Source organism: Thunnus albacares, chromosome 4, assembly GCF_914725855.1.
Source record: "Thunnus albacares chromosome 4, fThuAlb1.1, whole genome shotgun sequence".
In the NCBI taxonomy this organism is placed as follows: Eukaryota; Metazoa; Chordata; class Actinopteri; order Scombriformes; family Scombridae; genus Thunnus; species Thunnus albacares.
Genome location: NC_058109.1, coordinates 26,330,378 through 26,452,273, shown reverse-complemented (window position 1 = coordinate 26,452,273; position 121,896 = coordinate 26,330,378). Strand labels below are relative to the sequence as shown.

Genomic DNA, 121,896 nt, shown 5'->3' with positions numbered 1-121,896 from the left:
ATCGGTTTATGTATATATTTATATATATATATATATTCAAACTTCTGCTCTGTTTCTTGTTGTTTTTGAACCACTATACTTTGCTTTACTTTTCTCATGTAAACTTGCAGCTTAAAGTTGGAGCGAATGAAGATGAGGTGCTTGGCATTCTAGTTCCTGTGGTCGTTCTGCTTCTCCCTCCGTTATTTCACTCGACATGGAAACATGGGCTGGGTGAAAGACGTGAGTGATTGCTCAAACAAACCATTAGAAAAGCACCGACCGTGTCAACACCTTTTTCAGTTTCCTCAGAGCAATGGGGGGAGCGGGCAGTCAAAGAGGGCACAGTGTGTGGCGATCAGGGATACCAGACATATGACATTTAGCTTTAGCTGTTACTGTTAGCTCAAGGACAGTTCAGGTGGATGTACAAGACGTTTTGTTCTAACCCGCCCTGGATACTGTCAGAGCAAAAAACTATCATGATGGTCATCGGGTCTGCACTGTATGCCATGCTCAGGGCATTGTCATGAGGTGCACACAAACAGAGACATCCTCCGATGTGGTGGCATCTTTTAGCCTCACTGGATTTGGAAGGTAAATGTAAATGTTAAATTATTCAATCAGCTAAAAAGGTTAGACACAGACACTGGGGAAATGGCATAATGAGCAGTTTATAGGAAAACTAGTAACAGCACCCAACAGGAAGCATTGTCTTCCAAAGTGTCATATAGCCTTATAAATATTCATATATATAAATATTCATCGAGTAATCTCCACCAGCTGAATAGTGTTGAATGCAGGGTCCAATAAATCCAAGTCTGTTGACCTTTTGCAGGTATATAGTAGCTGTTCATACCATTTTTGTAGACTATTATGAGAAACTGTACGCTAAAGCAATATGAAACCAGCCTCGGTGTTACAGCAATTGTGATGGACAAATGGCTTTTCACACTTATTGCTTCATTTTACAGTTTCATTATGCTTATATTTAATTGCACGAGGATATATAACATAAGGCAATATAACATCTTCTAAAGGATATGCTTCGTGTCAAGTATTACCAGCAGAGAGCCACACATTAACTGCTGGATGGGAAAGTACATAAAACCTTCTCCCTTATTCTGTTCAGTTGGAAGCCAGCTCTCTAATTATAACATATTCATCAATATTACATCACCTTCATAACCATTAAAACCTAACGCCAGGACGAATAAGCTCAATCACTTCTCATATCAAGACATGTCATGTCAATCGCAACCCTGAACTTTACCCTAATTTTTTTGACTCCAACCAGTGGAACGTAGTCACAGGTGCCCTGCACACAGCTTTGATAGTTAGTACCAACAGGTTACCTAATGCCCACTTTTATCTGAAGTATAATCGCATGAGTCTACATAGTTCTAAATGCTTTTTTTTTTTTTTCAAAGACATTGATGGACCATCAGTGGTCGGACGGTTTGTTAAAGTGGACATGCACTGAAGCTCTCTACACGGCTGAGACATGATATGGATCTGGCTGTAGTTTTGACATCATAATAGCGCACTGGCTGCTTGCAGTAGTGTGTATTTAGTTTTTTTTTTTTTTTTGAGAGCACAGTGTTTGATGGCAGATTCTGCAGGTGACAAGGCACACCTTGACATGGTGACGGCACATACGCTACATGCACTTTACTGAATGCAAAAGAGAGCAAGGGGTGAAAGACGTATTCATTTTGGTTCAAGTTTCAAAGAGAAGTTTGTGTGTGTGTGTGTGTGTGTGTGTCTGTGTGTGTGTGTGTGTGTGTGAAGCTCAAAAGATATGTTTGGAATAGAGTCGAAGATAATTGTCCTTTTCCTCTAAAATCGTTTAGCCTGATTCTCTTAAAGCCTGCTACTGAGATGTGGCTTTTTGCATTTTCAGATAATATTTACACCGTATGTGTCTTCTCACACATGTATCTTTTAGCAATATATTGTGTGTCAGCATATAGGTAATCAGAGATAGGAATGCCTGCAGTTTTGGGAGCTGCCAGATTTGCGATTCTTCCCAAGCAGAGCAATGTTTCAAACTCCAGCTAAAATCTACAAAAAATTACAGCTCAACATAGTCAGTAGCCGTTCTATATACAGACACACATATATAAAATATGTGCATATAAATACATATATTTGTTTGTGATTAATATCTATTTATCCATATATACTGTATATATGAATACATTTGCTTGAATGCTTGTTATACATATATATGTACTGCAAATATAAACAAGTTCATATATTTCAAACGTTTCTGATGTTATTCTATCTATGAGGTTAGGATGTCAAGTTAAAAAAGATAAGGCTGTGATACGGAGCAGCCCCTCCCATGCACTCTCCATCCCTCCCAAGACAAAATGAGAAAGAGAAAAAAATAAACATTTTGAGTAATTGTAAACTAGCGAAGTGAGAGACCCCATTTGGTCATCTGAAATAGTTTTGCCTGTATTCAAAAAGCATATCAGCAATATATATGTATATATATACATGTGTTGTATATATTCGAAATGTACACTTCTTTTAAGGGCAACTCCTCAACCAGTTAACACTGACTGAAAGAGATGCAGTGGTCCGAGTATATTAGAGCTACAAGTCCTCAGCAATAAAAATGTTTGGTCTTTTGGTCCCTAAAACAACTAAGGAATGACAGGTAAGACTCCCTGGAGACCGTTGCTATGGCTCTCCTTGGCAACGGTATCCCCTGGAAACGGACAGGCACTCCGAGCTAAAGATGGCCATCCCAAATCGAAGCCAATTTGTGTCCTGAAAATATCACATTCCCTACTTAAGTTCTTGCTTCGAGAATTTGTCCCTTCGTGTTTCAAGTCTTATAAATTGGTCTTCAAAAGTCAATTGCCCCCAAACTGAAACCATCTTACAGAAAGATCTCCTACGGCAATCCTCTATTCAGTTTTTAAAAAGTTTGTTTTGTTCTTGTTGGACTTTTGACATCCATATTCCCTTTAAGAGTTCAGTGGGGTTGGTCATTGAAAGTAGGTTTGATATAGTTTCTTTTACTTTTTTTTCCCTCCTCATTGTTCAAGTAAAAGTTTTTGTGGTCCAGAAAAAAGGTAGCTGTCATTCAAGCAGTGTTTTGTGGGGAAAGAGGTGTGTATATGTGTGCAGAAGAAAAGGTCCTGGGGCTAACCAGGCTGGTACAAATTCTCTCTGAGTGCCAAAGTTTTAGTACATCCAAAAGGAGGTGTCCTTGACTCGGGTCATCGCTCTCTCTCTCTCTCCTCTGTTTCTGAAGCAGCCTCAGTGGTCCAGATGTTGAGTTTGCACTCAGTGGCGGGTAGCAAGTAGTCAACATATGATTCAGCTCAACAAAACCTGGAAAGCACAGAGGAAATAAAAATAGTTTAGGTCAAATAATATGTAAGAAATAATAATAATAAAAAAAAAACGGGTTGGCGATCTGTCAGTCCTCCACTCTTTGTAGAGACTGAAATATCTCAACAACTATTGGATGGATTGCCATGGTCTTTTTTTTGTACAGACATTCATGGTACCCACTTGATGAATCCCATTGACTTTGGTGATCCCCTGACTTTCCTCTAGCAGCATCATGAAGATGACATTTGCATTTTTTTGTGAAATATCTCAACATCTATGGGATGGATACCAGATATCAGTGGTGTCCAGATGATGAATCCCATTGACATCGGTGATCCCCTGACTTCATCTGCCACCACCAGCAGTTTTCACGTATTCAGTGAGATATCTTATCATCTATGGGATGGATTAGGACAAAATTTTATACAGACATTCATGGTCCCCACGGGATGAAGCCTAATGACTTTGGTGATCCCCTGTTTTTTTTTCCTCTAGTGCCAATATGAAGTTGACATTTGTGGTTTGAAGTGACTTGTTTTGACAGCTATTGGATGAATTGCCACAACATATGGTACATACACTTATGTTCCCCTCATAATTAATTGTAATATATCATCAAGTGCCATCATCCGGTCACATTTTAAATTTGTCCAGTAGTTTAGATGATGACCAAATACCTGCTAAACTGACACTCCAGTCTTCCTCAGCTGTACTTTGTGTTTGTGCTAATTTAGTTAATCTAAAACAGAAAACATAGTAAACATTAAACCTGCTGAACATTAGCATGTTAGCATTGTCTTTGTGAGCATGCTAACATGCTGACATTTGCATTTAACTCAGCCTCACAGAGCTGCTAGTCTAGCTGTAGTCCTCTTAATTTGTAGTCTTTTGCTAAAACGACTATATATTGATATAGAGTCAGTGGGTGGTAGCTGTAAGTATCCAACACTTATTTGCTCAAGTTATATGTTTTTTGTGTGTTAATTCGTTTATTTATCTCTATAAGATGATTCAAAGAGAAACTTATCATTACTAATGATGCTTTTATGAATTTCTCAACACTTTTGCACTACCATAATATACAGTAATTCCCATTTTGTTCTTCTTTACTGTGGATATTAGTTGTATTTACATGCAGATGGAGCATAGCAGCATATTTACAGGACACCTGCCTCTCCAAAGCATCTTAGCCAGCACAAAGACTCTAAGTTCTGTTATGAATAAACAAAGATAATTTTGCTGAGAAAACAAATCAGCGCTCATCCTACAGCGAGTTAATTTATCTCTTGGCAGTGGCAGTGTTTTAAACAAACTTCTTTCTCAATTCTCTTTTGTAATAATGAAGGACTTTTAATCAAAACATCTTAACTCTCTTGTGTCATTAGAAGTTAGGTAGCAGTCCAGCCTGCTGTCTGAATATGAAGTCATCTGTACACTGATAGTGCATTATCTGGATATACTAATAGCAAAACTAAGAATGCAAATGCAAAAGTGACACTATGCTTGTTTATCAATTGAAATTCCAACTCTGTATCTCACATAAAAAGCAAACCAAAAAGAGGTTTTCTCTAATGTTCTGTATAAAAATGTTTTGATATATCAAAAGGAATGGAGCCACATATTTTTGTGACACATTCATATGAGATTGCGCTATTCTTCCTGCAGTGATTTGCCTCGAGACACTGTCTGGTATGGTTCAGTTAGTTTGTGAGTGGGTGATAAGTTGCCCTTGAATGAAGTCATCAGTGGTGAATGAACGACACAGCCTAAACTCTCCATCACACAGATGAAGGGAGGAGACAAAGAGGAACGGCACAATTACCCGCCTGAGGGGTAATAAATGCCTCTCCCTCGGAAGCAATTCCTTCCCTGTGCAACATGCTGAACCATTTACCAATTATCGTTTACCTATAGCGTAACATACAGGGTCACTTACTGTAAAGCTGTTCTACAAAACAGAGGAGGCTACATGTAAGTAAATACTGCACAGCTTTGTTTAAATTAAAATGATTACAAGGCAGGTATATTGTAGAACACACAGTAAAGTAACATTTTAATATCAGTTACATATTCAAACTTTTTTGTCCCAGTATATATCAGGTTTTTCACTTATACATGTGTACAGTAGCTGCCAGTGAGATAACTGATAACAAGTGGGTTGATAGGACATTACAATCTTAAACAGTAATGAGCCATAAGGACAATTGTGGAATTAATATCTACAAATGCCTCCTTGAACCATCAGCAAAGGGTTAAAACCTCATCACTATTCTTTGCAGGCAATTTTCAGATGATCAGCTAGTTATCAGGCATTTGTAAATGTTTTATAACATTTATAAAAGGTTACTGAAACCACATCAGGCACCTCCGTAAATGGACTTGCCATTTGAGCGTTTCTCAATATGATATGCATCGGCTGTGTATGCACAGGTTCAGGTAATCACCTATCACACTGAAGTGACAACAAATGTTTCCGGATGAATTAAGCTCGACGTCTGACCTGTCTTTCCCTGTGTGCGACGGCTGCCCCGGCCGCCAGGATGGCAGCGGCTGGCTGGGGCGGGGGCTAGTAGGGGCGGTTGGCGTCTTTTGGCCTCTTCAGCTGCACCTTGAGTCTTTTCATGCCGATCTGGAAGCCGTTCATTGACTGGATAGCAGCCTGGGCACTACCTGGGTTATCGAAGCTCACAAACCCTGGGGGAAGGGGCGAAGAGAGAGAGCGAGGGATGTGGTTAGATGAAGACGCGAGGAGAGTTTGGGGTCACAAAAGAATGGATAATGAGGATGAAGTTAATTAAGATGAAGCAGGGTTTTTTTTTTTTACGTGTGATTACAGTTATAAACCTTAATTGGAATTCAATCATTTCATTTATACATAAAACAAAGAACAATTAGCATCAAATACTTCTCCACATAATGCAATATATCATAAGCATTAATATAACTTATATAACATCCATGTATGTCTGTATATGACAACAACAACAATAGGATCACAATAATAACAGAGAGTGGCATGCAAGCAAAATCACAATATGAACTCGGTGATGGGATTTAAAAACCAAAACATCAGCACAGTTGTGCTATTTTTTTGCGTTTCACTTTTTAACTTCCACTTTTAAGTGAAAAAGCATCAAATCACAAATTAAATCCTGCATCTCAAAATTGCAACATGAATAATACAACATTAATTTTGTGTTGTATTAATGAGCAAACGCTACTACTGCAAATGGGTTGCACCTGACGGACTCTCCATTAAATATTCTTCACAATCCATTTATAATTTGCCACATAATTATACGTTCTGCTAAACTGTGCTGTCAGTGGCACAAAGTGAGACAGCAGTTCTCTATCTTTACATGCTGGAGCCCACTGTACTGCTTTTGCTTACAGTGAGTTATAGACAGAGGTAGAGACTAAGAGTCACCTGCCATAGACGATTACCAGCATTTGTATTTTATGTCACAAAAAGCACAATGGCAATGGAACCACAAATTATCTTCATCTGGATGACTTTGGCTTGTGATCTAAATGCTTTATCAATTATATGTCATTGAAATATTTATCAAAATTAGAACTTTGTCAGAGCTTCAAGAGAAAACAGCTTCAATGATTAAAAGAAAATCCAGACACACTCATTACCCATTCATTCTTTTTAGTGACAACCTGCTTTTGCACAACTGTAGACAAATCCTCACTGTTTTGTTTTCATTTGGTTTAAGGGAGGGGTGTTGAGAGGTTAGGGAGGGGTGTTGACTGCAGTAAAGAAGGTGATTAGTAAAAAAGAATAATCAATAAATAATCAATAATCTTTTGGTTTTGTTCATTTTTACCCACCAAAGCATTTACTTTGGTTTGTCGCCCGATCCACAAACACTTTGGAGGAGATGACATTACCGAAAGGCAGGAACATCTGCATCAGCTCTCCATCCCCAAACTCCTGAGGGAGGTGGTAGATGAACAGGTTGCAACCCTCTGGTCCTGCACACGGAAACAGAGAGAGAGACAGAGAGAGAGAGACAGACAGGGGGAGAGAAAAACAGAGATAAGGGGAAAAGGTCAGAGAAAGAGAGACAAGGAGAGAGAGGAAGGTGGGGGTAAGAATGAAAAAAGGTAGACCACGATAGGAGGGGACTCAGAGGTGACAGCAAGAAAATGCAAAACAGCAAGACACCTGAAGGTGTAGAGAAAAAAAGTAAGGAGGATACTAGATACTAGTATCTCAGTGAATACTTATTTTATCAAGCAGCTTCTTACTACAAATGAACATGAATACCCATTTTTTTGCTAAAGTTTCAGCTATTTCACATGAGAGATTTCTGTATTTGCGTTTTTTTTTCTGTTCTTCTCACTGATTTTGAATAGCTGGAAAAAACATGATGTCACATACTTTCATGCACCAAACAGCATTTAGCAACATTTGCATCTAAATGTGATGAAAGTTGTGAAGCAGTTTGATTGCATTTCCAGGCGACTGTCAATTAAATCTGATCAAACCACATCCACACAGTCCTGATGAACTTAGCTGAGTCAGTTTTTGAGTATTAAATTCTTAATAAATAATATCTAAGGATGTTTTTTTTCCCTCACTTTAAACTTGAGTGTTGCTTATTTAGTCATGACTTCTTAATACTGAAGAAAATTACTTAGGATTTGAAGCCAAGTTTTCAGAGACTTTAAAGGTGCAGTGTGTAGGATTCAGTGGCAACTAGCGATGAGGTTGATTACCCCCCCCCCCCCCCTCCCCTTCCAAGCATGTAGGAGAACCCACAGTGGCCGCGAAAAACGTGAAAGGCCCTGTGGGCTACTGTAGAAACATGGTGGTGCAACATGGTGGTCTCCATGGAAGGGGACCTGCTCCCTATGTAGATATAAAGAGCTCATTCTAATGTAAGGAAAACACAACAATTCTTATTTTCAGATGATTATACACTAATTAAAACATACTTATTAATATAAAATTAATATTATTATATTCCATTTCTGACAAGTCTGTCCCACTAGATGCCACTAAATTCTACACACTGCACCTTTAAAATATGTCCAAAATACATTTTCTGAATATTAGGCCAAGTGAAATCAAGTTTATGATCATCAGTTGCAAAAACAGACAAGTGCAGAGCAGTTTGTCTCATTAAATGAATGTAATTTTGGTTGATCGGATGGTTTGACAGCGTTCTGCTGTAATGGAGACGTCATAGGTTCAGTATTCACAGCAGTCATGTATCCTACAAATGACCACTAAATGTTAAATGGTAAACTGTGGGATGCCATGGCTGTTGAATGATTTGCACTATTTTGTTTGTTTTCCACAAGAGGGCAGTAAAGTCCCAAGCATGAATGTCCCAAGCCTGGAGGTCATTGGGTTCATGAGTAGGTTTACGGCTGTATAGTAGTGGTAGTAAAGTTAGTTACCCCACAGCCAGCTAGCCACTGCATCATAACCTGACACTCTAATTATCCTTTTTTAAGTCTTTGCTTCACAATCTGTCTTAAATAACTCTCTTTTAGACAGTTTTAAAAGATGAAAAATTAGAGTTCAAGCTAGTCAGACTTCTCTAATTAGTCCAGGATGATATATTATATTGTGTTAGTGTGAGTATACAGAATGTTTTGCTTTTAAAAGTGCTCACTGGCAAGAGGTTAAATCGCTCCTGAAAACAGAGTGAGGACTGTGAATGGATTGGATATTTTTATTCCAAGACTGCATTGGCAACTAGACAAAGGATGAACAGAGAAGATTTAAATGTTTGATTAATGTATGATTGTCTTTAGTAAGTGCCTGAAATGTGTAAAATGTGTGCTTTTGATTGGTGAACGGTGTGCTGCATGTGTATGTGTGAGTGTGTGTTACCTTCTCGTTGCTGCTGTGGGATGATGGGTGGAGGGTGGGGGAAGGCTTGGCTGATCTGGCCATATGCAGCGGGGTAGGCTGCTGAGACACACACACAAACACACACGGTGGATCAGATAACAGTCATCACTAGGGCCGCACAGACACGCACACACACACACACACACACACACACACACACACACAATGGATACATACAAACAATGTGATATATGCAGGGGCACAGCAGGCAATCGATCAGATAACAGACAATAGAGTCTACATGTTGCACACACAAAACAGCAGGGAGAATAAATTGATGTAGTACGACAGCAACACTTAATGTTACATGATCAAAATTCAAATTCAAACAAAGACAAATCTTTATCTTTCTCTCTCTCTGTCTCTGACACACACGCATGCATAATTCCTCACAGATGCACGAACGCACACACAGATCAGTGCTGCTGTGAGAGTGACAGACAGACCTGCATACTGCTGGACTCCTGTATAAGCCTGCTGGAGAGGATCAGCTGCAGTGGGACTTTGAGCTGCTCCAAAAGAGACACAAAAAGAAGAAGAAGGAGGTGGAGTGGAGCATGGATGGATGGAGGTGTGTGTGTGTGTGTGTGTGTTGGGGGGAGGGGGGGAGAGACAGAGAAATGAGACAGACAGAACAGGAGAGAGACGGAGAGAGAGTGTAGATGGAGGGGAGGAGAGGGCACGGAGGAAGATGAGAGTAATATATAACAAGGATGAGAGGGAGGAGGGAAGGAAATGAGAGGCGACGGAGAGAAGAACAGACAGGAGAAGAAAAGCAGAAAGGTTAGAGAGCCGAACAGTGCCGTGTCAACTCGCTTCGCTTTCATTGTGTGAGTAACTGAATTCTGAATCTCTCTCTCTTGCTGGGCTTTTTACTTAATGTTCCTTCCAAAGCATTTCAAAAGTAGCTCATTTTTCCCCCAGAAAAAGCAGAGAAGTAACTTTGAAAGACCACAGTTCAAACACAAATACAACACACGGCTCCACTGTCACCACAGGAATGGAAAACAGCTTGTACCTATTATACACACATCCTATGAAACATAATTATATAAAATAAGAAATACATTTATTTCCCTGACTATAGTTAAACATGTAAAACAGGACAATTACAATACACACTCACAAGACTGTACTGGATGCACCTGTTGCTGTCACTTCACATGTAGGAGATAATAAATTACTTTAAAATAACATGTAAAAAAATAATTCTTCCTGCACTTTAAACACACTAGTAACTACCACAGATGCCGCGCCACACTTTATAACCCATACCCTTCTGTACACATGCACATTAAGTACACTACTGAGAAAATACACACATACACACACATACACACACACACATACACACACACACACAGTGATAACCCCACTATCACTAAAAACCAAAAGAAATACTGAACACACCGGGGACTAACATCAACACTGAAAAATGGTTCAGCCAGCCAGAATAAAGGGGGAGAAGTGGGATGAGGGAGAGTGGGGGTGGGGGGGTGGGGGGGTGTGGGAGGGGGTTCGGGGAAGAGGATGGGAGTGCTACCTTCAGAAAGAGAAGAGAGGAAGCAGCCACCCTGAACCCCAAAACAACTCCGCGGAGCCACGCCCAAGCCGTTTTTCTCCGAGTCCTCCCTAAAAACCACCTCCTGCAACACTGGGGAGACAAGAGTATAAAAGGGGGAAAAAAAAGAAAAACATTTTTCTTCCACCTCTTCACAGACAAAAACCAATGAGGTACTAGCCACGGCTCATGACACAAGCGCATACTTAGGCTCCAGCAGCCCTTAAGCACCTTTGCCAAACACTCATCTCGTCGACATGCTCACTGTCTTTGGGCTACGTTTGTCTGGCCCCGGCCTCCTGAACATGCTTCAAGGCTATTCACGCCTGTAAGCCGGCAGCATGCACACTCTCCTGTTACAATGAATGTGTTTACTGCAGAGTGTGTCTTTAAGGATTCAAGCTTTATACTGATGGCTTAACATAACAGTGTATTTATAATGCATACTGCATATGTTGCTTGATATTTTTCTGTACCGCTGAGAGTTTGGTTGTGTGTGTGTTTGCATACGTGCCCCTGAATTTATCAGACTTACCAGGGTAATGGTGTATCCCGTTGGTGAAGACAGCCTCTGCAGGGGGCTGTCCGTTTGCCTGGGGGGGCGGCATGCCGGTAAAACCATTTACACTAATGGGGGAAGGGATGCTGGTCACTGTGGGGGCGCTGATGCCTGGAGGAGTGCTGCCACCTGCAGCCACAGGACAGGTGAGCAGGGAGGGAGGAAGGGGAGACAGAGAGAAACAGTGAGCAAAACACTGTAATTTTTACCCCCAAAGGCATTATGGAGAAGTTTTGCTTTGACTTGCCACCTAGTAACTCTGCAAATGTCAGAGAGGCCGGTGAAGACACTAAATGTCAAGGCTGATTTCTTGTCCCAGTATGGCCCTTGTTGTGACACAACAACCATTAGATGCTAATCTCAGACATATTGTGTGAGAATAATGAATACTCTGTTGATTATGTTTCATGTTTTCTCAGATGATTGCCACATTGTGTTATGTTCATTTGCACCCCTTCAACTTGTCTACGAAGAAACATCTAGTAGAGATTCTGTGTGAAAATATGTCCATTTAAATCCACTGCACTGTGTTCCTCGATTCTGCCTTGAAACACTGAGGTCGAAAAGGAAAATACTGTATTTTGTTTATTATATTTTACATTGCTACTACCACTATTTTTAAAAACATCTCAAAGTTTTTTTTAGATTAGATTTTTTTACAGGTTAGAGTTTAGAATTTTAGAAGCCATAGACATTTTAATCCAGTATGTAAAAAAAATATTTTCTTCAGGGACTATTTTCTGATGTAGATGCACATTATGTTATGTTGACATCTCTAAATTTGACAGAGAAATATCAGATAAAACGGACGGATAAAAAGCTTCTTGTAATTAATAGGACTGCTACTTTTTATTCAAAATTTGGACTACTGTTTAAACATATCAAAAACTAAATATTTTAATTTAAAACATTGATCTGTTCAAATTGAAAATTCTCAGTGCATAAGTGCAACAGGTTGCACCTTGTTCTGCATTAGGTGGAACTTATAAGTGTACTGTCTCTCTGACCTATATACCCTTTTGCCTTATCTGTAAACTAGGCTCATATTGTGAGATGAGCTCAACAGATAATGACACCAAATATTTTGAGAAGTAATGTGAGAAAACAGTTAGTGTTTGACACAGTAGATGGAAAAATAATGGATAAAAGTTTTGCTGATTTATAAAATGCAACTGCCTTACAGTAATGTTAGCTTGTCGTTCAAGTGAGGCAGTGAAGCAGCACAAATGAACAGAACAACGTCTGTTCTACAACATAGTTTAGGTTTAGGATGCATCGATTGAATTTAATTCATGTGCAGTGTAATAGTTGCCATTTCATTGGGAGAGTAAAACACATGAAAACCCACTATGGTACTTTAATCTTTGATCTTTTACCACTGTTACCTGACGTGGGAGTCAGTGGTGCTCCCGGGAGGCCATTGATGGTGGCCATGTGCTGCATCTGGGCAGCAGCAAAGGCTGCCATTGGACTGAGGTAGCCCCCCTGGCCTACGGACGCCATCAACGCCGCCTGCTGCTGCACCTACAGAGTAGAGGAGATTGCAATTATAAGGACGATGAAGATTAATAAAAGGAAACAGGAAAAAGAATTAGAGGTTATTAAGTTAAAGGACATGTTCACAATTTTTCAAGTGCCCAGATGTACATACGGTATTTACTCATACTGGCCATAAAGAGATCCCTTCCTAATGATGTGGGGCAAAAACCCACAGTCCTCATACTGTGCAAAAACACAGTCTGAAATGTAACTGAAGTTAAAATGAGGCTTCAGTAGTCTGAGTTCAACAAATCAAGTGAATATCTTCAAAGTTACAATCTTTTTAGTTATCAAATTCCATCTTTGTGTTATTATCCTTCCACTGCAGCACAGCATGGAAACACTGGGGAAGCACAAAAAGGGAAATCTTTACTCAAAAGACAAACACAAAGAAAATACCCACATGATTTGATTAACTCAGACTACTGAAGCCTTATATTTATTTCAGATAAACTTTGGAATGTATTTTTGAACAGAACAAACAAGGACTGTGGATTTTGTCCCCTAGTATTGTCATGATCCTGTGTCTCCCTGAGCGCCACAGAGTCTCTGCTGCCCAGCCTGTTCCCGAGCCGTCGGCCGCCCCACCGATGCTTGGCCTGTTCCTGTTCCTGAGCCGTCAGCCGCCCCTGCCAACACCCAGCTTGTTCCTGAGCTGCAGCAGTCCCCTGTTCTTGTTGAGCTAAAGCAGTCCCATGTTCCTGCCGAGATGCAGCAGTCTCCTGTCCCTGTGCTATACCGGCTTACCTGTCTGTCTCCCAGCCGCTGGACTCCAGTCCTGTACTCCAGTCGCCGGTCTCTTTTCCTGCACTCAAGCCGTCTGGTCGACATCCAGATCGACTCTGTCCATCTGTCCTACCTCCTGGTCGCCCTCCAGAGCGACTCCGCCCGTCTTTCCTGCATCCTGTTCTCCCTTCCGAGTGACTCCCAAGCCAAAGCCTCAGCCTCAGTTTCCCAGCTTCCAGCCCAAGCTTCCCCAGGTCTGCATTTCCTTTCCCCAGCCTTTACAATAAATACCTTATTTCTATCATATCTGTGTCTCCTCGCCATTGAGTGTCTGCACATGGGTTCACCTGCTCCATCCCTCGTAACAAGTATTTCCATTGGCACCATGTTAGGAAGAGATCTCTTTATGGCCAGTATGAACTGGTGCAATGTCTCCATGTTCATATGAACCTGACTATTGTTTTAGGACAAACTTAAAAAAATGTGAACCTATCGTATACTTATAGTATAAGTCAGTAAGTTCAGAGTATTGAATTGTACAAAATGTGCACCTCATTCGTACTAAATTATGTACAGTAAATTGTTTCACGTTAACATGAATACAGACATTTCACATCACATCTTTATCCAGTAGAGATTATTATTGGAGACTGATCATCTTTTTTGTTTTTCCAAATTCATGTGTGAGTTAGGCTTGAGCACTCCATTTAATCTCCGTGGTTCATTGAATAAATAACTGTGGATAAAAAAGACATTTTGCAGGGTGTCTTGCCTGAGCGTAGGCTCCATAGGCTCCAAACTGCAGGGCCATAGGGTTGAAGATGCCCATCTGACCAGCCATCTGCTGCATGCGGCGGATGGTGCGCTCCTTATCCGTGTCTGCGAACTTCACCACCAGACTGGATGAGGCACCCTGTGCACCCACCCATCCACCCACACACATATAAAAACACACAAGTGCCAGGCAATACATGTTAGTGTCTACCGATGGACACATGACATAAGCTTCTGTTTGGACTTGCACACACTTAAAATGATATAAACACTGCATTTGCCTAATTTCTCTGACCAAAAGAAGACAAAGACAAGACAAAGAAGAGGCTGAGTAGTTAGCACTGGCAACTTTTAGCAACAAGGTCCTGCATTTGAATCACACTAAGACTGACTAAAATCTCTGTGTAGAGTTTCCTACATGTGCTCTGATTTTCTCCCACCCCTCCCGTATATCCTGCAAAGCCAACAGCCTCAAAGCTGTAGTTTGCCCCTGATGGGTGAAAGGCAGAGGACAAATTTCCTCACTGGGATTAATAAAGTATAACTTTTTAGAAGGTAATTAAGTGCTATGTGACTCATCTCTCTATGTGACTCACCTCTCTCACATAAATCCACATGCTCACACACACAGTTACTCACAGGCATTGTCTGGCTGCCGTGTAGTGCACTGATGGCTGCCTGAGCTTCAGCATGAGAAGAGTATTTTACAAAAGCACAGCCTAAGAAGAGTAAGAGGAGAAAATGAGTAAGGGGGAAAAGAGACAGTGGAGAACTAAAAGGAGAAAGTTTTCTGCAACGAATATCACAGTATTACAGGAAATGATTGCCAGTCACAAGACAAGTAACATGTTTTTTTTTTTTCCACACAGGATAAACTTTGTACAGCATTACAGCCACAAACATGTAGTAAACAAAGCCCTCTTTGCTGAGGAAGGTTGGATCGGTGTTGATTGACGCTCAATAAGCGAGTTAAACATGCTACTCTGACACCATTAACAACTTTGGGATCCTCTGATGGGGCTTAAAATGCCACAGCATTCTGGTGTCGCTTACTATTGACAAGCCCCGTTGATGAATTTGAATGATCAAGTTCCCAGTAATTATTGAGCTAAAGCCCACTTAGCCGAGTAAGCTGGCTGATGAGGCCTTGTTAATGGAGCTTCACGGAGGAATCAGAATGATCAAGCCCACTGTAATCATCAGGCTTAGTTATCATCGGGCCACATTGATTGGCTGCTAAGCTCGCTGATGAACTTCATGCAGTGAACTTGTGTAGCACTCTGACTACATTTTGAAAGGACATTTTTCTGGCATGACATGAAGCCCAGTGGTTAATAAGGAGGTTGACTTAAGTTTTTTTCTCTTTATCAGAGTGATGTAGGTTGACTCATAAGGTTAATAGGGTTCATCTGTAAAGAGTCGGTGGTTTATATCTCTCATCCCTGTGGACAAAGCTTTACGATGGCATTTACTGTTGAAATTTACAGAATCTACAATATTCTTATGTAACCACTCATCTGATGATTGTGAAATAACCCCCTTTGACTCCACTCAACATGGAGTGGTTAAGGAGAACTTTGCAAAGTCACCAACTTTGAAAGGCCAAATCATTTTTGTGCAGTAGCCTGTGAAAAACTCTGCTGGCTCAAAGTCACAAACAGCTATAAACTCACCTTTGCTGTTTCCATCGGGACCTCTGAGGATGGTGCATTCCTCGATGCTGCCGAAGGACTCGAAAAGGCGCCGCACGTCATCTTCTGACTGTTGCTTGTTGAGCATGCCCACAAAAAGCTTTCTGTCTTCTAAAAGGAAAAGGAATAGGTCACCATCAGAGGATCAGAGATGCCTTTTGATATACACGCTTTGTTCCCTGAAATAGCAGTATTTATGTTCAGCAGTGAGAAGTTTTGTTATATCATGAAATGCAACAAATCTCTTAATGCAAATTATGCAAGATGACATGTTATTCACCCATTTATTCATGTTACAATCACATCTTTAGATCTCAGCAAAGCAGCACTCATCAGATTTTTTTTCCCTTTTTGGTCACTCACCAACAAACTGAACATCGCATACATATTTGACATATTATAACCTTATAAAGTTGATCCGGCTAGACATATAATGAATGCAAGTCCAACATTCACTCTCCTTTAAGCTCTGTTTTGGTCTCCTCAGAAAACTGTTTAGCTGCTAAATGCTTCATTATGTTCACATGCTAGTCACTCACTTCTTCTCTCTGCTGTTTGGTGCTGACCAGATAGTGTACAGTGGGACTGTTAACTGTTAACACATAGTCACTTGATCCCTATATAAAGTAATGATTGCATAGCAATTATAACAACAGAATAACCATAACAATACATGTACACCCATACATGTAAAATTTGTTAAATCTAGTGGCACTAATGATGCAGTCCTCGCTCATTTCATTATTAGATGGTGCTTGCTAAACAATGTCTGTAGTACAATGTGTAGTTTAAACTGAGTTACTGTATCCCAGAGGATGTTTTCACAAGTCTGCGTTAGAGAGCAGTTTTTGAATATTTGATTTGGAATTTCTTATCTAATGAGCTGTGTTTCCATTACAAATTTGTAGGGAATTTTTACCTAGGACTGAGAAAAACAAAATCATTTTCTGTGCAGTCTCTGTGCTTATAGGAACACACAAGTGGCATGATGCCTGCATGGGTCACAGATCATCATAGTACAGCATGGCAAAGTTGCCTGATGGTAACATCATGGTGCGCCTTCATATTGTATTTAATAGTGCTTGCTTGGCCTGTGTCTGCAATAAATGTGTGTTAGTGCATAGTTAGTGACAAAAATATTTTTACTGGCTAATTATTTACAATTAGCTTTCAACCCGTTTGTCTTAACATTTTTGATAAGAGGCTAATATGAAACTAGTCTTCTTGACAGTAGTGAGTCGGTGTTGTGATTGTGTGTAGCATCTTGCTCCATACTGTCTGAACTGTGCCTGTGATGATGCCAAAACCAATCAACGTGAAGCAATCTTCTTTCTGTTTTAGGCAACTCTTTCCTGCTGTACTGTTAACAAGTATAATGCTTTTTGTGCCAAAGTGCACACATGAACCAGAGAATGAATAGATGTTAATAGTCCTGCTCATTTGTTTATGGCAGCCAGACACACCTGTACTTTCACCAACCCACCAATCTTTGTGCACAGCGTTATGTGTTTTGTATTTCTCCCAATTTATACTAGCCAGAGCTCCCTGCACTGCTGTCTTTGTCACTGCTAACACCACTGTTGGCTTGGAAACGCTGTAGCTAGCCACATGGCTCCTCACATACACATGAAGTCACCAGCTGCTTCTATTTCTCCAACAGCAACAAGCTTATCAGTGGACATTAAGTTTACGCTATTCCAACCCAAATCTCGCTATACTCCACACAGATATCCTGACTAGCTAGTCGCTAGCGCAGTGTTAAGGACCTGATCCCTCACTGGATTACCCACTACGTGAACACTGCCGAATTAGTTAGGTGGAGTGCCGAGCCAAATTGGAAGTACCACCAGATGGGACTGAATGGTTTGTGTGGTGGCGGTGCTTTTTACCCCGTGCAAAATACACTTGAGTTGGTTGGATTTGAGAGTCTACAACATGTCATACTAGAAGTGTAGTATAGCTATAATTAAAGGTAGCGTCAATTATTCTGGAGAGAGATTGTTGATATTTGAACTAAACACCCAAACAAATACACCCCTCTCTTCGCGCCCCTTCAGAAGTTCCGCCCCCCCAAATTCATGGACGCGTATTGCCATGGCAACGTCCAAAAGAGAAATCAGCTGTAGAGTAATTTCTGTTCCTCTCACACGTTATCAAAAGCAGTAAAAAAAATTAGTCTCATGTGAGCACAAGAGTCCATCCACACTCTCCGCCTCTCTGCAGCCTCCCCACTTCTCACTCGACCTGCGTTCAGTGTCTCTGTCCATAGAAGCAGCCGTCTGTCAGCTGCAGCTCCTGGAGAGCTGAGAGGACAGCGGCTGGACAAACTGCCTTCACCAGGCTGACTGACAGCAGAAATTTACTGAACCAAAATAGTCTGCAAGTTGGCTCCACGGGAAGAAATCGACAGTGTTTGTATTTATTGATTTATTAATATGGTTAATAAGTTGAAAACACATAAACAGCAGGATATTTATATGTGGTTTAAACAGCTGCCTGCCTACCATTCAGTGGGTGCTGGAGATGGCAGACTGTCATGTCCTCACACAGACAGCTGCTCTGATGACTTTCCCCTGTCTTGTGCATGAGCATGAATGCCCCCTGTTGCTGATTGGCTGGTGTAGTGTCGTGTTGCTCGGTCTCAGCCACTTTTATTTGTTTCCCATTTATGAACACCAGATTTTTTTTCAGCTCACACACAGAACGGACAACTAGCAGACTGTGAGAAGATATTTGCTGAATTTGACAAAAAGTGTACTGAACAATCTTTCTCCAGAATCACTGACTCTACCTTTAAGTATTTCTAAACATGGAAGATGAACAAAATTATCTCTCCACTTAACTTTAGGCATTGTAAATGTTAAAGACACATTTATTTTCATAGAACATACTAAGTATGATATAAGATATAATGTGAGATATGATATCTAATGTAAACTAACATCAGCTTGTGTGCCAATCCATGGGTCTGGCTTGTCACACCATCAGCCAATTATTACACATCAATCATTTAAAACTCCTACCTGTATGTAAGGAATTGTGCCTGTCACAGGTATTAAATAAGACAGATGTGACAGTGTGCCTTTCCTCAGGTCAAGACATGATTAAACTGTAACTGAAGTCTCAGGTAAGGCCACAGAAAGTCTTTCCAGGGGGCTACATTTACATAAAGCCACACATTTTGTTAGTATGATTAAATGTGCATCACAGACAGGATGCCAGTGCCTGTTCCACAATAATGAGACAGCAAGTTGCACTGTGAAACGAATAAATATATTGCAAAAAAATAACAAGTAATACGCAAGGTTAAGGTTATGCTGAATCCAGTAAACAGCTACATAAATGTGAGGTTGGAGGAGAGGATAACCTGTTGTTACACTGAAGGCATGGTACACATTTTTGTGCAGCTTTCTGGACCGGGTTAAATCAGGAAAAACATCCAGACATATGGCACCAATTTATAATATTTGTTGGTTCTCATTTATAAACACATAGCAACCACTATTTTGCACATGGCAACGACTGTCTTTTTCTATCTTGGGGGAATAATTTAAGAACATTTACTGAAAAGTCTCTGAAAGCAGCACATAAGCCTAAACTAAATATCTTTTTCAAAAGTTTCTTCAAACAAACTTTTTTTTGCTCTCAAAATGAATCAGAGGATGATATAATCAGATAAAAATTATACATGTATTGGCATTAATAAAATATAGGCAGACTGAGGTCCAGGATTGGTTCATTAGTGTCAGCACATGACACTGTGATTGAGTCACAAAATAAGTGTTTGAGGGAAATCGTGAGGCAGACGGTGAAAGCGTGTTAGGGCACAACAGTAGCAGATGTGTCGGTGTGCAAGGCAGTCTGTTTTTACGTTACGCAGAATCGGAGCTTTGTGGAAATGGATGTATATGTTGGGAAATTAATGAGCCTCGGTGCAATTGCCTCTGAATACGCTCTGCAAATTAACGTGTGTGTAGGTGTGTGTGTGTGTGTGTGTGTGTGTGTGTGTGTGTGTGTGTGCCTGCGTGCTTAGGGTCCGTTCCCCACTGCCTGTGCCTGACAGGGTGTCCTTGCCGAGTCAACAAGACTAATCTGCGCTCTGGCCTTGCACCGGGGAGTGGGGGTGTGGGTGGAGGGGGGGTGTTTACAAGAGTGGAGCGCACATCAGGGGTAGAGGACACACACATACCCATACACACACGCACGCACGCACGAACGAACGCATTCACGCACAAATCTTGAAATGTTTGCCGCCCCACCTTCTCACACACACAGACAGTACACACCTCATTGGTGGCCAAAGCCTACAGTTCCCCAGGGAAGACACCAATAAACATTACATCTTTCTTTGGGAAAGGACTGTTAACAAACACTCACACACACATGCACACACACTTATATTCACACACTCATATTCAGCTAGAGAGCAAATCAATATACACCAAGAAGACTTAGAGTCTCAACAACGATGCAAAGCTCTCTAAAACACACAGACAGCATATGACAATGACTCTCCCTGATTTCACTCTAGGGCAGGAGTGTTACCAAGTATTACCAAGGAATCATAAAACGTATTTGTATCTCATCTCATTACTTATTTTTGCTGCACTTATAGTATGTTTGTTTTCTTTACGGCTTTATCAATTGCACCTTTTAACTGTTCCTTTGTCCTTAACATTATGAATCAGTCAGTGGTGGAAAGTAATGAAGTATATTTACTCAAGTGCTGTACTTAAGTACAAGTTTGGGGTCATTGTGTGTTACTTGAGTATTTCCATTGTATGCTACTTTATACAAATACTCTTCTGCATTTCATATGGAAATATTGTACTTTTGACTCCATTACATTTATTTGACATTAGTTACTAGTTGCTTTTCAGATCAAGAATTTACATTAAAAAAAACATATAAACTTATAAAAAAGATTAAACCAGTGGCTCCAACTCCTTACAAAAAGCAGTGCCTAGTTGGAGCCCCTTTTGTAATGTTTCAGATGTCTATGAGATGTTAGCAGTTACACCAAAGAGAGATTTCCTCCCTAAACTTATCAGATGGTTTTATTCAAATGAATGTTCAAGGCCCAAAGAGGTGAAATTATCCAAATTCACAGTAGAGCAAAACTGATATTTGATTGATTTTTTTCTTATTTCCAAATTCTTTAATCATTTCACGACCCGTCAGATTTATTTTGTGACCCACAGAAGGGAGCCAACTATTAATGTTGGAATCCACTGGACTTAAGTGCCTAACTGTATATAAAACATTTAAAAGTAGAGCGACCTCGGCCAGCTACGACAGTAAAATGCTGCTTTTATTGATGCATCAGTATTAGGAGTCTAATATATAATGAAATATCACTCACAGGGACATTTATCTGCAGAACAAGTACTTTTACTTTGATACTACATTTTGCTGATTAAAGGTCACCTATTATGCAAAATTCACTTTTTCATGCCTTTTCAGCATAAATATATATCCACGGTGTGTCTACAGACCCCCAAACTATGAGAAAAGAACATCCTCTCTTCTCCTGCTCCATCTTTCAGTAAATGTGTGTTTTGGCTCTCTTTATGACATCATAAAGGGATCTGTTTAACATAGACCTCCCCCCAGCAGGCTGACAGTCCCCAACCACTGAAACCTACTGAATCAAATTTTGAATTGAATCAAAGTTTTGTTGTTTGCTTCAAGAACCAACACAACAGTCTTTATGTCCTCCCATCATCTGAGGAAGTGAACACCTGTTGGACTTACTATATTTTTGATGGAAGTGTCCCTACAACGACTGGAAAACAGTACACAACAGTGTACTGTATGTGTTTGTGATAGATTGATACTGGCTGTCCGTGACCCGGCCTCAAACTTGGAAGCTGCAAGTTTTGCCATGTTTTACTGTTTATTTAGCAGGTTAGCCTGCTGAACTTGGTGTTAGCATGTTGCATGGCTAATATGGCTAGCAATGTTGGACTACTGTTGAGTGACAGTCAAGAGAAAGTGTGTGATCGTTAAGCCTCATTTGAAGCCAACTAGATAACAACAGTAGCAGGTTGGATAGTGGTAACTGTTTTGTCATGTTGCTTTTTGTGGAACTTTATACTCCAGTGCTAGCCCAGCTAGCTTTGTTGTTACACATTAGGTGTTATGTTTTGCTGCTGTAACGTTATGTAAATGTACAGATGATAGACATGCCATGAAGGTAATGATACACATGTGAAAAAGAAATGTTCAAACCACAGGAATTCCTTTGCTTGGCAACGTTGTGTAACTTGGATTAGCACCCAGCAGCTACTTGCTCAGTCCATAAAGCTGTAGTGGCCTGCTACAGTATGTAAAGTGTTTGTAATGTCAAGCCGAGGCTAATATGTCCATTCTGGTCCACAGATACACTTAGCATTACTGTAATACAAGTATTAGTGAAGCTACTGCAGCTCCGTTGCAGTTGCAGTATGAATATGAATACTGTTAACAGTGTTGCAGTCATATAATCTCACATTGTATCGCGGCTGGAAAGTCACACACAGTTCCTGAGTGGGGCGTGGGGAGCAGCGGCTCATTTGCATAGACGCAGAAACAGCCCATGGAGAACAGGACTGAAACAGAGGGGTATAGAGACATGCTAGAATGCATAATCTCAGCGGTATTTTCAGCAAAGAAACCTCAAAGACATGTTTTGGGGACCTCAGAGACCCATATTAACTTATTGAAAAGGAGTATAATATGTGACCTTTAAGTAAAGAATCTGAATACTTTTTCAACCACTGCTATTAGAAATGACAGTACAATGTCTAACGTTGAATTACAAAGAAAATCTAAGGGATAGAGACAGACAAAGAAATAGATACAAATAATCTTGCAAAAATAGGAGTGTGGAGAATAGATGAGGTGGGTAGAAGTGGGCTGAGGACAAACAGTATCTACAGAGGCAGACAGACCCAAAAACAGACAAAGGTATGGACGTCCTGCATTGCCCTCACTTTGCTTCCTCACGCTCAGTGCTCACCTCTCTTCCCTCCCACTCCATCAATCATACTCAGAGAGCCACCAAACTAAATAGAAGAGGATGTCGCACAATCTCTCTTCCTTTCCGTTTTCAGTTTTTTTTCTTTACGGGCTATAACCTCTTTCTCAGCCCTTCTGCTTCTGCTTATCAACCTTCAAGTCCTTGCATGCTCTTCTTTTTTTTTTGCCTCCTTCTCTCCCTCTGTCTTGTGGCTGAAGAAATGCTCTGGTGCCAATTATATTAAAAACTACAAACTTTGAAAGACTCCGGCCAAAAACGGTCAAACTGCATCAATCTTCTCTTGTACAGTCCATTGATTGATGTCAGGAGCAGGTCACTACATGTCTAGACATAGAAGATGTGCTTTAAGCTGTCGCAGCTGTCAATACAGCGCGACGCACACAAAATACCAGACTAGACATCTACTTTCATTTGTCGTTTGAATTGGCGGCATGTTCGGTTGGTACGAACTTATGACATTAGTCAAATAGGATTTGCTAAGTTGCGGAGAATGTTATTAAAGGTGTGTGACAAAAAGAAGTGACCTGTTTTCCCCCCAAGCATGACAAGACACGCGTGTTAGTGTGTATGTCCGTGCATGTGCATGCATCAGTGCATATGATGAAACTCCAAGAAAGGAGCTAGAGGCCATGCTGGCCAACGCTGGCGAGGAAGAACGCTGTTTACATAATGTGTTCTGAATACTGGAGGGTCCGGCCAGGCCGCACTGTCAGCCTGCGTCGGGGTACAGGGCATCGTGTAATGGGACAGATAATGGTGAGGCTGATACGCACAGGCAGTATGTTTGTAGGGCTAGAACAAAGGGAGAAAGAGGAAGGTAGCAAGGAAGAAGGGGGGGAGGAAAGGAAGGAAGAGAATACAGTACCTCCTCGACTCTCACTGTCTGCTGGCTTCACTTGGATAGGTCTGTTCATCTGTTACACAGAGAAAGAGAAGCGAAGAGAGGAAAGCCAGACAAATAATAGAGAAAGAAGAGAAAAAAAGAAGAAAACAAGAGACAAAGAAACCGGTTAGCATCATGTAACGGCACATGCTTTTACTCCTCCCTTCCCAAAAATAACTTTTTTTAGGTTCACTCAGCCAAATTGCTGGTAAAGTGTATTGAAAATCTCCAAAGCTGTAGCACTTACAGCCACTGGGGGGATAGCTGGTTGGGAATATTGGTTGGAAATATTGTTTGATCTGAGATGAAAGGGGAAAGAAGGGTTGGAAAGGGGGATAGGCAAAGGGGTGAAGGGAATGATAGAAAGAGGGATGGCAGGAGGATGGTAGAGAGGTAACTCAGCAGCAGAGCTACTGTGACTGTGTTTCATCTCTGTGTCTGCCTCTGGATGCTCATGTGCTATCATGATGTGATTTAAGTGGACTTTGTGTATATATTGTTGTGGATGTACACACACACACACACACACGCACACACACACACACACACACACAGACATACAGCAAACACATACCATGTACACATAGTAGGAATATAGTATGTATGGATTTTCAAACTCTTAAGCCTAACTACAAAATGTTCTTGCACAATTTCCTCTTAGCCTCACACACAAGCTTGTACATACAAGTGCAACCCCCCCCCCAAACACACACACACACACACACACACACACTGTCTGTCCCCCAGTGAGACCTTTCCACAGTGTGTCCGCTGAGGCCCTCCTTTCATTTCACTCCTGCCTGTCAAACCTTTCCTCTCCGCCTCGCCACCCTGCTAAACGCTCGCCGCCAATCAATTTTTAATAATGCCAATCGCCACGCTGCCAGGAGTAATGGAGGGAAGGAAGGGAGGTTCGAGAGGAGAGGAGAAGATGGAGAAAAAGGAGGATGAAAGGGGAGGAGGGAAAGGTCAAGGTTCTGTGTGATGCAGCATCAGTGTTTTGTTAAATGTCATTAAATCTTTTCTTTTGAGTTTGCTGATACAGTCATCATATTAATGAATCGGCCAGCATTCAGATGATTCACCAAAGGCAAAGCCTTTGAGCGAGAGGACACAATGTCATGATGCAAACGCAATTAATGCTCGGACCTTCACCCTTTCCTTCTCGTCTCCTCCCTCTCTTTGACAGCCAAGAGAACCCTACTAATGTTTTTAATGTACTGTGATGCATTATTTATCAGACTGGCTGTTGATATGGAAAAAGGGAGGCGAGGGGATAAAGAAAATGGGGAATGGATAGAAAAAAAGGAGGACTTAAAATGAGTAAAAGAGAGAAATAAGGATGTGAATAAAAAAAAGTGTTTGATAGGAAAGACTGTGATCATAAGAAGGGTGAAACCAAACAGGGTGAGAAGGAAGAGAAACTAATTGAAAACAGTAAAAAAAAAAAAGAAAAAAGAGGGGGTGTTTGAAAGGAGAGAAATGTGGTGATAAAAAAAGGAAGTGTGGGAGGAAAGAGGAGAGACAGAGGGAGGAATGAGGAGAGAGGACATAGGGGGAGATGAGGACATAGATCAGAGTATGGGACAAGGTCAGCCCAATGCTCCCACGGGGCCTATAAGCCTGCATACATATGAACGCTTTTACTGTGACCCATACAAATGGTCTGGCCTCAATCTGACCTAATTGTGTTCCACCTCCACTGGTTTTATATGCAAGCATTGGTCTTAACCTGCACAGTATATGCCAGCGCTGACCCTCTGAGGAATGTTTAATTTTCACAGTTTTCATTTCACTCTGCATTGAGATTTTACTGTAACGCTTTTTTTCGTTTATGAACTAAAACTTGAAGCTAATTTTTATTAAATCTGTAATTCTTGATTTTGTTTAAACATCTGTAATCCAATGAAGCGACTTCACAGGTTAATCAGTAAATTTCTTCATTCGTCATTGCTAGTTGAGCAGCAACACGCAGTGTGTCTGCTCATAAATTTTTACATTCACTTCAAAATAATGTTAAGTGGTTAAACTATTATTTTCTTTTGTCACTGAAAGCTGAGTGGAGTTTCATGGGCTTTCTATCAGTGGTTTCCATTATCCTGGCCCCATAAACTGCTTCAAGGTCAGTTTTATCATCCTGCTCATAATAGGGTGAGTTAGCACCAGCCCACTGGACAACTGATCCCAAAACAGTTGTTAAAACCAGACGCTGACTAGCACAGATAGCTCCCCTAGGATGTCTGTGGTGGTGCTGTGGCCAAAGCCAGATGGCAGCATTGAGCAGCAGAACCAATACAATACACAGACTAAACAACAAGCTCACTTTAGTCTAATGCCGGCATGAGGGGAAAAAAAAAAACATCTACATTTACACAAAAAGATACTGAGATGCAGATATACATGCACAAATATGTTCTCACACACATACACAAGTATGTAAGCTTACACGACTAGACACACATGCTTATACACATTAGCCTGGCACATACACAAACATGTAAAATCACAAATAGGCCTATGCATCCAATCATGCATGGAAGCCTACAACGGGATACATATGAACACACACACACACACACACACACACACACACAGAATAGACACTATGTAAATGTATCCTTGTGAGTCAACATGTGCAGTAAATTGGCTCATCTCTCAGTGTGCACACCTAATACCTTGCATGTAGTGTGCTTTTTTTTCTCCTCAGCCTTGTAAATGCGTCGGCCTATTCATCCACGCATATGCCTTTAAAAACACTAGCGAGTGCACACATGGACACACACTTACACACATACACACACACACACACACACATATACACATACACACACAGGCTAAGCTCCATTGTTGCTGAAAGTCCACCTCAGCAGCCTTGTGTTCGAGTGGCCTTGGTGTGCCACATGATCGACAGCTCAAAAAGAACTGCAGCTACACAAATGCACGGGCGTGCGCGCGCACACACACACACACACACACACACACACACACACACACACACACACACACACTTGCTACACTCCTCTGTTGATTATGTAACTCAATGACAGCGCTCTGCTTCAGTGCTGCCATAGATTCCCTGCTAACTAGAAGCTGAGGGAATACATGGTCTGCATGCAGTCTGTGCTGTACCAAACTGGTGAGTCATTCTTCTGAATCAGTCTAGTACGACCTGAATGTCTAGCGAGGCCCACAAGATTAGCTGAAAACAGTGTGGGACTATAGTTTGCTATATTGGATTCTACCTTGAAATGGGACAAAATTGGAGTCCTTGATCTGAGTTTTGCTGCTTACTGTATTGATTCCACCGTGTGCAAACCACAAAAAATGAAGTTACAAAAACAATATTACGATGACAACTGTATGGGATTTCTATCCGCTGAATATCTGTAGAGTACCTTGTTATGTCAAATGTGCTTCAAATACAGTCTATTACCAGTTGCTCAAGACAGTGCAAGCATCCACACACGAGCCACACACACAGACTAATGCATGCGCGCACAGCTACAGCAACACACAACACTGACAAGGACACAGGCGTGCACAGTCACTCACACTCCCATCATTGTCTGTGAAAAAGAATATTGAAAGTATGCTTTACGAAACTCGGGAGAGGAGGTAGGATTTTCTCATTTTCACCCTTGTCTGGCAGATGTGTCTTTGAGAGAGAGAGTGGAGCAGTGCAGGCCAGGTCATTTCATTATCACAGTGAGAAAGCACTCCATGAAACTCTCCCAGGGAAGCAAGGAAGGCTGCCTTCATAATATTCCTCCTCTACTATTGTCAAAACTTGCTCTATTTTACATTCTACAGCTGAAGGCTTTTTTTCTTTTACATTCTGGTCACTTTCATTCGGTCTCAGTCCCATTTGAATGTTGAATGTTTTTTTGTGCTCTCTGTTCTTACATATATTTACTGATTCTTGAGAGTACTCTATATGATCGCAAGTATCTGAAAAGAAAGCAGTTCCCGGTGTTGAGATGCTCTGCAGGAGCAAATACCACTGGGTCTAAGTGTAACCAAATGCCTTTTCATGTCAAATGAAGCACTGGCACACGACCTGGACCTGCTTTCCAAAGTATCTCAGCATGCATAACACTCATCTTGGGATGGAAACATGCCAGTGGAAACATTAGCTGAACAAATATGGTTATAACCCTGAGATGCTTTTGGGAAACTGGGCCCTTGTACTGAGGAGGAAAAACCCCTCAGTGAGAAAATTAGCTGGAAAACCTAGAAACATTTAGCAGCTATGTAATAAATTTCACCAGTGGTCACAAAGAGGACAGTGTATTTTAAAAGAATTGATAGAATACCCCCCACATTTACATCAAAGCGCCTACACAACATCTCACATTTTCATTTTATTTACTTTTGCAACCTCTTGAGTCACAGCAGTTTGTTTTTTTTTACAGCATCTTTTGCAAAAGGGCAGCTCACACCCTTCCACCACTATCACCACTGCAGATTGCAGAGAGAAGTGCCATAATGTGACTAATGGAGCTGGAATCAGCTTGTGCGAGGAGAAAAGTTATTTTTCCCATGGCGCAAGATGTGTTCATCATGGAGCCAAATTCAGGTCAGTCAGTCAAATAGCATCGCCTCACCTCCTAGTCAGTGATCCTCTTTGCAAGTGCACAGGCTAATCTAGGTAGCAAATGTTTTTTCCTGCCAATAAACCACCCAGCAGACAGAGCCAGCGAAGCAGTCGTTGTATATAACATCAAGGTTGGGAATTAACTAGATTTATCCAATGCTAATGGCATGCTTGCTCATGTCCTATTCAGTGGTGCTGAATAGGACATGAGGTGCAGGTAAAAATATGTTTCTGTGACTGCAGTTCCTAATATATGTGTGACATCAAGTATTTTTACTCATGAATATCTTAGTCATAACTATGTGGAGCAAGTAGCTTTTTTTTGTTCATTAGGTTTGGAATCTTTCTTATTTTATGCTGTTGTTATACAGTATGTGTCCTATATGTAGTGATGACTGCTGGCAAAACCAGATTAAGCTAGGAAAGTAGTTTCATTTTACAGCATGAAAATGCAAATGAAACATTTTAACAAACAGGCTGATACAAAAACAAAAAAAAAACAAAGTGAAACGTTCAAGATGAAAACAAGGTGAGTAAGACAGTCCTCTACCTGTTTGGCCTCTAGGTTTAATTTAGTATGAGTTAGATGAAATTCTTGAGAAGAAAATTCACAACTCTGGTTTTATTTGTCATACAGATAGAAAGTAACAACAATGCTGACAATTTAATATTACCCTGATTAGGGCAAACATGTTATACCCCATAAAATGCTGTCTATAATCCTTTATTAATTGTTTGTGTCTTCTTGTAAATTCGGCACTGAAATAATACATCAAGTTTTGTGATTTCAAAAATAATCTTCAAAATATTGCCATTGTTCACTGCTTGTTTATTGCCTCCCTAACAGTGACCTCTCCACTGCGTTTTTCAGTCATTGTCAGACAAAAGTCTCTTGCTGACAAACAACAGCTACTATAGCCTACAAGCCCCAGAAATACCCAGAATGCTGTGTGATGCGATGTTGACTCCCAAGCCCTGTTTGACAAGAACATTCAGATTAGCCTGTAGCCGAGTTGATGAATGGTTAAATCCCACTTGGATTCCCATCAGGTTTCATCTCAACAAACGTCTACACATCTCAGTCAGTAGTTTTCCTCTTCTCTTCCCCCTGTAGTTCTTCATCCTGACATATGGCCCAACACCAAACCTCTCTTTTGATGTTAAAGTGAAACATGTTGCGTAGAGATCAATGTCTGTGTGTGAGGGTAAGACGACTATAAAGCAAAACATCCCAATCTCTTTCCTTTTGTTTCATTCTCACTTCCTTTATCCCCCTCTCATCTTTACAGACAAACAGAGTTGGGCAATCTTTTTCACGTCAGATCAAGGATGAAAAGAGTGTTTTCTGACAATGGGACGGCCTGGCCCAGTTGTTTGGGCAAGGATTGAGTGGCATATTGCAGTCCGCCTGAGTGGACGGGAGCTAGATAAACACTAAAAAAAAAAAAAAACACATCCAGATGAATTATGAATTGGTGCAGACTGTGCTTTTTTTTGGCTGTTACACCGCAGCACTGAGGTGGCTGGTAGTACAACAACGTGGCTGCAGTGTGCATTATGAGACATTGGCCCTCATTTATCAATATTTCCTTATGTTCAAAATGTTGCAAGATGATGAAGCACCACAGCAAACTTACTCCCAGCAATAAACATGCATGCAAAATCTTATAAGGACTTGTTACACACTCATTTGCTGCTGAAATGGCTTTGATGATGGAGATTTAAAAGATTTCTGCACATTTTTTTGTGTATTCGCATTGATAAGAAAGAAACCATACATACCAAAAGTAGCACACAAGACTGCAAGATGACCAAAACAGAAATACATGCCCACACACTCAGACTTTCAGTTTTCTCGAGCCTTTCAGATTGTGGGTGCAGTTTTTACTCTTGCAAAAAAAATAAATAACTGCACTGAAATGACATTTGGTGGCTGATTTATTTGAACGGTGGAAGTAGTGTGTTAAATTACCCCCCCCCCCCCCCCTCCCAACAAATATCACCAAAGCAATGCAAATTCATTATGAGGTGCTTTCCCTATCCTCACCCTGAGATCCCTCTCAGAGTAACGTGCGTGAATGAAAAACGCAGTCGCCATCCTTCCTCGGCCTGCTTCTATATGCTGCTGCTCGCTCTGTGGTGCTGCTTGTCCCAGCAGTGTCCACTGAGATCACTACGTCTCCACAAAGGCAGATGAAAGGGAAACACACAGAGATCACAAAAGGAGGCAAGCCTCTCTGTCCGACCCTCTGATCATTGCTGATTCCTTCATCAACATGGCTTTTACACGCCGCTCAAGCATACACAGAACATGAAAACGGAGAATGATAGACAGGCGTAAACACAGCACACGCAGACATTAGAGGAAGATTCATTTTTAAGGATGGAAGCTCCTTGACCTTGGGAACAATATGTGTGTCAGAATACTCTCTAAGATGTGGTTGGAAGCTTAAAAAAAAATAGTAAGTGAACCTTTACGTTGAGATTATTTTGTCACACAGATTCCTCCTGGTTTGCCATCTGAAGACCATTTCTTTTGCATGCTAACTACCTCCGGAAATACCTTCTCCAACTTTCTAAAGACCTGTTGTCAAAAAACTAGTTACAAAACACATTTTAAAAGCTGCAAGTTATCACACACCTCCACTCCTCCTCCACTCCTTTCTCTTTTGCCTGCAGTTGGTTGAGAACAGCAATGCTTTTCTCACATCCATTGTTTGATCCATTTCACACCAGCCCACCTCTTCTTTATCTCCTCCTGTTTTCTCCTTCTCTCACTGGCAATCCGCCTGAACACTCGTGCTAGTGGGACGGCTTTTCGAGCAGTTTTGAATGAGAGGTTAAAATGCAAATGTAGTGCTCTTTCTGTTTTCCTTTCTATTCTTGTTCCACATCTTATTATTTTTTTCCTTGTTCTTCTTCCTCCCTCTGCCTCTGTACAAACTCGTTGTCGAACGGAGTAAATGAGTGTGCGTGTGAAAACTATTTTTTCACAGCAACTTAATGCATAAAACAGTGTTTTCCCCCCGTTTCCCTCCATCTTTACAGTGCTCTACCTGGATAAGAATCAATGTAGAATGAGAGTAGACAGGGTTTACGCTTCCCACGAACACTTTAATAGGAATCGACAGTTGAGAATTCTGTTGTCACACTGTAACTGGATAGAAAAAGCACATCATCTGCACCCCCAAATGATTTTACCCTGTCAAAACCTGTTATAACTTCACACTTGCCTGTGACATGCACTTGTACGTACACTACAGCCTCACACACACCACAGGTGCAAATGAGACACACACACACAGATGCATACGAGATCCAAACCAGATGTAATATATATTTACTTTTTCTCACATATGCACATTAACACATATACATATTCCATTTTGAGAGTGTACAAATGTTTAAGCTTGTTGCTTTTGACACAAAACATCACGGCTGACTCTGGAAATTCCTTTCCAAGCCCTGAACACAGATCGATTATCACACCACAGCTTGATCCATTACAAAAAGAGGCATTGCTAATAGAGGACAGTGCTGGGGTGAGAATCAAACGCACACACAAACAACACAACCTCTTGCGATAGTTACATAATTAGATGTACAGCACCTTGGCAATCAACAAGTTTGATGTTGCCATGGGGACTATGGCTTTGACTATAAAAAGAAAGGATCTATATGTGGAGGCGGCTGAGGGCGGAGGTGCAGAGTGAGGCAGCGAGAGAAAGAAAGAGAAGACACGGAGAACAAAAAAGTGTGAGAAAATTGGTGTGAGAGAAGTGAAGGTGTCGCTGAGGGGCTGATCAGCTCTCAGTTTCTGTGCGAGCGTGCGTCGGTGTGCATAGTGCACCTGCATGTGTGTGATTATAAGTGTTCAGTTTGTGTACGTAAGTGTGCGTGTGTATGTATGTGTGCTACTGTGTATGTAAGCTTGCAGGGGAGGAAAAAAAAACAAAAAAAAAAAACGACAAGGACAAAATGTGATAGAGTTGGTTAGTAAGTGAGAGGAAGAGAAAGAAAAAAGAAAAAGCTAACTAGAGAAAGTGTAGAGGACAATTTTCAGCCTCTCTCGCCCTCTCCCTCTAAGCTTACTGCATTGCCTGGGCTTTGCAGCATATAGTGAAGATTAGACCAGACGAGAAAGCCATAAATTCTACTTTTCTCTTTCCAGAGGTGAACATAAATCATGGCTGGTACTGGCGTGCCATCACTGGGTTTTTGCTTTTCACTTATCTAATGAAGAAAAAAAAAAAAAGAAAAACAAGTTCAAAAGCTGTCATATTCTGAACCGGGGCAGACTGCTTTCACTTTTATCCCCCCACAACTTTTGTCCTCTTCTTCAGCCTTCGCTGCGGTACAGAGACGATGAGTGGGTTTCCCATAATTGCTGCGGGAGTATTCATGAGCTGCATATCGCTGGACTGTGTGTGCGAGTGCGTGTGTGCGTATGAGAAGAAGAAGAGAGTGAGAGCTGACTTGAAAGGCCTGTGAATATGAAAGATACCTTACAGCATATGCAAATGTAAATATAGACACAAATAGCAGCATGGGCAAACACACTATAAATGCACTCAGTGAGGAGCCCACATGCTTTCACACACACATATACACACACACGCACATATAAACACACTCTTGTTTCATGAGGTTAGGAGGTGAGGAGATGGTGTTGTAATGAGCTGTCAGTCACAATAGGTCACAATAGGCCGCTCAAAATAGGTTGTATTAGAAAAAAGCAGTGAGCCACGTTAATGAAAAAGACAGATTTAAATGTATATAAAAAAAAGAAGTTACAGAGCTACAGTAAAAACAAATGAAAGTACATCTTCAACAAGCTTGCTAACATTCTTTTTCTCTGCCTTGATATACTTTGATTTGTGCAAGTCCTCGTTTCGCTGAATCTCTATAATGGAGCTAAAATGGAGGGTGCAAAGTTAGTACGACTCATAGAGTCAGAATAGCCACATTTATGTGAAATGCATCCAGTTGAAATAAACTGGAATATTTCTTTAAGCCAGTTTTTAAACCTAAAAGTGACCATTGTCAAAACAGTCTCCATGGTGGATAAATTTGAAAATGGCGGTCTTGCCTTTTAGTGTGGTCGGGGAAAACTGAGCTCTTGGAAAATGATAATGTATGGCCGGCTTAGATGCAACCTGGGGCTGTGTAGCAGTAAAGTTTGGAAGACAAGATGCTGTTACTCAAATTAATCTAAATAAAATCTCAATGTTGTCATTTACCTTTTTTTTGCCAGATGACCCTGTGATCATGCGATGCCTTAGTGCAGCAGTGTCTTCAAAGGTAGTATTTGTGAGCCACGATCAAATCACTATTTAATGCTTGTTCAGTATACAAACACAACGTGACGTCATTCAGCAAAGCACTTGCATCTACATTCCTGGTAGATTATTTAGTAACATGAAATGCATATATATACTATATATATAAGTAATCTACGAGGAATTTAGATGCAGGTGCTTTGCTGGATGAAGTCACATTGTATTCCAGCAAAAGTGAACCAGGTTCCACTTTTCTGCCGTACAACCCATCGTTTTTTTTGACCAGAGGCCTCTGTGTTGGCACAGCGGTCCCATTCAGATGAATGAGGAGGCTGCATTTTTTCATGAAAAGCTAATGTTGTTCTGATCATAGTCTTAGTGTGGGGTTTGAGTGGAAACAGAGAGGCATGAGGGACATTACGGAAGAGTGAGAGTGATGCAAACATAAAGAAAGAGAGAGTGAGAGGGAAGTAGCACAGAGGTGTCAAGCATGTCTGTAATGGCCAACTAAAACCCTGCAAGGGCTATTATGCAAAACATAACCTCTATACCCCTCTACTCTCTCCAAACTCTGCTTTACCCTGAAATTACAGGAGGGTATGAGGAGATCTAGACAGATAGATGAGAGATGAACACTTCTCTCCTCCACACACACACACTTGCGCACACATGCACACACTCTTGCTTGCATATTTCCATCAAATAATCACTAATTCCACACTCCCTGGCTGATTAAATATAAAAAAGGCAGGCAGGGAGGAAGACGAGAGAAAGAGATGAGTGGCGGGAACTGAGGAACACAGCAGATTGAGGGAGAGGAGAGGAGTAAGAGTGGAAGAGGAGGAGGAGTAAGAAGGAAGTGATACAGTCAAATCTGCCTGTTAGGCTCCGCCAAAGAAACAACAGGGAGTTTTTCAGTAAGAAAGCTCTATTGGCTCCCAGCTAGAGCCCAGGTGGGCGATGTGAATGTTCTCTCACTCCCACACACTTAAGAGTCAAAAATATGCACATGCACGTGATTGAGTACAGTATACACGCACACATGCGAGCATTGATATTTGCACATACCAGCCTGCCTACGCTCACACACCATGTCAACAACAAAACAGAAAGGAAAAGTGTGTCCTCTTAGTCAAGGACGCAACAGCTAAAATGTCAATCTATCTCTCATCTTTGTCTTTTATTACTCTCATTCATTCTTATATTCACACTGATGGCTTTAGCTATTCAGTGGTCTGTGATAATGTCAAAAGCTTGCTACCTCTGCAATGCCATTTGAAAAAAAAAAGCCAAAAGAAGAAAGATGAAGAAAAATTGAAAGAAAAATACATTTGAACTCTAATAGAATGTAGATAGATCGCATATCTTTGTCTTTTTGTCTCTCTTCATTTATTTCTGTGTCAAGTGCCAGCCCCTTTGTGTCTTTCCTCCTGCAAAAACTGAAGGTTTAGCTAAAATTAAGAGGAGCAGACTTGAGAAACTAAGTGTGTGAGAGGGTTTTAAGTAGGGATGGGCATTTTAAATAATTTCAGTATTTGAGTACTTGCATTTAATTAGTATAAAGTACTTGAGTACTCACAAAAAAAAAAATCTAACGTAAGAATAGGGTCTGAAATGAACACCCAAGCAAAAATGTGGGTATGCAAGTGTAATGTTACATAGCTTGCACTGCACATTCATTTCATTTACTTTGTTGAAATACTTCCAAACATTATGCCTGGTCACAATTCTGCCTGTAATGTTAGATTGAGTGATTCCTGACTGAAAACACTGAACATTCTTTTTATATTAAAAAAACATGATCTGCAGCTGCGCAGATTTATCGTTTTTTCTACTATATATAGATCTGTACAGATATTCATAAATGGCAGTTACATCACTGCATCCCGTCCAAAAAATGTAAACTTTTAATATAGAACAGTGTCAATTTATGTTTATATATATATAGCAGGGATGTGCAGAGGGCCTATTTGTATCTATATTTGTTGAGGCAGCAAAATTATTTGTATTTGTATTTATATTTACATTCAAATAAAACAGAGAGAGGCTTAAAAATCCTGTTTTTGTTTTTATTACGCTTTTAATTTTAGAAAATTAAAGTGTTACAATAAGTGTTGAATAAACTACCTTATGAAAGAGGTCCCCACACCGGGTCTTGAACTGGAGTCTCCCAGATCACAGACAACTGCGCTGACTACTGAGCTAAAACTTTACTCACTGCCTCATTGTAGACAGACCTTTACCTATTTATACACCCATAACACAGAGACAGCGCATTGTGTAACATGTAGGGAAGAACTTCAAAGGCGATTCTTGCTTTGCGCTTTTCATTTATTGCCTATTTTTTACAACCTAACTGTGTCAGTAGCTCAGCTTTATCTCTGGGGAACACCCCCAACTCCGGGAGCGATGTCCAAATAAGGAAATGTGCGTCATGTAGCTGACAGACATAACAGTGGAGCACAGGAGAGAGACTGAGATAGCGATGTAACCGATCTGCATGCTGGTATTTGACATGTTTTTTTTTTCTTCCCGAAAACAAATAATTTGAAAAATATCTGTACAAAATAAATATTTGTAAAAAACCCACTTTGCTGAATAACATATTTGTATTCGGGCACAGAATAGTATAATACGTTGAACGAATACTGAATAAAATAAAATTTCATTATTAATGGAGGAAAAGTTCCTTCAAATTGAAGTATCTCCAGCTGCCTATCCTTTCAACCAATGGGAGCCCAGAAAGACCAGAATAAAGAAGTGGAAAGGAGCAGTGAGGAAGGTGACAGGGTAACCTTATACAGGAAATTATTTAGATTCCTTTTGGCCATGTTCTGGTCTATTTTGATATTATCTGTTTTCTTACTTTTGCTTTGGGGTGGCTGTGGCTCAAGAGGTAGAGCGGGTTATCCACTAATCGGAAGATCGACAGTGCAATTCCTGGCACCTCCACTCCGCATGTTGTAGTGTCCTTGGGCATTATACTGAACCCAAAATTGCTCTCAAATTGTGAATATGTCTGTAAATGATTAGATCCTTCTAATCTGATCTGATGCCTTGCATGGCAGCCCATGCCATCAGTCTATGAATGTGTGTGTGAATGGGTGAATGTGGCTTGTAGTGTAAAAGCACTTTAAGTGGTCAGAAGACTAGAAAGGTCCTTTATAAGTGCAATCTATTTACCATTTACCATTTTGTATGCTGTCAAGCCAATGGGTCAAACTGTTTTTGGTCTTTGAGGCCAGTATGAGTGGACATGTAACCAGGAAGCTTTAAAATGTCCATGTACCACATGGTTTCTCATCAGTGAGTTAATTTAACCATTCCCCCACTGTGCGGCATCACAGGTTTTTTTTGTTTTGAGCAGAGGAGCTTCTGCTCACATGCAATGCTCCCTTGGTATTAATTTTAGTCCTATGCTTTGATGTAGCCCTATTGTGCCGGAATGGTGCCAAAACAGAAGTTTTTCATATTTATCTCATCTTGTGAAGCAGACTCTCTTTACATCTGGCACTAAATGATTCAAATTAACTGTTTTCCAGACTGAGCTTAACCACATAAAAGTGTGTGTGTAAATGCACCCAAGATGCACTGGAGCAGGTAATCCAATATACCAAACCACTTCAGAGATGCATTTGGCCGTAATGATGCAACAGTGTAAATCCAGCATGGTTTCAAATTCTAATACAACTACATATTATATAGTAACGTCATTGAAAGTGAGGTGTTTTGAATTTTTTGGGGTCTGTCAAATATTTTGTATTAGTGCTTTGTGGTTAAAAAGATCTAGATTGTCAGTAGCTTCCACCACTGATATGAACAATAATTGCTTGCTATATGAGACATAAGACAATTTTGGAATTAATAAAAAGTGCATGCATCATTACAACTTTCTACATGTTTGAGTAATTTTGCACTTTGTGAAAGAAATATATCAGGCTGAATATGTATTCCTGCATTGTCCTGCAGGGAGAGAGCAGATCGATTCAGTTTGTGTCACTGAGATGCATTTTAATGAAATGTAGAATAATATCTCTATATCAAGGAGACACACATTACAACCCATTGCATGCCTCAGGTGTGAGCACTGAAATAAAGAGTTACATCTACAACACAATCAGGGACCACTTCCAATTGTCAGACCTCCACCTTTAACATCCAACCTCTCTGAAAACTTCCCTTGGGATATCCCATATGCCAGGGGTAATGTTTTACGTTGTATGAGCTAAAGTTGAAGCGCTTATGCAACTCTGCAGTAGAGCAGCCTTTATTTTCATTACCTGTCAGGATAGGTATTATGTCATTCTCATGACAGCGCTGGCCTCTTTAGGCTGAGTGCATCCATCTGTGTTACTATATATCTGACTGTAATATCTTGTTGGCCGTTGGCCAACTGAATCTTGGTCTGCAAGGGTTGCTACTGTATCTCACTGTATCTCTCCTGCTCTCTCCTCTACCCTCTCCACCCCCATGGACCTAAAAATATTCGACATGGTGATAGGATAGCAGATGCTCCAGCCAACTTTTTACATCTTTTAAAATCCATGAAAAGAACTGACCATTTGTACACTTCCAAGAATTTCTGTGAGGACCAGAATCCAAATCTATAACTAAATGCACAAGTTTGTATTTCCTGTGGTTGCAAAGACATTTAGCAAAAAGAAATCTATAGATATCCAAGTGAATACTCTTATAGAGAAGTGCCTGGGGATGCTGAGGCAGAATGACTGATTTCAGGCGATAGTTTCTCCCCTGCAGAGTTAAGAGGGCCCACTGGCCCTTGGGAGCAGCCTGTCACAACTAGAGAAACTCCTGCTGGGGCCACTCTGTTGAGGTTTTCAGCTGGCTCCCAGGGGGTCCCCACCACCACTTACCCGTTGAAACAAAAATCAATGGCTTAATGATCCAAAACAGGAAATAGAATGAGAAAAAAAGAAAGTCCCTAAAACAACAAAATGTCTTTTGGCAAGGGACACTCTGTCCTGGGCCTTCATTTGTTTGTTTGTGTGTGTGTGTGTTGAGAGAAATTTGCCAGGATGGTAAGTGACTGTATATGTGTGTGTGCGTACATGCACGCGCAGCTTTGAGAGAGTGAGCTTACCCCAGCTTAGTGGCGCAAAACATATTGATTTATTGATTGCCTGTTTCACCCCCTCGCCATCTCTCTCTCTCTCTCTCTTTCTCTCTCTGCCTGTTATAGAAGCTCCAGGGACTGGAGACTGCAGCAGGGACTGAAAAAGGGACGTGAGGTTGGGAGAGATGGAAGGGGAGAGAGAGCAAGAGAAGGAGAGAAAGAGACAGAAAGCGAGGGAGGGGTGTCCCATCTGAGAGTTGATCCAGCAGCCTTTTAACCAAGGCCCCTACATCATTCAGATTTATGAACTAAGGTCACGACCAAATCAAAACCTTGACCTATCTGCGAGGATGCCGATTTATAAGCACCTTGTAGTGGGGAGTGGTGGGGACTTGGCAGGAGCTAGTATTCTTCTCCTTGGCCCTGGCTTCCCTGTGGAGAGAGCTGGATCAGGGCTAGAGAAGAGGCTGGCTGTAATTTGTGATTAGCAGACAGGTTGTGCTTTATGATATACTACCCCCGGCTGGTGCAACTCCCAGTTCAAAAGAATGTCACTGTCCCGTACCATATAAAGCATGCTGTCTCACTAAAGCAGAGCAGACTGGAGGAGGTCAAGTTCCGACCCTGTACAGTAGGGTTTTTTCAAGATCTGCTAAGTCACAATGGCTGCGTTTGTTAGCATGCTCGCAGGAAACCCTAACAAGCCCAGTTGAGTCTCCTCAAACAGACTTTGACAAACCACTAAACATTGCCACAACGTATCACTGACACATAATGACACTTAATGGGAGCTTATCTGCAAATGCTTAAGATGGGAAAATGGCATTGTGTAACTCACAGAAACATGTGTCACCATCGATTTGTACCACCTCCAGTTGCTTATATGGGGATGCTTATGACAAGCATCCCCCCATGTTAGTACAATGTCCCTTCCTAAACCTAGTCTCTCCATAAATTATGGACAGGATGAAATATGAGTCCCCATTCGACAGGACTTTATTTCCCCCTCCCAGCACAAAGAAACATTTGCAGTTTTTTTTGTTCCCCTCAGAACAAAAACAAGGTATGCGAAGAAATGAACCAAAGTGAATTGCCTCACAGACGTTAAGAAACAGTAAATAACATAGAAGGATTCTGCCAGGAAAGAAAGTGCAAAGTCACAGAGAGAGACAGAAGAGTACAGTAAGTCTTTCCATTTTCCCCTCACCAGTTGCCTCCTGGTTGTCATGACGACTTCTTATCCCGGGGCTGGTGCTGGTCCGCTCCCCCTGGAGGCAGCTGGGAAATCAGGTAGGGGAGGGCCACAGGGACCAAGACCGTTCTATTCTTAAATACACAGCATCAGGCAAATGCAATTACAAACCCGAGGAGGGCCAGAGTCTAATCTAATAAAGTAGAGGTGGTCCACGTGGTGAAAGCCTGCCACTCGCCTCAGATGGCACGCCCAGGCACAGAGCGCTGCGGCCCCCCTGTGGCACTGACTGACCCCCTGCCATGTGCAGTGCTGGAACAGACTGGATGTATGACTGTTACAGAGTACATAGCAAATCCAGTCATTCTATCTTTAGTTCAAACCCAGTGGAACTGGAACAGTTCCTGAGTGATCTGTTGATTGACTGTGAATAAACTTTATAACACAGTCTCGATAGGCTGAGCCCTGTCTCCTCTATATAATCTTTTAATTGTAGAAAATGTATCTCTGACACTTTTTGTCCATATGGCACTCCTGCGTATGAGGACACTGTATTTAATTCACAAAATATCAAGAGATTTGGATGAAATGTGAGGCTACCTGGAGTCAAAAATACTGTATGTATGTATGTCCACTGTTTACACCACTACAGTGTTTTGTCACGTCTCTCTGGTTTCATGCACTTTGCAACATAGTTCCTGCAGTATTGCGTTTGTCTGAGCTGGTGAGTCGAACAGACTCTGTCTACTCAGAGGGGTTAAAGAGTCCGATTGAGTCTTGGACGTCAGCTCGTCAGCCGCAGCCAACTCACTCAGATTACAAATGAGAGGATCTGATGATGTCGACTGCGGCCAAATTCCTCTAATTAAAATCACAATGGCTGAAAATGCTGGAACACTGGCTTGTCTTTGCTGAGGGACGCCCACTTTGCCCTTATTAAAGGAAACATAGAGAGGAAAGGTTAATAGCACAGAGCTTTGTGATACAAGTACAGGTATAATCCTATTAAGCACAGTATATAATACAGTTGTATGGACAGTGACTATATATATGTCACATACTGTATGTGACAATGTTACAACTCTGCCATGTGTTACTTTTCTGTTACACCTCGAAAACTGTCGATGACATTTTCTCTGCTTTAAGTAAGTGTTGCAGGAGATTTATGTTCTTCCCATTGCTCGATAAAATCAAAGAGCTGGAGATACTCCCACCTGGAGAAAGACAACTTTTCTGCAATTCCTCATCCAAGCTACAGTAGTTCAGTGCACATTCCCGCCAGCGGACTGAATGAGAATGAATTATGATGAAAATAAATCATTACGTGATATTAAAGTCTAATTGATGAGTTATTTACCTTGGGTTTGATATCCAGAAGGGGTCATAATTGTTATATTAATAGTATAACTAATATAACTGAAAGTCAAATAATTCTTTTTTAGTACTTTTATCAAATGTTTATTGACTGAATAATGTTTTACCACTCAACACTGATCAAGCTTCCTAAATGAATGCAATAATGACATTCCTGGATAATATAAAACACATATAACAAAGAAAAGGTATTGATTATATTGGACTACTCAAGTGCACAAGGTAGCAGAAAAAAACAAAAACCTATTAACTCACTCTCTCCTTTCTCTCTCTCACATGAATGTAGTGTTATCTACTTTGGCCACACAGGATCTCAGCACTGATGTGAAATAATTATTTCTGGCTGGTTTAGACAGTTTAAGTATCAGTCAACTTTGTGTTGAGTTAGAAGGTTAAATGCCGATAAGAAATCCCCATTCTGTACTGACTGTTGACTGAAAAACTGATGCAAAGAGACAGATATATTAAGGCTTTTGCACCTTTCAAATGTACTTTGTGCCTGGAGGCATGCATGTTATTTATCAAACAAGCTCACTGGCCTGGAAGTAGGTCTTCATGGGTCCAAAATGTTGGACCTGACCTGAAAAGGACCCGTGGAAAACCTACCCGAACCCAACGTGCAGAAATTAATTTTCAAAAAAGAGAGACCCGAGCTGAATAGACCTAAACATAACAGACTCGATCCAAAATGCAGTCAACCTGATCCACTAGGGTGTTGGACATAGGCCTTTTGACATACAGACCCGAGACCCATGGCAGTAAAAGGAGACTCCTCCATTTTATTTCTTTATCTCTTTTCTCTCTTAAGTGAAGAAAAGCCAAGTTGAATGCGTTGTTACATTGGTTCAGCTAAACATGCTTGTCACTATAGATCACTAGTCAAATAAATGAGTTGGTGCAAGGACCATGTTCTTGAGGCTGGAAGGAAGAGTGTGAGAGGTGAGTGATGCTGAGGCTGACACATGGTGGAGGGAGCAACAACCTGAGTTAATGATACTCCATGACACTACAGACATGTGCTTTTAGATTGTGATGAATTATGCAGACACCTGAAGTCTTGCAAATTCAGGTGTTCGTAAGGTTTTGATGTCTTGTGAACATGCAGCTTTGATGGAACCCACTTCTTATGGTGTCTCATGGACTTTTATTAGGTTTTCATTTGTCTCCCCAGATGTGTATTTGGTGGCTAGTGTCTACTTAAGCTATCTCCAAATGAAATTCCATACCTGTGTTTGCATACAAAGGTGAATCATCAGCATATACAGTGAGTAAAGCACAATCTCATTGACATTGACCTGGTCATTACTGAGGATGATGGAAGGCTTCCAAAACTTGTCCTGACTACATAACCTTTAAGAATCTGTTTAGCTTTGGAGCCTTTTTAATAGCTTCCCACACAACCTCCTTTGGAGGATAGAATCCATGATCACCCTTTTTCAAAACCAGGGAAAAACAGTTGCTGTTGGGCCCCTAATGACACCCCCAGACACACTGTACTTCCTGCCCCCCTGTGCATTGTGTATGTACCCTGTCACCTCCATGTTCCAAGTGTTAAGTACAGTGCACACAGCAAAACACAATATATATGGTAGCTTAATTATTTGCCCAGAGACCCTGGGACCAACCAGTACTCCTGTGCTGAAATAATAAAATCTGAGAATTAATTTGTGGTAAATTTTATTTAAGATTGCGCACTGTGTGAGCAAAATATAAACTAATAAAAAATAAAGATCTTAAAACTAGATTTTGACACAACGCCCATCTACAAGACAGGGCCACAGAATTAACTAACAATGTAGCCAATCTACATCAGTCAATATGTGTTGCAAATTCCTTTGGCAATTTTCAATCTATCAAATTAGGTGCAGCTAATAGACACCCACATGGGGCTGTTAGGGCACGTAGAGGTCTTGTTGTTGAAAATGTAGCCCTAAAGGGATATGGCCTTCTATTTAAATGAATCTACTGGGTATTCGTTAGTGTGTATTGTTATAATGAATGAATGCAGCCTCAGACCATTTTATAACTACAAATAAATAGGAGACATACAATGAGCTGATATTGAAAAGTCCAGATTTGTATTTTTAAAATTCTTGTGAAAAATCTGGATTTTTAAAACTGTTTACATGAACACTTCTTATTTTGTTGCTAGTTATACACGACAATGCAGGCTAATTTAGCGAGGAGTCACTATTAATTAATTGCTGGAACTGAGAGAAAAAAGTCTATTTCCTTACATATGGTTATGATTTCTTTGAAAGCAACCCCCTGTTGCTCAAAATATTTCTCCACATCAAAGAGGTCAACCAAAGTGTTGCCTCGAGGAATGTAAAATGCTTCACACAAGGAATTAAATAAACTCTGTGTTGCTTCTGTAGAGGATTGAGAAATGACAAGAACTGAAAGTTATTTTACTTGCCATTATTATGAGATTCATTTGAACAAGGGAATTTTAATAAAAACTATGAAAACAGCATAGGGTAGAGCTAAGATAGAGAAAGAGGAACAGGAGGAAAACACTCAGGGGAGAGAGCAAAAAGCAGAGAGAAAGGTGCAGAGAGCTGAGGCTGACATGAGATGATACATGCATGGTAATAAATGAGAAATAAAGGGAGAAAGGGAAGCAGAGAAGAAAAGAGGAACAGTGCTCTTTCCCCCAGATAAAAGAGACTTTCAAGACTCAGCTGAGTTATGCTCAGTTTACTTTGAACACATTTTGACATATAATATTTTAAATTCGACATTTCTTTCTCTGTATTTTTCTTCAAAAACAAATGAAAATGAATCAAAGGAGCATGCAAACTCAAAAGGGGATTTTTTCCCCCTATCTGAAGATGTGTTTAAACAACAACACCTCAAAAATAAAATTCTCCAGCTTAACAATTTTACTAATAGGGAAGGAAAAAACTAATCCTGTAATCTGAGCCAATCTGCACACAGGAGGCCAAACAGCCAAAGAGCTCCCAACATGTGGGCCAGATGAACCTGCTCTCTTGGAACCTTGCCTGGACAAACAAGAGAGCAAGCTTGTAAGGTCTGTGCATCAACACACCTGACACCAGCCAGGACTCTGCTCTGTAACACATGTAGGCTTTGGCAAGGTATGTGAAAATGTAGCATAATATTATTATATGGTATTGAAGCTTTCCTACTTTTCTGTACAAATTTCTCTCTATGTCTCTGTTCTTACTCTACAAGCACTGATATTTATAACAACACAAATAACTAAAAGTCCAAATATTTCTTAACAATATGTTGTGTGGCTCCCATCAACTAGATAAGGACATAAAACAATCTGATATTGTTGTTTACTTAAAGTCCCCCTCCACTAAGATATGTGTTTTTCTTAATCTTACTTTAATTGGATGTTTGAGCTTTACTGTCTAGAAGTATGTACGTGTAGAGAGAAGACTGTCTTCAACTGCTGAAGGGAGAAATTGTCTCTGTGCTCACCAAAATTCTGAGTTTAAGTTGTGTACCTACGAGGAGGATTTGTGACATCACAACTAGTTTGGAGCCAATAGTGTTCCAGTATGCAACTTACATAAGTGTGATGTAGAAACTTGCAGCTGCCAGTGCACACTGAAAATGCACTTTCCAGTCAAGTAGGAGACATCTTGTGTCCTGCAGTTAAACTTTTGAAATGAAAAATATTTGCATATTCATAGATTCTGGATTTTTCAATGAGGGAGAAGGAGGATATGTCATTTTAAGGATTTCAACAAGGTGATTTTAATTTCTTTTTGAGGAAAAAACATATCAGACACAGATTATGATTCAAGGCAGAGTATTTTATCTTAAAACAACAGGGGATCTTTAATATTTCTGCTTATAGTGGCCTTTAATGAACACCATTTCCCATAAACCCCAGACTGTCCTGGGCTACACATCATGGCTCAGCAAAAGAGGTGAGTCCATGGGTGAGTTGAGGCCGTTGCGGTTAGATCAGACATGTCTGTAATAACAGCAGGACAGCGAGGGCCGAACAGTGTAGAGGTTTTTAGACAGCAAAGTTTTCATTTCTAATAGCAAATGGTGTAATGGATGCCATTTTGTCTCAGAATATAAATAGTAAACCCGAAAATTACATTTATTTATTCACAAAAACAGGTTAAAGAAATGCTGAATGACAGATTGCATTGAGTTAAAGAAGATAGTGGAGCAGAGTCCCGAATATGATGTCAAGACTTCGGCTCTCTTTTTTGCACAATATGCAGTAACTAAACGCTGTACTGTATTATTATACACAACCCTAACTGTTCATGTGCTCAATTGTATCTTGCAGACATGTGTCATCCATTCCTGATGATGCACACAACCAAAGCTCCGAAGGAACATCTGATATGCAGAGTACAAATCATGCACATGCAAATGCATTGTTAAAAGTATATAATCGCTCTAACTCTCCCAGTTTTCTCCAACATTTTTTCTCTGTGAGGGGTGATGCTCCTGCCCATTCTAATCAGGCTACTAATTACTCTAAAAAGCCCCTAAAGTTTGCATCCTCTGACTTCACCCGCCTGACAATACCCCTGTCGTCCACTCCTCCACATGCCCTACACGAGCCTTAAGTAGATGTTAGTTCTACCTTCTCACCTGTCCTCCTCTGCTCCTTTGTTCCTCTCCTCTTGTCCTCCCTCACTCCCCTGTTGGCTCTCCTCCTCTCCCCCCTTCCTCTTCCCTCTGCTAATGAGCAGGGTAATTATGGTTGGCCCAGGCCAAAGGAAGAGGGGGAGGTGGAGGAGGAGAAGACAAAATAGGAGGAGAGGAGGAGGAGACCCTGCCTAGTCTAGCCTGGTGCTCCAGATAGCATTAGTTCTCTCCCCTTCTCTCCCTCTCTCTCTGACACATAGCCCTACGCTTAATTAAACATGCCTCAGAGGGACGCAGAGAGAGAGACCCACACTGAGAGTAGAGAGAGAGAGAGAGGGAGAGAGAGAGAGAGAGAGAGAGAGAGAGAGAGAGAGCGAGAGAGATTGGAGAAAGTGAGTTCATGTTGGCAAAGAGTTAGACGGGGGGAGAGGGAAAAGTCAGGGTGATGCAAATGCAGAGAGAGAGGCAGATAAGAAGCTGGTGATGGAGTGTGAGAGAGGGGGAGGTGGGGAGGGTGAGAGGAAAGGTGGGGAGATATGGTGAGGAGGGTGGAAGGGTGGATGGTTAGTGAGCCAGAGAGAGAGAGAGAGATAGAGGGAGTAGCTGGAGGGGGATCGGAGTGAGGTAAGAGAGCTGAAGATGAGGACATCTTCAGTAGAAAAAAGAGTGAGGTCTGATGGAGAAAAAAAAGGAATTAAAGACCGGGGAAGAGCGAGGGGAATGAGATTACTATAATATATGAAAATAATAGCAAAGAGGCTCCCAGGAGACTACGGAGTACCAGTGCCTGAGAAACCAAAGTAGTGAAAATGGCTCCTAGAAATAATATATCTGCGTCCTCATTTCACAACAGCAAGTGAGAGGGAAACAAGGCTGCAATCTAAAGCTTGGCTAGCACCATACATCTAGTGCTCATTACACTCCACAATATGAAAGTGTTAAACCGAACAAAGAACATACTGATGAGTATGCTATTTTAAAGTGGTCGGTCGTGCCAGGGAGCGCTGTATCAGCTGATGCCTGTAGCACTCACCGGACACATCATACAGACAGAAGAGGAAGTCAGGGTACGGTTGCCAGGATGTACAAATTCAGGGACCAGATATGATAAAATTGCTTCTTTTTTGGAGAAAACAATGGGTGTTTTGATGCATGTCATATGCTACCTCAGTAGTGGTGTTAAAAGGGTAAATTTATCATGGGGATGGTGGTAGGTGAAAGGCCATAGGGTCATTAAAATCAACAGGTTTTATCCCCTGTGAGCATTAGTGTGTGTAGTATAGTATCTTATATAGTATCTTGTGTGCAAAGTTGATATGTCCTCAGCAAGTTTAATGGCTATCTGTTCAAAAGATCTTGATATTTTTTGTGTACTAGAGGAGATTTTGGCCTAATGGTGGTGCTAAAATGGTCATCAAAAACACCGGGGAGCGTGAATATCTACAGCAAAATTGTTGTGATTACTTTTCAACACACCTTTGTCATGGCCTGACATAATGGATGGACCTTACAGACCAACCAACTGACTAAACATTACCATGCAAGCAGGGCAGAATTAAGAATTTGTCCTGTGATGTTCATGATCGGAGCCCATTTTCTTCCACTGTAATTTTTAAGATGGAACATGTTTAAGTATTCAGCCCCTACGGCAAGTAGCTAGAATACATGTATTCATAAATAAAAAATGTAAAATATAACGCTAAAACATACCTTTAATCAAGAGAATGAGTGTCAACATGCTGTGGACCCATGCCAATTAGTGGGCTTTGCTGTTGTGAATAATAAACTAGGCTAATAACACCACAATTATGAATGTGTAATCACATTAAGGGGACATGGGGACTGGTTTCAACCTGGTAATGATGACATGCAATTAGAGCGCAACTGTTATCTCCGGGATCATATCAATAATTCATCACCACAAGCATTTTGTGTTGCCCAAAGATGACATCCAATGATTAATAACTGGACACATGTGTCTATTTGTTCTCCAAATGATGACAGTTGATGGCACATAATTGGACAGAACCGTTCCCTCAGTTCTGATACAGACTGAAAAAGTTGGAAGAGAAATGATAAAAAAACATACAGGCCAAATAGTCTCTGAATTTAATTAGGGAATATCAGTTGCCAGACAGTTGTTAATGCTTACTAAGACATTCTGTACTTTACCACAATGACAGAAATGGAATCAAAGAAAAACTCAGAGCTTTTGTTGTATTCACACAAGGATTTTAACAGTAGTCGCATACGAATGATATATTTCCTCTTTACAACAGAAAACAGACATAATCATATAGTTCTGAAAGAATCTGAAAAATGAAGCTAAATGTCTAAGTTTCAGCAATTCAGGAGGAGATGTATGACCGCACACAGCTGGATACTCTGTCAGCCTCTATTTAAAGAGATTTATTTAACATCTTTTCGCTCCCAGGACCATGTTACGTAAGTTTATCTTCTAAAACCCAAATGAGTCAAGTTCTGTCATTTGAGGGGTAAAAAGATTCTTTGCCCAGACTCAGGGTAGAAAAAAAACAAAATAGCAATCAAACAGAGCCAAAACATTTTCTCCCACATATACAAAGACATTGTCAGTGCAGCCAACATAGAGTGAAGAAAAACCCACTGAAAGTTTAATTAAAGAACAGGAGCATTGTCATCAAGAGTCAACTGCTAGTCTCAACATCTGGGCTCTGTTGAAAGCACTGCAGCTTAATGCTGCCTTGTGCGTTGGCAGATTTTCTCAATGGCCCGCCTCACTGGTGAGATAGAGGCAGAGAAAATGAAAAAAAAAACACACACACACACACACTTCCAGGTCGTCAGCATGGCACAGAAAAACAAAAAGATGAGAGGGGGTAAAGATACAGAAATGGAGAGAGCAAAGAGCCTGGGACAGAATAACAGGGTCTGCTTTATTCACTGCAAGTGACTTTGGAATGCATTGTACTTTTAAACTTTAATGAATACAGCCCTTAAGTCATGATGTAATGAGATCAAGAGAAGAAAAATAACAGAGAAATCCCAAAGAGCGAGAGAGACAGTGAGGGTGGGTGGGTGGGGGGGGGGGAGAACAAGAAAGAAAAGAAATGCTGTGTCATTATTGTTGACTCAGCACTCATTGAGTAAACACACCAGTCATACCCTGCTCACGCTGTCCAGTATATGCACATATCCAGCTATAACTTTTAAATTACTATTGATTCACCAGTACTACTGCCTGCACACAGCTCTCAACAAAAAGATTTCAAAGTTCTGCCAGCGACTCCGAAGATAATTTTGTATAGAAGAAGAGAATCTGGAAAAGTAAGCATAATGCACAGTTGTCCACCCCCAAGATGTACTAAATCTGTGACTGAATGAGAAGCGGTGATTCAAGAAAAAAAAAAAGTTGGTCCCCCATCATCAATTCTGTTTTCCCATTTGCTTACTAAGCACATTTGAGCAGAGATGAAGAAAATACATCTGTGAATGATCTATGTTACCCATCCTCCCTCATTGTAGCTCACATGGACAGTTATTTATTGGTATGCTAATAGAATGCTGAAATAGCTATAGTTTTTAACTGCAACTCATTGTCAGACAGCATTTGTACCGTTTTACAGTCCCCTATTCTGAGTGGGTAGCTGCTTCCTGGTAAAAAAATCCTCTGGCGTACACTAAGTGATGACACAATTAAAAGAGCAACTGTGTAGTTTGTACGAGCAGTCACCAAGACTGAGCACATGAAGAACAGAGCGCCATCTGCCAAAGCCCACACTTTTTATACAAAGTATAGAAAAACATTATTTGCTCAGAGGGAATCAGACTATACGATATTGTTGTCTTTCACAATGGTCACCATGTCAGATTAGGCAATCATAGTGCCATAAATTATTGCCGTGTCTTGGTCGGGACACTGGCAACACTACAAGAATGACCCCAACCAATCATCATTCATGACCTTGCGCGAGTTCATAGGTTGTCGGGGAGGAGGGTCAAGAAATTGTCAATCATGGCTGGGACGCCTCATGACAACCCAACAAAAAGTCTAGCATGTTGGAATTTTTTGAATTTTCCTGCCTAGTTTGACATCTCCTACGACGTGTTACTTGATGTTGACCAATAGGATGACAGAGTACTCTCTGGTGCACATATGTAAGCACCAACACAGAAAGTCAAAGCTGTTCTCCAGCGGCTGTCTGACTGAACTGAGCCACGTTTCGTGTCTCAGACAGCGGGGAGAGCAGCAGCTCATCTCCACCTCCTCCACAGGCAGGAAAACCTGATAAAAAAAAACGGTCACTGATGACTGACGGCAGGTTTTCCTGCCTGAATCGATTGTGTCACGTTACAAGGCCTGTTGGCTGTTCCCGACATTCATAATCGGGCCCAACGCTGGAAATTTGTCAGCAATGACAAAATCGTGTCAAAATCGGGCTGAATTCATGTTTTCTGATCCTGCCATAAAAGGAAAAGCAGCTGTCTTTGAGTTTAAGGGAGAGTCAACATCAGCAGTGCCTTTTCCAGATGAAAAGAAAAAACCTCGGTGATGGTGACGGAATGATGCAGATATTTTCCTCTTGGACTGACTGAACTGTCGTTTATTAGCTGCAGTCCACGTTGACTTATATTATTATTTTGGAGGAGTGCCTAGATTGAAATGCAGTTATTTAGATGTATTGCTAAGTACTAATGTACAGTAGGTCCATTGGCAAACTTACTAAGCAGCAGATGGCTTTAGCTGATATGATGGTTTTGGTTGAATATTTGAGTCAACTGTAACATGTTTATTGTTATCATGTGTATCATATGTGATGTATTAATACAGTGTAGTTATTTCTCTGTCTCAGTAGAAATGGTCGTTCTTAAGGCCCAAACGCACTGAAAGCGCTAATTGACGCGCCTCATTTGACACGCGTCATTTGATGTTCCTATGGCGCACTGCAGGCATCAGATTTGAAATGCCAACACCACAGAACCAACACACATTTGTCCTGTTGTTCTTTGTATTTACTGCTGCATTATTTGGATGTAATGAATGAATGAAAAGGAGAAATACAGAGAAGGGAAATTAAATTAAGAGTGTCTGTTTTCACAGTAAATTGTCTGTTGAGTGTTTGATGGTTATTTATTTGTGCTTTAGAACATTTTTTGTGCTTTATTTATGTTTACTGAGAGTTTGCTGTATATGTTTACTGTTCATTTTATTGGTTATTCTTGTTTTATGTTTTTTTTTTGTTTGTTAGATGGTCGAAATAAACATACAAACAAAGAACGGAACCACCATGAAACAATCAGAAAATAATGTTTTATTTCTCTCATTCACTGTACCGCCGCTCCCTCTCCTCGCTCGACCAACGCTGCACTGTCTCTCTCTCTCACTGGCTGGTGCTCTCAGCTCGCTCACACTATCTCTCTCTTTTTTGGCTGCAGAAAAAACAGCTTTGGTTGCTGGGTCCTCATTTGACGCCCCGAAATCGAAACAAGATCAGAGTAGGGGCATCAAGGCAATTTGACACACCTCATAATGCTTTTGGTGTGCATTTGGCCATTTAAAACAATAGATGTACTTCAAAATGAGTGCGTCAGATGCTGTCAGTACATTTGGGCCTTTAAAAACCATCTTACATCTGCTTTACTAGTGTCAGTAGTTCATTTCATGTTGTTTGGGATTACGGGGAGTTGCTGTCACAAATGCAGTGCAAAAACACAAAAGCAACTACTTCCACTACCAAACGTGCCCCCAGAATCAATAAAAAGAAAAACGGGAATCTTAGAGATTAGAATTTAAAAATGTACTAACGTGAAGAAGCAGACATTTTAATTATTAGTGTGCAGAGAGAGCTACTCGCGGCAACCATTAACGGAGAAAATATACACTAGGTAGCTTACCACTAAGTGCTCCTGCAAGAGCCATGTCGAACTTTTAAGTCCTTTACTGCCCAGGAAGATGTGTTACTGTTCCGTAAATGAATTATTGGTTGGACTGGATCCTTGCCAAAGACAACCTTGCTGTGGAACATGATTGTTAATTAGGTCTAGATGTGCTTAGGGCTAACAAAACTGCACAAGCACCACATCTTCAACATCAAGCTGAGAATACACCACTACACTACTACAGCCTTATCTTTACTTCCTTGAGTAACTTTACAGGCCCAAACCTCTGACTAACTACCTCAAAATGTTTTGCCCTTTAGCATTAAAAGCAGTTAATGCATGCCTCAGTTTAGCCATCTTTCATAAAATGCTAATACTCTGTTTCGCAGCCGGTGGGGAATTCATTTGTCTGTTTAATTTCACAGGTGCCCTTAACGCACCGATCAACAACAGGCGCTGGTCGTGAACAGGCGGCACCATCTGTGTGCAGGGAGTGCCAATGGCCCTGAAGTCTTCGCTCTTTGCCACCAAGCACTAAGACTCCATTAAGAAGCCTGGGTCCATGCATCTTTGGCCATCATTTATTTGGCAAAGGCAATTAAAAAGCTCCCCCACGCAAAGACAGCATGTGTGGTAGAAGCCACGTCTCCTCTCTTAATCACTGGTAGTAATTAGTTCCTGCAAGCGGTATCATTAGGTATCAGCGCTGGCGCAGTTGTCACAGCCAGTGCATGTCTAGGATGACAAAAGGAGATGGAAGAAAAAAGAGAATCATCCCTGTAACAGAGAATCTGGACGAGTTAGAATCCTGTCCAAAAACGTTACAAGGTTGTCCCACGAGGAGCATAATCCATCAAAGTGATTTTTCTTCTCTCTCTTTCTCCCACCCCCTCCTGTTCCGCCCCCCTGTCTTCTTTGCAACGTAATCATTTTCCTCTCACAGGGTGTGACATTCATAAAGGATGCTGGTGTAGGTGCCACGTCTTGCCAAAGTTTGGGATGAGTTTTAGAGGTGTACTTACAGTGTGGGATTGCCAGAGGTGAGTTACAATGCTCCTCAGCAGACTTACCCTTCTAACTGTCCTCCTTGTCTGGTTTCTTTTGCCCTGCTCTCCTTTCTATCCTTTTGTCCTGTCCACCATTGATCAGTTATCTGAAATTACTTTTAAAAGATAGGAGCCCTTGGCTGTACTGCCTTTGGAAGGCCAGGTTCTCCGTACCTCCAACATTTAGCTTCATATGACACTGTTTGATCGAAACCAAATAACTGAAATGAAGACAAACAGGAGTGGTAACTAAGAACCTGAACTTGAAGCTGAACTGTGCTAAGTAGTTTGATAATGCTTGACAAAGCATTATCCAGGTCACTCAATCCTACTTTCACAAAGACAAGCCCAACCCTCCTGACTTCCATCAAATCCACAGGATTCAGGACCCTGGGAGCTGGCCTCAATGACACTTTACTAAGCAAAATGAGACACGAGACATATCGAATCTCTCTTAAAGCCAGTCAATAGTCAGTACCAGTTATTTCAGCAGGCAAATAATGTCCTTAGTAAAATGGAGCTGGAGTGTTTTGTTTGTTTCTCTGTGGAGTTCTGTTTCAGGTTTTGGTGGCAAGAACGCAGCTGTTCAGTCCCTTAAACACCTTTGGTTTTCAGCAAAACATCCTTTATTCAAAGTTTCTGGGGAGCCTCTGTGGAAAGGTTGTTTACTTATAGTCTTCACAAATATGCTAACAAGCTGTCTACATACAAACCTTATTATCACACAAACCTTGTGACTCAGTCTGGCCGCCCCTCTTTCCCCTCCCTCGGCAGATTCCTATTTCAATAATGACGCTGCAAATTTTCATTCTGTTGACGTGCGAGTGCGGTGCATGTCAGAGCACTTTGTCAAATATGTAGACCGAGTTAAAACACACACGCGCGCGCTGAAAAAGAGGTACAGAGAGAGGGTGGAAAACAAACATCATCTGACAAGTTTGTGGCACATTTGGTTCAGACAGTGTGATTCCCTCTGGATCTAGCGGGGAGAGGAAGTGTGGGAGAGGAGGGCAGAGAGAGAGAGACAGAGAGACAGACTGAGTGAACTCTGTCAGAGCAATTGTTCTTCCATGTGGAAAGGTGACAAAAGAAAAGTGTGAAAGGGCCCACAACGGGGAGGGGGTTATACAGGATGCAGAGAGAGGAGAGACAGATAGAAGGGGAAAAGGTAGCAAGAGAGGCTGTAAGAGAATGAGAGGGATGTTAAAATTTTAGATTCCAGCTGGTACAATTGTTGTTGCATAAATAACACTACTGTACTGTAAGGGATTGGTTTGGATTCTGTTGAGTCTGTCTTAATATAGTACTCACATGTCATATGTAAAGAGTTATTCATTACTGTAATCATTCCTCTTGTCTATACTGGCTGTGAAGAGATCCCTTGATAATGCGCCTACAACGTAACAGATGGAGGACAAAATCCACGGTCCTCGTCCTCTGCAAAAATGCATTTTTAAGTGCAGCTGAAACTAATGTGAGGCTTCAGCAGGCTGAGTTAGCTAAATCAAGTCAGTATCATTGTCCTGATAGTCTCAAGTACGTTTATTGGTGGTGTTTTGTCGTGAAAATGCGACTACGATGACATACCCCTCTGCCGCCACTCAGCAAGGAAACACGGTCCATGGAAACACAAAGAGAGAATTTTGTACCAGTCTGTAATTTTGGAAGATACACACTTGATTTGACTAACTTTGACTGCTAGCCTCATATTTGCTTCAGCTGTACAGACAATTTTTTTCCCCACTATTTCAGACTGCATGCAAAGTGAATTTTCACCTAGTTTTGTTCACTCAAATGTGACTGCTGCAATGTTTTTGCTAGCTGTAGCTAGCAACATACGTGCTTATATTATCTATGGAGATTGGCTGTGTGTCTTAGCGCTGCATGTTTATCAAGTGGAGTCAGTTTTCAATGAAGCTGCAGACGTGGACAGAGAAAGTGAGGATGTTGGCTACATGTTAGGTACGTCCAACCCTCTTGGCCACCGGGACGCCCCCGTGTTGAAACTCATGTGGATGTGTTTTCACCTCAATTTGTGTCATCCCAGGAAAATGCGCTTCTACTTGTGTCTTTGTGTTGACTTTATTGTAATCGGGCTACCACTAAAATCCGCTTTGCATTCTGACTGAAAACACCTTTACCATGTCAGGAAGGGATCTCTTCATAGCTGTTATAGAGAGAAAATCTGAAGCTATCCTTTAAGAAAGACATGGCACCACTCTCTTACATTGAGAAGAAAAATTAAAAAGACATTCAATAAAGCAAACTATTTTCCAGGGTCACTTCTCACAAAAGCAATACACATGCACACAGACTCTTTTCTGTCTCTCTCTATCACACACACATAAACACAAAGAACATGTTACGTGTGCTGGTCAGAGTTGATGCTCCCAGCAGTGGCATATCAGGCCATAATGAAGGCGCATTGCACACAATCTGGCAGTGTGGACAAACAATCTTTCTGTTTCCCCCCTCACACACGCACACACAGTCACAAACACACACTGTGAAACACTTAAGTGGGTGAGTCAGACCAACGCTCTTCCTGTGTCTCACACACATAAACACTCACCCAGCAGAGGCGAGGCGAGCGGCAGAGCCCCTGCCAGGTTATATGGAGGGACAGAGTGTTCTGAGTTACTGCACAGTGCAGCCACTCTCAACGGCAGCACCATACAGAGTCCATAAAGCATGATGGATGGCCTATCATCATTTACCTCTTTGGTGACTTCTCAATGCTGTCACACCCCGCCAAGCACATGCAAGAGAGGTGAGACACACCAAAACAGACAGGCCAGCAAAGGCAGAACATAACGATGAAAACAACACACACACACGCACACAAAAAAAAAGGCAATGCGGACAAAATGATGCTAAAAGGAGGATTAGAGAGTGACAGAAAGAGGGAGAAATAGAATGAGAGGAAAGACAGAGAGATGGATGAGGGAGCATCTTTGATGTTTGCTAGAATTAATGCACACTCACACAAACAGTTGCACACACACACACAAACACACAAATACACTCATGCACTATCACAAAAGAACTGAACCATCCCTTGTCCCCTCTCTCCTTTGATGACAGCACCCCACACACGTAGAGGCCGTATTTAGAGCATGCAAAATCTACTGTCTCCTCCACTCTTCTCTCTTCTCCTCCTCTCCATGCCACAGCAGAGGGAACCGGAGGAGGCCAGAAGAGACGGCGAGACAGAAAGAGACAGACAGACAGAGAGAGAGAGAGAGAGAGAGAGAGAGAGAGAGAGAGAGAGAGAGAGACACAGAGAGAGAAAGAATGAACACCAGATGCAGCGAGATGACACAGTGATAGTTTACATGTCAAAGCGGGTGAGATATCAACAATGGGTTCAGGAAAAAAGAGGAGGAAAGTAGAAAGTGCGTGTGTGTGTGTGTGTGTGTGTGTGTGTGTGTGTGTGTGTGTGTGTGTGTGTGTGTGTGTGAGACAGGGGGAGGGAGTCCGTTGCTAGAACAGTAAATAACTTCCATGAGAATGAGTGCAGCCAGGGAGCCAGAGGGGGCACAGGGCTCAGTCTGTACTACAGTGGAAAGTAAAGCGCTCTGTGCATTGTGATGAGGCTGAATTTGAACTGTTATTTTAATCTCTTACACCTGAGGCTGCTTTTCACTCTCTTCCTCATGGCATTGTCACTACATGTCTCATCAGCAGGCAGCAGACAGAAATTGGAATTTTAAAAGGGTAGTCTAGAAATTTAGTATTGCACCTCTTCAAAAAATAATTGTAAAAATCAATGAAGTAGAGGTCGAGATATCCTGAATTTTAATTCCCTATTATGTGTCATACTCCGAAACTGCTGCATGGATCCTACATTGCCCATTTTAGTGTCTTTTCATTAGACACCCCCTACCTGGTAAACTCACATCTTTCAAACTATACAACCCCAATTTTTAATGCAGCCTGTCTCCATTGCAGCTGAAATAACCCCAATGACATCATGAGGGGTTATTCTCTCAGACATGACAAAGCACCCCCAGAGCCATAGCTCTTTTTGACTTTTTCAGCGATTCATATAGTTGAAGGCCAATCTCTCAATCCTTCACGATTAAGAATGGGAATGTCATCCTCTTGTGCCAGAGCCAGAATCCATTTTAAGCAAAAAATGGGAACAGGCGTGGATGAAACTGACACAGCTATACAGGTTGTTGTAGTGCCATTTCAGCTTCTGTTGTCCATTAACAACAACGTCGATGGGACACATGCCTGAACTAGTGACTGGTTTGGGCAAAATAACCACCCGTGACAAACAGAAAATGTCTAACATGAAGATGTTTTCAGAATGAATAATGAAGTTGAAAAGTGTCTGTCTCATTTTCAGGGCAACAGAAGACACAACCGGTTGAGTGAGTCTCCCCATGAGTAGTGGAGTGTTAAAATTCTGTCGAGTTTGCCTTTAAGGAAATGTTATGCTTCTTAAAAACAGCATCATTTAGCATATAAGTGGCACCGGGTTTTAGGATACTCTAGACTTTGAAAAGTGGTGTTGACGAAGTTAATGTGTATAGCAGGTGCTCACAGTGACTAAGATCTTAAATTGAAGCTGGTATTTTGATCTTCGCTGGAGAAAAAAATCCCCACAGTGTTGTTGCTGCACAGAACACTGAAAGAAAAATGTTTCCACCAGACTTCTCGCCTTCATACAAGCAGAAAGAGAGAAAGCATGAGAGAGAAAGAGAGAGAGAGAGAGAGAGAGATAGACTGCATCTCTGGACAGTGCCTATTGATCGCCACCCGGCACACATCACCACAACTTTCACAAATTGCTATTGAGAAGTGACCTGTAATGCAATTACTGGCCAATCCGGGGCCTTGGTTGCCATCAATTATTAAAAGCTGCCTGAGTCGTGGCCCGCTATCCTGCCTCAGCTGGTGTGTTGTGTCATTATCACATCTGCCGGCCACCAGCTCGCCAGCTGCTGCAGCGGGGTCTGGAATAAGATTTCCGAGCGCCACTTCCCACTCTGTCGAACACATCAGATGATATGGCCAAACGAAGAAATTGAAATTGCTGTATTATATATTCCAGCAGCTACAGTGAAGGTGAGGTGGTGAAGGTCACGGAATAAAATGGGTTTGGCACATTACCATTGAGCATGAGAATGGGATTTACAGAAGAATAAAAACCCTTTGTGAAAACTGTGGGGTTAGTTTGTGCTTTATAAGAACTTTTGTAAAGTGGAAAAACAACATTAATATTGCAGTATGGCTTGCCAATGGGTCCTAGTTTTAAAAACATTCAGTATAGTCAATGCCAGCAACAAATCAATGGCTACTGTTTCTACACCTAACCTGCTTCTTCTCGCTGAGTCCTGTAATCATTCCCTATATGTTTCCACTTTACTACACTGGTAGCTCTTCAGTAATCAGTTATACATTCCTTGAGTAGTTTCTGCCATCAGGGTTATGATGAAAGAAGACAGAGAAAACAGCAATGCAAGCATTGCATGATAATTGCCCTTTGCTTTGAACTGACACAATAATTTTTCTTATAGTTGTTCTCATTATAACAGCCCTTGTTCAAACTGGGCCCGCGATTTTTTTCTCTGCAGTCATTGTGAAATAATTTATTTGTTATCCAGCATGACACCAAAGTAGCACTTGGTACTTAAATACTTGGGTATCTCACCAAAAGAACAACATTGCATCTACAGTAGAAAGTAACTTGAACATCAAAATTCTGTAGCCATTTTGGAAAACAAGTGATACCTAATTCCTTAAATAAAGTATATTACAGGGGCTTGTAATTCAATTATTTATGTTACTGTTGAGAAAAAAGACTTGTAGTCAACAATTCTCAGTAAACTTTAATTCACACCGATGCCAGCTCCATTCTTTGTAGATATCTCATTAAGAAAAAACTTGACTATAACTTAATCAGACTAGTATAGAGAAATCAGAGCAAAGAATGCATCACATGGTGGGTTTCATGCTGCACGGTAAAAGCTGCAAGAGCCTTGTAAAACTTGAGGAAAAAATGAAATCACTGAGTGAACATTTTTCTGTGGTGTCTCAAAGCCTCTGCTATCTGCTGCTCTGAGTGACAAACATAGGACTAAAGCAGAGTAAAGTCACACTAATGCACAACAAAAAGAAAAGGTATACTATATGGACCATAATATTCTCCAACGATCAATAAAACACCACTCTAATAGATAAATTATATTGTAGGTGTGACTGATTTATTGGGTTTTATTGTTTTCAGTTATCTGTTCTCTGTTCTTCAACATTTAATGTGTGTGGTAAATTAACTGAACAGGCTACTATAAAGACATCAGACAACACTGCACTTACTGTTGTGGAAAGACATACTGTACTATATGTGTGGGGGCTTAAAAACATGAACAAGACAAGAAGATATAGCAGTGTGACACACAAGTATTCAGAAAAAAAATCCCTGAACTGGCAGGATATTTGAAAGCAGCTGGAGTCGGGAGAACTCAATCCAGCAGCAGCAGCAGGAGGTAAAACTATGACAATGCCAGAACGACTATCACAACCAGCTTAGGGAAATACCTAAGTCTATGAACTATACGCACGGTCAGAGCTGAAGTCGGGCGCACAGTGGTTAGGATGCTATTAAAGATTTTCTTTTTTTGAGAAATAGCTTGTGCTGCAGCAGCCCATGCTTCTGTCCTCTCCTCAGTGCCGGTCCTAGCACTGCTGGGTTTATATCAGTAAGGAAGTGCAAGACTTTTGGGGGTTTATCAAACAACCCAAAACATGCCAGAATTAGACGGCTGATTTCTCAGCACTTGAACAATAATATGGACACCGGAGCGAAGTTTGTGTCAAATTTTCTCACTAGTGAGAACTTATCAACTGTGCCTGGAAATGAATGGAAGACCTTTTTTTTTGCCACTTTCCATTCAGGTGAGTATATAGATGAATCATAAAGTGCCAGCTGTGACGTTAACACTTGTAAATGCTCAGTGGAGCGGGCTGTTGAGGATGAAGACTCATTGGTGCGTTGTAAGGCTATGCTTTTGTGGATCAATACAAACTCAAGGAAAGGACAAGTTGATTTCAGACTGTGACAATAGCTTGAGCCAGCAACAGATTGAGATGCTGAAAAGAGCTATGGCACCTCTAAAATTTCTGAAGTGGGGACAAGCTTTTAGAGAGACTACGAAAAACATTTGGATCACCCAATAATAGCACTTACCAGAGGTGTTTTGAATTGGCCAGACAGTTCAATCAATCCCTTTAGAGAGAATATCACACTGTTTAGTACTGCTGGCTGAGGACTCTGTCTTACTGTATCTGTCAGCCACAATTTGTGGTAAATTCAATTAAAAGAGAGGAATAAGGGTTATTTGAAATTATCATAAGCGTTAATACGGAAAAGTATTTCTCCGTACAACATGTCCCAATGGAAAGTGATAATGGGGCATTTTGCTAAATTCTTATTTTAAAATATTGACACTGGGGAGTCCCGGCCAATACTCAAAACTCCCCTTTTTAGATGAGATTAACATTAAATAAATTCTCTGGGTTGCTACTATGACATTGCATGCACTGCAATATGGCTTGGTTAAAGGTGTGTAATTTCACATATGGATCATCAATCTATTAGTCCAGCGGGTAACATGCACCACCTCTGAAATTAGTTGGATTACTGGACTAAAGTGAACTGTTGCCTCCAGACAGATGATTTTTTCTCATTTGAACAATCTGCTCAAACTCCGCTTGGCAATGGGAGGTTGTAACATCAGGCCTAGAGCCCAATGATAATGGCAGCATTCAGACTTTATATGACAAAGGATGATGTGTAGGCAGCTTGTAATGATCTTTGTTACAATTATGGTACCATTCGTGTGTCACTCCTTCAAGGTTTTTAACCAAAACTACACTATATGGCCAAAAACATGGGGACATCACATCCATATTGGATTGAACATAATCCAACATTTCTGTAAAAAAAAAATTGGACCCTTTTAACCATTCTGTTCTTGAATCTTTTGATCTTTATTTATCTTACTTCATGAGATGTAGTTTGTTGGTTTCAAAAAGTTACAGAAATTGTTGGACACAGCCTCACCAATTCTGACGTCAGAAAAATGTGGGGGGAGGGGGGTTCAGATGCTGTTCAACCATCTGACAAGCACTTTGGTCAGAACATAGTGACAGCTTAAACTCACATGGGCTGTGCACCATGTGGTGCAGGAAACAAATAAATCAATCAATATATCAAACCAGAGCCATGGACATAATACGCTTCTATAAGAGCCTCCCCTCCTCTTGGAAGGCTTTCACAAGATTTTGGAACCTGGCTGCGGGGATTTGCTCTCATTCAGCCACAAGAGCATTAGTGAACTCGGCCATTGATTTTGGGCGATAAGGCCTGGCTCCTACAGTAGTCTGTGTTCAACCCCATGTTGGATGGGGTTGACCAGTCAAGTTCTCCCACACCAAACCGAGAAAACAATTTATTTATGGACCTGCTTTGTGCACAGGGGCATCGTCATGTTGAAACAGGAAAGGGCCTCAAACTGTTGCCAAAAAATTAGATGCATACTATTCTCTAAAGCACCAAACCCTAATAGGTGGCCTGTGGGCCAGGTCCAGTCCGTGAGAGCCAAATATCTGGCGAACGGGAACGCACAGTAATAACATGTGAAATGAAGTGTGCACTGCTCTACTTTATTTTGACTTCATCCCACACCGTAGACTTGACCTACTGTATGACCTACTGCGCTTTCTACAGTCCTCGACTAGACAGCGCCACTGACCAGCTAAGCCACCTGTCATCTAAGTGAATTATTACCAGTAATTCACAGATAATCAATAACTGCCCTAAACCAAGAACAACATGGCCTGCACAAAAAAGTGCAAAGTCAACCAGGAAAACCGTCAGTTTAAATCTGACTGGACTATTCAGTTTTGTTTTATTTTACCGGACCATGCCAATGCTAAACCAGCATGCTTGATATGCATGCAGACCGTAGCTATCTGCATAGCAGATGAGCTAAAGCAGCACTTCAGCACTATGCATGCTGCCAGTTTTAATGCCAACTACTCTCAGCATTGGCACAACAGAATACATCTGAAGGATTGCCTCATCCCATCGCTCTCACCTCTCTCACTGATTGGTGAGTGAGCATCCATTTATTTTTGTCCATTTGTCACTCTTATTGTGATATAATAATAGTTACAACAACAATAATACTAATAATTTAATTTATATAGCACTTTTCATACTTCAAATGTTACAGAGCTTTATTAAAAAGAACAAATAGATGAAATGAGGGAACAGAAACAGTGGAAAAGGCAGTACTACTAAAACAACAGTGAACTATAGTTGGTCAAATTTAATGCAACAATTAAATAATATAAAAAGAAATTAAAATAATACAAAAATAAAAGCAAATTATATTGTTTGCAAGAAGAAAAGCAAATAATACTATTTGGTATTTATAGTCTGATATTATTTGGTAAGCACACATTTTAAAAGTGTCAAAATAATAATAATGTGCTGTGTTATTGTGTTATTTAACCTCATATTTATATACTGAAAATCTCTGTCTGTCTCTATCTGTTTGTCTTCCTGTTTCTGTCTCTCTCAGTGTGTGTGTGTGTGTGTGTGTGTGTGTGTGTGTGTGTGTGTGTGTAAATAATTAAATGCTTGGTTATGGACTTATTTTGTTTCAAGAGTGCATTTTATTTCCTGTGTGACAGTCTCAGCACAGGCTTTGAGAATCCCAGGCCTAAATTATTACTACTAGCACCACCATTACTACTACTACTGCTGCTACTACAACTACTACTACTACTACTACTACTACTACTACTACTTACTGCTTGTCATAATTTGGCCCATGGGGAAAACTAATTGGTGAACCCTGCTCTAAAGTGTCATTGTATACTGTAGCATTAAATACAACTAAGGGTCCTGTAGCCCAAACAATGAAAACAGCTCCATACCAAAAGTACACATAGTATGTGTACAGGGCCACATGGTGTATGTGATCTAACAAAACATATTCCCTCTGTAAGCTTTGAGAAGAAAAACACAAGAAAATGACTGAACTATGATGAGATTATCAACAAACAGTGGAACTTAACTCTGAATTTATTACAAACACTAATTTCAGAAAGTCTTTCTTCTTTTGACTGTTGGGGAGACTCATTTGAATTTTTATTGCAGGCTTATGACCTGCCAGATTCAGGCTGCATACTGCCTCACTTAAAAGCTTTGCTCCGGTCTGGACACTGGATACTGTTTGTTTTTTTTTTTGTTACAATGACTCCTGGCAGTGCCTGCTGATTTGCTGGTCTTTTTACTGTTAGGTGACTGAAATAAGTTGCTCATTAGGTCTATGAGTTTACAAAAATCTGTGTGTTTGTGTTAAGTGTACTGTATATGCCTATTGATGCGGCATGCCGCTGGAAATGTTGCTGTAAAGCCTGAGGAAAGAATGAAATCACTGAATGAACGTTTTTCTCTGGTGTCTCAAAGCCTCTGCTATGTGCTGCTCTGAGTGAGAAACAGAGGAGTAGAGCAGAGTAGTCAAGTCGAACTAATGCACAATAAAAAGAAAAGGTATACTATATGAACCATAATATACTCCAACAATCTGTAAAACACCACTCTAATAGATAAATTATATTGTAGGTGTGACTGATTTATTGGGTTTTATTGTTTTCAGTTATGTGTTTTCTGTTCTTCAACATTTAATGTGTGTGGTAAATTAACTGAACAGGCTACTATAAAGACATCAGACAACACTGCACTTACTGTTGTGGAAAGACATACTGTACTATATGTGTGGGGGCTTAAAAACATGAACAAGACAAGAAGATATAGCAGTGTGACACACAAGTATTCAGAAAAAAAATCCCTGAACTGGCAAGATATTTGAAAGCAGCTGGAGTCGGGAGAACTCAATCCAGCAGCAGCAGCAGGAGGTAAAACTATGACAATGCCAGAACGACTATCACAACCAGCTTAGGGAAATACCTAAGTCTATGAACTATACGCACGGTCAGAGCTGAAGTCGGGCGCACAGTGGTTAGGATGCTATTAAAGATTTTCTTTTTTTGAGAAATAGCTTGTGCTGCAGCAGCCCATGCTTCTGTCCTCTCCTCAGTGCCGGTCCTAGCACTGCTGGGTTTATATCAGTAAGGAAGTGCAAGACTTTTGGGGGTTTATCAAACAACCCAAAAACATGCCAGAATTAGACGGCTGATTTCTCAGCACTTGAACAATAATATGGACACCGGAGAGAAGTTTGTGTCAAATTTTCTCACTAGTGAGAACTTATCAACTGTGCCTGGAAATGAATGGAAGACCTTTTTTTTGCCACTTTCCATTCAGGTGAGTATATAGATGAATCATAAAGTGCCAGCTGTGACGTTAACACTTGTAAATGCTCAGTGGAGCGGGCTGTTGAGGATGAAGACTCATTGGTGCGTTGTAAGGCTATGCTTTTGTGGATCAATACAAACTCAAGGAAAGGACAAGTTGATTTCAGACTGTGACAATAGCTTGAGCCAGCAACAGATTGAGATGCTGAAAAGAGCTATGGCACCTCTAAAATTTCTGAAGTGGGGACAAGCTTTTAGAGAGACTACAAAAAACATTTGGATCACCCAATAATAGCACTTACCAGAGGTGTTTTGAATTGGCCAGACAGTTCAATCAATCCCTTTAGAGAGAATGTCACATTTTTAGACTTAAAAGAGGGCAATAAGGGTTATTTGAAATTATCATAAGCGATAATAGGGAAAAGTATTTAGCCGTAGAATAGACACAGTACACGTGTCCCAATGGAAAGTGATAATGGGGAATTTTGCTAGAGCAAAGAAAAAAGCATTTTCTTTTGCTGGAAATGTTGCTCGTATCACTCCAGTGTTCTGTCAATGACTGTGGATTCATTAATTGGAGCGCGTTATGTGGCAAACGGTTTTCTTTTGGATAAGGGTGATTAGGATAGTTGATGAGGTGATGGCTTGGGGAGAGAGAGGGGGTGTTTTAGCTCCAGGCCCCGCAGCATTATTCATGTGGACGTGCAGCTATGGCTCCTGCACACTGCACCACTAATCTAAATCTACAAGAAGGAGTGAACTACTGTACTTGTGCACACTTAGGAGAAACAAATCATAACTGAGCACCACCAAAACCCCTCTCCAACCCCTTCACCCACTTTACCTGGGGAGCCTGGCAGTTATCGACCAATGAGGGCGACTTATTGAGAAAAAGCTGCCATGAAACTAGGTCGCAGGAGCCAATCAATGCCATGGATTTCTTGCCCTGGCATTATCTCAACTGAGAGAAGGTAGGGTGGGGGTTGAAAAAAAAAAGAAACAGACACAAATCAGTCGGTATGGAGGCACCTCGACTATACCTCTCCTCCCACTCCCTCCATCCACCCACTCTCTCCAACTTGCCTTCATCAACCCCTTCCTCTTTCCTCCCCTCCTGCTATTCATTTGCTTTCCCGTCTTTTCTGTTGTTTGTTTGCCCCTGGGCTGAAAACTCTGCGTGTGTATGTGTGCTCCATTATGTGAGTGTGTGTGTGTGTGTGTGTGTGTGTGTGTGTGTGTGTGTGTGTGTGTGAAAGCGCTCTGAAATGACGCATTGATTCACAGTGTTCTATATTTTCTCATCTGGCTCACTATTACACTGTGAGTCAATCGACGCCGTATTTCTCTCTCTCACTCCCTCTCTCTTTTACTTTCTCCTCATTTCTCTCCATCTACCTCTCTTTCTATGAGTATCAGAGTATCATGTTGTTGAATGAAAGTGTTTACGAGGAGTGTTGTATTCCTGTTACAAGAGAAGAGAAGGTTTGGAGTGTGAGTGCATGTGTTGTGAGTATCAGCGGTATGTTTAGTACCTGCACATGCCTCTGTGTGTGTGTGTGTGTGTGTGTATGCATTATTTTCTAGCTTGAAACATGTTGCTAAGTATTCACGAGTGCTCCTTTTGTGCACTGTGTGGGGGTATATGGTAGTGCTGTGGCCTATACTGTATGTATCTGTCAGTGTGTTTGAGTGGATGCCAGGTTGGTCTTTTCTTTTTTTGTGTGTGTGTGTGTGTGAGTATTTATATGTGTGAGGGAGGTTTTGCTAGTGGGTATTTGTACCCTGTGGTTTCTACACACACTGCACTTGCTCTAGCTCTGCAACTCCACCCTGTGACCCACACGTACACACACACACACACACACGTGCATGCACAAAATCACATCCTCCCACTCGTGAGGACGTTTGCCAAAATCAATAGAGGCTTTTTAATGCCTCTTGCTGTAGTACGAGTCTGAAACTGGAGCGCGGGATCACAAATATGGCAGCTAGGGCCCAGCGTTTGGGACGCGCCCCATTTTAGGCCTGTCTCTTGTCACCGGTATCTCCAATACCTCCTCCATTTATCTGCTCTATAGTAGTGTGTTCCTCAAATAAGGAAACACAACTATTTCAGTGCTGATATCTTGTATTATCTTACTTTTTCTCAGAATTTTATTTATCTGTTTTCCAGGCATAGGCAAAGACAGACTCCTAAAAAGCTTCCTCTCCTACCAGGCCTCATCGCTTGTATGGTTTAATATCTTTTTCAGGTTCACCATAAAATGCTGCTGTTGGTTGAACTGCACTCATGTCTATCAGTATTTTATTCATGCTGTAGATGAAAAGAAGCTGTCCAAATCCTTTACAAAGATTCCTGCCGAAACACATCTACACTGACACTCCTCTCCACAGATCATGTAGATAGAATATACAGCACGATACTGGTTATATTTTCTTAGAGCAGAGCCTTCCTGCTGTCAAATTGCTTTTAAAATTTAAATGCAGGCTAAATGTACCTATAATATGCACTGTGCAGCTGTATTATGTTAGAAAAAATAAGCTGAAATATAGTATATATCTGATCTGATTGGCAGAGACCATTGAAGAAGTTGGATTGGGATGAATGTTTCGAATGCCCTCAAACAATTCAGTAACACTGTGTCAGTAGAGCCGATTTAATTACGTTAGCAGAAAATGTTCCATCTGCATAATCCTGTGTACCTGTAGTTTCTGGCAATATAATGGGATGAGGGATGTGGAAACAATTTGTCATCTATCAGGAGCAGTTCAATGTCAGTGTCACTTTAACATCAGTGTTTTTGCTTGCTACTTGTTTACCCAAAATCTCTCCTGGCACTGCACCAGCTCAGTTGCATGCACGCTCACACACACACACACACACGCGCGCGCACACACACACACACACACACACACACAGGGCAGTACTTTGTCTGAGCTACACCAACAGCCTACAGCCATGCTTACAGGGCATTTCCACTAGGAAGCCAAATCCCCTCTTCTCTCGGCTCACCTGGCAGCGAAAGAAAAAAGATGGCAGAAAACATTTTAAATGTAAGGGTAGGGGAGCAACTTTGACGATAAAAAGCGCATCAGGACGCAAAGTGAAGGGGAAAGAGGCTTTGAGGGGGAAAAAAAGGGATTTCATTTGCAGGGTTTTGGTTGTGTTGGTCTGTGAGTGGGGGATTGATAGAGGATGGAAGGAGGCAGAGAGAAGAAGCTAGGTGAAAAAAAAACAAAACATGGGTGTAGTCGTGCGCCATAAAACGTCCCACTGCCTTTCCCAGGGCCAAGTCCTCGCTCTATTTCTAATGAACTCATTTATTCTGTTTTGCTGGCTTTACCTCCACCAGCAACAAAAGACAGTCTCCTGGTCTGCTTCTCTGAATGCTCTGTTTCAGGGTTTGTTGAACATCTAGGTCTGTCCTGTGGCATTACCTTTGTTTACTTAATGCTCAACATCGATCAAATGCAAAACCTGAGACTGTCCTCTGCTGGCAAAGGCATTGCTAATTAGCATTTCCTTTTAAAACAATGTTGATTGCAAGTGACTGATTAAATTTATTTGCTGTTGATGCATTACTATGTAGCGTGTGAAGCTAAATTCAGGCTCTTTTAAAGATGTGAAGACAGAATCCTTAAAAAAGGTTGTTATTGTGCCCATATATTCTGGTCCAACAAAGGCAAAAACATCAATCGCAGCACATTTTGTGTGAACACAAAATCGCATTCTGGTTTTGGCCAAATATTTAATCTCTCCTCCTCTCTCTCTGTGTGTCTCTGTCTCTCCCTCCCTCTTTCTTTCTGAATAATATGCCACTGGGAAGTGAAAAAAAAACTGAGAGCACGGATCCCCACTCCTCCGCTCTTCTCGGCTGCACGTCTGTGATGTCATAATCACTCACATCAAAGGCTATGCGCTCAACACGGCGACTGTCAGCTTCCCTGGAGGCGTCATTAAAAACGAACAGAGCAAACCGAGCCAGGCCTGACAGAGACGCATCAAAACTTCCGAACGCGCACATATGCACGCATGCAGGCGTGTGCTCGCACATAAATGCGCCGCACACGCAAACGTGGATGCATGTGTTTTCAGGTGCATGCACACTCAAACACATATTAACCGAAATACATTAAAGAGACACATTCACTCACACACAAATATGTAATCATAAAATCATGTATACCCTAAAGAAAATGTCTATAATCCCTCATACCCACATACACACGCTAACAACTGAATATCTACCTCTCTTCTCTTTGACAATGTCAAAAATCTCTCGTTCTATCATGCATGAATAAGAGCTGAACATTAAAACAAGACACGCGTTGCTTCCAGCTGCATCGTACATGTGAGTGGTAACATCCACAGCATGTGAACATCTGTTGTGAAGATGTGCTATCGTGATGTACATTCATGATGCACACTCATGTTGTTGCCAGTCCGGGGCCTTAATGCAGAGCGCGTACATAAATGTACAAATAGCCTACATCCACTCGCCCACCAGCTTTTCATCCCTCTCTGTCTATCTCTCACACACTTGCCCACACACATGGATGCGTACACACACACACGCACACACACACACACACACACATACACACACACACACACAGAGGCACACACTCATTTACACAAACTGGAGGAAGGACTATAAATAGTATGCCTATGATGCGATGCTGTGTGTGGTTTCTCCCTATGGGTTTGTGTGTGTGTGACTGTCAAAGTGAAGAGAGAGGGAAGCAGTGGAAGGGGGGAGAGCGGCAGAGGAAGAGGACGGATATTTAAGAGAAAGCTGGGCTGTGCTCATGTCTGGTGTACAGCCAGTGATAAACAGTACATGACAAGCATGGTGAAGACGGTGAGTCCCCTTTGATTTGGAATAAATATAAGACATTATATGTTAAAAATGAGCATCTGTGTTTGTGTGTATATGTCTGTGTGTGTGTGTATGTGTGTGTGTGTGTGTGTGTACCGGAGTGAATACGATGTGTTTATGTATGATTTTGCTTCTGGGCCAACATGGCCGTTCCTCATGTATGACTTACCCCTGGCAGGGTCTTCTGCTCGTGCAGTGCATTCTGGGCTTTCAGGGCCGACTCTCTGGCACAGTAGGTGAGGAAGGCACAGCCTGAAACACAGCATGAGACAGAAAGAGAGACAGATAATTATGTTATATGAACTGGGGACAGAAAAGAAGAGACAGCCATGGGAGGAGGCTACACCAATCATCAGCGAATAGCCAAAAACAACACACACACACACACACACACACACACACACACACACACACACACACACACAGAGTACGCCTGCAGCTATAGCTCTAAAACTGTACGTATCGGTCTACATGGGCGCATTGGGAATTGCGCGTGTGTTTGTGTGTGTGCCTGCGCGTGTTTGCGCACAACTTAGGGCATTTCAGTGACTGAACAAACTGAACATTCCTGTGTACACAAACGCAATCCAATACACATGCAAAAAAGAAATGTGAAAAAAGGCGTGACCAACAGTTACATTTTTGGAGATGCAAAGATTTGTGCATTCTGTTGCGTAAGAGCCTGCAAAACACATCAAATCTGAGTTTTCTCCCCAGCAGTCTGAAATAGCAGTTATCCATCCGTCCATCACACTCTTCTGGCTGCTGTGACAGGGATAGACATTTCCCTGACAGCTTCTCTCTCTCTCTCTCACCCCTCCCCCTCCCCCCCTCCCCTCCCTCCACCCTTCATTTCTCCGTCTCTCTGCTCCATATGTTCCAAGACTACCCACAATCCTCGGTTTTGTTAGCACCTGGGCTGACATGTGGGGGTGGAAGGAAGATGGAGACGCAGGAGGCAAGGCAGAAGAAGAAGCCGTGGGGAACGTGTAAGTCGTTCCCTCGCCACCCCCTGTTGACAGTGAGGCGCACGCCACTGTCAGAGAGCTGACAAACTGTCAATCTCCAGATCAAGGCAAATGATTCATGTGTCTGACAGTTTAATAAAACACTTACAAAGACAATTGCACAGTAGGCTGCGGTGACAAGATTCAATTTGAGACAAATATTCCTCATATTGTATGTGCAGGTGTTTTGCTTGTTTGCTCTGGAAAATTTTAGCTAAATACAAAATAAACATTTAAATTGAATTCAGTTAAATCCAGTGAAAGAAAAAAAAAAAAAAAAAAACATCCACCAGGGAGAATTAGTCTGTGGGCTTACACAGTGATAAGAATACTAGCAGACATTTCAAGCGTTTGAAAAATATCGTTCTTTTAGGGAACAATGAGGTAGACACGAGCATTAGCAGCAGGAAAAAAAAAAAAACGCTGCCATGCAACGAACACAAGCACAAAGAACGACAGTTTGTTCTGGGAACATCAAGGGCTGAGTATTAGACGATTATCATAGACCCCTCCCCCCAAAAAACACAAACACAGTGCAGTTTAAAGAACCCCCCCCTCCCCTTTTATAGCTCTTCCATGTTGTGCTTTGCTTTGTTCTTTTTGCATACTGGGGGCTATTTATCGTTGAGGCCAGCACCATGTACTGTATGTAGAAGCAGCATGCCTCTCGACTCTGCGTCTTTAACCCCGGGTCGTCCTGATGGCGGGACACTGGGGAGCTCCGCCTGTTGGTGTTTTTAATTAACGGGCCTCTCTCTCATTAGGGGAAGTGGGAGCTGGCCGCTGACAGCTTGGCTACCTCCTCATCCTCTCCGGGCCTGTCGTGTTAACGCTACATGCCGGCGCCGTCCCACAGGAAATACATGCACGAGCCTCTGATTCACACGCCTGACACTCACTTGCATGTTTGGAGTGCAAGCACCCACCACATCCAGTAAATATATAGGGGTGGAAAGGTGTTCAGATCCAGCAATACCACAATGTAAAAACACTCCATTAAAAATAAAACGACCTGCATTTTAAATGATTTGATGCAAAATATAATTCATTTTAAAGTCACTTTCAAAATGGAAACTGAAAGTAAGAAGTAAAGTACAAGTACCTCAAAATTTTACAAGACTACTGCTTAGTTACGTTCAACCACTGACTACATTCACACATGTGTGGAAGAGACAAGCTCACACATAGATGCTAACATGGTCACACACGCACACACATGAAAAGTGACAGTCAACAAACGTTCAATTTATCATCATTGTCACAAGTCAGATGCTGGCAGCGGCTCTAGTATCTTACTAAGACCCATATTGGCCCAGGAGAGAGAGATAAGCTGTTTGTTTCTGCTGTCAATGCTGCCAATTTGGTTTCCCATCACTTCAAATTCAAATCAACAGCAGCGCAGAGGGGATCTGAGAGAATGTGTGTGTGAAAGGAGAAGAGAGCTGGGGGGGGGGGGCTGGTGGGTGGAGAAAGAGAGGGAGAGAGGGAGAGAGAGAGAGAGAAAGAGAGAGAGAGAAAGAGAGATGAGGGAAGGAAGAAGGGCAAGGGAGCAAAAAGAAAGGGGAGGGGGGGTGGAGAACAGCAGAGAGGAAAAGCCGAACAGCAACGGATGCTCAGTAAGAGAGGGAGAGGTAGAGAGAGAGAGAGAGAGTAGATAAGATCACCTAGCTTCTGTGAACACCATCCCCCTGTGTCCTACACTCGCTTCTTATCTCAACTGCTGCAGACACCCTAAAGGGACACACACCCGCCGAGAGGGAGAGAAACTGGAAAAGAGTGAGAGAGAGGGAGAGAGAGAGAGAGTGACAGAGAGAGAGAGAGAGAGAGAGAGAAAGGGAGAGGATGAAAGAAAGCAACGAGGGAATGGTGACTATGAATACTTAGGTGGGGGAGGAAGAAAAGGCACGAGCTTCAGTGGTGAAATCCACCAACTGTCACCAAGCCTCATTTAAACGACAGCTGTGTTGGACCACATAGAGCTTTGACCTTGTTAACGAGGTCAAAGCCTTGACTTGATGAGCTGTCTTTGCTGGACACAGTTTCCCAAAAAGTTGACAGTTTGGGAATATCTGTATCTTTCATCTTTCTATATCTTGAATGATATCCCTTTGTTTTTGTTTTTTTTAAAGTTATTTCATTTTATTTAATTTGGGATCAATATGTTTTAAAACTTGATTTAATGAGTTGTGAATTGAATGAATGAAAACTAATTGTATTACTTTGCCTGTTTTTCAACTACTTGACTAACAGCAAAATTTCAGGTAAGTCATATTTTGGATATGGGGACAGTTTTTTTTTCCTTGCCTAAAACACACATTCAACAATATTTAGTCCCATCATGTTTAATTTGTGGGTAATTAAATCCTTAGGTCATTAAAACCCCCAAATTCCCAGAAACAATACAGAGAACATGACCTTTGTGACCTGGCTACAGCCTTGAATAGGGACCCTCCAATCTTTAAATTCTCCATGAAACTAATTATGATTGTACTAAAACTAAAATGAATACCAATGCATTCCCGAATTAGTGCTTTGCAGTGTCACCGGACACATGAATTACTTTTTACAAGCGTGCATTGCTTGACGCCACCCAAGACTAGAAAGCTAGGGGACAATGTTATTGCACAGAATTCTCTAATTATCTTGTGCCTATTAATTCAGGGATTGTAAAAGGCTGACATAAAAAGTTCCCTCCTCTCACTCTATCCCTTTATTCCCAGCCACAGACGGGGAGAAACTCCCAATGATCATTTAAATATTTCAGAACATCTTGGTAAGAGCCTAAAAAGAGTCAATAGCATTAAAAAGCTTTATCCACGGCGCAGCTGAAGCTCCACGCTGGATAGCCCTGGAACTCTGCCTCGAAAAACTTTGGCACAAAACTTTGTTTGAGGCTGTCCAATTTCAGTCAGTCAATAGAAATCTCCACGTCTCCCCTACCTCAGTTCTGTTAGCACTTATCTCCGCCTGAAAGAGTTGACCAAGGACAGCCTTTGCTCAATAAACAGAAGAATGTTTTTTTTTCCCTCCTTTTTAAAAGATTGACCTTAAGACAAGAACATTCTGACTGGATTTTTTGTGAGTGCTGAGGCTTAGATAACACTCTTCAATTCACTCCTGAAATGGGTCAAAGTAAAGATGAAAATTCTTGACTTATTGTGTTCAGAGAAAAAAGCGTATAAAGCCTTGGTCTTTTAGTCATACGGTGAAAACGAGTAGCACTGAGTGCAAAAGAGGAATACTAATAAGTGTTGAATTAAGAGAGATTCTGATTCAAGAATGATACAGTTGCCCTTGTACTGCTGTAACGGGGACACTCAGTATGAACCGTTGGATTGTTACTATTCAGCTCACATCTGGTTCAAAACGCCAAAAGATTAATACAGAAAAGAGGATGGTTGCAATGCAGAAAAGTCTACTTTTGAAAATAAAATATACACAAGCTTTTGAAATTACGATCTCTATGTGTATATGTCTACATCTTGAAAAAATAATCAAAAAGACACGCACATCCCAATACCCAGTAGGATGGGTACTGGATCAAAAGCAGAAGCAGTCTGAGGAAGAGCCTTGTGCTTGAAACGTCACGCATCACGTCCTGTAAATGGGAGCTATTTGGTGTGCAGATCTCTCTCTTTTTCAACTATGTCTACATCTTGAACATCTTTAACCATCTTACTGACTGTGCAATAAGGATCCTTAAAGTGCTAATACTCAGATATATTGAACAGTTTTGGATTAATAAAGATTACAGACTGGTTAAATATCTCCCACTAAATCTGGTATCAAAGTGAAGACCCCGCAATTTTGGCTCTGTGAAGAAAAGTAATTCAATAAAGTGAGCAGCAGTTGCTCATATCCCCTTCACCTTTGCTGACCTTTCAGATCATTACTCACAATGGAAAAAAGAGACAGAGGATAGAGGCTATTTTAGGGGACATGGCCAAGGTCTCCAGGAACGCTCCTACTTTCTCCCGGTATCATCTTAAAATCTTTAATTGGCAGCTGTAAACCCTGATTAAATAAAAAAAAGCACTTTGAAGCCCACAATATGAGCTCAGAGAACGGCACTGTACTCTGTGTGAACAGGGACAAAAAAGAAAGAAAGAAAAAAAAAAACTTCAATTACTGTTCAGAGACCACATCAAGCATGTTTTTTTTCATTGTGTAAAACAGGCCTTAAAAATTCAGGAGCTGTTTCAGGGACTAATGAATGCTAGTCTTGAGTATGATATTATTTCAGCAGAGTGAGGCAGAACTAAGGGGCAGTATTATGAAAGACGAGGTGAATTCATTTATAATGGAGTCTAATAGCAGTCCCAGCTCTCCTATAGGCGACTATATGCAGATCCCTTAGACCTCTCTTCAGGGGAACAAGAAGAGCCTGTAATATAGAAAGATGCATCGAGCAAGCCGCTGAGGGAGCTGGACAGCAAGACAAGACAGTGAAAAAGTTAATAACCAGGTGAAGGATGAAACTCAAAGGGACACCACTACTGCTGTATATCTGCTGCAGTTTTTCCTCATTCTCAAAAGTGCAGGACAGTACAGTAATTTAGAGCAATAGCGACTCTAGTTGTAACTGAATTACTCTCTGAGATGAGGATATGAATATCGTTAAATAAAAGTTATTATACTGTATCCTGAGTGAATACTGAGTTCTGGTTGACTGGGGGGGGGTGTCAAATAAATTTGAATAACTGGGCATTTCCTGAAAAACTGTTCCACCTTCATCATGCAAAATAAATGCACTCTGAAGGTTTGAATGTTACGTTTCAGCAACGCATTGAAAAATAACCTGAACAAATTGCTTATAAATTGCCCAAAAATGCAGAGTGTGGGAATAAAACCACTTGATTTATAGACAGAAGGTTCGAAAATCATTGATTACTAAATATGTATTGTGTACATATTGTGTGTATTGTGTTATAAGTGTAAAAACTCAATAATTGATACCTATACTTCAGAAGCCTGTATCAGAGACACAGAAAGTGGTACATGTGGGTAAGGAAAAAGAAAAAAACCCTAAAAAACTGTAGTTGTTGTTGGATGTTGGCAACCTCCATATTAAAATGCATGCAGTAATCCAGAGATTAAAAGTATCAATAACAAATATAGGCACACTGAAAATGTCCTCACACAGTTTGATGCATTTTCAAATTACAACCATACAGATTAAGACAAAACATACATACTTTCTATAACAAAAAATGTGCAAGAAAGAATGAGAACCTTCAAATAGTATTTGTGTGTGTGTGTGTGTGTGTGTGTGTAAGAGAGAGAGAGAGAGAGTCCCTGAAGATAACAAGTCGCATCTCTCGCCCTGCTTCCCAGAGTGGCCGTCTCTAAGCTGTGCTAATCGATTGGCGAAGGAGGAAAAAGGGCCAGCTTTAATGTGTTGCATGTGAAGGATTTACTGGAGAGCAGAGCCACTGAATCAATGGAGTAGAAAATGCATCATTAGGACAGTGTCGCCCCCCCCCTGCCCCCCCCAACACCACCCACCAACCCCCACCCTGCTCGGTCCCTTGAGGGTCGGGGACGGAAAACACACGCAAACGTACACACACACACACACATACACACACACAGGCTTACATGTGATGCTTGAGCTCTCATGCCACAAAGTCAAACACCTTCGTAAACAAGACTCATACAGAAGGCATCACATGTAACATAAATGCTTAAACACACACTCATGCACACACAGCTTCCCTGATGGCTAAGCACACACACTGAAAGTCTAGAGCTGTCCCCAATATCCAGGCAGATGAATCGCCTTACTCTTATCCTACCTCAGCCATTTTGCCAGGAAATGTTTGGGAGACCCAATTTTAGCTTTTCACAATATGAATAATTCAATTTTGAACGAGTCCTGAGTTGAACCAAAAGTCTGCACCCTTACGTAGCATGTCAGGCACTCTGAGAAATATATTGCCACTGACTGCTAAAACAATGTTTGATAGATCACAGATGGACTTTTCTACTTTTTTATCATTTTCATGCCAAACAAGTCACAACTGTTCAGTGTTTCACCTGGGAACTTTATACTTGGCAGACTGGAAAAACCTCTCAAACAGTGTTTTGACCATCATAGAAAACTCTCCTCTTAAAACCAGACAACACAGCACTTTAAAGCTGAATGTCTTGCTTCACCTATTCACTGATTTTGGGTGCTCACACACATCAGGCATTTAAAAGACAGAATATACCAACCCAGTATCTGTAGGAATTATGTCCATTTTGGAGTTAGCCCATCACAGACCTGCAGTAAATGTTTTTTTTTAACCTGAATCATGATCTTCGCCAAATCTGTTGCCTAACCTTAACCATATTTTAACTGGCAAAACCATACCTTTTCCTAATCTTAACCAGAGTTTGCAGAAAGCTTGAAATTTAAAACATTACCACTGAAAGTAATTTGGAGTTTTGCAGAATCATCTAATCTTGAAATTCTTGTAGATTGAATAATAAAATGTACGGAGACAAAATGAGTCAAATTTTATTCTATTTTTATGTAGCTCTGTTCATAATGGAAGTGGCATAACTGGCAGACATCAAATTAAAATTAAAAGCCCAGATCAGCCTCAATTACAACCACACAAACACTTACAGTAGACAGAAAGACAGAGAGACAAGACAGACAGATAGAAAGATAGTGTCAAAGGTAACAACCTGGCAAAGCATATTAATCCGTCTACAGATGAATCATGTATCACTAAGAAGACAAAGTGCTTTAATTCTGTCATGGGAGTGGTCCCATGTCTTGTCCCGCTGGTAAAACACTTACAGGATAAACACTCCCATTAATATTCCTATGTGCACCTCTCCTCTTCTCTCCACTCCACTCGCCTCTCTTCTCCTTTCCTCTCCCTGTCCTATTATCCTGCCTCGGCGGACATCCTGTCCTGTCCCGTCCGCCTTGCCAACCTGCAAGATGGAGATGAGAGGACGATCCAAACGCAGAAGGGGGAACATGAATCATTACACTTCCTGTTGTGGCACGCCGTCCGGGGAAGGAAGAGAGAGGACGCCCCCGGGGCTCCGATTGATTCAGGAGACTTAATTGGGTTTATTAGCCAAGATGTTGGGCCCCGTGAGGAGGCTCCCAGAGGCCGCCGAGTCCCCCCCACCCCCATTCCCACTCTTCTGAAGGAGAAAGCCTGCGTAATTGTTTTCCCTCCATCTTCTGTGTCATTGTCAGATGGGTCCTGCGGGATTATTAGCAACCCCAGGTCCCTCAATAATTCATCCAGAGCTATTTATACACAGATGGAGAGTCCTCTAAAGTCTCCCCCAGTGAGCTTATCTGACGCTTAGACAGACAGACAGAGAGAGAGAGTGATGGAGAGAACCAGTGCTACAAAGGGAAAGCAAGGGAGAGATAGACATAGAGAAAATGGGAGAGACATACAAAGAGAGTAAGAAGGATGGAGAGAGGCAATCACAAAAAGAAATGCAAAGACGAGCAAAGCAAGTCTGACAGTGAATAAAATAGTGCGAGCGAGAGACAGCAACGTTTTCCGTAGACCCAGTGACAATGTTTCTGGTGTGCATTGAGTTTCAAGGTGAAACTCTCTTGTCTGCTTTGCCAAAGTGAACAAAAGCACCGTCCCGGGAATAGCATACCCTCACACAACACACATTAATGGCTTTTAATCTTCCCCCCTTTTTCCTCCATTTAACACAATTAAGATGTTTGCAAAGCTAACATGGACCACTAGTCGCTATAGGAAGGACAGATGAAAGACATTCAGGGATTTCCATATGCAAAGTAAACACAGTTATCCGTCCTTTCTAATGTGTCAATGCGTAAAACCAACAAAACAGCAGCCAGCCATTTCTTAAATCTCCTAATAATTCACTAACATAACATTAACACATTAGCATATTAACATTAGCACATTAAATAGCTTCTAATCCCAAACAGATAGTGGTTGGGCTACAGGAGGCTGCATGACTGCATGCTTTTAATAGCTTTGCAGATACCTGCATTTTTTTCCGCCTGCAAGTTGAGGGGACATGTTGTCGTCAGACTAATGAACCCTTTGGCACGCAAAGTTGATTTTCAAAGTCCCTTTGTTGGTGCTCCAGCTACAGATAATTATATATATTCATCCGCTTTTATCCAGCTCATTTAGAAAGCTTGGCTTCCTCTTGGACAAATTGGGACATTGAAAGGCAGATTGGAGTGATGGTTTTTACATTTTGCATCGATGGCACATTAATCAGGGCAACTATAGCTATGGGAAAAGACTTGCTTAAACACCCTGTGAAAATCTGGCCATTTGTCTGTTGCAAATAGTATCACAAAGGTTATGTCATTATCTAAAATGCATTCTTTCTGCCTGTATAAATAGAAAAAGTCTTGTACAGTAAATCCATAATGGACAAAAAATGCTAATCTGAAGCCTAACTACTCATCAATTTACCAAGTATGTAATAAACAAGCATGTTTTTTTTTTTTAATTCACAGGCTTAAGTCAGGGACTGTTTTACAACTCATATGATATAAAAACTCAATCCACTGAATTGCATCAGGGAGAGAGTCACCTTAACTTAAACTGATATTTCCAGTAGTTAAGCTTTTAAATAGAACTTTTTTTGTGCTGTGTGACATTTACTTAGATAACTTTTATCATGTTCCCTTTTTGGTGGTGAATTTTATTTGTTTCAAAAGAGAATATTCAACATTTTGATGTTGTAACTTTTGAGTTTTCAATTCTCACTTCAATTAAAACCAGAAATGCTTTTGGAACATGTTACTGGAAACTAATTTTCCATTTTTGTTTGTGAAGTGGACTTTAGTTAGCTTTGGGTGGAGTCTATGCCAAATTAATTTCTACTGCCCACTGCTCACCTCATGGTATTGATGAACGCTCCATAGAGGAAAGTGTTGTTTTCTCTCTCTTTCTCCTACGCATACAACTCACACACACACACACACACACACACACACACACTGCTGTTGCTCCAGGGAAAGCAAAGCTTATCTACTAGCAAATGCTCACATACTTACGCACACACACGCGCGCACACTCAGACTTCTCTGTCTCTATCTATAAACCCCATGAAATCATTCCACACCAAGTGAAGCGGGGTATGTATAGGTTTGGCCAGAATTCCCATCTCCTGTTCTGTGATTAAAGGACAAACTAATAGGCTCTGTCTCGTTGGGAACCTGTGTGGGGCTGGGAGAGACCTCAGAAGCCATTAAATTGCAAATCTGTAATAATTTGCTGAAGGCTTTCTGTCCAGATCATTCCCTGGGCTGATTTGTGCATTGAGGTAACGCTCTGAATGGCCAAGCACAAACCCAGCTGAGCCCACCGGCTAACCAGCCAAGTTAGTCTACTGGAGGATACACTCTGGATGCACACAAGACCATATTTACTTTACAAGAAACTGCAGTGAAAACTTGCGCTGCACCTTTCATCCAATTCAGACCCACGATCTATGCAAAATGAGTGCCTGAATTATGAGCAGCTAATGATGCGATAATTAATAAGGCCTGGCGGATTCTGTGAGTGAAGATGCAACTCCATGATCTGAGGACTCGGGAAAAAAAAAAAGAGATCAAAATTCTTTAATGCTGAAATAAAATACTCTAATTAATTTATAGAAGAAGGTTTGTCAAAATATAATGTGAAGGACTTAAATAAACTTCAGAGGGAATGAAAAATGAGATGGAATGGCATTAAAAAAAAACACCTTAAGGAAAAGATTGATTATAAAAAAATACAAGACATGAAAAGTAAATTACTAAAAGAGTGCACTCACCATCGAGCATCAGCAGCCGAGTCAACGCCATGTTCAAGTTTAATTTAATGACTGCAGCCACAAAATATTTTCAGATGTTGTGTTTGTTTGTTATTTGCTATTTCTCTCTTTTGGTTGTATTCAGTGCACTTTTTAATTATTTCAACAGAATGAATTGTGTTTTGTCTCAGCCACCTCAACCTTCTGTTAATTAATCCTCAAAGCAGAGGATCTTCCTCCTGTAAATGCATAAGTATACATACAAGAGAGGGGACTTCACTGATCACATGTATGTTATGTGCTTCCAATTTGGTTTATCTGTGTTTGAAAAGATGTGCAAAAGGCTTAAAGTCTGGCCCTTGGTGACACTGATCTAAACACACACACTCATATGAAATATATGACGTCCCTCTTTCTGCCTTCTGCTTGTGTGATTGGTTTGACTTCCTGCTTTAGGAATCAATAGGCAGACTTGGAGAGGACATCAGGAAACTACCTACACATGTATAGTTTAGGCCTCAGCCTATTTAAGTGGCTTCCTGTTAACCTCTTTCTCTTCTCTTGCTCGCAGGTCTTCACCAGCCGGTTTGTTTAGGGCTTTGTGTTTTGTTTGCATGTATCACACACTGCATTCATCCATACACTGCATTCATTACTGACCTCGCTGACTAACATTATTATTACATCATTTTTAGAAACTTTATTCATGTGTGATTCCTTTTTTTTGTCACTGACTTTGAGGCAGTTTGTGACAAATAATAAACGCATATAGTGCACTCAAACAGTTGATTAGTAATTGTCTAGAAGGTAATTTCATCTCTACTTTTGCAACAAACATTATAGCCTTCAAGTAACTTATCAAAAAAAGTTGACCAAAAGCTGTAATATTTAGTCCTTGAACATTGATACCTGCACAGATTTATGTGCTTCTCTGTTCTGTCTCGAGCAAATGCAACAAAAATACTTTAATAAGTCTTGAAGAAAAAATCACATTGAGCTTTTACTTTAGTTGGTTATAACAAAGGTGCCTTTTTCAGACTTCAGACTTAAAAAAAAAAAAAAAACACCAAAAAACCAAAAACAATTATTGAAGGTGGTCAACCTGTCAGCTACAGTATGTTGATGGCAGTGTGACTGCACTGATATGCAGCAAGGAGTTATTTCTCCCATCTATTCTTGCAGATGGAAAACACAAAAACTTTTAAATCCTACACTGCTGCACCCTCACATGAACATATTGAAACACGTGAACAAACTGCGGGAGCTAACACATGCAGAAAAAAAAGACAAACATTCACTGAGACCTGTCCCGTTAACACGTTGTCAGAGATCCTGCTAATAGGGAGGGCACTTGGTTATTTACCCCCGGGGTGGCTGGGAGCTGCAGGGGTCTAATTCTGCTACCATCCCAGGAAGGTCATTCTCCCTTCTCGAGCCATGATGGCCACAGAGTAGTGCTTAAATCTGGCAAAACGCAGCCTATAAATTACAGCAGAGGACAGAGGGGTCAGAGCCTGGCATGGAACTGGGCCAGAAGCTATCAATCTGCCGGGGCCAGCGAGGGCGACATCTGTCTCTGGGACTCCCTCACTCTTTCTACTTCTCTCTCTCTCTCTGTCGTTTTCCTCGCCTGCTTTTCAGTCTTTCCTTTTCAGCCTCTTCCCTCTTCCTTTCGTTCCTTTTGCTCACCCTGTGCCTGTCATTGAACAATCTCCTGGTGCCTCCATTTTTAGTCTGTACCTCTCTTTACAATCTCTGCTTTCTCTCTTTTATATTGTCTGCCTCTTGATATTCTCTTTCTGTCTTTGTGTGCAACTCCCCCCCCTCCAACCCGAACTCTCCACCATGGATCTCCCTCGCCTCTTTTCACGCATTCTCTTACATCATCCCTGTTTCAACATCTCTCTAATTCTCCTTCTCTCTCCCCCTCTCTCTCGCTCTCTCTGTCTTGAGCTCCTTGTCGTTTTACGCACTCTTGCACCATCTCCCTCTGCAGCGATATGTTTTGGTCTATCTGCTCTCCAACCAGCAGGATAGGATAAAGCCTTGATGTACTTTCACTCAATGTGATACCAATATGATTTGAATGGTAATATCTGATAGCAAAATGCACTGATCTGCACAGTTTTGGGGGAATGAAAATGGAACTATATGGACCCAATGGGTATGCAGAAACAAATAGAAAATTTGAAATACAAACTCAAAGCTGATCTGATGCCTTATGTCACTCAGAGCTGTGCCAACTAACATATTTCTTAGTAAGAAATTTACATTCAGTATAAAATGGAACGATTAGGAAGCTATTCTGAACTGAGTTGCTAACTTCAGATATTCTCGAGTAGTTTAAACGTTTAAACTGCTGACTCTGGCAGTCAAAATTTGTCGAACCTAATCTACAACAAACATCTCTTCTTGGCTGATGCTTCTGCTAATTTCATCAGAACATCTTACATTACATTTTCCACCCAAACCCTCGAAAACTTCTGCATGACTTATTAATCCGCCTCCATTTTCTGAATCAAACTTGGCCTTGAATAATTGAGAGGGATCTTTGAAAAGCCCTAACCTCCATCCCCACCTTCCTTTTACAAGTCAACGTGGTGCATTTTTAATTGGGGACATGAAATAGGCATGAAGGGAGATGGGAAGAAAGTGAATTGAATCAGGGACACTCAAACCTGGCAGTCATCGCATAGCACAGAGGACTGTATGCATGCATACAGAGAAGGCTAAATATGTGTCTGGCCTGACAAGTCACACATGCTCAACAGTCTTTGACGTGCGTTCTGTCTGGGACAAATAGTACAAGACTCATGTAATCCCTGCTTTAGAGTATCCCAGCAGGCAGACCCAGATATGCCACTTCGAGTTATGTTTAGTAATTTGGTTGAGAATAAACATCAATTCAAGTTTCTATGAACCATAAATCTACAAAGCTGAATGATTTGTTTAGTTTATATATATGGGCTAAAAAGGTAATTGAAAGAACACGTATTACTTTCTGGAGAAATACTGAGGGATTGTCACAGCAAGGTAATGATTTCATTTCTCTGTGATATTAAAACAGAGCTTGACCTTGAGAACACTAGAAAACACACAAATATTGGGGTGGAAATATTTTTTACATGCATTAGATGGAGTTTGAAATGAATAAAAGACATTTGGAGTAGAATAACTTACAAGAATTAATGCTTGCTGGATATGCATTAATAGGCCACTGCCACAGTTAGCTGTGACAAACTTAAGGTCTATTTTTCATATTGCTGCTGTGTCATGCTGCTATTTCTTCGTTGAAAGCCTCTGCAGTAGAAGGCTGCAGCTGGTCCTCTTTTCAGTCAGGTTTGGACCTACAATATATATATATATATATATTACTATTAAACATGGACAGTTACTATAAAGCATTACTTTCGCGAGAGATGAAATTGCAGGACCCGAGGCCTGTGCATTACTCTCCTCTGTGGCACACACACACACACAAGGCACATGCATCCACACAACATGACAAATATTCAGAGAAAATTTATACACACACACACACATATACTGCACACACACAGATACTGGAGACGGATATTATAATATTCCCCATCATTTATAATGCCTCCTGACTGTACAAAGCTTGATAAAAGGAGCCAGAAGCTCTAATCCAAAAGGCAAAACACCAGTTTCCAAGTTCACATACACAGAGGAGATTCATAACCTTTTGACTGCTGAACAAAGGAAATGGTGGTGTTTAAGCCTTTTACATTGAACAACTACATACAGAGCATGGTGCTCATCTAATTGCATGGCACAAATAAGAGCTCCAAATATTGAATAAAATGTAAAGTATATGGAGTTAAATAACAAAGAGCCTCAACTCACTACTAACACACTGCACATGTATTTAACTGTGAGGAATCTAGAAAATGTTATGGAAGCAGTACGGGTGAAACTACATGACTACTACATGAAGTTCATAATCAACCTCTAACCTCCTGAAATGCAGCCAGTTTTCAAAAACCTGTAAAAAATTCATATCAAGCAAAAAAAAAAAAAAAAAAAAAAAAGCAAGCCTTTTTATCATAGGAAGTTATACTATTAGCAATACAGACTTAAATGAATGCAATCATGACAAAAACAAAAGTACAATTCACAAACAACATGTAAGACTTTCCAACATTTCAAAAATATTGCATTCCCCATCTCCAGAACCGGCCACCCGGCCACCCTTTCAGCTACCCTGCCAGAACCGGGTAGCTGAAAGATTCAAGAGGCCCAAAGCGTCAACTTTTTAAAAAATTTAACACAAGGCACAATAATACTTAGCTGATGCAAGAGCCTGGAAAACAGAAAATATTTACCTCTCCAAGGAGCATGTGTCAAAAAAGGATTTTTTTTTTCATCTTATGAGGGAACGGTACACCGGGGCAATGAACACAGCAATAGGAAAGCAAGACTAAGGGAAAAAAAAGCAAAAAAAAAAAAAACAGAAAGAAGCCAGTGCATGTTGTTTAGCCTCTCTTTATGGAAAACAAAAGGTCAAATGTTGATTAAACATTTAAGGCAGACTTTATTTTAACCTAGCTCTGGGCTATCAGCCAAGGAGTTTAAGTGTATCAAAACACAAGAAAGCTTTTTCATTGTACATATACATTTTTTAGAGACGTTTTCACCTCAGACATTGTTGGAAATATCATGGATCACATTTGTATTTGGTATATCAGAACATTGATATCCAAGTTTGTGAAGATGAAACATCGTACATCTGGGGTGAAAAAATTAAATCACAGAAAACCCCCTCAAAAACTTTGGTTCAATCCTATCTATCTATCTATCTATCTATCTATCTATCTATCTATCTATCTATCTATCTATCTATGTGAAAATTGTTGAGATCAGCAACCTCTAACAATGGTCACAAATCTTCAGCGTTGTGCTTCTCCACAGGTCAGCACTGCCGTCCACAGTGACCCATGACTTTGCCATGTAGAACCATTAACTGCGCAGTAACACACTGGTGCTATGCTGACTAGACCATTTTACTCTATGATACTAGAGGCGCATGTGCTCCCGAACTGTTAACATAAAAAAAAGTTTTCTGTGAAGCAAATCAAGTATCTGGTAAATGATAATGTACTTCTAGAATCTTAATTTCAATCAATAGTCATTTCAAACTCGTTACAGAACTTGCAATTTCTGAGAACTGCTGAATGTATGTCATCTAGTTTCAGTCAGTCTTTAGGAAGTTAAAAGAGATGAATAGATACTGCCATCCCTTTACATGATCTCCCTCTCTCTCTCTCTCTCTCTCTTTCTCTCTCTCTCTCTCTCTCTCTGTATGTATGTAAAGGTCAGTGGTTTTAATGAGAGGACTGCTGAGGTCAGAGGAGCTAGAGGGCTCCACCTTCCTGACAGGCCTCATGACTCCAAACCTGCTGTTAGCATGCTAATCCTTGCAGGAGCTCCATGAGCACTCCCTCCTTTGGCTTCATGCGGCCATCTCTCACTGTGACTAACTGGCTCCCTGCTTGGCCATCAGCTGGCCCCCATCTGACAGTCCCCTCCAATAATAATGGACAACAGAGGCAGTGCTGCCTTGACAACGGTCCTCCTGACAAATTAGGCTCACTGTATTCTCTGCTCTGACTCCGCCTCTTGTTTCCCTCTTGTTGCTTGGCAGTTCTAGGCTCTTCTAGGACAGGGGCGGTGGGTGTGGTGTGGCGCCGGTGGTCGGATGTACTTTGGTGAGAAGCGACCTCCTCCGTGACACATGTTGCCGTTCTCCCTGACAAAACACTGAAAATCGATCGCGATGTGTCTTCATAGAAACCGGGCACAATGTGGGGCCTGAGCGCGCATTCTGAGCTGAGCTGAGTGGAGTATTCTGGGCCAAGGGAGGAGCAGAGGAGCACATAAACACACACACAGTCACACACACTCATCCCAAACCAAATGCGAGAGGAGGAGAGAGAAAGATCCCACAGAGAGGATGATGCAACGGGAGTGAAATTTTTCGGCCGGAACCGTGCTGCATTAACGCAGACCTGCAGGACGAAAAAAACACAAAAATACACCCGTACTTCTTTCTCTCTTTGTTCAAAGTCAAATTTGGTTTTATTCATCTTTTCTTTTTTTTTTTTCTTTTTGCAGATGGTACTTCTCTAATGACAACCTGTAACACCTAATTGCCTCCAATAAAACACAGCATGAGTCTTTCATGTTTTTGGCATCATGACTTCCTGGCCTTACCAAACATGATAAGTCCAATAATCTGTTCTGAACTTGCCTCCCTGACATATTCAGTTAAAAGGGCTGAAATATCAAAACCATAGGCGTTCAGAGGGAACCATAACTCCCTTTATGACCAGCACAGATTATAGCCCCCATCTGTAGCATAAGCCATCTGCAGTGTGGGTAAATTTAAACAAGATATTGGTCATTACACTGTATCTCCACTTGTTCAAACATATTAAACCTTATATGATCATATAACCCTTTTCTGAAGTATTGATATTAAATTACAAAATGGTTCAACAGCCAAGGTATTATCATTAATCCCGGCAGTCTGAGTAAGCTGATGGTCCTCTCTTACTGAAGAAGAGGAAGTGATCTGGATTAACAAACTCTGACATTTTGTTTACATCATTTTCCAGGTCAATATGGAGTGTTTGGCTCAAATGTAAATTAAGTTTCAACACTTGCTTTGACTTTGAGCAACTGTGGCTTTGTAACAACTTTAACTGTCTGAGCCTATGGAGAGAGCTGTTGCTAATGTATTTAGTTTGGGCCAAGGACAAATATATTGCTTGCATGAAATGAAACAACGCAGTAAAACAAACTTGGTGACAGTTGCATTTGCATTTGCTTGGAAAAACGAAGATGTAGACAATAAAGATTTGGCCAGGAACACAACAGTGCCTGATAACATGATAACGGTAAACAATAGATAACACCTTCAGTTATTAAATGTCTAGCCCATATCACCACACTTCAATTGCCCCGGTGATTATTACATGAAATCAGACGGATGAATAGTGCTAGCAATCATATCTACACCTTCTCTTCTTGAATAGATCCCCACCTCCCATGCTGCATTGCCAAAGAGAGGAGAAAGAGAAAGGGTTGGCTCTTTGTGCTAGCCGTGCCTCTCAGCCCGTTGTGCTTCGTAGCAGCAGCAGCAGCAGCAGCAGCAGCAGCCGGTGACCGTTATAAATGGCCTCTATTAGCATGGCTCGGTCGCAGAGGGGAGAGAAATAAAATCATTGGGAGAATGTAGGCCTGCACTGGTGTCCCTGCGCCCGCTCCCAGCCTCTGCAGACCCCTGTCCTATGCTCCCCTCCTCCCTGCTCCTTCCACCCCTCCATTCCAAGGGGACAGAATCCTAAAGACTAGATTACTAGTGATACATGGAGTCATTATGGGGAGGGTTATGGCAATGGTATCACAGGCACGGCTGACAATGGCAATAATAGGGGTCTTATTCTTCCGAGGTAGCATTACCATAGCAAAGGCTGTTTCTTTAGGCTTGTTGATGTACAGTAGAACAGGATCAGGGCCTTTTATTACCTGCCGTAGCAGAAAAAGCTCTGTATTATCTAGCTCAAGCCATGCTTATTTCTTTGTAAAAGTGTCTCTTTGTGTAAAGTTAAATGAATGCAACAGTATCCCCAGATCAGGTATTGCATTGTTAGTGATGACAGTTTCCAAGTATGTGCTACTTGAAAAAAAACCCCCAAAAAACAAAAACAAAACAAAACAAAAAAAAACAGAGGTAGAACAAATTTATAATGGAAATGAAAGTCTGTCATCTACAATCTGTAGTTCAAGCCAAGGCTTTGTGCTACCACAACCATTATAGAACACGATGCACTGTCGTGATCAGGCAACGTGTCCGTGCAAGTACATAAAGTGAAGACAAAGGGAGAACGATGGAAAGCAAAGAATGAAACAGATCGAGCAGAGTGGGAGAGAAGAATAGAGGAGCCTAGAGAGTTTTCTGGTGGGCAGCACTATAGACTTCACTCCACTGGAGCATTTCACACCTTAAAGGGTCATCAAGCCCTCGGTTTGACTCTCTGTGGCAGGACTCTGAAAAATGCAAACAGAGTGAAGGAGCTGAGGGAAAAGGTGAGAGGAATGAGTGGTGAGAGATTGTAGCATGTATGTACAACATGTACATCTATAAATGTGAAGTTGTACAAAATGTAAAAAGACAGTTTTAAATGCAGAAGACTGTAGTGAGAATATATGAACATGCAATTGCCATCGACATTAGCACTTAAGAAATGGCTTTGACTTTTAAACTCCCATACAAGACGAGGCATAGAAAAAAAATAGAGCATTAATTATTTCTCTCCAGAATATTTGTATATTTGCATTTAAGTATTGTCTCAAACTCTTGCTGTGACAGCTTACCATACCAAATTCATGTTACGCTGTGTCTCCTTCAATAAAACCGCTATAACAGCAGTGTACACAGTCAGTCACTCTGCCTGTTATTTGTGGGATGAGCTGTCTTTTACTGCTAATTTGGGAAGTGTCTATGGAAACCTCAGGAAGGTGTTAAGAATCTGTGGAGGGGATGCGGCCTTCAAACAGCTTGCAGTGAGCTAGTGAGCCAGGGAGTAGCTAGTGCCTCCAGCTAGTTAAAATATGAGCGCAGCGGGGGCTCGCTAATGAAAGCGGGGGCCCAGCCCGGGAAGCAGGGCCGTATATCGTAGTGAGGAGACAGTTCTTAGAATCAGCTGGCGAGCCGTGCCTATAGTTCTGGGGCCACTGGTGATTAACTGTCCAACAGGGAGTCGCTACTACAGCTGGGCTATTAATAAAAGATACCCCCCCCCCCCTCACCCCCCACCCCACGCACACACTTTCCTTCTCCACCTCTTTGGTTTCCCCCATGCCTGCAGACAGTCTCTGCCCTCTGGAATTATTTGTATATCATAATCGTTTCCTGACACATGGTGCATGTCACACACTGTTTACATGGGGGCAGAGAGAGCTTTAAGGGAGAAGGAGAAGGGGTGGGAGGGGTCCCAAATAAAAGTGATAGCTCATTCCTAATGTACTTTGCTCCCCTGGGAGATGTCCTGCAGGTATAGCGGATCAATTAGTGACCTCTCATTAGATGGTGATTTGCAGAGAATAACCCTTCCCTTGAGAGCAGAAAATAAAATACAGGGTTAAAGCACCATCATTCCTGTTGCACCAAAAGGCAGGACATTAATATTACAACACAAGGCTATGTAACACTGTTACAGCAAAAGTTTATGATTATTTAATTCACTGACATCATTACTGTAACAAAGGCATCCGCTCTGTGTCAGCCAGGGTAAACAAAGAAAACAGACTATAAAAAGTTGTTAAGATAGATCAAGTTAATATGCTGTATAAAGTCAGAAAATTCAGGATTTAATTAGAACACATTTCACCAACTACAGTGTGCTATTTGCTTTCCTGTTTTGTACTTTATTTTTAATCTTCAAGGAGGGATAACTCCGATTGATAAAACCTGAAAATCTTTAAAAAAAAAAAAAAAAAGCTTAAAGGCTGTACAAAAGTAGGCTACAATATATTCACAGGCCCACTCCCTCTGTGTTGCACACGTGCGTACACACGTGCACGCGCGACCGCCCCCTCACCACCACCCCCCCAACACACACACACACACACACATACACACACACACACAGAGTTACGGGCAACAGAGTGTACGGTGCTGCGGGCAATCAAACACAGCCTCCCGCTACTGCAACGTGAAAACGTGAGGTTAATGGCCTGGATTTAGCACTGTAGTGAATGAAAGCACGTTTACAACCGCTGGACTAGATGTGTGAATACTCCCGTGCACACTGTTCAAACAGGAACATTGCTCCTCCTAATATCACCCTACATAAATTCATGCCGTCGTGACTCCCGATTCGTGACACCCTCATACTTGGATATGCTTGCTCAATAAGGTAAAAAAAAAAATGAAGCATTGAATTTAAGAGATCCACAGACAAGTCTAACAAAGGAAAAATATTCTTTTTTTGTTTGGTGCCACAAATCTTGACAAAAACATGCACAAAGTCATTCAGGCTTCAGCTCTACAGAAAATTGCCACAATTTGCCAACAATCTCGCAGTTCTACCCATCAAATCCTGCATGATTTAGGATCCTCACTCTCACAAACGTGTGACAGATTTCACACTGACAAAAACAAGTAGAGAGCCATAGTTGTCTCAGGGAATATGGGCATAACCCACCTTTGTGCATGCCCGTGAAGCGGTCCTTGAGCACAGTGAGCTCGTAGATCTTGCCGAACTCCTCGAAGAGGGGCCGGAGGTCCTTCTCATCCAGGTTGCGGGGGATCTGACCGATGAAGAGTTTGATGGCATCGTGGTCCTTCATGGGGATGGTGGCCGGGCAGCCCGCCGGGCTGTGGCTGTGGCTTAATCCGTTCACGAGCCCGTTCGTGCTGGCGGAGACCACACCGACACCGACACCGTGCACCGTGCCGTCCACCTGCCCGTTGGTTAAAGTTGCCATCTTCGGACCGGCCAGTGAGTTGGGATGGGTACAACAGCAGCAGATGGTGATGGTGGAGAATCGTTTTACGTTGAAAAAAGCTGGTGGAAGTCTTGGTCAAAATTTGGTTCCGAGACCAAGCCGTGCCAGAGCTGATTCCGCTCTCGTCCTATCAAAGCCAATATTTACATTGATGTGAAAACACATGTAGCATTTGGCGAAGACGCATATCAAAAGCGCGCAATGCCGTTGGTCCCGGTGGAGGCTTTGATTCCTTATATTTATGTCCTACCCAATAACTCGTTCATTGATTTCATAAAAGAGAGACAGAGAGAAAGAGAGAGAAAGAGAAGGGGGAGGGAGAGAGAGAGATAGAAGAGAGAGAGGGAGAGAGAGAGACCAAGAGCGTTCACTGTCTATTTACACCCACGTTCCCTCGTCCCAGCTTCTTGGCACCCTTTTATTTTTTTGCATTGAGGAGTCGGTATGGGTGTCTTCTCGGTTTAAACGGACAGGACCGGTTCAATCCCTGCCAGAACAACGGGGAGGTTTCAGTAAAGAGGGGCCGCTATAAACTCGGCATATGTCAAACCCAACGTTTTCTGTCCCCCCTTTTCTTATGCGAGGACCAAGTGGTACATTCCACCAAGGGGAGAGGGTCTATAAATAGAGGAATATAGAGAATACGGTCCTTTGTGCTCCTACTCAGAGCAAATAACTACACATTCACGAACTCACGATGTTATTAGCCTACTTCGTGACTGACACACATGTTCATATTAATTGTGATGAGGTGTCTTAACAACAATTTACACCCGACATGTCCCGATGCACAATAAACATTCGCTGTAGATATGGTGTGATTGAAAAGGTGGATGTAGCGTTCTCAGGAGGTTTTTAAGCTTGAATCACATTTCACATCATCTTTTAGCCCTCCTTATCCTCGAAGGCAGCAGCAGCAGCAGCAGCAGCAGCAGTGAGTCGCTGCACCCTCAGCTCGCTCCCGGGTGGCGGACAGCTCCGTGGTGCTGAAATGAAGTCCACAGGCGAAACTAAAACACACTGATGGAGGATTCCTCTGACGTTTCCGACCGCTGCTTATTGTTAAGAACAATCAGGTTTTGCACCGGTGAGACGACGTATTATTAGCTTCCTCTGCTATTCAGAAAGTCGTGTGGATTAGATGATTTGATTCCCAGAAAGGGAAAGTCTGTGAGCTCCGCCGAGTGGCGTATAGAGGGGGCACATCGGAGGGAAAAACACACACACAAGAGTGGGACAAAATGACAAGATGCACGGAAATCCACATTCACCGATGCCGGTAATCTTTTAGGTTCGTTCAGGTGATCAGAAAACTTCGTCAAAAAGACAAAAGGAAAAAAGTGTCAGCAACGAAAGATGGAGATTTGAGGATTAAAAGTCAGAAGCATCAATTTACACTGTAAATACTGTGAAAAAAAAATCTGAAAAGCTGTTTATCCGTGAGAGATGAATTGATCATTTGAAAGGACATCCAATGTTCACTCAGTGTCCTCATCAAATTAATTTTGAGCTTAGGCCCTTTTAAATCAAACAGAGAGGGGCCAGGCTGATTGCCTCAGCAGTCCTTGATTTATGAAAATCTCAGTTTAAGTGACTCAGGTGTTGATATTGAATACCACTCAGGGTGGAATATCTAAAACACTTAAATAAAACTTTAGTTACGTTTGTATCTGTGTCTTACCCGAGTGGCGTCGGAGGAGAAACAAAGAATGAGCTGAGCAATGAAACCAGGTTCAACATTATCATCATGCCCCAGGACAGAGTGATCTCTATTATATGGTGGTGAACATGATCTTACTCCTGTAGTCACAAACAGGAGACTGTTTAGGCCCCAATGTGAGGTTACAAAGAAGGCGCAAATGGCAGTAGGATGAAACATTCACTGTGGAGTTTTTCTTTGAGAATTATAATGACACAAACTTATTTTGGATCAGATGTTTTAAATTTAGCTAATTCTTAGAAAACTGAGCACTACGACGTCCCATTTAAGATCACTGGCTATCTGGTTTATTCCTTTGTGAATCAGTTCATGTTGTTTAATTATCTCTATTCCCAAAGGACAACTACAGTACCCGAGGTCATGGCAATGTGTAAATGATAAGAGTGCTGATATTCCTGCTTAAATCCAATATGATGAATGCCATTTAAACGGTCAGCAAGGAGGCTCATGAAAAAAAAACAAAAAAACAGCGGCAGTGGAGTTATGACAACCTGGGCAGATGTGTCTGAAGCTGGGCAGTCTTCGAAAAAATATGGAAAACGGTGATGGTAGTATTGCATTTCTCTTGTGGATCAGCCTGTGGCCCCAAAGACAAGCAAATTATTATCTACATATGAAATAATATACATTTTCATTTAAAGTAGATGGTATACAATAAACTGTATTTCATACAGTTAGCCATATGTTTGCTGCATATTAGGCTCTTGCTAAAAGTGGTTGCCAAAATAAAAGCAGCAACACAGCTCCTATATATTCATAATATATTATATTCATATCAGACTAAAGGGTGAAGTGTCGGCACTGAACCGTTCTCCAATGATGAACAAAAATGAACTGGTGGTGTGCTTCAGTGTCTTCAGTTAAACCACGCAGCCTGAAGGCCTTATAGTATGGCGACGACATCCAAGTCTCATAATGTTGACCTATTTGTTTTCATTTTTGGCTATGAGGCATACCCCCCTCCGCCTAGACATTAGCCAGCCATTAAATAACAAAAGCGACACACTCGGCGCCTCTCTCACCTCTTTCTGCTCTTCCGCCAGCTAAATGGCCCGGTAATGTCATCCCGTTCTCACGGCATGACCGGGCCCCAGCGGGGGGAGGGGAGGGGGCGTTGGTGTGGGGGGGTGGGGGGTCTTTGCTTTCTTTGGCATGACACCGTGCTCTGCTCTCCAAGCTTTTCCCTCGGGCCACACTCCATTCACCACAGCAGTCTTGCCTGCGCTCACGCCTGACTTACTTCCAGCAATATTTTTTAATACAAGGGTGAAATGGGAGGGCACAAATCATTGTAATTATTTTCAGTGGGTACGCCATGATGATTATGTAAGGTATGGCGCCACGATGGTTTCCTCACGGTCTGTCTCGTCACACAACTTACCTGTGAGTACTATGAGATGTTTCCAGTGTCGCCCGGAGTGAAATGGCTTCGGTGACTGAGCCCATCGGACTGATAATAATAACACGCAATTAACGAGCAAGACGTGTAACAGAGTGTCTTTTCGCTCCCAAAATGGTACTTATTTCAATCCGTTTGGGTATATTTAAATATGACTGTGTAGCTTTTGCAAATCATTTGTGCTCACTGCACAGGCGTCCTGAAAGCAGTGCTCAAAGCACCCGGTCTGTCAAACAATTTTCACACTTATTTTGTGTTTTTCTAAACTCTGAACATTTCTCCAGAAACAGAAGAGAAATGATGTCAAGATATTGCTCTGTCCCTGGTGCTGAAACTCATGTAGCGCAATGGAAACAAATGTATGCCTCTGTCCATGGTGCTGAATGTAATATAGGGCAATATTGACAAGGGTTGCTCTTTCATGATGCAATAAGCCCCTCTAAATGCTCAAGAACACTTAAAAAAGCCTGAGGCCTATGAGCACACTGCATGGACAAGGTGTAGATGACCATATGTGGACTCCCAGTTTCCCTCACAACATTCCTCTGTGCTCATCAAAAAGAGGTCACTTCACCACCCCCCCTTCCAAATGAACCTTTCCAATCATACAGCAGAAGAAGCCTATTTTGCCCTGGGAATATTGCTTCCTTTCTCGTCATGGCTTCAATTTTCAGTTTCGGCACTGTAAACGGTTGCAGCAAGGCAAATAAATGAAAAGGGAAATGAAATTCTGGGTAGCCAAGTTACACAAATAGATTGATAATCTGCATGGGGCACCATAAAGAGCTCTGGCGTTTTCAATATTACCTATTCTGCATAGTAATGTCTTTTCTCACCTCTCCTTCATATGGGACAAAGTTCTAAATCTCCTGTAGCCTTGGGACACCCAGGCGGTATATCACCTCCCAGTAATTTAGGGGGAAGAGCGCAAAGGAATGAGGAAATGGCAGGTGCATGACTAAATGCTCAGAAAGTTTAGAGGGACGAGGAGGGCAGGAAGGTCCCCTTTAACTTGATTAGCACCAATTTGTAAGATATTGGAAGGGATGTGCCAAGAAAAAAAAATTACTGCAGTAATTTAAAATCTGTGTATGCTGCCTACTAAAGAACACACAGGCACATACTGTATCTGTGTGGTATGAAGATTTTACATATGTGTCACATGTGGAATGATCATATTAATTATATGTAGAGATGCCCTTCTAGTTTACATATAAAATGATTTGTTTATGAGAGCATTAATAATTAAATACACACAAATATGCAGAAAGCCATACAAACATAACCAGTAACAGGGAGACTGAATATTTCTTAATTTCCTGAGGAAAAAAGGATTTTACTGGGTCATGTGTGGAATGAAAAGTCTTACAGTGGAAGTTTGTTGACACTGGGATGAGAGGCGGCGTATTATCTCCCCTTGGGCAAAAACAAACAAAGCCACAAATGCATTCAATAAGACATTAGAACCATTAAAATAATTTGTGAAATATCCTTCCAGCAGATGCGTGGACTAAACTGGACTAAACATGTCTTAAAGCCTTTGTTTAGTTTAATACACAACGTGATCATACTGTGGGAAGTAAAATTAGCACACACGTATAGCATAGGTCCTAAAATATTGCTACACACATTTAACTCATATAAGTGTGCAAAGCATCACACTTCAGTGCAGAGGCAATAAAAATAATTTCCACAGTCATACACAAGTTTTACTGATTTCAAATGCTGCAGTGCAAAATATTAACAGGCATACAATCCAATACAATTGTTGCCGATTGCCCAAAGTTTCTAAAATGAGCTGATCTCAAAACAATGACAAGATGCTATGGATTTCATTTAAATAAAGCCTGTAGATTTGTGAATTGTGGAGTCTCCTGGGAATCTCATTCTGAGGAGCAATGAGGTGTGTCTTTCTCTCGCCCCTGCAGTTATACCTGGGCTGCATTGGAAAGAGATTAGTGCTGTAACATTTGACATGGGTGGGCGTCTCTGCTTGTGCCGAGTGCCGGCTGCACAGATCAGCCTGGCTGACAGCTCCTCTCCTTGACTGACTTGCTGCCCCCAAAACACAAACCTCTTGACAAACACCAGCTTCTTGACAACATCACACATACACCCTGGCACGTAAAGACACACATGTGCATGCACTGTGCACTTTAATATAGCTTAAGGCACACAGATCCACACACACAGGCATACTTGAGAAACATGACAGAAAATTACCCTAATTTTTTTGTAGTTCCTTCGTGACTATAATATCGTATTGTTGTGTCTGATGCCATGAGTCATCTAGTCAATCATTCAAGGCAGAAAATGTCTTCAATGTCTGGCTGTTGTCTGAATCATGCAGCACCAAAATCCAATTTCCACTACAACAGATCAATTCCACAGAGGGGTCACAAGGTGAGATGAACTCTGACCCCTGGCTTTGTTGGCGCACACTGATGATACTCGGAGGGCTTGACCTGGTTGTCAGGGTGATGTGACACCTCCATTCCAGATAGGCAGCCATTTTGGGGCCAGAGTTTCTGACACCATGTTGTCATTAATTGCTCTGGGGAGGAAAGTGGGACTCACAGGGGAGTGCGATAACACCTAGTTCTCTGGTATACCCCTGGGCAAAAAAATGTCTAGAGTAAGGATAAGGTGTAGTGTTCGTGCCATTGCATTTGTGTGGAAGTGTGTGTGTGCTCGTTCATGTGTATGTGTATATTGTATTTTTAGATCACTGGAATTCACTTGCATGTGTGATGGTTGCCAGACAAGTGAGCAAACCCACATGCAGAAGCAAATATGAGCTTGTCTTTGTTCATGTGACCCAGAAATTCCGCCAGCCTTGTCAAGCTGAGATTTTGTTTACGAACACAGATGTCCTTCCACACACTCACACACACACACACAATGCTGCTGTGACAAGTTTACAGATATGTTATGTACTGTAAGGAGGTAGTCTTGCTGCTGATCTACCTATCCAGAAAATGTCAGGAAACCAGTTACACACAGATAATCTATCATTGATTTTCTTTATTAAGGATCCATTCATGGATGTCTAATATGTGCAATGAACCTCTTTAGAGGTATTTCACTCCATAGAGGTCCCAAAGCATACGTTTTGTTATAAAATTACCTGAACATGAATCACTGAATATCAATGAACCACATGGTCTGGCAAATCTACAGCCCTGTGTGTTACTTGATGACGGCAAAACAAGGTCTTTTAATTGTTTTTCTCAAAGCTTTCTCCTCACAGAAGGCTCAGAGACTTTGGTTTGGCTTAGGTTCTTCACAATACCATCCCAGTAAGCAGTCTAATTATAGCTGCTAAGGGGAAGTGATAGCGAATATTGACGGTGCTGTTAAATCTCTGGCACAGAGAAGAGTCTGTGATTGCAATATAATAATTTGGCATTTGGTTAGACAAAAGAGGCTGCATAAAAATATGTTTCAAATCTTGGAGAGAAAAATGACAACAAAAGAAATAATGGCGTAATTGAGGTGAGTTCTTGCAGAGTTTTGGTGTGTGAATATGTGTCTTTCTGGGGCCCCCGTGGTTTGCTCCTGAGTGATGTGTAGAGTCTTATCGGTTGGGGAGAGGAAGTATGTGTTACATTTTTTGTCTGATAATGACAGATGAATGGAGGCAGACAGACAAAAGGATGACAGAATGATGGAAGGGATTGCTAGATAAACAGACAGGTGGAGCGATAGATAGATAGATAGATCAGTTTTACTGTACTGCCTGGCAGTGAAGTTTGAATGTGCTTAGGAGTATGTCTTTCACAGTGTAGGACCGATTGTCAGGGTGTAGGCACTGTGAATAGAATACCGAGCCTGGATGAGCACATTTGAGGCGATTGTTCAAACTCACAAACACACACACGCACATGCACATCCACAGGCGCACACTAACACTGTGCTGTACGCATGGATGCTCTTTAAGTTCAATTAGCATGAGAATGCTTTTTGATGAGATAGAAAGCAGTAAATGCAAGATGACTGAGAGGAAAGGAGGATTTCTCATCCTGCCTGTCTTCCCCTGCGCTTGCATGCTGCTCTGCCTGTCTTCTTTCCTGCCAGGTAGTGACAGACAATGTAAATACCAAAATACCAATCTTCCCTGTCTGACCCCTAATTTGTGTCTAGCATGCTTCTCTGAACTTTAACATCTTGCCCACTATGTTCATACTATTCTTTACTCAGCATGTGGACTCAGTGGGACAAATTAAACAGTATTTGTGCGAAAGATGCATACCAAGTGTAGAAATCCATCAGCCAACAAGTCTGAACAAGGCCGTAGCGTCTGCCCCTAGCTTTCTGGCAGACACAAACACGAAGGGGCTTCCTGGCAACAGCTTTGCTCAGGTAGAGAAAGGTCATTAATAATGAATACTAAATCAGCATCTGAAAAAGGTTACCGTTTTCAAACGCTGCACTCTCTTCCTTGTACCTCTCCCGTAGCATTTATTATAGCCTTTTCACTTTCCTTTCACTGTCACCTCTTTTGTCAGTGAAAATATGAGCAATGGCTTTGCTCCGGTTCTGTAGGGGGCAGGAAGGGAGATGAGAGGAAAATGGTAGCATAGTGTGATTCATTCACACACGGATCAAGTGTGATGGCTCTGGGAGTGGGGCTGGGTTATTTGGTTTTCTAGGGCCCGATGTCATTGTGTGAGGTTTTTCATAAAATGTAATGCAGTCCTAAAACCGTGGAAAGGTGTAGTATATATATGATGCTGCAATGGAAAAATTTCATAATGGAGTTGAGAAAGGAGGAGAGAGAAAGAGAGAAGGCTGTTCCTAAATATCTTAGTCAGGAGGTGGATGTACATTATACAGTTTGTGTCTCCTTTTGATAGAGAAAATATGACTCATTCTTCAGCTGGCGGTGCTACACACGTGGGCCACATAAAGCATTTTTATGCAGGCACACACACACACACACACACACACACACACACACACACACACACACACACACACACACACACAGACACACGTGCCTATATTCATTACAATGCACACAGACGTGGATACAGCGCCCACATTGTGTAGTTGGATAAAGAGAGCAGGAAAGAAGCAAGCAGTGTTACAAATAGACTTTCAGAAAAGCTTTTGAGCAGAAGGAAGGAGAGCCTTGAAGAGTATGAGCCTTCAAAAACGCGGATGACAGCACATGAGTATGCCCCCCCTCCCCCCTTGTCTTCCTACTTGTACTCATGCTGCAGCAAGAACATAATATAAACCATGACATTTTTGCCAGTCTTCATAAATTCATTGCCTAATCTTCAAATACATCGCCCAGTGTTCACTCAAAGTGCTGCACTCCCCTCACAGCTTCCCATGATCCTCATGGAGGACTCCTGGAGGACACTGTAGTGTCATGCTGTGAAGCTGTGGCCACATATGTGTGCACCACATGGTTCCCCTGAGGGAACCGTCTGATTGGATATGGGTGCTGGAGCCTGTCGCCTATCTGTGAACTCTCCCTTAATCTGGATATAGTAAGCCCAAAGGGAAAGACACATCACAAGGGCTAGCTAGGTTCAGTGTTGCCCCTCACTATCTTTTTTTCCAACTCACTCATGCAGCTGACAAGAAAAATGTACTAACAGTATTGTGTTATAAACTGTAGCAGCTATATACTGAATATACTGACTCCAGGTCCTGAAATCATATTTCATAGCATTGTGTGTTGTTTCACAGCATGAACAATGTTTGGGAGCTGCTTATAGAATTAAAAGCAAAGATAATGCTCCAAAACTTGTTTTCTCCTTTTTGGTTACATTAAGTTTACAGGTAGTGCACCCCAAGAATGATAGCTTGTGGTTATTTGCATATTTGCATATAAAATAAACTTTGGATAGTAAAATCAATTCTTATTTTTTTTCACAAAAAACAAAATGCTGTGTTAGAAATGTTATTTTCTTCTTGTTATATGCCCTCCTGCATAAAGAGAGAGAAACATGATGTGGCGCTGTTGTTCATTACCCACCTAGACTGAGGTGCTGAATCATTAGGAAATTGGCAAGTTAACTGGTATGATGCTGCTAGGAGATGTTTCTAAGGCAACTTCATCCTACACAAATGTACATACACATCCACAATTTGAAAAGAGCCTGAGATCCTCACATCATTGTTAGACAAACATAAAAATGAGCTATTTTTAAAAGTAACTTTGGCAAACCAAAAATCACATGGAGCTGTTTTTTTTAAATTTAAGAGTGTCTGAAATTTTCATCAGTGCTATTCAGTGCACCAGAAGATAAGTGTGGGTGATGGTATATGTATAGCATGTGTGTGTATACTGTACATGTGACCCTACACACAAATGCCTAATGGACACAGGTGTGTCGGCCCAACTCTAGCTGGCTGACCTCTCCTTTTATGTTAGAACCTCATGTTATGCAGAGGCAGAGACAACACTTCCCAGGGTGGATCGATCTCCTCCACACCGCAGCACTCTGCTCCCCTGTCTCAAACACAAAGGGAATGCACCTGCCTGGAAGTGCGGCTCTGACACAAAGCCTGTAGGGAACCAGATGTCTCTGAGGCGTGTTGTGGAATTGATGCTTCCTCTCCCATTCATTTATATTCAACAAAAAAGAAGCACAATCCAAATGGATATAGATGTGAAAATGATGCTTGGAAGTCTTGGCTTTGTCCAAGAAGAAGCCTGATGTACAAGACATGAAAACCTCATCAAACATGTTGAATGATTCTGTGACTTCAGATAGAAAGAAGTGTAAATGTAATTTATTTTAATAGAACCTGGAAGGGCAAAAAAAAAAAAAACGTTCAAATAATTCAATATTTAATATTATTGTTTGATGAAAAGCTTAACAATGGAAGCAAGTTCATTGAGCTGAGCATCAATTTTATATTTTAAATATGTGAATTTATGCACATTCATAATATATACTGATATAAGGGGAAAAAAGCATTAATATTGTGTGATATTGATTTCAACCACACAGTGCTGTCCATCACTAGTAGGCAGACTCTCAGAATGCAGAATGAATATCAGTTGAAAACTTAAAACCAATACATAAAACTAGCTCAATTTCACATAAGTGTAAAATTGCCACAGAGCTGCATTGTTGTCCAAAAACTTTTAAAACACATAAATTAGACCACATAGTTGCACTAGGGGACATGTTCCTTCTTTAACATAAACATGTGACGTTGTGGTTCATTTTGAGTCACTCTCACATACATCATCCCGGTGCCGTAACAACTCACCAGTACGGCAAATGTGTACTAATCCATAGCTGAAAATATAATACTATTTCAGTCTTGTCTGAGAACTATTTGGTAAAAACCACATCCACATTGCCACATTATATTTTGTATAATCTTAGGCAACCTCCTCTTTTGTTTCAAATACAGTAGATACAAATGATCTAAAACTAGCCCAATTTCACACAGGTGAAAAAGGTAATGTAATTTTTAATACAATATTGCAATCAAATGTGATATCCATACATTCATTTTCTATATCGTTTTAACCTGTTCAAAGCTGTAGGGATCCCACTATGCACTGACAAGACGTATACCTTAGACAGGACATAGTTCTATCACGGGGCTATAAACACATAAACAAACATATTCCCACTCAAATTAAATTTGTGTGTTTACGTTTCACTTGACCTGCTTGCCTATGGACAGTGGGAGAAAATGAGAGCACCCAGGCAGACACGGAGAGCACAGTAACACAGGGCCCCAGCTATCCAGGCTGTGCTCAAGTGCGGGACCTTCTTGCTGCGTGGTGACAGTGTTAATCACTGAGCCTCTGTGCCACCCAACTGTGATACCTTAGCACTGTATAATTACCATAACAAATGAGGACATTGTCGAGATGATAACTGAGTTTCTAAAATGTAGACTGCATATCCCATGAGCCTTATCCCATCCAGTCACTGTTTCCCGGCATTGTTAGACATGTTGGAAGTTTTGTTCTATCAAACTTTCATTTGCTCCAACACTGTCAGAAGCTTTGACAGCTTCAACGATAGAGCCTGCCAATTTTCACAATGATGGACTTGCTTCTTTATGGTGATTTATGGTGATCAAAATTAACACGGTGATGATTTATTGATGTTAAATTCCCTTTGACTTTAGAATGAGCTACCTCATTTTCACTGCCCATGTAACAAGAATGGTCCAATGAACATGGCCAACCAAAAGAAGCTACCGATTCTCATTACACGTTCAACATTAACATCATGTTTGCTGTAATTCTTCATGTGAAGGTAGAATTAGGGCAGCTAATGTGGTAATCAACAAAACATCATTAGCAGAATGATGGTATGTCATATGGAATATTTACATCAATCTCTATTATCTTTGTTAAATGAACTGAAACTAAGAAAGCACGGGTATTACGCATCACTATTTTGATTGAGAAATAATATGATTGACCTCCATCACAAAGAGATAAACAGACCAAAAGAGGCAGGTAAAGACAAAGAGACAAGGACAAGGTAAAGACATAGACATGCGTACACTGCGGTGTCTTTAATCCCCCTCCACCCCCCCATCACTTGTTTTAGGGAACATACAGCCACACAATCATCCAGCAGGAATACAGACAAACAAGACAAAGAAGCCTGTGTGAGCAGCTCATTACATCAGTGTGGCAAAGAAAATACGCTCAGAGAGACTAAGGAAAACTAAAAAATAGTCCCCTCTCAATGTGAACAACAAATCCTTCTCACCCACCACCAAAAAATTGTTCTACTGCCGACTCTCTGGTCTCAGACTGAGTGAGGATTAATGTTCTCACCATTAATAAAATTACAAAGAAAGGGAATGAACATAATATCTGGGATTACCCCCTGTGAAATGGCCCTCTCACTGCCCTCCTAGGGTAGAGCTGTTTTATGTCCAAACTAATCCCCCTCTTCACCACCACCCCTCAACACCTTTCCCTGTTCCAACATATTTCAAATCCAAACCCAAACATCAATAGTCATTTCAGCCACAGACAGCGAAGAATGAGAAGTGTATGTGTCTCTGTGTTTGTGTGTGTGTTTTTAGGGGTGGCTGGATGTGGGGTGGGGGTGGCGGGGGGCTAGTTGTACCATGACGGACGTGTGGAACAACAAATGAACAACGCCTGGAGCAATATCAAAGATGTCGATGGGAGGAGATTTGAATGGCGTGTCGGTGGAGATGTCGATTATTACTCATGTCAATTGTTGAGACGACGAGTGCTCTGGGGCTTCTATCTCTCTCTCTCTAGCTGTTTTTTCTTGTCATATCCAGGAGTTTCAAGGTAATGAATGCCTTTCGTTCTGTTGTCTAATGTAATTGAATAATGGGTGATGTACACATGTCGTGCAGCGTGAAAGTCACACAAAGAAATCAAACAGCAGGTTTACTTTTTCACATATATATAGGCATGCAGAAACACACCAGATATGAATTGTGCCAGGGAATAGTTTGAGCACTTTAAAGGATAATGCTGGTGATAACGTATATTTTTTCTTATTTCTTACAAATCCCACGAAAAGACTAAAACCAACACTGAATTGATCCTACTAATGAGTATTGCCTGTGCAGCCAAAGCTGGATTTATGTTATTCCTCAGTGCTCAAAAACACATCAGGGAGCCACACGGTTGCACTGGGTGACATGTTCCTTCATTACCTTGAACATGGACATGTAGTTTATTTGGAGTCACTCCTACATACACCGTCTTTCTGCCATAAGTACTCAGTAGAGCACCGAATGTGTATTAATCCACAATCCAAATGTGTTATTTACCTCTGATGCTAGAGACTTCAGTGCTGGCCCATTTTAGGAAATTACAGAGCCTTAGAAGAAGATAATGTATTTGCAACCAAGTTTTGGCTTGAGGCTAAGTGACACTGAGGATAGTCATACAATTTGAGACTGACTAACACATCATTGGTTTTGGTATTTTGTTAACAATAAGAAGAATATGGAATTCACTGGCCTCATCCCGTAAATATAGTTTAAAATACTTTTTTGATTACTTGTAGGCAGGGCAACAAGTTCTAAACACAACAATCAGATATTATCACCTTATTATAAAGCTGATACAGGGAACATGTTAGCAAAAGTCCAATATTTACTTTTCTTTTAGCTCTGTTTTTGGTCTCCAGTATCCAGCTCTTTATCTGTTAAATGCTCCACTATGTTCACCAGCTTGCTAACTTGGTCTAGCTTCCGTTTGTTGCTGGGCATGTTGTATATCAACCCTGTCCCCTAGAAATGATGTGTATAGAGTACTAATTTGTTTTCCCAATTACATTGTGGTGACAAACATAATTGCCGGTCTCATGCCTCAAGTCACTGCAGACTTTTTCCTGTTTTAAACCAAGACCACCATCTTTTCCTAACCATAACCAAATGCTGTGATTGTCTAAACCTAGCCATAAAAAATTGAATAATGCTGTAGTTGCTTTGAGTAGATATTGTATTGCAAGATCAGACAATGAACATTTTATTGATACGTTCAGTATCAGCATTTTGCAAGTGCTATATAAATGTAATTGCTAGGAGACAGGATTTGGGTGTACTGTTGGTTTTTAGAGCTTTTTCTGCCTGCTGTTTTCAGAGTGAACCAAAACAGTAAAGCTGGCCATCAAACCAAAACAATGAGCTAAAAGACACTAAAACACTCAATAGAGCTGCCGGTAACTTCAGAGAGAAGGATTGCAGAGATTATTCTCTGTGGGTTCATCACTGAGTGTCACACTACAGTAGTCATTTGATCCATTGTTAATATAAAATATTAATTAGAGAAGCTTTAAACTTGTGCATTTCATATAATGTCTAGGAGCACTGTATGCTTAACTGAAGTCTTCTGGAGCTGTAAGCTTATTAATATAAGACTAATGAGGCAGGCAGAGAGAAAAAAAAATATATCATTAAAGAATAAACAGGCATATTGAGAGAAAGACAAGAATGTAAGTTGACAGGCAGACAAACATGGAGGAAAACAGACACACCAGGCAGACAGTGAAGAAAACAGAAAGACAGACAGCGATGTGACCGATGGATACACAAACTGGTAGATGTGGACAGGAAAACAGACTGGCAGATAGAGAGACAGCGAAGCATGTACAGTAAGATGACAGGTAGAAAAACACGCAGAAATACAGAGTAGCAGATAGACAGTGATAGAGGAAGACGCACATGTGGGTAGACAAGCATAAAGACAGAGGGACAGTCATGGGATCCAGGCAGGCATGTTGAAAAACTGACTGTCCAACAGGCTGACATTAAGACACACCGAGACTGCTGTATATGACCAGGTCAGGACCCCGGTGGCACGTGATCAGGCAGACAGTCAGGAAATCTGGGAAGATTTCAGACTTCCTGGTAGAAAGACAAACAGACAAACAGGCAGAAGGAGGGAGGGAGAGAGAAAGAAAGTGTTGCAAATGGGCAGGTGGAGAGCACACACACACAAACACACACACACACACAGACACACAAAGGGCATGCATAGCAGCAGTAGGCAGGCAGACAGGCAGGGCCAGGAATGAGCCTGGGCAGCAGATAAGATTCCTGGGTGGCTTTGCCATGGGCACCGGTCTGCAGAGCACAGCAGCCTGGGGCAGAGGGAGGAGTAGGGGGTGGTGGCATGGTGGGAAAGGGGGAGATGGGGATGGCGTTATCAAGCTGGTGCAGGGGCTGGGCAGGGCGAATGGGCAGTCTGGGTATCCCACTTCCACTACTGCCCTCCCTCCCCCCCGTGATCCAGCAGCAGTGGTGAAACAGAGAGATGGAAGACAGCAGAAAGGAACAGAAAAAAAAGAAAGAAAAAGACCCGAAAAAAGGTGTGTATGTGTATGTGTGAGTTAACAGGCGTATACATGTCTCTGACTGATACCGTCTACAGATGAATGAGGGACACTGTGTACATCTACCACTATATTAAAATAAACTGCTTTTGTGAGGAAGTGTGTATGTGTGTGTTTGACGAACAGAGAGAAAAAGAGAGCAGAGAAAAGCAGACAAAGGGAGAGAGAGAAAGTAGGCGACTACACACAAAGAAGTACAGGATGTGAATGCACTGTATCTTTGATAATGATGGTGCTTTCTGTGTGGGAATGTTTATAAAATAATATCCATGAAGTTAGAGGCAGATCTGTTCAAAAGAGCTAAATATACACATATATTCATATACATTCTCCTCTTTCTCTCCATCTCTTCTACTCTGTGTGTGTCTGCGAACAATCATGTGTCTTTGCTGGTTGAATAAGTATCTCCCAGCATGCAGGCGGTGCATGTGTATGTATGTGTCTGTGTTCACAGCAGGATCTGATATACTCACTATATGTGAGGGTCTAAATAACATGCAGCATGCAGCCTCACCAACAGTATGGCTCCAGACTAGCAGCATGGTCAACGCTGCCAGGCCACATTTTCTGCTAAGAATGAGACTGTACACAACAGGCAATGTAACTTACAAAGTTTGAACAACAACTTGCACAGTATGAATGTTACAAATGATATCTGATATTCAAACCTACAGTATGCCTTTGTTCTAATCTCTGCCAAGGAAGGTTTGGGTCACATTTGTTGTTGTTTTGGTTGGCTAGCAGGATATCTAAAAAGTTACTTATTGGAATTATTTAAAATTTGGAAAATTTGGATGATGAACCGAGGAAAAACTGATATGCTTGTGTTGCATATTGTGCCATCATGTGGGCATTTACTACATAAAGCGCTTTACATTTTTACTTGTAACTTTTAAAAGGTGAGGCGCACTGTGAGGTGCAGAAATAAAATAATCATTGTTCAAATTTGGGTTTTTAATAGTATGGCCAAGACAACTCAATGCACAACAACGTAAGAAAACATAAGCAAATCAATAAAACATATTCACCACTTTGACAACATATAGGCAGCATTAAGTAAAAAACAAACAAACAAACAAAAGACACTGCAAATAAACACAATGAATATTTCCAGTGAATACTAAAAACAAATGAATGACTACTCATCAATGTATTTCAGAAATATTTATATTAGCTTTAAGATTAAGATTAAGATTCTGATTTCAGGATTCCGATATTATTATATTATATCAGCTATATAGCTAGCATTAGTCTTGTCAGTGTGCTCATCAGGTTTTAGTGTTGCCCAGAAACTATTGTACTGTAACTCATTTATGTTGTTCTGTACAACTTTCAGCGTTCTGTATTTGCTTGTGTTTTCCATATTTGCAGTAATATTTTTATGCCACATATGCATCGACATATCGGTTAATGTGTTTCTTAAATTGTCTGAATTGTCTCATTGTCTTATTGTCTTATTTATTTGCTGTGCTTTATTATGAATAGGATTTATGTGCTGATGCTTGTGTTTTATGAATTAGCTTTTGTTTTCTTAAGTTGCAGTGTGTTGTGGCCACTCTTTAAAGTACAGTACCCCATGTGTTGAAAATATCCAGCTTTGGCGCCTCCCAGTGCTAGTATCTGCAAAAAAGAGACACCAATGGCGTCTGCAATGCACGCTGCAATGCACGCTGCAATGCACGCTGCAATGCCCTCCCCCTTGGATCTTAGCAATGGACACTGAGATGAATGTGTTGAAAGCAACAGAAAGACTGCACTAATTTTCATTAAACTGCTGTCACAATAATTAGAAAAATGCTATAATCACATAAAAATTTGACACATAGTGGTTTTAAATATATACCGAAAGACAAACTTCTGAGACTTGTATCTGGTATTTATATAGTTATATTGTGTATTTCAATTATAAATCAAAATAGTTTATATATTATATGTATGAAAATAATTAAAGGATGCAGACAGGCTGGGTAGGGCCCTTTACTCTCATCTATCTCCTTTTTACCCACATCTCAATCTAGCAGTGATAAAGGAGAGCCTCCTCCGCCAGACACATGGCCAATTACAAATTAGCCAGTTTGTCGGGGGGAAAATCGTAATCAGGCTTCAAGAGGTGGAGGCCCTTGAAGATTAATTGGAAATGGGCCCCCGGTAAATGTCAATGGCAATCAAGGGTTTGTACAGCTCTGATTGACTCTATACACAGACCCCTCTACCCAGGATAAGCTTTCTCCAACCGTGACATTGCTGGCACCACTCCCTCACCCTCTCCATCTCCACTGAAAGGGAGAGAGGACAGGGACAAAAGAGGCAAGAAAAATGGAGTTGCGAGACAGCAATGGAATACCAAGGGGGAAAAGAAAAGAGGTGCGTTTGACATTTCCAACCTTCCGGTGTGTTCGTGTTTAGGAGCTTTGGTTATGATTTGAAAAGGTGTGGTGCAGACGCACAAACACCAAAAGAAGCAATTTTCCATGGTGGGACCAGAGCCTGTGTGAAAGTCATCATGAAGGCCATTTTCTGTTCTCACAAATATAAGCTTACAAGTTTTTTCTTTGCATTTTCAGCTCTTTCTACTGTTTGCGATTCAGTTACCCATGTTTTAGTCTTTACATGATGCAGATTAAGTTATTTAATGTCTCGTTACTCAACATATACATGCAGGCTCTTGTGTTTGTTTTGAATCAGCAAATACAATAGAAGCTGTATTTTAAATGTAGTTGTTTAACTTGCCTATGTATGTCTACTCAGCGACAGATATGAATTACTCCAAGTGGTATCTTAAGGAGGAGACTGTGGTCCTGAGTTCAAGTGTTCAACAGCTGTTGTGAAACTGATGATTGCAGAGCTCAGAAAATACACCAACTGAAAAGTATGAAATTATTATAGACATGTAAGGTGCAACTGATTTCTAAACTACCTCTAACTTACAAGACTGAAAGCACCAGTTTACGTTGGTGTTTATGTTTTTCAGAAATTGTTGCTAGCCACCCTTACCATGCTTGTGAAGTTAAAAGCCCCATTCCCAACTGTCAATATTTCTGTTATGGTAAAGGGTAGATAAAAGCAGGCTTCTCATTTCTAGCTGGCGACTGTCATTTTTGGTGGCTGAAATGGCAACTGTTGTTAGCAAATTTTATGTATCTGTAGCTAGCTAGCTAATCAAGCTAAGGTCTCTGACTTTTAAATGTTTTCAGCTGACGTGATGAAATGAGAACCCTGTAAAGGGGTCTTAAATATGCACTTGATGGCTATATATAGGCTAACGCTTCAAGATGGATGCTAAGACCATGTCCATGCTAAGCCGGCTAAATTTGTAAATACATCGTTTTCTCTCTGTTTTGGCCCACCATCCAGATTAAAACAGAGTTTTTTTTCCCTGAAACAGAGCTTTTCCAAAACAGCCTCCAGAACGTGTAAAACTGAAAACACCATTTTGGCGTTGTAGTGTGTACAGGGAAAATGGAGCTTTCTAGAAATGCTGTCGTATCGGTGACAAATCAGATGGTCGTGTTTGATTGTTTTTCATTGATGTTTCAGAGGAAGAGTGGAAGAGGAAGAAGAAGAAACACAACAATAATAAAAATGACAGACAGTTTCATGCGAGTATTGTTCTCTTTATTGTCTACTTTGAAAGCTTGTTTAGAGTTAAACATAGCTATCTACCTCCTTTCTCTCACTGAAATTGTTGTAATCTTTTTGCAATAAACAAAATGTCAAGAAGCTGCCACAGAACCAGAAATAGTTCTCTTATTTCATTCTAACATGACCATTTTTGGCTGTTTACACATTTTCAAACAGTATTCATCACTTTTTATACTTAAACAAGGCACAAGGCTTAACTAACTAACTAAGCAATGTGATTCTTTATTTTTATAACTTAACTTGTAATCCTCATACTTATGCAGTTAGTTAAAGATGTTAGATATTGGCATCAGAAGTAACACTTGCTCACTACTGCAGGTAGTATAGTCAGCCAGACATGCTAATTAATGCAGCTTATGTAAGAGCAGATAAACTTTGTTTAATTCATTCCTTACACTTCCGCTCTTGTGTTTTTAGTCTGAACACCACATTGTCCAAACTCTTTGGATGCAGAATATCACACTCTCTACAGTGTCATGCACACCATTTCTGCATGTGGAGAAATCCATGATTGTTTGAGGTAGGGGGTTAGCAAACAGTCAATTTTCTGCTGACAAATGCTGCCAGGAAATAAAATTATTTCACTAACAACCAATTTTTTCCATTTACTTCTGTAAGCTGTAATAACACTAAAAGATATGGGCATGTCTGTGATTTTTGTGGTAAGTGTTTTTAATCCTTGTTGAGGATAAATAAACTTAACTTTTAATTGGGCTAAAAAACAATTATAGCTCCCTCATCTCTTTCATAAAGTGTTACAATAGCATCATGATAAATTATATATATACTGTATATATACATATTATTCAACCACAGAGGTGTTTGTGATGATTATCAGTATTGGATGCTAAGGAAGAATTGTCCTCACTGTCAGGGCTGCCTGTCTTCTGTGCTTTAGGATTTTCACCTGCAAAGAGCCACTGCGACAGCGAATCGAAGCATGACAGGTCAGCCTGGGTTGGATGGCATCTCACTACTCCCACCAAATCTGTACTGTAGTGACAAACGCTGTCAATATATTGGCTAAATGTCAAAAAGTTGGAACACAGGATTTTCTTACACAAACCATCCCTACAGTACATTTAATTCCACAGCTTCCTCCCGTCTCCTCATACCCCTGCAAATTTCTGTTACTGAGGCAGAAAACACCCGCTTTAGTCGATTAGATGCGTCCCCTGACAGGAAGAGCAAAGTCAACTGAGCGTTGAGGCAAGATGACTAATGAGGAGGGAGTGACAGAGGAGGAGACTGAGTGTTACGTCAATTATTTCATCGATACTGGCAGTTCATCAACCCGAACAAACATTAGTTGTTACTACACAAGATTTTAGGTTTTAGCAGTATGAGAGGGCAGCGTTTAATAAAACTGTGTTTGTGAAAGAAAGCAAATGGTGCAGTTGCCTTTACCAGTCTCTGACCCTTCTCGCTCTCCTTTGTGACCCTTCTTTTTTGAGGATAAATGAACATAATATAGTTGCAATATTTTGAGGCTGTTAAGTGAGTATATTGAATACACCCATGTCTTAATCTATGCTATGGTATTTACCTATGTATAGATGAGAGCATAGTCATGTCCCTAGAGAAGTATGCTGTCTTCTTTGATGAGTGCTGCTTGACTGGGAAACAGAAAAAAGCAACAGAGGCAAAAACTAAAAAAATGGCATTCCACTTTTTCATTGAAAACCCAAAAATACTTAGGTACTAATGAAGACAGACCTTGTTTCTGCCTTCTCCTTTTTTAAAGCATACTGAATATTTTGGGCTATTTGAACTGAGTTTAGGTCAGAAAGTTCAGGGTGTCCCGAATTTCTAAAATAAATGTGGATGTCATGTCTTTTTAGTGAATAGCAAGATCACTTTTTCTACATATTTGAGTGCAGAAAGACAAGAAGGAAGTGGTATGATAGAATAAGCAGGATGAGCAGGATGTTAACATGCGGCATGAACTGCGCTGAAATGCATCTAGCGGTCCAGGTACTGTATCAAACACAGACACAGGAAGTTAGGTCAGTAATCACAATAGCATCTGTGTAGAGGAACTTCAAAAATACTTCACAATATAATTCATGCAGAAGTGACACACAGATGGATACCACCTCTGCCACCAACTTAGAGGACAAACATTTCTGTGAATGTGTGGGCAGAGGAGCTTTTAAGAGCATGTTGATTTGCTGTGTCAACAAAAGTAAAGAGCTGATGGTTGCCTGTCAACCACAGCAGTGTTTTCCTTCTAGGCTTAATGCCTCCGACGAGGCATTAAGGAAAAAAAAAAAAAAAAAAAAGAATCAATCTCATCAAGTTGATTTGTGCAGGACATAGTCCAAAAGCAGATGGTAAACAAATATTTTGAAACCGTGTTTCCTTTGATATTCTGGATGGGGCTTCACCGTCTGATTTGTTAGCCAGTGCCAGCGACAACTGCATTTTAGAAGCGCTGCCAGATATATTACAAGGGGGAACTGGAGCAGAACAGCTCTCTGGCGATGCACCATGGACATTATGCAAATACCATAAGAGAACATATTAGCTAGTCTATCGGTTACCCTCAGAGATGCCTCCACCAAATTGTCTCAGAAGTCGCAGTGAGCTCCCACTGAGCCGAGGAATGGGTGAATTTAAATCAGGGTGACAGAGCAGCCTTACTGACATTTTGCATTGCTTGTCCCACAAATGTATAGGTCCCTTATTGCAAACATATTGTGTATAGGTACCAACACAGTATATCTCTTAATTTGTGTTATGCAGCAATCACAAGCAGATACCAAATACTTGATCATCACAAATATGCCTTGATGAAGATGCATTCAATCTGAAAAACCCGTGGCAGTTCATTGAAACACATTTGGTGTAATGTCCCATAACACTTGACATGCACATCTCCAGCAGAGCATTTGAGCACAAGTCAGAATGGTTGGAGCTACAACGTTGACGATGGCATATATCCCCAGTAATAGCCTTGATGTTTGTTTTTAAAGAGGCTGTGCCACTGCATGCCATTATAGGGCTAATGATGTACGATTGTCATCTCACACATTGCAGAGTTAATTGGGCCTCTGTGATCATGCCTAATGGCTTTACCAGGGAATTATTGACACAATGATGTGGGCCGACGTGCTACAGGTAGGTGAATAAATAAATAAGCAAGCCCCCGCTACCCCCACCCCTTTCTCCCCAGACGCGAAGCTCGTCAATCTTGGCAACTGCCTCTGGAGCACCCCAGTCAGTTAACATTTTAGAAAATGGCTGCCCATTAATAATAAAGGCATATTAACATAAGCGAATTCTGCTGCGGTGTGGGATTCAGTGGAATAGTTATTAAAGTCCAATTTGGCCCCATTAATAATGCATCCACCTTTGACTTTCTGATATCCAGATTATGTGGTATTACTGTGGCTATACATTATTTATTAACCACTTTCAATTGGGGACCTTGATGACTTCTAATTGGTAGGTGGTGGTGCCATTAAGTTATCCCTGATGAGACTTGTCAATCAAGATGCATTCTCTCGACCTCAGTGTCCAAAAGACCAGAACACACACACACACACACACACACACACACACACACACATACACAGTCAGAGCCAGGTGCCAACAGTGCCAACAGTGCCACAGTGCGGGACAGGGCCATAGTGCTCCACCCCTCAACCCTGCCGAGACACAGAGGTCTGACTCCTGTCCATCACAGCCATTTGAAGTGTTGCAGAGGGGAGGCTAAACGGCATGGGGCCTGCTGTTAGAGAGGCTTGGCTTTAAAAGTTAATGGCTCCTGTACTATGCTGAATGACACTGGAAGGGTGAGCGATTGTCATGCCTCCATCCTCTGGGGTCCTTTTGCCAGTCAGTCACTCAGATAGACAGACGGTGGCATTCAGCACAGCCATACAGATACATGCAGGCACATACAGTACTATATGCACTCTATACACTCTATATCCACAAAGCCGAGCACACATATGCATACAGAAACATGCCAAAATGTATAATAAATATTTGTGCGTATGCAAACACATCATGCTGAAGAAACAACAAGGCTGTCAGCTTGCAAGTCAGTGTGCCGTAACTTTTCTGATGACACATAATGTGCTGTAAAAATGGCGAGACAATGACAACACATCCTGCTCAACTTCAGGCTATTACAATCATGCTGAATAGCATGTCATTCTGTCCAGCATGTTGAGATTTTATTGCATGGTAGATCAGCCCAAACTAACTGAATGACAATCACTTGCTGAAGAACGCTGCTGCTGCTGCACAGAAATGGCTGAGTAACAATTTGTGCACAGCATAGTAAAGAGAAAAAGGAAAAAGGAAAAACGAGTGCGAATGAATTCTGCTCCCCTGAGTGCTGGCAAGAAATAGAATCAAGATAAAAAAAGGAGGAAGAGAGATATCTCGTTAAATACACTGGAATTGGATACACACAGCAGCACAGCACAAAGGCACCCCACATACACACACACACACACATCCACACATAGACACAAACACACATACACACAACAACATCACACCCTTATAGATACACAGAACCAGCTGAGCACACGGTTTTGGGCTGCACACAAGCTTAAAAATTCAAGTGATGCACATATTTCAGCGCAAACAAACACAATCTTTAGGAACCTACCTGGGCTTTATTAATTGATATTTAATCTGAGCTCCACGGGGGAGATTTTCTGGCAAATAAAAGGGACCTCATGTTGAATCTGGCAAGCACTACATCCCAAGAGCGGCAGTATTACCAGCTGTGCGTGACTCACAGATATTCAGCAGCTCTGTTAACAAGGATGGATATGGTGCAAAGTGTACTTGAACTGGAGTTTTAAGGCCACCTGGATCACTCCATCAGGCAGAAGTGTTGGTCATGTGCTTGGCAGTTAATACACTCAGTTAATGCAGATATACCTCCCAATAATTGGCAGGAATTAACACTGATCAAATGAAAATAAACTAACAAGAAATGGAATGCAAGAGTAAAAATAGGGACATTCAAGGTGCCAATATTCACACTATTGAAAAGCAACCAGGATTTTGAATACACCATGCAGATGAAGGCACCTGTGTTTGATGTCAAGAAACAGCTTTCATTCATGTTTTGGTCTTGTTAAATGAGCAGACTTTCTCTGTTTCAGCATTATTATTTTAACTGATCACATACACTCAGTTGCCAGGGACACCTACAGGTAAAACTAATGCAGTGTAATACAGCAGCCCTACAACCTTCATGAAAGCTTTAATGTTCTGTTTTTGTTGAAACTGTTGTAGGAAGGTGTTGATACAATTTTAGGGTCATTTTGGGGACTGATGCTGTTGAATTGTGTTGCATTAAACAGCACTGAGAGCCGTTACTAGTATTTAGTCCAAATATCAGTGAAGGTAGACTAAATATTAGAAACACCTCTCATTAACTGTTAAAGATCAGTGCATCATTTATAGATCACCTTAAAATATATTGTTTTAAATTACAAGTTTTCTACAAATGTCATATAAAATATGATAGTTACAGTATTACACTTACATTAGTTCCTAAAGGGGTACATGTTTGGATGTAATAGCATGAGTGAAAATATATTAATGAATATAAGACAGATCTTTAACTCCTGTCAGATTAATGATGCACTAATCATTTTCATATATTTATAGTATGATTAATGACTATTTTTCATGTTTAATTAATCATTAACTAATAGTTTGTTATGGTCTTGTTAGCGACATTATTATAAAATGTTAGCATTAATATTCATGTCCACTGAATATTCATGTCCATCCTCGCCCATCAGTATGCCTGCTAGGCGCCAGTAGAAGGCCAGCACTTATAATTGGCAATCTTTTCCTGTTGGTTGACAGTACAGAAGAGTCATTTCCTTGCATTCAAATCAGTGAGTCGCACAAAGCCGGCTTGTCAACTTTCCACTTCATTACAGGTCAAGCAATAGACTCATTTCTCTCAGGCGCGTCGCTCCCATAATTGTTTTCTACCTCTCCTTTCGTAGCCAATTTACATGTGCTTCCTTGCTGAGTGTAAAAGAGACAGAGAAACGAAACATGAAAATGCTCCTGCTTTTCACTTCCACTCACTGTCCATTAACGACTTGACACATGGAATGCAAAAAGTAATATGAATTTTGCTCCCCTTTCTGTAGCATTTGCTTTGAGGCATATGATACAGTATGTTGAACGGAGCTGAGAGTTCGATAGGTAGTATGGTGTAGAAAAGACAAGAAAGGGATGAAGGAAAAGATATAGGGTGCATGGTGCAATAGGTTGATAAAAATAGGAGGCTGTGTGATGGAGTTTAAGTGTTCCCTATATAAACCTGACTGACTGTATGTATGTACTGTAATAGTGCAATCTTATTTTGAGCTTAAGTAAAGTACAATTGTAGAAAAAATGGAAGAGACTTGACTGTGCGAGGTTGATGTCAGAACAGATTGTATTTAACACATCTTATTTTGATGTTTAAGATGTTAATATTCTTCAGAAATCAAGAATAAATACATAACAAATGGCCAATTCTTAAATGTGAGCTGTCTTTCTGTGTGTGTTGTCAAATATTAGCTATCCTGCTATAAGTGAAGCTTTTGCTTAATAACTCCAAGTCTACATGTACATGTACATACAGGTACATTCACTTTTAAATGAATAGAGCAGTCAAATTAAATGAATTGAAGCACTTTCATACATGAAGTTTTATTGATAAATGCTTCTTCTTGTCCTGTTGAAGGACCAGTGTGTAAGATTTGGTGGCATCTAGCAGTGAGGCTGCAGATTGCAACCAACTGAATATTGGGGACCTTGATCCCCCCCCCCCCCCCCCCCCCACCAAGGTTAGTAGGAGAATCTATAGTAGCTGCGAAACTCAAACGCGAAGAGCCAGTGTTTGGTTTGTCTGTTCTGGGCTACTGTAGAAGAGGAGGAGGTCCATGGAAGAGGACCTGCTCCCTATGTAGATATAAAGGGCTCATTCTAAGGTAACAAAAGCAATGATTCTTATTTCAAGTGATTATATACTGATTAAAACATACTTGTGACTATATTCCATTTCCGCCAAGTCCGTTAGATGCCACTAAATTCTACACACTGCACCTTTAAAAATGCACTGAAAACGGGGAGGAGGACAGAATGAGGCAACATAGTGTGAGACAACAAAATAATATTCAATATATTACAACTACAACTACTCACCTGCAAAATGGAAACTGCCCCCAGTGCACCCACAGGCTGCCAACAGGGAACCCTACACAGAGACAGAGGATCCAGTGTTATCAAAACAATATTAAAATATTAAAGACATAAAATGCCCACAACATCTAATTATTCAGCACTTGACTGAATAATAAAAAAATAAAACAAATAATGTTAGTGATAGACAATTTGATCACAGCATAAAGATAAAAGAATTATATCTCAACATGCCAGCTGTCTTATACACATATGTATTTATTTATATATAAATAAAAACCTGACTAGTCTGTGTCACTGAGTGTGAAATAAAAATTAATCAATATACAGGAGCACAAGGAACAATAACATGTATTAAAACAAAATTCAATTCTACTACATCACATAAAATAAAATTTATTAAAATTAGCTAAAAATGAAATCAACTAGAATAAAACTAAGATAAATTACAATGAAATTATATCAAACCAAATAAATTAAGATTAAAGATTAAAATTAATAAATTAGATTAAATACAAAATCTTGTAAAATAGAATAAATAAAATATTTTGTAAGATTATTTTCGATTAAATTGAACTAAATCACATAAAATAAAATAAAGGAGCAAAGGAGCCATATTTTACACATTTAATAAGCTGTGTCACTGATAACATACATTAAAGGAAGTAAAATATTGACATGTCAAACTGATCGTGTGTAGGTCTTAGTGACTTAGGTGTTCCAAACTTAAGGAGTCCTATAGTTAGTACTGACACGACCCTTATGTTTCTCCTAACTCAGCCAGTTAGGAGCTACTTTTAGCCTCAGGATATTCTGTAAATACGGCTCCAGATATTTAGGTCGACAAAGCAAAGGCAGCCGCAGGTGTGTCCTTAGGGCACAGCTCCAGATTTAAAATCACTGTGAAAGAAATACAACCGTATTAATATTTACAAAAATGTCATGACATACCGCCACAAAAGACCTTTCAAACACCAGGACTTCCTGCTCTTCACATCGGTTCAGGCTTTTTTTTTTTTTTGGCCAATTTCACTAATCTGTGATTATTGATATATTCTCCACATCTTCCTGACAAATATTTATCAGTTTTGCGACATTGTGGCTAAATAATACAAGGCTTCACAAAGCAAAGAGTTACATGAGTTACATCGTATTATATGGAATTGGGTATGCCCTCTTCAAGCAGTGATAGGCCAGGTGTTCAGAGGAGAGAAAGTATAACCTGATGTCCCAGATGGTTTGTTACACAGAACCATCTGAGAGGTCGTGCATGGAAACAGTTTGGAAAAGGGCAGGAACTTTCAAAAAATATTTGGCAGGTGATTGGATGAACCATCTGTCTATCACCGTCTTACCTTGAGAGGCAGCTGGTTTTGCAACGCTGATTGGTGTCCAAAACACCAGTGGTTCAGACACAAGCGCATAACTGGAAGCCTGACAAGATGGATTCTCACGTGATCTCATGATCTCACGAATCCAGCTGCCTTGCAAGGTAAGAGAAAGTAGGCAAAGTTTGAACTTCTCTCTCAAACTCTCTTCTTCATTCTGTACACAACTACTTCCGTACAAACAAGCATGATGCTATGAATGCCTTTGATGAAACATGCGCCCACATTTGAACAATGATGGCGTCCCGTCCCTCTCTATGATGACGAGCTTTCACTCCACCTCTGAGTGAGGCCAGACAGTTACAACATAAACACTTTTGCCTTCAGATGCGGGTAGACAACACATTGTACAGTTTGTTTTGAGCATAACATTTACCCTAATATAAGCCTATAGCCTTAACCCAAAAGTCTTAATCCTAGAATGTTCCAGTTTTGTCCCCAAATGGGAGACGGATCACCAAAACGTGACTATGTCGACAGATTTTGTGTCCACATCATGATTAATACACAGACACTGTAGTATTGGCATTTGCCTCAATTAATCTATTCTATATGAGTAGTGTATTTTTAAATTTTTGTTGCTGAGAGTTTTCTCTCAACATTTAAAGCCGTGCTCATAATGCTTATACAGCAGCAGCCTTGTATCACTCTCTCTCTGTCTCTCTCTCCTGAGTCTGCTATGAATCCTCATCCATCTGAAGTCATAGTGCTGCGATAATCGTGCCCCCTCTCTTCTGAAAATCTCTCTCATCCTCTTTCCATCCCACACTCCTCCTCTGTGTCTCAAAACCCCATTTCTTGACGCCAACTGGCAGCGGCAAGCGAAGACAAGTTTCTCTTATGTCACCCTACGCACAGACTGCACGATAATGCTAATTCACCACAACAATTTAGCATCGTTACCATAAATGTTCAACATGTTCCCAAACAGTCCCCATCGTGAGTGGCACCACAATTACACAAAGAAAGGAGCTGACAAACCGAAATGTAATGCGAGCAAACCTTACCCTGGATTGCGTCAGTAGCACAGTATCAACTGCAACAGGCGTCCTAAACCAAATTTGGCAAAGCAGAATCAACATTCGATGTTGTAGCACATGTGCGCATTTAAAGACTTCTTCACCCAAATGTGTGAAAGGTGTGAAAGGATTTAAAATCTTCGACATTGCAGGCTTGTTCTCCCTGTTTCAAAATGCAGTCTGATAGTTACTTGTAGTATCAAAGCTTTATTTCTTCTGCTTTTTTGAAGTCTGATTTGTGCATGTTTCTTCAGCAAGGAATGAATTTTAACTTGTTCTTATGTATTTTATCATTGACAAGCATATGTGAGTCTCCTTTATTGCACATGCCCGCTGTTTTGGTAAACTTGTAACATACTACTGTTATCAAACGACTGATGGAAGTTTTTCATTTTCCATTTCACCCGAACACGAGGCTGTTTTTCTGGCTGTACTGCGGAGAGACCTTCAAAAGGCCGAGCTTTTAATTGCTTCTTTGCAGGGGGCTCGTCTTGACAGTGCCTCACATCCTTTCTTCCGAGGGAAAAAAGGAGAGAAATCTTAGAAACAGCAGCAAAAAGGATTTCTGCCTACGCTTGATCTCCCCTGTGGAGTTTGTCAAACAAAAGAAGATCCTTTAATTTGGTCACAACAGGGGCCTTCCACTATACTCGGCACGCGGAAATTCTGGCAAGAAAAGTCAGTGCTCTCCCTAATGTCCCAGATGAGTTGTCTGACCTCGCAAGTTCAGTTTTGAACATGACTATGAATATCTTGTAGTCAACATGTCTTTTATAACATCTCTTTTTTATTTAAATGATCTGAGACAAGAAAGGGAAACATGATATATTTTTTTCGGTGTTTTATGATCATTTCATCAGCCTTACCATAAACCATCTGAGTGTTGTAGTGTTTAACTTTTTCTCTTCTCCTTCACTGCTAGACTCGCACCTGCACCGTGGTCTTCAGCAAGTCTCCATGGGAACTAGCACACAGGAAATTGTTTCTCATAACCAGAGCACCTAAGGTGAGAGGGGCTTAAGATCTCAGAAACAAGCTCAAAATAGTACTGGGTGATACAGGAGCTGCTGACAATCTGTGTGGTCTCAGTGATGCAATAATAAAACATACGCTGTGTATGTGCAAGTTTTACCATTAAATTGATATGTTATAAATCTGCCTGTCTCTCACATGTTGCTATGCACCATCTGCTCCTGCAGTATAAGCTCAGAGTGTGAAATAGAGACTCTTGACAGTTTTGAGGACAATTGCTTTTAAAGAGAGCTTCAGTTGAAAGTTCAGTTTGGAGCATCATTTATTATGTAAATACAATACAATGAATTGATTTTGAGGAGCTTGGATGAATATACCCACAATTATGGTACACATATAAATACATGTCAATAAACCAAAAGTATGTGCCTCCTTCAGTACACTTCATTCTGTTATACTGACTGGCGATGGCACCAAATACTATACAGTAACATTATAATGATGTTACAGTATTTGCCAGTAAAATGATAATGAAGAGCTGTTTGAATGCTGGTCAGTGCATGCATATATTGTGCATTTGAGCATGTGTACATCACATGCACATGTGAGTTTTCTCATTCCTTTGCATTGCGTGGGGGTGCATTCCACTTGTTATTTAAGAGAACAGTGTGCCACCACCATCCGTCTCTGTGTAAGTATAAATCATCACTAAAGTAGATTTATTGTGCTCTCATTATTTGCCCCTTTTTTCTTTTTAAAGTGGTCTAAGGTGTTCTGAGAGAACCAAAGGCTGAGTGATCCATTTGCCCAGCAGGGGCTGCTGCTCTGTGGGGAGTTGGAGGTATCAGTGTCCCTGAAGGATCTTGATCCCCTCTCATCCATCTCCAGGTGAATCTGTGTGTTCTCTTGTTCAAAGCCCTTCCCTGGCTGTGCTGAAAGCCAAGTGGATCCTGGTTAGTCCAACTCTGGAGCACACCTTTTCCATGTGAAGCTTAAAGGTTTAATATAATGTTGAAAGAACATAATTTGAGGAGTTGCAAAATTAAAATAACAAGCGATACATTCAAAAGCATCATGAGATGAGTAACTCACCTATCAAGTTGAACACACGTGACCTTAAATCAAATGTTAGCAAATTTTGTAGTGTGCTGCAGTGGATCCCAACCTTTTTATCAGATGTACCTCCACAGCCCTGTCAGACTCATGTACGCCTTTGTGGAGTCTCCTGTTCAAAGGATTTTTAACTTGTGTTATTTTATGGCCAAATATATACAAGTGGATACTGATACAGCTTATTTCATGAAATGTTAGGCTGGTTTTGGTGAAGTTTGCATTCGTACTACTACCACTTGAAGTAATAGAGCTCAGTGTTTCAACCATTTATCCATTACACTACTTTTAGCTATGTATTTTGACTCTTTAGCCATTGTTTTTAGCAAATTATTCCAACAGTTTTTCCACTACTTTTAGCTAATTATTTCACCTACTCATAATGTTAAGCTAACTATTTTGACTCTTTGGCCATTGCTTTTAGCTAACTATTTAAACGGTTTATCTCTTACTTTTATCTGTTTTGACTCCTCTGCTCATTTTGCTAACGTGTTTTCATACCCTCTAAATCCCAACCTGTGGTGTTATAAGTGGCTTGCAGGTTGAAAGCTATAGGCCCTATGTATTGTCAGCCACACAGACCTGTCTTATTGGTGTCTTACTTGTTATTATAAATATACATAAGATCAGCAATACACCAATCTGTAATCTATTTATGTATTTTTTATCTACTCCACAATCTTTCCACAAACTCCTTGGCAACCAGAGGTGCCTTTTGGGGTACAAGTAGCCTTCCCTTGGTTGGAAATCATGGGTGTATCCATGTCATACTCCTTGTATAGTACTGTAAGTCTGCTACTGTATATTGTATTGGTGAAGACAACAAATGCTAGGAGTATAGCCATAACAGCATTATTCATGGGCTACTATAAGAGAAAAATTAAATATGTTTGGTGATTCTGCATCTGTCTTTGTATAACACAGTTCAGCTCATTTGAGAGCCTAATCTACAACAAGAGTCTTAACTGGCTGGTGGTATCTTTCAGAAACAGCTGGGGGGATTTAGATCTTTATGACAATGAAAATGTATGAGGATGGGCGGTGCAATTTAAATTCCTGTATGATGCGTGCTGTTGATGGACAATTTGTGGTGCTTCGGAGACAAACAGAGACAAATGACGGTTGCCTGTTGATT

The 121,896-nt window shown here is 41.0% G+C and overlaps 2 protein-coding genes across 4 annotated transcripts; one reads left to right on the top strand and one right to left on the bottom strand.

Annotated features, from left to right (window-relative positions):
• Nucleotides 1-3,220: 3,220 nt before the first annotated feature.
• On the bottom strand, nucleotides 3,221-90,892 carry celf4 (CUGBP, Elav-like family member 4). The gene is made up of 14 exons (XM_044348405.1): nucleotides 90,192-90,892; nucleotides 69,363-69,445; nucleotides 23,945-23,993; nucleotides 16,041-16,169; nucleotides 15,007-15,086; nucleotides 14,366-14,506; nucleotides 12,714-12,852; nucleotides 11,305-11,457; nucleotides 10,752-10,862; nucleotides 9,655-9,717; nucleotides 9,188-9,268; nucleotides 7,171-7,314; nucleotides 5,834-6,027; nucleotides 3,221-3,330 (listed from the first exon to the last, which is right to left on the bottom strand). The coding sequence occupies exons 1-13, from the start codon at nucleotides 90,472-90,474 to the stop codon at nucleotides 5,900-5,902; spliced, it is 1,584 nt and encodes a 527-aa protein (XP_044204340.1). The 5' UTR covers nucleotides 90,475-90,892; the 3' UTR covers nucleotides 3,221-3,330; nucleotides 5,834-5,899.
• LOC122980418 lies at nucleotides 9,631-41,383 on the top strand. Of its 3 annotated transcripts, XM_044348404.1 has the most exons (4): nucleotides 9,631-9,779; nucleotides 13,412-13,847; nucleotides 28,375-28,538; nucleotides 39,036-41,383. In XM_044348404.1, the coding sequence occupies exons 1-3, from the start codon at nucleotides 9,774-9,776 to the stop codon at nucleotides 28,446-28,448; spliced, it is 516 nt and encodes a 171-aa protein (XP_044204339.1). In that variant the 5' UTR covers nucleotides 9,631-9,773; the 3' UTR covers nucleotides 28,449-28,538; nucleotides 39,036-41,383. The 3 variants fall into 3 exon arrangements, with proteins under 3 accessions (XP_044204339.1, XP_044204337.1, XP_044204338.1); XM_044348403.1 differs by lacking the exon at nucleotides 9,631-9,779 and having other exon boundaries at nucleotides 12,827-13,847; XM_044348402.1 differs by lacking the exons at nucleotides 28,375-28,538; nucleotides 39,036-41,383 and having other exon boundaries at nucleotides 13,412-14,358.
• Nucleotides 90,893-121,896: the final 31,004 nt, after the last annotated feature.

Bases quoted from the DNA above. Each gene is read 5' to 3' on its own strand.
- celf4 (XM_044348405.1), bottom strand. From the start codon at position 90,474: ATGGCAACTTTAACCAACGGGCAGGTGGACGGCACGGTGCACGGTGTC. The intron at 15,087-16,040 runs GTGAGTTTATAG...TACTCTTCTTAG, and splicing joins TCCCGATGGAAACAGCAAAG to GCTGTGCTTTTGTAAAATAC. The intron at 6,028-7,170 runs GTGGGTAAAAAT...CCCTTCCCCCAG, and splicing joins AAACCAAAGTAAATGCTTTG to GGTTTGTGAGCTTCGATAAC.